Source organism: Notamacropus eugenii, chromosome 5 (assembly GCF_028372415.1).
Source record: "Notamacropus eugenii isolate mMacEug1 chromosome 5, mMacEug1.pri_v2, whole genome shotgun sequence".
NCBI classification, from domain to species: domain Eukaryota; kingdom Metazoa; phylum Chordata; class Mammalia; order Diprotodontia; family Macropodidae; genus Notamacropus; species Notamacropus eugenii.
In genome coordinates this window covers 329,254,312-329,370,450 of record NC_092876.1, presented here as the reverse complement: position 1 = coordinate 329,370,450, position 116,139 = coordinate 329,254,312, and the positions used below count along the sequence as shown (strand labels likewise).

The 116,139-nt window shown below is 37.2% G+C and overlaps 2 protein-coding genes across 3 annotated transcripts; both read right to left on the bottom strand.

Annotated features, from left to right (window-relative positions):
* Window positions 1–32,525: 32,525 nt before the first annotated feature.
* DZIP1L (DAZ interacting zinc finger protein 1 like) lies at window positions 32,526–103,437 on the bottom strand. 2 transcript variants are annotated; one of them, XM_072613566.1, is made up of 16 exons: window positions 103,305–103,437; window positions 81,078–81,641; window positions 77,476–77,560; window positions 67,817–67,938; window positions 66,751–66,912; window positions 62,528–62,656; window positions 59,218–59,280; window positions 56,824–56,964; window positions 50,160–50,190; window positions 47,814–47,867; window positions 43,724–43,857; window positions 42,094–42,286; window positions 38,189–38,408; window positions 36,610–36,788; window positions 34,860–34,999; window positions 32,526–32,894 (listed from the first exon to the last, which is right to left on the bottom strand). In XM_072613566.1, the coding sequence occupies exons 2-16, from the start codon at window positions 81,591–81,593 to the stop codon at window positions 32,700–32,702; spliced, it is 2,364 nt and encodes a 787-aa protein (XP_072469667.1). In that variant the 5' UTR covers window positions 81,594–81,641; window positions 103,305–103,437; the 3' UTR covers window positions 32,526–32,699. The 2 variants fall into 2 exon arrangements, with proteins under 2 accessions (XP_072469667.1, XP_072469666.1); XM_072613565.1 differs by lacking the exon at window positions 103,305–103,437 and adding an exon at window positions 86,617–86,691.
* Window positions 103,438–107,967: 4,530 nt separating this feature from the next.
* On the bottom strand, window positions 107,968–112,559 carry A4GNT (alpha-1,4-N-acetylglucosaminyltransferase). Its single transcript, XM_072615744.1, is given in 3 exon segments — window positions 107,968–108,062; window positions 108,065–108,641; window positions 112,135–112,559. Coding segments are annotated over 3 exon segments (1,086 nt in total). The 5' UTR covers window positions 112,549–112,559.
* Window positions 112,560–116,139: the final 3,580 nt, after the last annotated feature.

The window sequence follows — 116,139 nt, the reverse complement described above, 5'->3', positions numbered from 1 at the left end:
ATGCTTTGTTATTTTATAGGTTGCTTTCTTAGTTATTTATGAATTTAAATCCAACAAATGCATTTTGAGTAGATATGCACTGAAGCTCATCATACTAATTCAGAGTCCCTTACCACCACATCACATGGACAGCAAGGAAATTGCATTCAATCTTCCATATTTCTTTTTTCTAGTACTGGTTGTTTGGAGTCATAGTTGGACAATAACTTCTCTGCAAGATTCTGGGGGTTTCAGCTACATCTGAATTAGAAGTGTGATGTTGTAGTCAAAAAAGTTAATGTAATCTTGTGCTATGGGGAGAGGTATAGCTTCTAGGAATAAGGAAATTGTAATTCCTATATATTCTACCCTAGTCAGATTACATTTGTAGGATTTGGACTGTCTGGGGTTCTGTTTAACAAGAATGGTGGTAAATTGGAGAGTATCTAAAAGATGGCAACCACTATGATGAAGGCCTTTGAGGCCACGTCATAGATGTCATATTCAAAAGAATTGAACTCAGGTGCAAGTATGTGAAAGATTATATTAAAGAACAGGAATTAAATTTGTTGTTTGCCCCCAGAAGGCAGAACAAGTAGCAATAAGGAAAAGTTACATAAAAGGCAAATTTAAACTGGGCAACATAAAGAACTTCCTAATTAGAGCTGTTCAAAAGTGGAATGAGCTGCCCCTAGAGGTAGTAGGTTCTCCCCTCATTGGAAACATTCAAAAGCAGTGACCGGATGACCATTTGTACTATAATGGGGATTCCTTTCCAGGTATGGGCTGGTCTAGATGGCTAGTGCAGTCCTTTAAACTCTAAAATTCTCTGATTCTGGAAATGATTCTCTGCAAACTATAGTCTCTCTTTCCATCTCTGAGAACATTTTCCAGGCAATGAAGCAATCATTCATTCACTAGGGCTACATGAGAACTGAAAAAGGATATAATTTCCAAGAGTACCTTATCAAGGTGTAACTTAGTCACTCGGGAAACCAGATGATAACATTGTCATTAAGTCAAAGGAATACTCACACCATTAATTCATTTGTGATTAATTTCCATAAGTACAGACTATATTCAAAAAGCATTTATTTAACACCTATTATGTGTAGAACACAATCCTAGGTACTGGGTATACAAAGGCAAAATTTAAAACCATCTCTACAATCCAGGAGCTCAGTTCTAGTTGGGGAATACATTACAGTTTTTCTATCTAATCTAATTGAACATTTGTCAAGTGCCTATAACATAAAAGACATGTGCTATGCACCAAGGAAATAAAAGCAAAATAAAAAGTAGTTCCTGCTCTGAAGAAAGCTTACTATTTACTTGGGGCATATATTAGGAATCTTTCCAATCCAAAAACATGTATTGTTCATATACTAAGTACAAGGTACTGTGCTAGCTACTGGGAATACTTTCATTTGGAAACAAAAAGGCCAAAAGTTTTTCACAGTATACAAAATCTTGAGGGTTATGAATTGGATTTTTCTACCAAAGGTAAAATGACTAAAGGAATAGTGCATTACTAGAGGTTTAAAAGGAGTAATTTAGGGATTTTTTTATTGACTATTTTACATGGTAAGTAGCATTATCTGAAAAGTACCATGGTATAAAAATATAAGTAAATTCAAGAAGCTTTTAAATGAAATTCAAGGATAAAAAGGCCATAAGTAGATTTTTTTTAAAGGTATATAGTTATGTTTTAGGCACATACTTCAACTTATGAGGTAGAAGTCATGCTCTCTATTAAACATACTTTGGTGCTTCTGTCAAAGATCAGACACTGGGCTGCATGCATAAACATAGCATTTTGTACATGGTTGAGTTGATTTGGTTTGGTTTAGGGTTCTTGGTGTACTGTCTCATTCTCTAAAACTTTATTTTTTAGCCTAGATTTAGTATGACTCTACTATATGATTGATTATTCTTCTATACTATCGATATTTTTTGTTTGCATCAAAATATGACTCCATATGTTTTGTTACTGAAATATTAAAGACACCATTCCCTTACAATTGAATTATTTTCACTTTGTTTTCTCATGACTAAAAAAGTATTGTTTTTCTCCTTGTTACTGAATTTGTCCAACCATGATGCATAGTCCATCTTTTCTGAAACATTAAACTTGCCTCCAACATGACAAACATCTGCTCCACACACACACATACACATACACGCTGGCAAACATAATCCTCAAATGTAATCCTATCTAATTTGATCTTCTTGATAGAGGGTATGATTATGTTAATCCATTTCTCAAAAGTCTTCGATGACTTCCCATTGGCTACCAAATAAAGACAAAACTCCAAATGTTGACGCTCAAGATCCTTCACCATCTGACTTCAAGCTACTTTTGTCATCTTCTCATGCTATACCCCGTCACACAGTTTATTGTGTAGCCAAAATGGACTACTCACCTTCCCTAGAATACACACCCTGCTTTCCTACCTCTCTCTTTTGTTTATACTGTTTTCTACACCTGAAATATTCTTCTCTTCTATGCATATTAACATCCTACCCATCTTTGAAGACCCCAGTGAAATACTGAAGGCCTCCTTTGATCTCCCCTCACTCCAACTGCAGATAATCATTTGACTTCCTAAAACTTTATAGTCCTGTATGCATTTTCTTTTTCTAAAATTTATATTTCTCTGTACACATCTGCTCCCCATGCACTAGATTATAAGCTTATTGTTACTAGAATGTTTGTCTCATTTATATTTACTTATACTTATATCACCAGTGCCTAATATGTTATGAAGTAGGCTTGGAAAGAAGGAAGGAAGGAATAAAAAAAAGGAAAGAAAGAAGGAAGGAACAAAGCAATAAAGGAGGGATGTAACCTAACAAGTAGTTAGCTTCATTTTGCCACAAGTTAGTTTGACATACAAAGGAGATCATGGTGCTTATGGTCACTAGATAACTGGCAAGAATCCAGTAAACATGAAACATAGCCAGGGGTGTGATGCTAAGTTTTTAAAAATCAGATTTCAAAAAAAAAAAAAAGGTGCATGTCACATACTTTTAAGTGTAATCTGTGTTATTAACATTTTCTCCATCACTTCCTTAAGTCTGTTCAATCAACAAAATAATAAATTAAGCCATGATTTGTAACATGTGCCAATTTCTAAGGTGTAAATTCTCAAACTAAAAGTTTAACAATTGACTCTGCTGATGCAATCCAGCTCCAGCACAACCCTTGTTAAAGCTAATAATAGAAAAAACTGAACTGAACTGGTGGAACAAAGGATGGGGACCAGAAAATGATTTCTAGTATAGCCACAATCTCTCTGAATCAAAGGGCAATGCACATGTAGAATCTTGGAGAGAGAGGCCCCATCAGTAACCATGAAAGACAACAAAAGGGAGGAAGCAGAGCAAGGTGGGTTATAGAGGAACGTTCATGAGTGGCCATCCCTCTCTCAAGTCAGGAATTCACATGCTACACAATTACAGTGGTTCAAAGCGAGGATCCAGACATACAAACCAAGTCAGGGAGCCAACCAAGGTAAACCAGAGGCAGATCCAACAGCTGTGAATGACATTTCTTCTCATAGGGTCAGGTCCAACATCATCTCCTTTGGAAGAGGTGATGATTGGACACTGCAATCTGAGGTAGAGACCAATAGTAGCACCTTTTCAAGTTGGGATAACTGTCAAAATGGCAGCCATCCAGCCAGCTTCCAAAAAGAGACTCTACCCATCCATTTTTTCAGTGTTTCTTTTCTTGAATTAACTTTTTATTGCACCACTGTGGGTATCAAAAGTATTTATCTTTTTGGATCCAAAGACTTTTAGTCTGTGTTTCATTGCTTCTTTCCCCATTTCTTTTCTCGGGTGTTACCTCTTCTCAACACTGCTTACTGTATTGTGCTCAACCACTCAACATTTACTATTTAAGGTATAAACTATGTGTCCCTTAGGAACATTCAGATAACAGACTCTCAAGATCATAACACATAACATTGTTTTAAAGCAGCAAATAATCTTGGGGCAGAGCAGGGAGGAGGGTTCCTCCCTGCTGTGACTCGCCTTCTAGTCACTACTCAAAGAATTATTCTAGATAAGTGGTCAAATGATAGAAACATTTTCAAAAGAATAAATGCAAACTCTGAACACTTACATCAAAATATGTTCAGAATCATTTGAAATGAAAAAATGCAAATTAAAACAGTGTTGAAGTTTTACCTTACACCCAGTAAACTGGAAAAAATAATGAAAAATAAAAAGCAATGTTGGAAGGGCTGTGAGGACAAGCACACTTTTGATACATCCTGTTAAAGATAAAACCAAATTAGACCAGTTGATCTGAAAAAAAAATTTGGAGTTGTGCAAAAAAAAAATCACAACTGTTCACACCCCACAATGCATTGTAAGGCAATTATCCCAAAGAGGGAAAAGAAAGAAAAGTCCCCTATATGTCAAAAATTTTCTGACAGTCCTTTTAGTGGGAACAAAAACTAGAAACAAAGTGGGTTCCCATGGATTGGGACTAATGACTCAAAAAAAAAAGGAGGATATATTTAAATGGAATGTGATTGTAAGATAAGAAATAGCAAATGTCATGAATTTAGAAAGAAATGTGGGAAGTCTTCTAGGAGCTGCTACAGAAAAAAAAATAAGCAGAAGCAGAGTAAATAAGTGTAAAAACTACAACATGAATAAAAACACCCCTTAAAGGCAGACAAGTTCAGATGAACTGCAATGATGAATTTAGCCCTAGAGGTCCCTCTAGGTTAAGAGATAGGAGGCTACAGTACAGAACATTGCACGTAATATCAGTTATTCTGTTTAAGTGGGTTGTTTTTTATTATTTGTTTTTTTTGTTATGTGCAGCTTCACTGAAGGGAGGGTGAGCTAGTTAAATAGATAAGCATTTAACGGGGCAGCTGGATGGCATAGTGGATAGAGTGTCAGGGCAGGAGTCAGAAAGATTCATCTTTCTGCATTCAAATCTGGCCTCAGACACAGCTGTGTGACCCTGGGCAAGTCACTTAACCCTGTACGTCTCAGTTTCCTCAACTAGAAAATGAACTGGAGAAGGAAATGGCAAACCATTCCGGTATTTTTGCATAGAAAACCCAAATGGGGTCACAAAGAGCTGGAAACGACTGGACAGCAACACCAAAACCATTTGTCTGGGAAGAGTTTCGATCACATGTTCAGTCAGTCATTAAATTAAATAAACTCTGAGATTTTCTACATCTTGAGGATTCTATTCCCTATCTCTCAGCTTCTTTGCAATGGTAGGAGGAGATAAAGCAAGCACCAAAGGAGTTATTCCAAAGGTGTTTCCTTCCAATGACATGAACTATTATTGAAACATGTATAACCTGTTACCAAGAGATCCAACTATGTTGGGCAGCTCTGATAAGACTCTCATGATTAGCCAGTTTCTATTTATTCTGAGTCAACAAAAAGAACTACTACAATCTAAGAAATCAACCTCAAATAGAGTGACTCCTGGTTTGGGATTTTTTTAAAATTCTTTTTCTTAACAGACTATGATAGTCTAATGGGAAGAGCTCAACTCAGAGAGACCTAATTTCAAGGCCCAGCTCCAACAACTGATCATTGGGTGTGTGACCCTGGTCATTTCACTTAACCTCTGTTCTTCAGTTGCTTCATCTGTGGGGGATAATAATGACACCTCCTTCCAAGAGCTGTGTGAGGATAAGATGAGTTAATATTTGTAAACCAATTTGTAAACTTTAAAGCACCATATTTTCATCCATTTTTCAGTCATATCTGACTCTCCATGTCCCCATTTGGAATTTTCTTGGCAAAGATGTTGGAGTAGTTTACCATTTCCAGTTCATTTATGGATGAGGAAATTTAGACAAACAGGGCTAAGTGACTACTAAGTGGCTAGTAAGTGTCTGAGGCCAGATTTGAACTCAGGGAGATGAGTATTCCTGACTTCAGGCCTAGCACTCTGTACACTATGGCTTCACCTAGTGGCGCAAAGGACTATATAAACGCTAGTTATTGTCGATACTGTTGTTATGACCTTTGTGGCCAAGAGCAAGTCATTTATAAAATGAAATAAGAATATTTGTGCTACCCACCTCATGTCATAAGTGTCAGAAAAGTACTGTACAAATGTGAGTTTATTCTTGTCTGTGAGTTTTCTGAAGCACTTTAGCATCCATCCAATAAAATGTAAATTTCTTCAGAACAGCAACTATTTCTCTCCTTTGTCTTACCAGTGCTTACAAAAATGCCTGATATATAGTAGGTGCTTAATAAATGTTTTTGAATGAATGAATAAGCAATCACTTGATCCATAGGATGCCCTCTGAAGTACATATGGCAAGTGTTATTAGCCTCATTTGACAGATAGGAAACTAGACACAGAGATGTTCAATAACTTTGATCAGAGCAAGTCAGTCAATGAGTCAGTACAAGAATCCAGTAGAATATAAACTCTTTGAGGGAAAGGACTGTTTTTCATTGATGTCTTGGAGTGTCTAATGCCTACAACAGTGTTTTGCCTATGGTAGATGTATCAAATTTAATATGCTACAGGTCCCCTGGATCCACTGGACACTGAGGTCTTTTCTTGAGTTAAACTACCAAGCATTCAAACTCTACTGCAGAAAGCACAACTCCAGTGGGCTAGCCATGTTGTCTGAATGCCAAATGTACAGTTGCCTAAAAGATTATTTTAAAGAGAACTCACACAAGGCAAATGCTCACATGGAGGTCCGAAGAATTGATACAAGGATACTCACAAGGTCTCTCTGAAGAACTTTGGAATCAATTGTGTGACAAAGGAGACACTGGCAAAGGAGTGCCCAACATGGTGTGCCCACATCAAAGAAGGCACTGTGAACTATGACCAAAGCAGAATTGCAGAAGGTTAAAAGAAATGCGAGAGGCTCAAATTTAGAGATATCTTCACTCCAAGTGTTTATGTTGACTATTTGTTCTTGACTTAGGGTAGGGCCTTCCAAGTTCATATTGGTCTCATCAGTCATAGTTGAACACACTATACCTTGACTCCAACATAGTGATATCATTCTGTTCCTCTTCGAGAGTGAAGCAGAGCTCATGATCACACCAGTCACAATCTTTCCACTAGATCACATTACCTTCCTATCTCCACACATCAAAACCATGACATGGCATTGTATTGCAGAACACATCTGTCTCCTTATTTATTGATTCCCTTTCCAATCAAGAGGTGACAAGTATAGACAGAAATTAGTGGCCATTGGAGAATAACCTGATTGTTGATAAATTTCCTATTACTTTCTGGGACACTTTCTGGAACACCAGAAAGATAGTTGGATTTTCAGTCAGATGACCTAGGTTCAAACCTCTTATTTACTATTCCATTCACTGCCTGTGGGACCTTGGACAAATCACTTAATCTTTCTGAGCATTAGTTTCTTCATCTGTAAAATGAGGGGATGGGACTAGATGGCCTCTAAGACCCCTCCAGTTCCAAGTCTATGATTCCCTGATCAATTTGAAGTAACAAGGATTTGAGGATGGGAGGAAGCCACAGCAATTCTCAGCTCATAATTTCTTCATCATAAGGCACAAAACAAATCAGAGAGAGGAACAGTCAGGCTTTTGCATATTTTTGTAATCAAATAACTGGCTAAGAAGTACAAAGAATAAAATACTTTGTCTATTGTTTATTAGCATAAAAAAAGCAGACTTCAAAATGTCTTCCAGACTAAGGGTGCTGGGATGATGAAGGTGGAGGGATGGCTATTAGGTTTTCTAAGTCAGGAATGCTGCTTACCTAGCCAAAGTTTCCAAAGGTCCTGTGTTTCCTAGAGCTATGGGCTGGCCAGAACTCATTTTCTCCTTTCTATGGTTCTTCCCAATCCTCCCAAAGATCAGAAAATGGAGCTGGCATGACTTCAATGGTACAGTGCCTAGATCCTGGAGAGGATCTACTACACTCATGCTCTCAAGATAATCTACAATGAAATAGACCCTAAAATAAGAAAAAGTGTGATATTCTGGTCTGGGAGTCAGGAGGCCCCTGCTTCTACTACTGACTAGATGAATCAACACAGTTAGTCCACTAACTTGAGCCTTTGTCTCCTAGACTGTAAAATACAGAGCAAAGCCAGAGTTAGGGGATCTAGATGCTCCTTTTGAGTGTCACCATTCTATGGTTCTCTTTTCCCTGCTTTTGTCGCTTTGAAGGCAAGTGCAGTTAGCAGACAGATCCTGACACACCTACTTCTAGCATCATACTTACTTCTGTCTTGCAACCTCATTCTTTCCAACCTCCTCATCCCTCTTGAGATCCCTTCATTCCCATCTCCTTGATGTTGACTACATTGACTTAAAACTTCATATTGGGAAGGTTATGGCTAATAGAAAATGTTTTGAGACTTGATTCAGAAATATAACTTTAGAGAAAATGAAGCTGAGTACATGTTGTTTCTATTACAGAGAAACAAATGTTAATGGTGTTTCTTATAAATGCTAGACCAGGAAATGAGTACCCTGGAAATGTGGCTGCCTAAGAAATTATAAGTCCAGGTTTATGACCCTGTGAAAAGGACAGCTATGAGAAAACTTAGGGGGGAATGTCTATTCTGAAGATTCAGACTTCATGAGAGAAAGAATAAAGATCATAGAGTTCTCTGGAGTAACTATTCCATGGAGGAATCTTTAAAAACAGGAACTCAAGGATACTGACCCTGAGGGAGGGTCCCCAGCTTGAGGTCTTCCTTGAGCTTCATTTCATCACACTCCATCATCCATTCCATTTTCTTCATCACAGTTTTGCAGAGAGGGGCTTCCCACAGAGAACTGAATAAGGCTTACATCACCCTTAGAGCAGTCTGGCTTCTTTTTCCCTTCTCAAGTAAAGCAGCAGGTTTGCAAATCACTTTGGTTTCAAGTCTTAGATTAGGCGGAGCTTTCCTTGTTATCAAAACCAGAGCACTTGGCACTTGTTGATGATGAAAAAAAATAAAAACGTTGTTGATTTTGTTCTTCAAGCCACCTTGAATTATCCAAAGAAGGTTTTGCAAAGTAAAATATCAAACATATTAACCAAGTCAGAGTTTGCATACCTCACACTGTGTCCAAAGAAGGGATGGAGGTTACCATGGCAACTCCACTGAGAGGGAAGGAATCTAACCAAAAGCTACACAAAATACCACACTAGGGACAAAGGAAAATCCAGGGAGCAAACAGCATTTTTAAGGGGGTGGAGGGTTTACTAAAGTACTTGGGAGCAAAATCATGATTACTTAGGGACTTAAAGGAAGAGGGAAAAAAAGTCACCTTAATTCAAAGAAATGAGTGACAGAAAATCAAAATTCTAAAGCAAATTCTCATGGGTGGAGGCAGAACAATTTTGGGGCCAGAACTTTCAGACAAATCATTCATTGGTCATCAACACAGGGGCACTGCAAGCAGAGACCTTAATAGATAAGTCGTTCTGATGGGACCCCTGTAGAGACTGACGACAGCTGACTGGTTCACAGGAAGTCATACTTAGAATGATCCTGCTGCTGTGTACCTGTGAATGTGTGTATGGAAATATCTAAATCTCACTGCCCAGTCATGATTGTAAAGAAATATTTTATAGTCATGTTTTCAATGTATAGAAATCATATTTTGGATCTGGGAGAAACATTAACCTTACATTTTGGAGGCAAGTTTCTTGCTTACTCCTCTCCTCAAACCTCAAATTAATTCAAGTATCCTACATTCGTTCTATATCAGAAGTTCTTAACCAGGGATCTCAAAAACTTGTGTTTTTGTGTTTTGATAAGTATGTTTTTATAGTTTTCTTTCTAACTTTATGTATTTTATTCAATGTATTTTAAAACATTATTTTGAGACGGGGCCCAGAAACTTCACCAGATTACCAAAGAGGTCCATGACACATACACACAAATTCCTTTTTCTATATTTCTATGCTCAGCAATGATTTTTTTAATTTACTATAAAGTAGCTGAAAATAGTGGGAAAAGTATGTGGCATGGAGTCAGAAAACCTGATTTACCAGCTATTTGACTTTGACTAAGCCACTTCATCAATCTGGGTCTCCATTTACTTATCTAGAAAATGGGACTGACATATCTCATAGACTTGTTTGTGATGAAATCATATTTTGCAAAATTTACAACACTATCAATGTGAATGTTATCGTTAATAAAATCTGCCAACTACATGAAGTGTATATAAAATGATATCAGATAAGTTATTTTATTTATTGTTTCATTCGTCATATTTTGTTTATTTCATCACTGTTATGGAAGCCAATTAAGTCTTTAACAATGATTCTCTAGAAGGTTTATTCTTCTTCTTCTCCTACTCGTCCTTCTCCTTCTTTTTCCTTCTTCTTCTTCTTCTTCTTCTTCTTCTTCTTCTTCTTCTTCTTCTTCTTCTTCTTCTTCTTCTTCTTCTTCTTCTTCTTCTTCCGGGAAGGAAAAGAATAATGAAAGAAAAACTCACTTACATTCACGCAAATGAGTGAAAGAAATCTGGAATTTGTGTGTGGCCATTTCTAAAGCAAAAAAATATGGATGGAGCAGAATTCAGAAAGGAAGAACCTCTGATCCCTTGGTCTATATGTTGGTTTTGCCCAGTCTAGCTGTACTGCTGGAGGAAAACGTTATTGATGGAGATCACCCCTAGCCCTCTGGTCCGAGGAGGAGGAGAAGGAGGAGGAGGACAAGGAGGATGAAGATGAAGACAAGGAAGAAAGCAAAAACAAGAAGACAAATTCAGTCCTTGCTGAAGCAAATATCCCAAGCAGGAAGTAGCAACAAATCCATCAAAGATGTAAAATTAATGAAAAAAATGAGTATGGCTGTTGTTTGTTTTATTAAGTTGCCACTAGTATTGTCTTTATTCTTCTAGAGTGAAGGAAATTTGGGGAGAAAGTAAATATATGCAGTATTTTTTCAATACTACCATTAAAGTTCTATGGTGACACAAAATTATACTGTCAAGCAGATACAGAAAGCACTAATTTGTTAGGCAAGAAGATGAGAAGAAAGAGGGATGTTACCTCATTAAATACAATGTTTTGCATGATGCACTTCATCTGATCCCTCTTCATTTCTGAACTATCACTATTAGCACTTTCTGCTTCTTCTAAGTACTTCATTTCTGTCATCTCAACTGAAGATTTTCTTAAATATAGACAAACTTTGGTCTCCATGGCCATGCTATTTCAATTTTTGACTTGGAGCATTTCCAAACACAGGGCATTTTCTTTTATATGTTATAGAAGATGGAAATATCTGAAGCAAGGAGGGAAGTGGAGGCTGAGTTGTTCAAAGATTTGCACACAGTGGAAGAGGGGTATAAAAGACAGCATTCCTGCACCAAGATCCTGCAGATTTTATATATTTTACAAGAACTTTCTCAAAGTCAAGTAGTAAAAATGCTATTTGGTTTACAATACATTGGTAAATACATATATCCATATGCTTTGCATGTAGGGAGCATTAAATTGGAATATTGGCTTTTATGTGCTGTTACAAAGAAAAAAGTCCAGCTGAAAATTTTGAGTTAACTAAGATACAAGATCAGACTTAACCAAAATCATGAGTTTACAATGCACGATCACCCACGTCTCAAGACAGGCATCTGCAGAGGGGTTTTCCCTCCCTTTCAGGGACAAACAGGAGGTTTGCAACCAAGAATCATAGGAATTCACAGTGATCAAACAGTCTCCAGATCACAACGTGATATCTTTCCTGTTAGAACCATTGCTTCATGGTCCATGTTTTTGGTTACTTGCTTACTGTATCTTGTCCCTTGTCTGTTCCGCTAATCCAAATAAGTAAAGATCTAGCTTTTAAACAATTGTGGGACCTAACTAAGAGCCAAGACACTTTACAATTCCGGCCACATACTAAGTACTTAAAAAAATATGTGTTGACAGACTTGCAGAAGATGAATCATAATGAAATATAGAAATTTCAAGGCATGAGAAATATGAGAAGAAAGTTGTATTGTTTTTTTGTTTGTTTTTAATTATTTTTGTGGTTTCCTCCACCTCCACCCTCCAAAGATATGAAAACACCAGAAAATTTTGAACTAAACTTCCCTTTTAGAATAATGTTCATAGGATAATAGATTGCAGCCTTGAAGAATTAGGCCTTAGAGGTCATCTGGTTCTCCTCTCAGTGAAGGTTAAGAGGTGGAGAGGATAGAGTGCCAGGCCTGGAGTCAAGAACTCATCTTCCTGAGTTCAGATCTGGCTTCAGACACTTACTAGCTATGAGACCTTCAATAAGTCATTTAGTTCTGTTTCCCTCAGTTTCTTCATCTGTAAAATGAGATAAAGGAAGGAAATGGCAAACCACTCTAGTGTCTTTGCCAAGAAAATCACCAAATGGAGTCACAAAGAGTTGGACATGACTGAAATGAATTAAACACCAAACAACCACAAAATTCTACAATCACATTATTAAAAAGGAAATTACCCACCCAAAGAAATTCAATGATTGGCTCAAGGAGACACATCCAATAAGTAGTAGAGCCAGTATCTGAATTTACACTCTCTGACTTTATATCCAACATTCCTCAACTACATCGTGCTGTCATTGTTTGTCTGCTTTGCATCCCCAAAATGATTTCTAACTATGCAACGAAAGAAAAAGAAATGAGTTAGGCCCAGGTCATATCTCTGGGGAATGCTTTTAAATTATCCTACAACCAAAATGGCCAGCGAGGAAGAGTGCAACCTTTGGCAGAGCTTACAAGACTGGAACACATCGAGGTCCGATGATAGGTTGTTTCAGTCACCTATTGAACAGCCTGGCTAAGATTGTAGATATATGCTCATCATCAAAATGCTGGTCTGTAAGAGATTAATATTTTTGGCCATAATAATAATAGCTGACCTTTATGTAGTATTTACTCTATGCCGGGTACTATGCTAAGTATTTTTTACAGTTATTATCTCATTTGATCCTTACAACAACCCAAGAAGATAGGTGCTATTATTATCTCCATGTTACAGATGAGGAAACTGAGGCAAACAGCAGTTAAGTGACTTGCCCAGGGTCACATAGCTAATATGTATCTGAGACCAAGATTTGAACACAGATCTTCCTGACTCCAGACCTAGCACTCTACTGCACCACCTAATTGCCCCCAGAACTCAGAAAGGGCATCTACTAAGCTGGGTTCACAAGGAGATTGGCATCAGGAAAGGTTATATTCATATTAATAATAACAATAGCTGAAATGTATATGTGCTTTAAAATTAACAAGACACTTTTCTTAAAAAATCTCATTTAAACTATGTAACATCCCTAAGATAGACACTGAAGGTATTATTATAACCAGTCTATAGATGAAGACACTATGGTCAACAGAGATTAAGTGAACTGTCCATATTCACACAGCCATTAAGGGCAGGATGTGATGTCAAGTCTTCCTGGGCAACACTAAACAATGCTGCTTTTTGTCTGATCCAACATTCTTCCCGTTACAAAACTGTTGGAGACATGCTATAATAAAAATATCAAAAATTATTGTGGTTGACATTTATATTGGCCTTTGAAAATAGTAATGAGTCCAAACAACTGAGGTTTTACTGTAACTCTTTCTATAGCCAAAAGAAGAGGCTCAGAGTCGTTAGAAGAACACTAGAAAACCACAGCAGGGAGAAATAGCCAGAAACCAAGAAAAGTTCAAAAACTTGTTTTCCTCCTCTCTTGCTCACATTCAGATGTGCCACAGAACGGAATGACAAAGGGACATTTCATTATTCGTGCCAGCACACATTTGCATGAACAGTGATAACAAAAAATGGCTGCCACCGGAATCCCAGCTGTGTCTACTGTGAGCTGCCTGCTATTATCTAACCTGTTTAGAATCTTACTCAAATCTTTGCAGAAAGAAGAAAATTCATAATGGATTAGGCTGTTGTTCTTTTGTATTTCTCTCACAAGAGAGGCTGAATTTGTTTACTAATGCCACAACAAATAGAACTCCGTACAAGGGGATTGCCAAAACACCCGTCTCTTCATTGAAACCTGATTAAAAGCAAGTTTTGCCCACTCTCTGCTCTTATGAGTCTTCCCAGTGTTCGGTTGTTTGGCCCATTGTGACTCAATAATTTGTCTGGCAGGAAGACTATTCTCATGCCTTCTTTTTATTATCAACACATAACATGACAAGGGTGCTAACTACTTTTTATGTAGCCAGCAGGACCTCTTTTACAAGAAAGCGCAAGAGACAGTTGCTTGTGTAATATGATGTGATTTGACAGAAACAGAAGTCATACCCGAGCCCCAAAATATCTCCCCCATGCTTGACATTCAATCATTAGAGATGCATCCCTTTGAATTATTAACAAATAGTCAATACTCCTAGGAAAGGTCTAAATTTTTTTTTCAAACATTGATACCTTGGTATGAATGATTTCCAATATGAAATCTAGAAGAAGTTGTCAGAACAATTAGACCAAAAGCATGCTCAATTTGATAAAAGGGCCAAGGTTTAAAGAATTAACAAGAAAGACAAGCTTACTTAAAGGAGGGGCTATATACTTACTTATATGAGGGACTGGGTAGCCCGAGTGTCAAGAGTAAGAATGCATTTGGGACAGTGTGGAAGGGGAGTGATTTGCACTGTATCTTGAAGGACACCAATATTTATAATTCTAAAATAATAGATTTAGAATTAGAAGGATTATCCAGAATGATCCTAGATGAGGACACTGAAGCTGAGAGAGGTTAAATAACTTGCTCAAGGTCACACAGGTAGATGAGCTACATGGGAAAAAAAGCAAGGACTTAGAAAAGAGAGGGAATCACTTGAACAAAGACACTGATGTAGGACTAGGAATGAAGATTGAATATAAGAAAACCAACCTAAATAAAGAAAAATCACATTTTTCTAGAACATAAGGACACATAAGGAAGGATGAATAGAGTGAGGGATCAGATTTTAGAGGTCTTTGAACCTCCTGACTACAATGTCAGGAACATACAATTAGGATATTTCCTTATGGTTCAGAAGTGTTACATGAAAATACTCTCTCTCTCTCTCTCTCTCTCTCTCTCTCTCTCACACACACACACACACACACACACACACACACACACACACATTATGGCCATATTAGTGAAAATGCAGTTTCACCTACCCTCTTAGGTGGGCATCCCTGCACAACTTTCATATAAATCTCAGCAAAGATATAACATTCATTGTTACTCATCATAACACTGTATTTCTTGTGTCAAAATCATTACGACATAGAAACTTTTTTGTTACATAGAACTTGATATAACAATCTCTTTAAGTTTCAGTTTACTCATCTGTAAAAGAAAATAATAACTTCATTATCTCACAGAATTATTGGAGGAAAATACTTTGCAAAATGCTATAAAAATAAACTTATTAAAATATTTTTGAATTGGGATTTCTACCAATTTAAAAGAGAATAGAGGAAGCCCAGACCCAAAGGGAACCTATAATTTTACCACTCTGAGCCAACAGACTTTCTCGCTGGTTGATAGAGGGTGAGTCCAGCAGTAGTTTTTACTTTTTCTTAGATCTAAGCCCAAGGACTTGCACAGTTTAGGAGAGGAGACAGTAATCAGACATTATTCTGGCTCAGAATACTTTGGGAACACTGAAAACCTGCAGATCTTCAGCCTGTCCCTGAGATCCTGTAATAACACAGCATGCAATACTCCCAAGAAATAAACAACAGAACCAGCTTGGACCTTCCCTCCCAAAGTGTGGCAGAACAAGCCCTAATATCAAGTCAGGAAATGAGCAGGAAGAACGGGCAAACACAAAAGAAGCCCAGTCCCTCATACTGAGGTATTATGATTTCAGGGATGCTCAAGAAGAACAGAATGACTCCAAAACATTTACAAGCAATACCTCAGAAGAAAACACAGTGTGAGCAAAACTTATCTAACACTCCCAAAGGAGATGAAACAAGAGTTTTTCAATGAATCTAAAACATTTTTTAATAAATGAAATGAGAAACTTTGAGAAGAAACTTGGGAAAGAAATGAAAGACATAGAGGAAAGAATTGGAAAGGGAATTAACAGCAAGGCATGAGAGGTACAAAACCTTTCACATGAGACAAACTCCCTGAAAATTAGAATGGACCAAATAGAAGGCAATGACTCCATGAGAAAATAAGAATTATTAAAATAAAAAGCCTGGAAAAATAGAAGAAAATGTAAAATATTTCATAACAAAAATGACTGAGATTGAAAACAGACCTAAGAGAAAAAACTAAGACTCATTGGACTATCTGAAAACCATGACCAAATCAAGAGTCTAGACTTCATACTTCAAGAAATCTTAAAAAGAAAACAGTCACGATTTCTTTGAACTAAAAGAAAAAGAAAAAAAATGGATCAATCAATCATCTGCTGAAACAAAATCCCAAAATGAAAATTCCTAAGAATGTCATAGCCAAAATCCAGACTTTCTCAAAGAAAAATACTGGCAGCATCCAGAAAGAAATAACTCAAATACTAAGGAGCCACAGTCAGGATTTAAAGGAGCAGAAAACTTTAAATAAATTATTTCAGAATGGGCTGATAGCCAAGATTCCAGGAAAATGGAATATGAGGCTATAGGGGAATAAATGGATCTTTAATAAAATAGAAGATTTCTTAGTATTCCTGATAAAAAGGTCAGCGCTATGGAGAAACTTTGAGGTTCAAATGGAAGTATAAAGTACAGGGAATAATGAGATCACACTAGTGGTGAATAGAGCCTTCAGACAATTGAATGCTGCACCTTTTCCAAGGATATGATGGAACAGTTATTCCCAATATTCAGGACCTGGACTATTTCCATCAAGATCCAAGGGAAGGTGGTAGGTGAGGTGGCAAAGGTGGAAATAGATTTTCATGGCACATACTGCCTCCTGTCTCTTCTCCAAGGCTCCCTATTGCTTTAGATAGCTTTGCTTGCTGAGTTGATCAGCAATTGGTAGGAAATACTTTTTCCAGGATTGTTTTACTCTTTGTATTTGTATCTTCAAGATGCTTAAGTGGTAGCAAATGAATAAGATATGACCACATACATAGCAGGGAAAACAATTCTTTGAAACCATGTAGGGGAAAAGGAACGCATAAAGCTATGTGCATGAAGATACTCTGCCAGCATTTCTACCTACATGAGGGCTGTTTGAAGCCAATGTTTGTTTTTGCTTGTTTGTTTGTTTGAAGTTATTTATTTATTTTTAGTTGGCAACATTCAGTTCCACAAGCTCTTGAGTTTTAAATTTTCTCTTCCTCCCTCCCTTTCCTGGGCAATCTGATAGAGTGAGAACAATGTTTTTGAAATGATCAGAGGAATCTAGTCATTTATATATACTGAGTTTAATTACTTGCAACAGTATAGACACAGAGCTTTCAAGTTTTATGAGAGAGAAGGAAGGGGTTAGTTTATATTTTTGCTAAATTGTGCTTTGTGATCCCTTAGTGTTTTCCCTTTTTATGTGTGAGTGGGTATTGGTGAAGCCAACTTGTTCTGAAAAGGTATTATGTATGATGCTGTGTTGGTTTCCTTAAGATAGCCCAGATATTTGAGACTATGTTGCTACATTATTCCATGTTCCAGACAAAATTTATAGCATTACCCATTAGACACTGGAATTGTGACATAAAGATCTTAAAATCTAATGTGGAGAAATAAGATGTATATATAAATAACAGTAAGTTGAAATGGGATTCAGCAGTGGAATACAGGCCAAACTGGGTATCAAATGTCTTAAGTTCTTGATACTGGGGAGGCTAAGGCTGATAGGTTGCTCAGTATGCTTCAGTATGGCTAAATCTGATCAGGTGATCGACAATGTCTGGCACTAATATGGTGAACCTGCAGAAGAGGGGAGCCACTATGCTACCTAAGCAGGAGCAAACTAACGCAAGTCAGAAACCAAGAAAGTCATGATAATCAGAAGTTGGGTTGAATTTAGAACACAAGCAAATACATTAAGAGGGAAAACATCAAAATCAGAAAGGAAGACATCTAAACATCTGCAAACATCTCTACATAAATGTTGTAAGACAAAGGAAATTAAACCGATAATCAATGAATAAAAAGTGCTCTGGAACTCAAGAAAGCATGGAACCATAGTGGGTTGTTCCCAAATGATTCAAAAGAGAAATAAAAATCTTGAAAAAAAGAAGGGATCTCAAGAGGGATGAGGAGGTTGGAAAAAAAGAAGTTAAAGAAAAACAAATGTCAGAATGTGTGGTCTGAATAATAGAAATAATTGACAGAATAGAAACTTGAATTTTCCAAAAAAAAATAACAAAAAAGAACGACTTATTGGGAATAAAATCATATAGAAGTGAAGGATTATCTAGAATGAAAGAAGCAAAAGCCATAACATTGATAACTATATATGATCCCTATATAAGCAAAGTACACTGATCATGAAGAAGGATGCATAGAGACAAATTATATGTCATACCTCTCAAAAGAATATAAGTCAAAAAGCCTGAATACCATAATGCAAGAAATAATACAAGAGAACTGCCAGTAGTTGATGAATACAGATAACAAAGCATCAATTTCATGCGAATAAACAAAACATACTTCAAACTCCAAGACACATATTGGTTAAATTGAACAATTCCAATGACAAACAACAAATTCTACAAACAACCATTAAAGAGATCTTCAAATATAAAGGGAAGAAAATTTCAATAAAATGAGATTAATCTGTACCCACCAGAAACCACAGAAGGGAATAGGATGATACATTCCAAAAAGGAATGGAGCTCAAGATGTAACCCAAAAGTGCATATTCTAAAAATCTGAATCTAATTGACACCAACAAAAGATGTGCATTTGATACAAGAGTGGCATTTGAAACTTTGCTACCAAAAAAAGTATGAAAAAAGTAAGTAGATTGCTCAACTTTCAAACAACCAAACAATAGAAAGAAGAAACTACAACTGTCAAAAAAGGTACATGCAACAAAGCAAATAAATTCATCTCTAGAGATTATGAAAGGGGGAAAACATTAAAAAGAATGGCATATATGGAGTTTAAAAAAGATGTAATGACATGGGAATCTTTAAGAGATTTCTCACTGAAAGCATACAAGGTTATCAAGTGGAAAGTGAAACATAAAGAAACAAAAGTAACAGTGGCAAAACAGTCCTGAAATATCACTGACTTAACCTCAAAATTCCTAGATAAATCAATGTATTTTATGAGACCAAACTGCAGAACAGGAAGATGCACAAAAGGGAAGAAGGAAAGTAGAAGGCAGAGAGGAATGTGTGATTTACCCTAATCAAGTTAATAGTAGAGGAAAAATGACAAATAACTTATGTAACCTTTCAGCAAGAAGAAAGGCGACCAAAAATGGCTGAGACAGCAAATAGAAGTATTGAAATAGGAAAAAAAAGAGGGAGATTTGACTTCATGATGGGAAGGTTAGTTGAAGAATACTCCTATATATGGGTGAATATATATCTAGGGTTGCTCTTATATAAGTGTATACACACTTATGTAAATGAATAAAATATAATTGTAAGAATAAATACTATCTCAAAAAGGGAAGATGAGGCAAAAAAAATTCTATCCATAAAAAAATCAATACTAGAGACACAAAGGAAGGAAAAAATCAATTTAATTCCCAAACTTTCCATGTAAATGGATAAAACAATTCAGTAAAATGAAAGTGATAGATTAATTAGTCAGAAGACAAAATCCCACAATATTTTGCTTACCAAAAAAAAATCTAAAAAGCAAAGAAATACACAGATAAAAATGAGAGACTGAATCAAATAAAACAAGAGTTACCATCCTACAACCAGAAAAAATAAAAACAGAAATTCACAAAATAATAAGCCAATATAACTTGTATGCTCCAAATACCACAATATTTAAATTCATAAAAAAAAAATAACTAAATCACTGAAGACATGTAGAGCAACACAATAATCGTAGGAGATCTTAATTTCCCTCTCAGATTTGGACAAATCCAAGAGAAAGATAAACAAAAGCAAAACTTTCCAATTGAACAAATTACTAAAGAAACTGGAGCTAAAGAGGGAGGGAGAGAGAGACAGAGAGAAGGAAAATATGATTAGAGAGGAATTTCAGAGTCCAGTGTCATGGGAATGGTATAATTTGAAGAAGAAGGTGAAGTCTAAGATATGGTTTCTCCCGTGGATAACTGAGTTAGTCATGAGAGCTGAGGGGGTTGATTGACTGGGAGTCTTGAGTGTTCAAAGAAATATTATTGAAATTATTTAAGGTAGGAAAAAATACTATTAACCAGGTACTGAATTCCTTAAGAAAGAAGGGAAAGGCCACTTTCAGACAAAGTGGTTGGCTAAATGGGATGGAGACCACCCCCTTCTACATACATATTCCAGTAATATCCTGAGTTCATGTCAAATAATGATCAAGAAATTCAAAAGGAAAACACATTAAGTTGCTTCTTCTATCCTAGAACTGCAGAAGTAATCTAGAAATCTGAAAGCAATAGGAAGGTGAACTACCAACAAAACCAGTGCCGGTGCAAACTACGCTCCCAGTGTGACCAAACACTGGCCAAAGACATGTATAGCCTGTAGTATTCTGTGTCCAGAGGTTACAACAACAGAAAGTTCACATGAGATATCTCCAAAGGAGCCAGAGGACCTTGGAAGTGCTTGAGAGAGAAAGAGGGCTGAAATTATTGCTATATGCATCAGTACCCAGTTGAGAAAATCCCAGGCCCAAGGGCTCTGAGGTCCTAAACACTCTGTTCCGAGAAGCCAGAAATGATTCAGAAGATCCAATATCGCTGCCCTCAAAAATTCAGGGATGGGAGGAAGGGTGGCTAACCCCAGTAAGTAAAGATAAGCACAGGAACCTAGGTGGTTCAGGGAAATATTAATCAGAGATGACCATTCTACCCCAAAACACAGAAGGAATGAAATAATTCCAGAGAATCTTGGATAATAAAAGCTAATATAGAGTGAAATAAGTAGAACCAGAAGAACAATTTATACAAGTACAGTAATATTTTCAAGATAAACAAAATTTAGACTTTAGAACTCTGATACATGCAATGACCAATTATGTTTCCAGAGTACCTGTGATGAATCATGTCACCTATCTAACACAGAAGTAATGAATATTGGGTGCACAAAGAAATATACATTTTTGGACATGGCCTCTATGGAGATTCATTGTACTTGATTTATTTGTTGCGAGGATTTTTTCTCTCCTTCTTCAATTCCCTTCTTAATGTGAGGGAAGGGTATTTAATGATGGAAAAAAGGACATTGAATTATTTTTAAATGCACAGAAGAGAACAGAAGAAGTTCAGATCTTCATCTAATCAGAGCAAGTAGCAATGCCAGGAGTTGAATCAAGGTCTTCTGACTCCAAATCATTTGGCACTAAGCCGTACTAACCAGTTTGTTTGTAAAAGAAACAGAAGAATTGTCACTTTAGCTGCTATGGAGTACCTGACACAGTTGACACGTAGTAAGCATTGATAGAGGAGATTCACAAAAGGTGTTTGTCAATATGGATTATTGCCATGCATGTCTGAAAAGAAAATTGCCTTGGACAAATCAGTTATCATCATCCCTGGACCTCAGTTTCATAATTTGTAATATGAATGAGGTGTCCTAGATGGTTTCTGGGGTCTCTTCCTTTTCTAAATCTATAGCCCTATGATCCTATGGAAGGAGGTGATTAATGCTAGAATAAATGGTGAAATCTCCTTTCCACCTATTATTAAAAAGAAGAAAAGAGAGTCATATTTCTATATAAAATACATAAAAATTCCTTTAGATCAAATCCTGTCCAGAGGTCATAGAAAGTGCTAGATGGCATTTTAAAGTCATTTATGGCCCTAGATTGTTAGGAATGGAATTCAAGATAGCTGAAGTACAGTCCTCCAGCTGTATTGCAGCCACTATCACCAACAGTGGTTTCTCATTACTTGTGGAAGGCCTCTGATCAGGGATCAGTGTTCTAGAGAACAAGGGCTCGAAGGTGCAGAAATCCCAAGAAAGCCAATTTCTGGTCAATGTTAAAAAAAAAAAAAAAAGCTTTCTAATAAAGAAATAATCTGCTTTATGAACTACTGAATGCCCCAATCAGTGAAGATATTCCAGTAGATTCTGGATGATCACTTACCAGAGAGAGAGCAAAAGGAATTTTTGCACTCAGAGGGTAGCTGTACTAGAGATACCTGTTTCCTTGCAAAAAGATTCAGTTTTTGTAGGTTTTTTCTTATTTTATATTTACTTCTTAGGTCATAGCGCCATCATGTGGCTAATTCATTCTACATCATAACACGTTCATATCAGTGAATCTAGTACTTGGCAAAATTAAAATATAATGATAATAAAATTTGAATTCCCAGCTCCCTTTTTTTCTGGAAGCTAAAATCACTATATCGGAAAGATTTCACATTTCACGTTCTCCATTCTTTATAACACTGAGAATATTTCTTATGCAGAAATCTATTTATGTCATTCCTCTGCTCAAAAATCTTCAGTGGCTTCCTATTTCCTGAGTAAAGTTCAAACAACATTGCCTGTTATTTATTGATCTCCAAACTATGCCTTTTCAGCTTTATTTAACATTACTGCCTTCCACAAATTCTATTTTCCAGTCAGATTTATGTACTACTTGCAAAATACTGTATGTGTCCTACCACTTCCATGTTTTTTCTCATGCTGTTACCTATGCCTGAAATGCCCTCCCTTCTTTTTACCTTTTGAAGTCCTTCCAATCCTTTGAAACACAAAACAAAAGCTAACTCTCTGTATTGATAATGCATTTTTTTTGTTTTAGTGTAATCAAGTGCCTCTGATTGAATAATGTGATTAAAGAAGATCTTCCCCACCCATTAATGCACCTGGGAAGATTTATAGGAAGGCCCATACCTTTTGTTAATGAGGACTGGTTCTCAAGTATTGTGATGCGCTCTGGCTCTGAAAAGTATATAAATACTCTGAGAAGTGGTTCTACTTTGGGGCTTACTGATTGGAAGTGTTTGTTTCATCAGACTCTGGGCAGCCACTAAGGAGCCCTGGGCTTTGAAAACCCAGATGTTGGTGCTTCTCTCTCTGGTTACTATGTATGTATGTAATGGTCAGACAGTTGAATCTGTCTGTTGATTTTAATTTCTCTATATTTTCTCTGAAGTTCAAGGTGCTGACTTTTTCCCCAGAACTAAGTGAATGATATATGTGCTTGATTAAAGTTATTGTTGATCCCTCAAAAGTTGCCTTTCCTTTTAGAAAAACAGATCTAAGAACCTGTGATAGCAGGCCCTCTTCTGTATGTCAGAGTGCTTTCTGTTACACTCCCCCAGGAAATCTACTGTGATGCCTCCAGTCAGTAATAACCTTCCCTCTAAGAACTCACTATTTGACAAAAATTGCTGGGGAAACTGGAAAATAGCATGGCAGAAACTGGGCATAGATCAACATCTTTTACCTTATACTAAGATTTTCATAGCCAGTGTTTCTGATAAAGGCCTCATTTATAAGAACAGAAGTCATTCCCCAACTGATAAATGGTCAAAGGATATGAACAGACAGTTTTCAGATGAAGAAATTAAAGCTCTCTATAGTCATATGAAAAAAATGCTCTAAATCACTATTGATTAGAGAAATGCAAATCAAAATAATTCTGAGGTACCACCTCACACCTATCAGATTGGCTAACATTACAAAACAGGAAAATGATAAATGTTAGAGAAGTTGTGGGAAAATTGGATTGTGGGAAATGCATTGTTGGTGAAGTTGTAAACTGATCCAACCATTCTAGAAAGCATGCTCAAAGGGCTATAAAATTGTACATACCCTTTGATCCAACAATATCACTACTAGGTCTGTATCCCACAGAAATCATAAAAACAAGAAAATGACCCCCATTTACAAAAATATTTATAGCAGTTCTTTTTGTGCTGGCCAAGAATTGGAAACTGAGGGGGATACCCATCTATTGGGAAATGGCTGAACAGCTTGTAATATATGAATACAATGAAATATTATTATTCCATAAGAAATTATGAGCAAGTGGACTTTGGAAAAACCTGAAAAGACTTGCATGAATTGATGCCAAGTGAAGTGAGCAGAACCAGAAAAACATTGTACACGATAACAGCAACATTGTGTTAGGACTAACTTTGACAGACTTTGCTCTACTCAGCAGTGCAGTGAAGTAAGACAATTCCAAAAGACTTGTGATGGAAAATGCTATTCATATCCAGAGAAAGAGTTCTGGAGTCTAAATGCAGACCAAGACACACTATTTCTCTCTCCCTCTCTCTGTCTCTGTCTCTCTGTCTCTCTCTCTCTCTCTCTGTCTCTCTGTCTCTCTCTCTCTCTCTGTCTCTCTGTCTCTCTCTCTCTTTCTCTCTGTCTCTCTCTCTGTCTCTCTTTCTGTCTCTCTCTCTGTCTCTCTCCCTCTATCTCTCTGTCTCTTTGATATTTTTCTGTCTTATTGTTTTTAACCTTGGTTTGAATTCTTCTTTACAGCATGACTAATGTGATATGTTTAATATAATTGTACAAGTATAGCCTATAGCAGAATGCTTGCTGTCTTGGGAAGGGGAGAGGCAGGGCAAGGAGAGGGAGAGGGAGAAAACTTAGAACTCAAAATCTTATGGAAGCGAATGATGAAAAGTAAAACTAAATAAATAAATATTAAAATAAAAATAATAATAATCTTCTCTCACAGACTTCTCATAGCATTTTTTTATCTCTCCAATGTACTTTTAAAATATTAATATATATTAGTTATTTCTATTTATATAATAATACTCTACTAGACAGAAAAATCCATGAAGGCATGAATTATGACTCGTCTGTTACTTTGTAGGTCCCCCAGTCTCTAGCATGTAGGTACTTAATAAATGCTGGTGAAATGGATGAATGAATGAATGAATGAATGACCACTGAGTTAGCTCAGTTGATTACAGTTCAGTACACTACTGAACTGGAAGCACAAGTAAAATTCTTTTATAGATCAGTTACCTTCCCAGACAAATTCCATTCCAAATCCCTGGATTGTACCCATAATTCTTTTCAACTTTGCAACAAAATGAGCACCATTAGTCATAAGAAGGACCAGGTAAGTAAGGGTGGTCTAGGGCAAAGTCATTCTTACTACTGGGAAAAGAAATCCAAGCCCTATTAATGGTGAGTCAGTAGCATCATCTTCGTATAGTAGGAGTATACTTGATTTTCCTTCTGCAATTGGTAATATCACTTTTATCCCAATTTGGTTGGAAAGAATATGTGTTCATATGTCATAATAGCTGGCCTTTACAAAGCATTTTCATTGTTACCTTATATGATCTTTCCAAAGATTATATAGAATAAATACTACAGTTATTGTTTTCTAGATGAGGAAACTAAGTCTCAGAGAGGTTAAATGGTTTGATCATGCATAGCAAGTGCCAGAAGCAGTATTCAAACCCAGATCTCTCCTTGTTCCAGCTTTCCCACTTTCTCTTCTTCATCCAATTACCTCTGATTGATCATTAGAAAAATCAAGATTTGAACTAGATCCAGTCCCCAGACATACTAAAATCCCATCTTTTACAGGAATCTTTCCCAATTCCTCCTAATTCTCATCACTTCCCTCTCTCAATTATTTCCTATCTATCTTGTATGAAGTTTATTTTTACATATCTGTGTGCTTGTTGTCTCTCCAGGAATGGTCTTTTTCGTCTTTTGGTATCCCCAGTGCTTAACACAGTGAGTGGTACACAGTGGGTGCTTAAAGTCAGTTTACCAACTGTCCCATACCTAACACTATTTATTGTGGTTTGGTAGGTGTTTTTAATCAATTGTGATAACAGTCCCTTGAAACATACTGGATGTGGGACCCTGTGCCTTCAAACTCTCAGTTCCCTAAGAAACTCTCTACAACCAGAAGTTTCAGAAAAGATGCATTTGTAGAGAGTTTCTTAACCAGACCTCCACACACCAAAGATACCACAGGTTTTGTAAAAAAAAATCATTTCTAAATCACTGTTCAGAATTCTTTTTAATTTTCTATTTTTAAAGGCTACTTAAAAATATTCCAGAATAAGAGATACAAATCCTTTTGGAAAAGAATATCTGTCAGTTAAATAAAGTTCTTGCCAAAACAATTTGTATGTGGTGCTGCCAGAAGGTTGCTAGGGAAATGACCAATGAATAAAATTCAGCTCTCAACCTGAAATGGGTTTTCATTTCATCTACTCAGTTGCCAAAAACAAAAATCTGACTGACACTTGGTTTGTCTTTTCTCTCTAAATTTCTCCGACATCTTCACATTGGATTTGGTTCCATTATTGTGCCTCTTTAAAATGTTTTTCTTTCCATCCTTCATTTTAAATTAAACTGAGACTTGGGAAAGATTTGAGCTTAAAAAAGCCAAGGTTTCCCACTGCATCAGGGGTTATCTCCAATCTTCTTGACCTGTGTCTTGCCCCTGGACTCTAATGACTCAAGGAGAGAGCAAAGCTGATGACTGCCTCACTTAAATTTAATTCACTTACAAGGCAAGACATCACCTCCTGATGTCCTTGGTCCTCTTCCAGAATGAGGAATGAACAGCAGCACCAACAATTTCTTGCATCTTATTTAGGAACCACTTGAAGCAGGATGACAAACATAGCAATTTACTTCCTGGTCCCTGCCACAATTCCTGTTGCATCCAAACTTCCTGAGTCTTGAGATAAACTAACATAACTGTGAGAGTTCTTCATGAAGTTTAGTCATAAAAGGATGAAATATGCCTTAAAGGGACACAATTTATGTGTTATTTTTAAACATGCAAGTAAGATTAGTTAAGTTCAGTTGTTGTAAGAAAGTTGTATATATATTTTAAGTAGTTAACATTGATTTTATGGTACTCATTCCTATGAATTAGACCTAGGTAATAGGATCCAAAGAGAGAGCATTGGTTTTGGAATCAGTGATCTCAGGTTCATATCCTGATTCTATTTACTCCCTATGTAAGTTGGGGCTAGATATAACTACTCTGGGCCTTAGTTCCTTATGTGTAAATGAAAGAGTAAGACAAAATGATCTCCAAGGTCCTTTTATGCCAGGCCTAGAGGCCTGAGGGCTACCCGAGTCTTACCTTACCTCTATCGGAGGTCTTTGGCTGGCCAAACCGGATGCTCGTATGAGAGAAAGGATGTTCCAGAGTCGAACAAGGGTTGAGCTTTATTTCAGGGTCTGGTTACAAGTGCAGGGGAATTCTTCCTTAGGAGGGAGCGAAGAATCTCCCAAGGAGGCAAAGATCTTACAATAAGAGATTGGAAGTAGAAGTATAAGTGGGGAGAGAGGGGGAAGGGAGAGAGGAGAGAGGAAATGCAGAGCCTTCTGTCCACACACGTGGCCCCTCCGCCCAAGAGAGCTTTCAGGCTTTCCTGATCCTACTTAAGCTCTCCAGCGGCATAGTTTGCATCTGAATACCGTGCTGTTAGATAACAATAGTGTGCCCAGATCCTGGACAATCTCGAGGGCGGGGAGAGCTCTCTCCCATCACGTTTCTCACGGGAAGAGGCGGAAATACACGAGATAGCTCGGTTCACCTCGATTCCCAGTCGTTTCCTGGGGGGCCTCGTGAGAACTCTAAGATTTAAAAGTTCCCACCTTTACCCGCCTGAGACTGTCCACATGGAATTGAGCTTCCAACCCCAGCACTTTTAAGCTCTAAATCTATACTCCTATTATACTATGAATTGACACCACCTAACTTGTAGATTCATTTCTTCTAACAGTAAGTTACTACTGAAGCTGTTGAATCTGTAAGCCTAAAGTTAAAAAATAGCAGTAAATATCACTCAATGTATATTAAGGAAAGAGTTTTTACAGGGGCAGGGCTGACAAGTAATTACCCATTTTAAGTATTTTGTGGGTCAGAAATGTCTCCAAAACATGCTCATGAACTCCCACTGAGCTTTACTTTTTACCAGTCTCTCTCTCTCTCTCTCTCTCTCTCTCTCTCTTTCTCTCTCTCTGACCTTTCTACACTAATTTTATAGGAAGAGAATAGATGATTTGTTTTCTTTGTGCATTGAATCATAAAATTTTAGAGCCAAGAGGGACCTTAAAGGTCATCTAGTCTTTTAGCATAGTAGGCAATAAATATTTCTTGAACTTATTCTATTCTGACTTTATGTAGTAATCCAGAGCCCTATGGTTTTAATGACCTAGCCTCTTTTGAAACAAACTGCCTTTAATTTACCCTCAATTTAGCCTTCTTCTATTTAAGGAGTCTACCCTTTACTGGAATCTTTCATGCTAATGTAACACTCCGCCCTTCTTGGAAGGGGAATCATCATTCCTGATGACTACATGAAGGCTTGGGGCGATAGGTGGGTGTTTTCTAGGCATGCATATCTCATCCTTAAGAGGCTTGCATTGTTGATGGATTTAGAAACTTGGTTACTTTGCTGGAAGAGTTGATGACTCACTGGATATAGAAAAGCAGCTACCATTTTCTCTCTTCCTTTAGGCATGTAAAAGATGAGGATTACTTAGGGATATCACTCACAAGTTATGTGGGGGAAGGGGCAATTGCCCTGTCTCCCTCTCAACTTTCATATGACAACTGCCTTTTAGTGTTTGTTCTTTCCCAGTCTTGGGTAAATGAGTATCCCATGCTGGTGGTTAATGTGAGGTTAATGGTGGATGGGGGAAAGTGTTAAAGATCTCAGACACCTTTTGTTAATATCTAATGAGACACCGGGTCATGAGGATTGTGTTGTCCAGCCCTGAAAAGAGTATATATACTCTGAGGTGAGGTTTTACTCATTTTTTTGGAAGAAGGTTTGTGTGCCAGATGAGACTCTGGGTAGCCACTAACAAGCCTTTGAAAACCCAGATGTTGGTGCTCCTCTCTCTGGTAATGATGCAGATACTGTCTATAGTCAGACAGTTGGAAGCCCTGTCTGTTGGTCTTTTTGTAATTTCTGCTTGTCATTTCTGTTTGTATTTTCTTTGAAGTTCAGGGTGCTGATTTTTCCCCTTGAACTAAGTGAATGATATATGTACTTGGTTAAAGCAGATTACTGAATCATCAAAAGTTGCTTTCCTTTCAAAAAGGCAGATCTAAGAACCTGTGCAGTATGCCCTCCTGTATATGCTGGGATCCTTGCTGATACAGCTGGGTATTCCATACCCAGGACTCTTAGAGAACTAGTATGTTTCAAAAAGTCAGAATATCCTCAAAATCAAAGCACTCTCTGTAGTATCCCTATAGTTGCAGTGGATGATGAAGTGGATGATGACAGAGAAAACATGAGAAAGAGAGGTCACCAGAAGAAGAACTGAACCAGCTTGGCCATTTGGTTATGGTGCTTTTACAAGGAAATGATAGAGAATCCCCAGTAAAGAAGAAATGTAAAATGCCTCCTTAACAACTGCCTAAATTTTTTTATGCTCTGGTAAAGCTTAGCTACAAGGATCCCAACAGATTTCAATCATAGGTATAAGTTACTAAATTCTGTTTTGATTATTCTGATCCTGTGCACTGTGCTTCTCCTATGCTTAGCATTCCTTTTCATGAGTAGGAATAAAGTATCTGTCCCATACTTGATCCATTAATTATATTTTACTTCCCTCTCATTTCGAGGAAACTTGGGCATCATGATGTGGATCCAAGGAATTAAGGAATTCTCACACTAAGGAATGTGAGAATGGGGAACCTAATTCTACTTACTAGAGGTTAGAATTCTCTAGCACTGACCCTAGTCCACAAACTGCAATCAATAGCTAGGTAGAGCAAAGGGAATGGTTCAGGACTCTATCCCCTTTGAATCCCTGCAGCAGTGTCTTTATGATAGTATAGAATCTCTGTACTTAGAAACGTCCATGAGCCATGCCTGAACATCTAGGGCTTTTACGTTAGCCCCTGCTGGTGTCTCCCTATCTTTGACATCAGAAGCCAATCACATGCTCTTAAGCAAAAACCCATTCCACCCTATAAAACTCATTGTCCTCATCTATATCCACAAACTTCTCTGGCTTCACGATAATGTAGAATCCAAGTACCCCCATTCATTCAACTACACTGAGTGACATCAGCTTGGCAAATCTGGTTGCGTCAAGTCCAGAGGATGATAGCACCAACAATCCTTCCTCCACCTGCTTTGGTCTGAAAACAATAACATCCAAACTTTCAGTGACTTCCCTGATTATTTTTCTGGCCCTCACTGACCACTGGAGGGTCTCTAGTTAGGATTTGAATCTTGAATGTATGAGTTTAAAATGTTCCTGTAGTAAAGTCCTATTGTTTTTATCATTCTTGACCCATTTAACTCTTTGGTAAGAACTCTCCAAATGTCAAAATGGCAGTCACAGGCTAGGACCCCTCCCCATTTTACAGAAAAGAAAAAGAATTACATAACTTTAATGGTGGATGGTGTCAGAGAGTCAAAATGAAAACTCATATCTCCTAACTCCTAAGGTATTTCTTTTGAATCCTTTAATAAAATATCCTTTGAACCTTTGTGGAGGGAAGAGAAAGGTATAAATTATTTATCTGCATGATGCAAAATATTTGAGGAAAAAATTTTAAAATTCAATGAAATATGTTTATGCTTTGTAAGTATAATGCCAAAATCTGTATAATTGATTTTTTATGATTTTCTTCCATATAGTCTGAGTCCCATCTGTGTAATCAAAACTACCTAACTATAATAAGTATAAGCTAGTGATTTGCTCCCTGTTTCAAAAGAAAAATTATTCTGAATTTTGCTATTGTTGCTATTACTATGTTTCAGTTGTGTACAACATTTTGTGATCCCATTTGGAGTTTTCTTGGCAAATATACTAGAGTGGTTTGACATTTCCTTCTCCAGTTTATTTTACAGATGAGGAAACAGAGGCAAACAGGGTTATATGACTTGTACAAAGTCACACAGCTAGTAAGTATCGCAGGCCAAATTGGAACTCATGAAGATAAGTCTTCCTGAGTCCTGGCCCAGCGCTCTATCTACTGCACACCCTAGCTGTCCATAAACGAGCAAAATGCCAGTACTGAATTATCACAGGACACTGTATTATCCAGTCCATTGAAACATCCATATTTGATCCCTGAGTCTCTGAAGTCCCAAGTTTGTGTATTTTGGAAAAATCCAACAAGAACTTTCTCAAATTAAGAGTTTGATTTGGGAATTCCAAACACCCATTTTAGAGACAAGTGAGTATGTAAGATGATTGAAAAGATGAGATAATAAAATTTCAACTTTCAAAAATAGCCTGAAGTTTTAGGAACTCTTTACAGAGAATAAAATAATACCATGTATTTGAAAGGGTTGGAGCTTTTTAGGGGGTAGGCGGGGGGAAAAACACCATGAAAAATAAAAAAGCAAAGCACTAAAATGTTAGTATTAGTCATCCCAGTTGTCGAAGGGGCTCAAAAAATACATACAACAAGTATGTTTATGAACCCAAAATGTAATAAAGAGCACTTTTAAGAACAAAGTTCACCAGAGATTCTCTTTTGCAGCGATCTCTAGAAATGCTAGAATGCATCGGGGAGGGCATACTACTACTGCCGCTCTTTAATTTCGCCCTCTCTCTGTGTCTGTGTGTCTGTGTGTCTGTCTGCCCTCTCTCTCTCTCTCTCTCTCTCTCTCTCTCTCTCTCTCTCTCTCTCTCTCTCTCTCTCTCTCTCTCTCTCTCTCTCATATGCAAGAAGAGAAATTTGTCAATCCATAGCAGCCAAGACTTAGGTGAAGACTTTAAACTCATTTTGTGAAGCTGGATGGGTACCATTACATCTGTGGACTAATGGGTATTTTCCTTCTCCAATAGGAAAGTAAGCCTGGAAAGAGAGCAGGAATGAAAACAAAGACAGTGATATCTCTGCAAATTTTCAAGATGCACACAATTTGGTGCACACAGTTGGTGTAAAGGTTGAAGAACAGACTTCTCTTTTGTTTTTCCCTCTTTCAGTCCTGATTTGATCAGTAAGGAGACTAGAGTAGAGCTGGAGAGATTACGTAGGATTTTTCCATGACCTTGATATATTCCCTGCCATACAGCCTGAGGAGGACAAAGCCTAAGCATTCTCCTGCAGGCGGAGTATATATACTAGGTTGGGAAAGTACTATGGGGGAGCAGAGAAGGTAGTCATTCATATGTAATTTACACACTCTTGTTCTATCATTTTTTTCCTCCAAAATATTTTGGGGGAGCAGAGAAAGTAGTCATCCATATGTATTTTACACAGTCCTGTTCTATACTTTTTTTTCCTCCAAAAGGGAGGAATTCTAGTAAAACATGAACATAATTATAGTGACCAGGCTTAACCCTGAAGAATAGTTCAGAAAATGCACCTCCCTCCTTCATTTCAACAGGTTGGGGAACTATGAATGTGGAATGCTACATGTGCTTATAGAAATAATGTTGATTGATTTTCAACTGTATTTTCCCCCTCTTTCTTTTTTAATCTGTTATTAGGGGTGGGTTTGCTGAGAATGGGAGAAGGAAGGGACCTATTTTAGAAATGAGTTCAGAAAAAATCCATTAGGTTATCAGCTCCTAAAGGAGAGGGGATGTCTTTCTTTTAATTAATTGTAACCCCAGTGCTTAGCACAAGGCCTGACACATAATAGGTGCTTAATAAATGTTTATTGGATTGGATTAGGATGGAAATGGAAGTGATGCATGAAGACACCAACAAAGACAGGGAAGACGCGTGAGAAGGGCACTTGTTGTAACCATAGTGAAAGTGTCAATGGGACACCACTGTCTCCCCCACAAGATGGGAATCAGGTCCATGCAAATCACCAGCCCACAACCCTGGCACTACTTGAACTCCAGACACTGGTGCTCTGAGAATCTGTGGAGACCCTGCCATGCTTCTCAACTGACTGAGACCGGGACAGGTGCTGTGGTTGTTTTTTCTTCTCATTCACCTCCAAATCCTGAAGAATCTCTTCTAAGGAGGAAATATCTAAGTCACTATCATCTTCAGAAAACTGTAGTGAGAATAGAAAAGAATATGCAGTCTTATAAATGAGGAAATAAATAGTCAGGGTACATACTACAACTGGGTAAAAATGAAGTCAAAGTATTTTGGTAGAAAGTGGTAAGAAGGAAGAAGCATTTCTTCCTTTCCTTCAGATGCCATTTATTCTAGAAGCTGTTTTTGAAATCTTATATTATACTGTGTACATCTAATAAATGTTCTACGTGGCAAATAATAGTTCATTATAATAGGTAGAATTTTAACGTTTGCAAAACACTTTACATGATGTTAAATCATTTGATCCACGTAAGAACCCTGTGAAATAGATGCCATTATTACCATTTTACAGATGAAGAAAATGAAGCAGAGATAGGCTCAGGGAATTGTCCTGGGTCACATAACAAATTGCAAACCTTAAAATTCAACATAAACAGATGATGCAGTGGAGGGATCACTAGAACTAAGTTTCTTAGACTTGGAACATGTAAAAACCCAATCCACATCAAAAGGGTTTCAATGCAAGATATTCTGAGATGTAATAAATGATACAAATGAACTAATTGCTACTAATAATAATTCACACTTTTGTGGTGTTATATAGTCAAAAACATACTTTCTTCACAATAACCAATGAGATTGGTAGTACAGGTACTATTATTTCCATTTTATATATGAGAAAACTGAGAAAGAGATTAAAAACCTTACCCATAACAAAAAGGAAAAGAAAATCATGAGCACATCTGTAAGATCTTTGATTCATTATTTGAGAAGCTGTTTCTTCCGGCATTTGTCAGATAATTTGAATGAATCTCTTCAATATACATTTGCTTTCATTCCTAAAACTAACTAACCTTTCATTCTTTTTCCCCCAATAGCAACCTCATTGATGAGTGTCCATCTGGGCCCAAATAGTTCTGTAATACCTGGCACATATCTAAGACCATTTGTTGCTGTGTTTTAGTCACTTCGGTGGTATCTGACTCTTCATGACCCCATTTGGGATTTTTTGGCAAAGATGCTGGAGTGGTTTGCCATTTCCTTTCTCCAGAGCATTTTACAATGAGGAAACTTGAGACAAAAAGGGTTAAGTAACTTGCTTGGAGTCACACAGCTAGTGTCTAAGGCCAGATTTTAACTCAGGTCTTCTTGATGCCAGGTTGGGCACTCTGTGCACTGTGCCACCTATCTGCCAAGATCATCTAGGAGGTGCTTAATAAATACTGATTGATTGATCCACATCCCCATTGTTAGTTAACTTTGAATAAATCATTCCTGTATTCTCATTCTACTCTACCAGCTGTTGAACTTAAAAATACCAAAGAGTTGGTTAGGAAATCGAGGTAGCTTATGACATCTTGCTCTGCAATAGTTACCACCCTTTAAGTTTTTATTTATTGCAATTAACAAAAAACTATTTTCTCTCTTTTTCCCTTCTCTTTATCCCTCCTCCAAAATAAAGGAAAAAAAGAAAAAGAAAACTCCCACATACAAATTAATCATAGTCTAGCAACACAAATTCCCTCATTGGCCATCCTGGGACTTTTCCTATACAAAAAATAAAAGCCATCTGAGAAGTCATCTTTGGAAGTGTCATAGCATCCTAATATGGGGAATAGCACATCATCATTCCAGTCTGTATGCAGATTTGGGGATCCCCAGTACTTCACTGCCATCTCCAACCAGCTATAAAGAATATCTTTTCATAAATCTCTTTAGGACTAAGTTTTATGCCTGGATTCCCTTTTTTCTCTTCCCTGGTGTGGATACTTAAGTTGCCATATAATCTTTCATTTAAAGAGACATTTGCCACCAAAGTAGGATCTGAAATAGGTAGGAAAAACTAATCAAGTCTCCTTTTCACTTTTAATTTCCTCAAACTCAATTCCAGTTGCTTCTGTGAGTGACCATAACTTAAAAGTAAAAGACTAACTTACAAGGAATGTATATGGCTTATACTAAACCCTTGATATGTTACCTGGGGCTTCTTTACTGGGATGCTTGTTTTAGATCGTCCAGCATCTGAGGCTAAGAAAAGGTTCACTCCTCCAGCAGGCTTCTTTCCTGGAGCAACTAGCTGTTTTTCTAGAGTTTTGGCCAGTGACTGGACTCGAGTACCTAAGGAAGAGTCAAAGGACTTGGATCAGCACTAAAAGGCTGGTAAGGAAATATTCTCCTATTTGAATCACCTGGTCCAAGCAATGTAAGTTTGAAGTAGAAGAAGAAGATCAAAAGAAAGAAAAGTAAAGAGAAAGAAGAAAGAAGTAGGAAGAGGACGGAGAAGTAAAGTTTGCGTTTGTTGAAAAATCTATCAATAAGTACTTATTGTGTCTATTTTTGTACTTATATGAAAATTCCTTCCACTAATACAGATCAGCAACTCCTCTTCAATTTAGTCTCAGAGTTAGTTGCCTGGGGAATGGAAAAATCCAGTGATTTATTGATGATCACATAACTAGTCTATATCTGAGAGGGGCAGCTAGGTGGTGCAGTGGATAAAGCACCAGTGCAGGAGTCAGGAGGACCTGAGTTCAAATCTCACCTCAGACACTTGACACTCACTAGCTGTGTGACCGTGGATAAGTCACTTAACCTCAATTGCCTCATCCTGGGTTATCTTCAGTCATCTGATGAATATCTGGATTCAAATGGCTCTGAAGGAGAAGTGAGGCTGGTGACATGCACAACCCTCCCTCCCTCAAAACAAAGTCAGGTGCAAGTCATGTCATCATTTCTCTGATAGCATGGTCTTCTTTGACAACGAAGAACAAACACACATGTCCTATATCTGAGGCAGAACTTAAACCCAGACTTCTCTTACTCCAAGTTTCTATCCATGACTCTGCACAACTTCTCACTCTGTACAGGAGATGCTTAATAAATATTTGTTAATACAGGTAACAATCGTGATGACTCACTGTTGTTGAGTCATTTTTTCAGTCATGTCCAATTCCTTATGACCCCATTTGGGGATACCAGAGTGCTTTGTCATTTCTTTCTCCAGCTCATTTTACAGTGGAGGAAGCTGAAGCAAACAGGGTTAAGTGACTTGCCCTGGGTCACACAGCTAGTAAATGTCTAAGGCCAGATTTGAACTCAGGAAGATGAGTTTTCCTGTCTCCAGGTGTGGTACTCTATCCACTGCACAAGTTAGCTGTCCTGATGACTCAGTGACTGGTATACAAATATTACAGTGTTTGACCAGACGCTCTTCTAGTTTCCCTCTTACTTCTAATGAGCAATTATAAATGATGATGGGAGAAAGAATATATAATTCTCCCTCTACGGGAAAGGGATGGAAAGCAGAAAAAAATGACTTTCTGGGGATGTAGGTGTTTCTTCTCTAGACATTTTTAAGATCAGGCTACATACCCATTTTTTTTTTTCAGAAGTGCCTTAGATAAATGGGAACAATGATAACCTTTCAAGATCTTGTTATTCTGGTATCTAACAGGTGGAAAGTCTAAAGCCACACAGGACTAATCAATTTAAAATCAATTTCTGAAGGTTAATTGAGCTGTATCGTATAGAAGGTGAAAATACAAATTAATGTTTGTGATCTCTCTGCTAATCTAGGGAATTATCAGAAAACAACATTGGTTTCTATCTCTGTTATCATATATAGAAAAAGATGTCAACACAAAATAGAGAAAACTAAAGAATTTAAATTAATTAGATAAATCTGGGTCTTGTGTACCTCATCAATCAAATAGCTAATGCTCACTCACCTGTGGAAGTTATTCCACTAGAACTTGCCATAGGTTTAGAGTCTTTCTCATCAGAGGTTTCAGAATCAGACCAGTCCCAATCATTGTCAGCTCTAGCATCTGTCCAAGAAGGGGCTTGAAGATTTGAATGAGAAATGCGGTCTCCCTCTGAATCATCTTCAGATGTGAAAGGTGGGGTGCTAAAGTGTACAAATATAGATGGAAAGTAAAGTTACTTCTGTAGGAACGTAAGCAATATTGTCATATATAAGTGAAATGAAATAATAGATGTAAAAATATCACAGAAGGTTATATGTGCTAGAAAGTATCAAACTCAAACGTGCGAAAGGAATATAAATTCTTTGAGGGAGGAGAGTTAAAGGCAACGTCCATGATGTGAAGACAACAGGACCTTAGAATTAGACCCCACGTCTTGCCTCTGACATATAATGCCAAGTTACTAGAACCACTTGAAGGACTGGACATTTTTATTTTTGTCTTTATGGTCCCCAGGTCTAGCACAGCGCCAATAAGCATAGTTTAGTGAATGTTTGCTCATTGATTGGTTGATTGGTTGGTTGGTTTGGTTTAATCTCTCAGTGGCCCCAGATAATTCTAAAACAATAGAAGAGCAGTCTGCCATGCTAGAGGGAGATTCCTCCCTGGGAGTTCCCTAGACCAATAAGAAGACAGATCCAATCTGAGTACAAACAAACCAAAAAAAAATGACATGGACATTAGGGAGGCTAAACCAATATAGTCATTTTTACTCCCCCCACCAAGCTGAAATGCCCTATTTTCCAGACTTTTGCCAGAGAAAGACTTCATCATGTACCATGAGTCCCACCCTCACCACCTACCATTACCACCATCCACCCTAGTTACAAGGGCAGTTGGGAAGGTAAAAGGAGGCAATTGTCAAGGCATACCTGTGACTCTCTCTCCCCTCCACCCCCGTACCCCGGGTATCTCAAGTACTGACTGTGCTTGGTACCCGCTCTGAAGTAGAAGGACCACTTTATCCTGAAATTAATTCAGATATAGCCTAGACTGTATACCTATGTAGAAGAAAGTTCAGAAGATAAGCAGGGCAGTCTTCTTACTATTATACTAAATTTAAGATGCATTAAAAAAGAAACTATACATCATCAGAGGTCACAGTTTCATATTTTTAAAAAGTGAGCTGAGATCCTACCCTTACATCATAATGTTAAACATTAGTAATTTTCAATATACCTCTAGGCAGTGATATGCTGGAGATAATTCAAACTGATTCCTTATATAGGGGCCAACACATTTTCAGTTGAGCATATACATCTCAGCTGCAAACCAGGTTTTGATTTATTATTTTATAAATTGTCTAGACTTAAGAAAGTGATGGAAAAAATTTTAGTAATGCAGATAAAACTTAAAAGTGCATCCTACATAATTACCCGCACCCCCAACTTGTTGTTAAACATTCCTGCTTCTAGGGGGTGTACCTAAGTTCTAGAAGGAAAAAATTGGCAGTGAAGAAAGGAGTAGATTTGAGCTTGGGTTTAGCCATGCATATGGCTACCACAGAGAGAACATTAGTGGTAGCTATGAGCTTGAGTCTTACCTCAGCCCAGGCCCAGGGGAAGCAGGTGGACCTGTAGGACCAGGAACTCTGCTCCGTGGAGTTGGAACTGGTATCCCTGTTGGGGCAGGGGTGTGACTAACTTTGCTTGGAGGTGTTATTGGCTTAGGTGATGCTGTTCGTTGAGATCGTGATTCAACTTGCCCCTTTCTGGTCTTCGGCGTAGCTTCTCCTGTGGGCACTGGACTCCTCTGACCTTTGACTAGAGAAACAAATAGGACTGAAATAAACACAGTCACACCAACCACAGATGGCAACTCCATCAAGTGTTCTCAGATGAAAGCAAAAATCTTGCCTGGAATATTAAGAATGAAGAAATTGAAAAAAAGTTGGATAGAAATCTCAATGCCAGCCGAGTCTCATACAAATACATTGAATATTGTTTTCAAAAACTCCTGAGTATATTGAGCACTGGATTGGAGTTCAGAGAACCAGGGTTATAATCCCAAATCAACCACTAACTAGTGTCTTTGGGTAAGTCACTTCTGCCTTCTGAACCTCAGTTTCCTCATCTATAAAATGAGAGACTAGGCTTGGATGATCTCCAAATTCCCATCTCGCTCTAAAATAATATCATTCCACACTAAATCAAACAAATCCCTTCATGCATAATAGGTACTCAGTACAGATCTGTTTAACTGAACTAAATATATTTTATATAAAAAAGAGATTATTTACTAGGAGAGGTAGCAGGTATCAATTTGAAGAAATAATTGATCCTCAAGATATGAGAACACACAAAAAAGAAAACTAAGAGGAAAGACAAAGACAGAGAAAACACACCTTTGTTCAAGAGACTATTAAACACTAGCATCTCATTTCCCTTCACTTAAGCCCCAAGAACTCGGCTTCTTTCCCCTATTTTTATTGACAGAAGCCTGAAGATTCTCTTGAGAAGTCTAGGTTTTGAGATAACAGAAAGACTGCTGAACCATGATCGGGAGACCTGGGTGCTAGTCATGGATTTAACACTAATTGTACAATCCCACTGGGTTACATATTTAGCTCCCTGGAGTTCAATTTTCTCATCCGTAAAGTGAGGTGTTGGATGATCACCAGAGTTCCTCCCAGCCCTAAGATTCTCTCACTCTATCCCCTAGAATTCCTGAATTCCTGCTCTGTGAAATGGGCTATGCAGTCTGTATTTTCAAATTGTTTTAGATTTGTCAAGAAATTCCCAGCTAAGACCCTGGGTGGCAGTATTTACCAGAGCAAAGGGACACATGTTTTGAAGAAATTCCAGAGAATACAACACAAAAAGTAAACAGGAAATAGCATTGCTTATTTTTACAGCTGAGTCACCCTAGCTATGGCCTAAGCCACATTCCCAGGAATTGTAGTCGCCAATGCCTCTCAGTTCAGCAGTGCGTATGCACAGTCACACGTCATCATTCAAGCCTGTATTCTTGACTGAGTTGCTTGGGTCGAGAGTGCAGGAAAGCTCTCTTTCCACAAGAGGTCTTAGCCACGCCATCTACTCCAAGAGTTACATGAGTGCTGAAATTTCCATGACAGAAAGGCTGAAAATTCAAACACTGAGCATCTTCTTTGTGACTTGTACATTTTATTCTTGTTGACATAAAATTCAATCAAATCAAATTTTGATTATAAAAGAGCACACTTCCCTAGAAGTGGGCTCTTTCTGAGAGAGATGGAAAACAAGACTTTGCAAATAACATGAAAGTAAGAAAAATACTAGCTTGGAGACAAGAAGGTAAAGTATCAAACAATAAGTATGTACTGAATACCTACTATTAAATGAGATAATATTTGTAAAAGTGTTTAGCACAGTGCCTGGCACATAGTTGGTACTATGTAAATGCTTCTTCCTTTCCTGTCCCTGCTATACACCTAGCACTACGCCTGCTGCTGAGGCAGGAGCAAAAGAAGGACAACACATGCCCAACATTACATGAGGTCTAGCAAGCAAGACTCATGAACAAGAAACAGAGAGTGATAGAACATGGAATCTGATTCATTTCACCGACCATTTATCAAGCCATGTTCTAGGTGATGTTATCGAACTTTTATTATACAAGTACTGTACTATTTTTTTCAAATGCTATAGGAAGTCAGAAGAGGGAAGGTCAGTGTGCATGTTAGGGTAGCAGTACCAAATTAAAGGGGGGCGGTGTTTGAACCTGAAAACTGACAGGACATGGTTAGGTGGAAAGGATAAGAAAGAATGTCTAAGCAAGTTTTTGTGGTGACCAACAAAGAGAAATCTTTGGGGTATATTCTGAAGGAGACTTTGAAATACAAGTAGATACTAGGAGATGCTTTAGGTCATATATAATTGAGCTTCATGACTTCTATTGGTAAAATACAACACAAATTATCTCACATACCACAAGAACCTAGCTGAATTAAGTAGAAGAAAGAGTGAATTAAAGATTCCTCCTCCCATCCTGACCAGACTGAGGGTGAAGAAGAGGAGGAAGGGATTAGCAGTTAGAGAAATAGTGGCCTCAAGCTGAAGAATGGTGACAGTCATTTTTTGCCTTTATGAAAGAAAGAATGGAAGCTTTGGGGTTGAAATGGGAAAGTCAGATTGGATACAAAGAATATCCTGAAAAAGCTATACACAAAAAATATTTACTTGAAGAGAATGAAGACTATTCTTTTCTTGAGCTTCCTAAAGAACAACATAAGAACATATTCATCTGGAATGACTTAGATTCACCCTATGTATTAACAGGAATACAGCTTAATTAAATTCCCTTTCAGACCCAAGGAGGTCAAGGACAGAAGGAAAACTCCAATATATAACAATATATATAGCGGTACTTTTGTAATATCGGAGTAGTAGAAACAGAATGACTGTCCATTGATTCAGAAATGGTTAAGAATCTAAGAGGTACCCTAAATCCATCAGTAAGCAAAAACTATTTCTTAATTCTTAACATGTTTGTCCAGTAGAAGTATCAGGAAAATTAAAAGTATTTAGTTCTACACGAGAACTGAGAGTCCTACTATCCATTTGTAATCCTATTGGCCTTATTCTTTAAGGACCAGGGCTCATTAGCTGGAGCTAATTTGCATGGTATATATGGTAGTAAACTCCACTCAAGGAGCTCTTACATTGAAAGCAGTCCTCCAAAAGTTGGAGATAGATTTCAGAGAGTTAAGAAAGAGCTAAGGAACCTTTTCAAACAGTTCTGCTTGAGGACCTACAATTTAAGCTTGTAAGAGAGGTATCATGGGACAGCAGAATAGGCAGGATAGTGAAATGGAAAGAATACTTGATTTGAGAATCAGAAGACCTGAATTTGAATACCAACTCTTCAGTAATAATACCTAAATAATAATAATAATAATATAGCACCTATTCTGTTCCTGATACTGCACTAAACTCTTTACAGTTATCTCATCCTCACCGCAATTCTGGGAAGTAGGGTCTCATTATTATGCCCATTTTACAGATGGGGAAACTGAGGCAAATAGGAGTTATATGACTTGCTCAGGGTCACACAGATAGTAAGTATCTGAGACTGGATTTGAACTCAGGTCTTCCTGACTTCAGGTCCAGTACTCTATGCACTATGATACCATCTAGCTGCCCCATTGAGTGAGTTACTTGTTCTCTGGACCTCACCTTTCTCCTCCATAAGATGAGTTCTCTAGGTCTAGATCTGTCCAGATCTAAAAATCTATGATTCTCACTGTAAGGAAGAGAAGTAAATTATTACCTTAGTCAAGTTACTTATTCTGTCTATCTTTAGTTGTCTCACCTGTAGAAGGATGATTTTGATCTAAGTAGTCCTTAAAGGTCCTTTAATTCTAACTTATTCCCTGGCCCCAAGTTCTGCAAACATTGATGTACACTAGCTGAAATTTCCATGTTTTATGCACAGAGGCTCCCAGAGATAATTACTCCACCTACTTACCTGCAGCCACATTAGCAGGACGTAACATTATACTCTCATTCTGCTGCCTTTCAATAATTTTTTGAGCGACCTCCTTGATAAGTTTGTCCCTTAGTTTCAGAAGTTCTGAAAACCTCTTGGCTTTCTGTTCTCGGTGGGCTTTTAGCATTGCTTCCAGATTTCTGTGAGTCTGATCAGAAATTCTCTTTGTACCCTAAAACAGCCAAAATAAATGATAGATGCAGGTACCATTAAGAATCTGTGTCAGAATTCCAAAGGACTCGTGATGAAAAACGCTCTTTTCCTCAGGAGAAAGAACTGATGGAGTCTGAATACAGATCAAAGAATCCTTTTTTTCCCCTTTCCTTATTTTTCCTTTTTGTGTTTTTTTTTAACCTGTGTGTTCTATCACAAAATGACTAATGTGGAAATATGTTTTGCATGACTGAACATGCACAACCTGTATCAAATTGCTTACCATCTCGGGGATGGGGGAGGGGAAGAAGGAAGGGAGAGAATTTGGAACTCAAAAATTTTTAGATAATATTATCTAAAATATTTAAATAAAAATATTTAGATAAAAATTGTTTAGATAAAAATATTTAGATAAAAATTGTTTTCACATGTAATTGGGGAAAAATAATGTTTTTAAAAAAAGAATCTGTGTCAGAAGAGAGAGATATTCTTCTTGTATTTTCTTTGTAGCCTTAATTCTAAATATTTCTCCCAGGCCACCAAAGATAACAATGAAATTGACAATAATAATAACTCACATTTATATATCACTTAAAGGTTTGCAAAGCACTTTACACGGTTTATCTCATTCGATCTCCACACCAGACCCGTGAGGTACGTGTTATTCTTTTCTTTTATAGCTAAGGAAACAGAGGCTCAGAAATATTAAATAAATATTAAGAAACATTAAGACACAATCAGTATCTAAAATGTGATTTGTACCCAGGTCTTCCCAACTCCAAGTCCAGCACTGTAGCCACTATACAGAGAGGCAGCCAGGTGATTCACTAAAGTGATGGAGCTGTAATCAGGAAACCCTGAGTTCATATCCAGCCTCAAACATATCCAAACTATGGGACCTAGACAAGTGTCTTCACCTCTGTCTACCTCAGCTTCCTCATCTCTAAAATGGGGCTAATGACAGCATCTACCCTCCAGGATTATTGTAAGGATTAAAGGAGATAGAGTTTGCTAAGCAATTTGCAAACCTGAAAACGATACATAATAAACACTATTGGTTTTTTTTTCACTGTTATTTCTCTGCTCTCATTCATGATTGTAGAAGCAGATGTCCTACTAATAAGGCAACAAACCTGGAGACTTCACCACTCCAATGTTTTAAAGTAATTATTTTAAATAGTAAATGTGTAACCCAAAATGCAATTCATTAGTGCACTAATTGTTACTCTTTCCTTGCTTTTTAACCTTGCAGTCTTTAACATACACACACACACACACACACACACATATATATAATATATATATACCAGCTAAAGCTAAGCACTGAAAGAACAATTAGTAAATGTGTTAATTATATTGTCAAAGATAATTCATTAGTTGAAGAACATTGTATGTCTTGATTACAGGGCTCAGCACGTGAAAGTATGCAGTTATTTCTTCATTCATAGAAACTTGCCCTTTTGAGTCCCATGCTCTCCAGTGTTTCTTCCAGGGTATCCTCTAGAATTGGCCGGAACTGCTTCATTAAATTAGGGTTCCTTCTCAATGCATCCAGCACCTTCTGCTTTCCATCTAAGGAGTCCTCCGACTCTGTAGCACAGACAAATCACTGAGGTCAGCAAATCCTTCTTCAACACCTTCATCCTCAACAGAGCTAGTTGTCAAACTTGACCACAATTGTAAGGATGCCCTATAACAATAACCGAAATGCAAATTTCTGATAACAGACATCTGGCTACAGTTTCCTAATGCATACACCTGGGAGCACAGCAGGGCTCACAACCAGCAAAAAGTGCAAAAGACACAAGTAACCCTACTCAAGAATTATACTCTCTTTGGGGATTCTATTCACTTGTGCCAATATCTTAAACTCAAACCTCCTGGATTCCTCACTACTGATTTTAGTTAGTTAGTTATCTATTTGCTCATTCATTCATTCATTTGTTCATTCAGTTATTCAGAATTTCTCAAACACCAAGTAAAATGGTTATTTTCATTGTGTTCATCCTTCACTTCTGAAGAAGACCATGCCATCAAAGAAATGATGACATGACTTGCACTTGACTTTGTTTTGAGTGAGGGAGGGTTGTACAGGTCACCAGCCTCACTTCTCCTCCAGAGCCATCTGAATCCAATGACCTGATATTCCTCAGGATGACTGGAGATGACCCAGGATGCAGTGGGAGACCTTGGGCCCTTTAGGCCAAGGTCTTTGCAGGTACTCACTTAGGGTAAGGCAATGCCCATTCATTGAATAGGCCTGTTTAAGAAGTAGCCAGGGCAGGGCCCCTTTAATAAGGTCAAGAGAAAGGAAGATATCAGGCTGGGTGGAAAACAGCAGCAGTTACTATTGATAATCATTCTAAAGCTTGGAGGGTCCAGAGGAACCCTTAGGCAAGGCCTATTGGAGTTCCAGTTCCAGAGTGCAGTAGGTTTAAGGTTTTGGGAGAGAACAGGATAGGACAAGGCCATGCAAGAAACTGCAGATTTCTGCTATGTACAGCTTGCTTTTCTCCCATGTCTCCTTATCTTTGAGAGGGATTTGTCCCACCTTACTTTGACTAATTTTCCAGTTTCTGCCTACCTACTGGTAACTACAAACTCCTCGGCCTTCACCATGCCTCTTCCCTCATATTTCCAGATCACTGATAGTTTTGCATTCTGACAACTTTAACCTATGCCCTGCCTCTCTCCAGTCCAGGGTACTGCCTGACCTTCTCCTTAACAGTCCTTACCTAACCAGTCTTGACTATATTCTTTCCATACCCAGACTGTGTTTCTACAATCAAAGCTGGCTCCATCAAAGTTAATTCAACCCGACAGAATAAGGAGCAATACTTAAGATCTTTCCTAACTCTACTTTAATTCATCATTTCTTACTCTGACTTCTCTTAGTAGTGTTAATGTATATTTGCTTAATTTAGAGATCTTTCCCATTCATTAATCTGCTTAAATCACATGGAAACTTAAATCACATGTGGTGGGAGGAGCTTGCTGAATAGTTGGAACAGAAAGGGTAGAGCAGAGCTGGGAGGAAGTTGGTGAGAGCAGTGAGGGAGGAGAGGACACATACAGGCACAGCTAATCTAGTGAGTTTGTTTGTGGGAAGGGGGTGAGGGGAAGGCTTGGGAATGACATTGTTCTGTGCTAATGTGTATTGACTTCTTGGTTACTATGGATTTGGCTTTCTTATGTTGGGATTTGGCTTTATGGTATGTGAATAAATGTTTTTCTTCTGCCTTCTTTATGGAGAGTCTGTTATACTTTGCCATTTAGAACTATGTCAGCATATTCATAGTCGCTATCAGTGCTATGAATATTGCCTTGGCAATACACCTTAGTATTTATATGGATTCAGTTTATCCTACAATCCTTCTTTATACAACAGACACATTACTGAGGTTAAATGCAACTTGAATTTTCATGAATACATACATAATCATATACACATATGTAAACATATATTAATACATATATCATATATACATATACAAAATTTATTGGAGAGCTATTTTTTGAGAATCTAGCAATGGTTCTTGAATCAATACAGCATAATGGATAGAGAGCTGACCTTGGAGCTAAGAAGACCAAGATTAAAATCCTGTTTCTGACATATACCAGTTTTATGATCTGGGGCAAGTCATCTGACCCTTTCAGGTCTTCTAAGCAACTCTCTAAGACTGTAAGTCCTAGATAAGGCTCTGATTGCCTTGGTGGAGGGAGTTTCCTGACTTGGGAGTTTCCTATTATCAATGAAATCATAGATCTAGTCCTTATCCCTAAAATGATTCTTATCTCACGCAAACAATTTTCCCTTCAACCTTTCTCCACTTCCAATTTATGTATTTTGTAAGTCTGGATTATTTTTTTTTCCATGCAAAATCACATTTGCTTGAAGAGAGAGTAAACTGGTGGTAGTAGTAGTTGTATGTGATAGGTTATATTTTAAGTATTCTTCAATCTTTCTTTTGTTGCATGTTTGGAAGATTACGTAAGCCTCAAGATCTGAGTTCATACCCTTTTTTTTCCTTTTATACCTTGATAAGAACCTAGTATGAGGATTTGCTTTGCAATAATCATAAAAGCTGACATTTATGCAGTATATATATCTATAGATATATATATCTATAGATATATAGATATATATATATGTGTGCCAAGTGCTTTACATATGTTATCTCATGCGATCTTCACAATAACCCTGAAACATAGTTACTACTATTATACCCATTTTACAGATGGGGAAACAGGTTATTTGACTTCCCTAAAGTCATACAGCTAGTAAGTGCCTGAGGCCAGATTTGAATTTAGATCTTCCTCACTCCAGACTCAGTACTCTATCCACTGCACCACCCAGCTGCTTTCATACAATTTGAAAATGCTAAGGTCTAAGCAAGCACTTTTCAAGGAGCTGATATTTAATGATCTAGAAAGAAAAGAAGAGGGCATGGGAGGATACTGAGTGCACTTTGGTATTACACAATTAAATATATAACATGTAAGCATACAAAATTAGCAACAGCCATTTTTAAGTCAGAAAGGTGATTATTATTTCTAACCCAATTGGGATATGTAGCTTATGAAGTTTAGTGTGGAAGATAGGGAGCTGACTTTAGATATAGGAAGGCCTGGATATGAGTTCTAACTCTGAAGTATACTGACTATGTGATGCTTATCTGAGAGTTCCCTACATCAATGAAATTACACATCCAGTGTTTATTCCATTATCTTAGATAACATTACTTAATTACAGAGATAATTTAATTACTGCTTTAGAATGACTAAAAATTATAATTCCCTACTTAAAAACAAGAGGCCTCTTTTAAAATACAATCATCCACATGAGTGAAGAAAACCAGATATAGGATTCCCCATTCCACCCCCTACAAATGCTTCTAAAACCCTATCTTCTGTTATAAGAATCTCTAGTTATAATGCTATAATGTTAAGGGAATTTGAAGATCTTCCCTGCCCATTAATAAGAACATATAGCCCTGACCCAGAGCTGATCAGGCTCTGGGTTACAGAGAGTTTCCAATTAAGTGCTGGGGCACAAGGATTTTCAAGCTCGTGGCACCCAACCAATCAGATGCCAAGTTTTTGTTATATATTCTGGGAGGTTAGTATTTTGCTTTAGGGGTTCGCTCATGAGAGGGATCTTTTGGTTTGCTGGTCAAGACTCTGAATAGTCATATGTTCAGAGCCCCTCCCCTCCCCCTCCAACTGCTTAGATGTCTGTACTCCCTCGATGCAGTGATGTGGGTAAAGTGTGCAGCAATATTGCTTTACTCAGACAGTTGGAGCCCTGTCTGTTGATCTTTGTGCTAATTTCTCTGCTTATATTTTCTCTGTGTTTTTCTCCAAGTTCAGAGTGCTGACTTTTCCCCTGAACTAGTGAATGTAATTAAAAGTAGGATTGTTAACCACTTTTCAAGCAGTCTTTCCTTTTAAAAGCAGTGCTAGCAGGCCATCCTTGGTGTGCTAGGGCACTTGCTAATGCAAATATACACACAAAAAAATAAAAAGAAATAAAATTATTTTCCCACCTTCTTGTGTAGAATCCTCTTCTGTCTCTTCTGCCTTTGCTACTTGATGGATCACTGTCAAAAAAAGAAATAGTGAAGAGCTCCATCCCACATTGTCTCCATCCCACATTCCTTCCTCAAGAGACCAGTGGTTCAGTGGGAAAAACATTCTGAGAACAAGAAAACCTGAGTTTGATTTTCAACCCTCTCACTTACTATCTTAGTAAGTAATTTAACTACTCCAAGACTTTGTTTCCATGTTTGTATTTTTCTTTTAAGTGTTCTGGAAGTGCAACACTATTCTTCTGGATGGAAAGTTTGACCTGCTCCATTTCTACCATCCTTAAAAAGTCTGGTGCCACTCAGCTTCCAGGGACTCATCATATTGATGTCAGACTTAGGGTGACTTTAGCCCTGCTGTGGCTTAGAACTCTCAAGTCAAGCAATCCTCCTGATTCAGCTTCTTGAGAAGCAAGGTTTATAGGCTGCTGTTTCCACAGCAGCAAAATGAGTAAAATACTCATTCTGCCTATTTTGCAGGATTTAAAATAGTGTGTCAAGTTCTTCATTAAACAGAAAACAAACAAAAAAATCAAAACAACATATGAGTTTCCTCTTACCATTAACCCTCTTTAACACAAAGGAATTGAGGAATATGGAAGCCCAAAGCATCATCTCACTTTCGCTGCTTTGTCTTTGTTCATGGCTCGGCTTTCAAGTAATCCAGTTCAATTTAACAAGCATTTATTAAAAACTTACTAGGTGCAAAACACTGCATGAGGTGGTGGGGATTTGAAAACAAAAATGAAAACTTCTGACATCAAGAAGCTTACCCCCAACTAGGAGAAAACAATATAGCAGCAGAGAGGTAGCATGGTATTTGATACAGTGATTCTCATACCTTTTTACCTCCGAACCCTTTTATAAGTCAAAATAAATTGAGGACTCCTCCTTGAAGAATTTTTTAATGAAGGTTATATCCATCTACGTATAACATTTTAGAAATTAAAGCATCTTAGTGCTGTTATGAAAATAGTTTTGTCCTTACAAGTGACCATAGGTTCCCAGACCACACTTTGAGAAGTACTGGCAGTGGACTGGTAAGGAAAACCTGCGTTCATATACTATCTCAGACATTAGTATTCTGAATGTGAGAAAATCACTTAACTGTTCTGTCCCTCAGTTTCCTCATCTCCATGGCTTTTAAAGTACTACAGAGGCAACTAGATGGCTCAGTGGATAGAGTGCTGGTTTGGGGATCAGGAAGACCTGAGTTTAAATAATGCCTCAGTTTCTTCATCTGTAAAATGGCGATAATAATAGCTCCTACCTCTCAGGTTTGGCTCATAGGCAGGGAGATATGACCAGTGAGGAAAACCACCCTCAGTGAAGAGAGGACTAGGAACCATCCAGTGTCCTCAACCATCAACTGGAAGCAACCTTTTTGGAGATTCTGTCTGCTAACTACTCTTGTAAGTGTTATAGTTACAGTTGCTGAAGATCCAGAAAAGAAGTTTCTTGGCCACCAAAGTCTTAGGCACTGTTAAATGCTTTAACATCAGAAACTGCTGTCATTTAATCCATGCAAATGGCATTAAATGCATTAACATATACTTTGCTGCTGCCCCCTTAAGACCATAGGACTTCTCCATCTGACTTACTACTGAAATGTCTCTGACATTAGAATGTGAGCTGCTTGAGAGAAGGGACTGAATTTCCTATGTATTATATTGTATTGTATTGTATTCCTATGTATTCCATTATATATATATATATGTATATTGTATTATCCCTAACACTATCCCCAGTGTTTAGCATGGTACATTTCACATAGGTAGTGCTAAATATTTCATTCATTCGGTCAGTACTTCGCACATAATAGACTGAATGTGTGTTGAATTAATTAGCATCAGTATCATGTCTATATAATATAACTGCTTCCAGTTTTATTCTTGAGTAAAGTCCCCCTCTAAATCATACCTTATCATGCATAGTTCCTCTCTAGTCTAAATTTCGGCCAAATAAAATGAGATTCATGTTATATAGTTGCAGGGATATGGATTTCAGCTAGAAAACATGCCAATGGAAATTAAAATTGCTGTATAAAATCTTATTGTCCTAGATTTTAATGGTTTTTTCTTCTGATTTAATGCCCTGTTCTTAGGGCATATGACCAAGGAACATGAAAAAGAGACTTTGGAACAACCAAATATTAGGCATTGGATGCCATTACCAAGTATTAAAAATGTTAGTACTTTGCCTAGATTTGTTAGGGGTGTGGTCAGGAGGGGGAATAAGGAAAGACCCTCTATTAAAGACCATAACTGGGGCTAAAAGTTCTAATTCATTTAAAGAATCAAAACTTACCTTCCTCCTTTCTGAGAGACATCCTTTTAATCTGCAAAAATTTAAAACAAGGAAAATTAGAAACAGATGGAATGACTTCTGTAAATGTTTTGTTTTGTTTTTACCATGTTCTGAGTCAGCTGGAAATGAGAGAGGGTCTATGTAGAAGTGAGAAATAGAAGACTAAGAGCAGGCAGAAGAACTGGGTTTTAGTCCTGGTTCTATCACATTCTAGGCATGAGATTTTAAGCAAGTCTCTTCGTTATTTTGGACCCTGTTAATTCATCTGTCCAATGAACACAATGATATCTGTCCTGGCTGCCTTAATAAAGGCCACTTTGTAAAGAGTCATAAACATATATGCCAATATTTCCATAAGAACAGCAACAGGAATGAAAATTATTTATTCAATAAACCAATAACAATATTACTGCTAAATCAATTTTATATTGGTGGTGGCTAGGATTGTACTCCCAATTACTTTATACAAGCCATTCTTTGTGTTTCCCACTGCACCAATGAGAGAGGGTTTATCAATCAAAACTTATTTGTAGTGGCTCTCCATCCACAGAAATGTACCTTTAATTAGCTGCTCAATTAGAAAGACTTTGAGCACAAGGCTTAGCACATACATGGTATGAGTGAACAGAACTCTGGACTTAGAATCAGGAAGACCCAAGTTCAATTCTTGCCCTACATGCTTAATTAACTGTGTGACCCTGGACAAGTCACTTAATTTCTTGTTGCCTCAGTTTCCTCATTTGTTAAATATAGATAATAATAGCACCTGTTTCACAGGATGATTATGAGGAACACATGAAATAATGTTAAATGCTTTGCAAATCTTAAAGTACTATAGAAATGTTAGCTCTTATTAATCATTATAAATACTTATTCAATAAATGAGTAAATTCATTCACGATAGGGTATTTAGGGGTGATCAGGCCTAATCTATATCCCTTTCCAGGCAGGTTTGTATAATAACAGGATAATTCAATGAATAAGTATAATAATTGAGTTTAATAAACAGCTGTAATATAGCACCCATTCCTTGGGGATATTCTCATAAAAAAAGTGAGTCCTTCACGGAAGTACTACTTTGATGCCTCACCTTGGCATTAAAGTGGCCCTGGGTCCTTAAGAGCTCAAAGGTCAAGATCCTCTCAAGTGAAATAGAGTCTGTGTTAGCTGTACAGGGTCATTCCCAACCAAAAACAGAGACTCATTAGCAGATTTGCCACCTAGCAATGAACTGTGTGTGTGTGTGTGTGTGTGTGTGTGTGTGTGTGTGTGTGTGTGTGCAAATGTGCATGTGTGGTGATAAGCCATAGACAATACAAGTGCCCCTCAGACCTACATATCCCCATTCTGCTTATGCAATTATGTTGGCAGAATGGCAAGATGACAGAGGATATTTAGATCAAACAATCTACTTAGACCATCTATAAACTTGAATTTAATTATTGGTGTTCTTGACAAGGGATCATTTTCCAATAACCAATGAATCAACATGCTACTGGAGGAACTTTGTCATATCCATATTGAAATTTTAACTCTAAATGAAACAAAAAGACATAAAGAAGTTAGCAATAACTCCAAGGGTAGCTCACATGTTCTTTCGTGTGAGAAGTGAATGATGAATCGACAGAAATGGTTTCATTTTCTACTCAAAGATGAAAAGAAGAACATCATTTAATGGAATACTTGATGATCTCACTTTACAATGCTTATGATGAGTACAAGGAAACAAGACAACGAGGAGGTAATTTCTGCGTATGTGTCAACATACTTTGCAACGGATGAGGAAGTTAAGAAATCCAAAGAAAAATTTGACAAAGTCTTCTAAAGTCAATTATATTCTGATACCAAATGACTTGAAAGTAAATATGGGTTCAAAGTAAGGCAATAAAACTTACCCTGGAAAATATCCTTCAGTATCAAGAAATGGAAGAGGTGAAAGTTTTTAGATTACTTAGAAATACCTGTTCATCTCAAATATTTTCTTCAAGAGAATCAGTCATTTGATAAGGTAAGCATGGAACAATATAAATTTTCAAATGAGGTCAGCTATATTTAACCAAAAGAGGAAAAAAGTGATTATAGCAATAGATATCACTTTAAAATCATCTATTTAGGTGCTGTCAGATCATCAACTTATTAAAATGAAAGTTAAATACTAAATTAGGAGCCTAAAACCAAGATGGGAGCACACTGAAAAGCATATTAAAGGTATGACCCAGAAAATAATATACACAATGACTATATTAAGGTAAGTGAAAAGATAAAGCTAATATGACATAATAATAAACACAAGAGTGATTAAAAGGTTTAATGTTGTCCCAGGAGAACAGATAATGAAATGTGTCTTCCTCTTTTAGGTAGAGATGGGAGGATATATGTAAGGGGTACTGTAGACATGCAGATATTACAGTCACTGTATCTACTGGTTTCACTTAAAAGTCTTTCTTACGAGAAGAGCGCTCATTTGAGGGAGGGCATAATGTCCAGAAATGACTGTAATATCAAAAACAAAAGTTATCAATTATACTCTATTGTGAAGAACATTAGACTTGGAGTCAGGAAACCTAGGCTCATTTCTCAACCTGACACTTCTTAGTTTCATAGCCTCGATAGTCTTTGAGACTCAGTTTGGGTGTTTTTTCCTCTTAAGTCAGCGGAGGGCACAGTGGACAGAGTGCTGGGCCTGGAATCAGGAAGATCTGAGTTAAAATCCAGTTTCTGACACAAGCTGTGTGATCCTGGGCAGATCATTTAAACTCTGCTTGCTTCAGTTTTCCCCAAATGTAAATGGGGATAATAATCCTTTGTTATGAGGTTTGTTAAGAGGATCAAATGAGATGATATTTGTAAAGCACTTAGCAGAGTACAGGGTCTGGCACATAGTAAGTGCTATATAAATGCCTGTTTGCTCTCCTCCCTCATCTATTAAATGTGGATAAACACTTAGAGTGAATTACCTTATAAGGTTTTTGTAGGTGAAGTGCTTTATTGATTTTAAGTCATAATATACATATCAATTCCAAAAAGAACTGAAAAGCATATAAAAGTAAAAACATTGATACTACTTATTATTATTTCTTAGAGAAGATTTGTCAGGAAATACTACAACAGGAAACAAAGCACCCCCATATAGAAAACAATAATCAAATTTCAAGTTCATTGCCAAGCAGTAAGACATGACAGCCATGACAAAATCCTGTGTAGAGTGCAAGTACTTTTGTAAAACATTATGCAGGAAGTTCACAAGTCCTATTGCCTCACAAGACAGTAACAAGCAGTTGAGCAGAAAATAAGCTTTCAGAGAACTTGCTGTGAGATGTTGCTAGGCAATGACATCCTGAGGATATATGGAAATGAAACAAATGTAAATGTGTTTCATATGTAAATGAAACAAAAAAAAAGAGTACTGTGAAGAGATGAAAAATAGGACTGATCTATTGATGTTTCATAGGGAACCTACTTGCATCACCAAAAATAGTGGAATCACCACATTTGGATTCTATGCCCAATGGGTTGTGACACATAAAGTTGAAGTGAGCACAAGTCTGGATCTGAACAAATACATAAGCGACATCTACGATGGTGGTGACACTACTTTGGAAATACTCAGGGGCCATTTTTGATATCTTAAAGAGAGAAGCACTCCAAGAAATCACACCTCTCCCAAGAAAGTAACCAAGAATACGACAGTGAGCCATCCATATGCCTGCATTCCTGTATCTATAAAATATTTACAAGAAAGGTTGATATGCACGTATCATGGGTATTCTTGATGGAAACTTAAGAAGAAAAGAGACTTTTGCAAATAACTTCCAGTCAAAGTCCACATCTTTCCTCTTATGAAATGGCAGAGGTGCATAGAGAATATAAGAACTCACTGTCTTGTGTTTTTTGTTTAAACATGTAACTCAGTAGATGGAGATAGGATATGTGATTTCACCGGTATAAGGAATTCCTGGATGAAGAAAGTCTCTCTACAAATATGTCAGAACCATCTCAGGAATTTATAGCCTAAGAGAGTTGCCTAAAACAGCAGTGTCAAGCTCAAATAAAAATTCATTAAACCATACATAAGGATCCCTATACCCTGTATTTCACCTCAGAATACTAAATATTGGTATTATCTATGGTTTTTTATATATATTTTTAAAATATTTCCCAATTACATTTTAACCTGGTTCAGGTCACTCTCAGGAGCGTTGTAGGATGCATGTAGCCCATGGGTCTTTGTATTTGATATCTCTGTCCTAGAACACTGAGAGGTTTAAGTAGCTTGCCCAGTGTCACATAGTAGGTATGTCTCAGAGGCAAAACTCAGGCCCAGATCTGCCTACCTCTACATCAAGCTTCCTATGTCATGCTGCTTACTCAGCAGAAGCATTTGAAAGCTTCTCCCCAAGTATCTCTCATCATATGTTAAAATGGTGCAAGATTTTATGATGAATATTATGGAAAAAGGCAACATTATGCATACAGCTTCATTCTATAATCCACTGAATGTTAACATCAAAAACAGAGAATGATTTGCTCCATCACCAGCGCCATATAAGGTGACCTGTGAAAAGTTCAAACATAAATAGGATTCCCTATTAATAGAGAGGGTCTTAAAAGTTCCTATTCACATGTGATATTGAACACTGAAACTCGAAAGACTACAAAACCTCATTAGTAAAATTTTTAAATGAGGGAAAGAGATGAATTTTATTATCCACATTAAAAATACAAAGTAGATGAAAATGTATATTACTTAGCTTTTAACATGATTCAGTGGACCAACGGATCAATATCCCATCGTGTACATTTGTTTATCTGGGTCAGCCTCTACAGGTGAACAATTAACTAAGTGCAGAAATGAGTAAAGAACGGAGATTGCGCTACATCACAATTAGAAAATTCCTCAATGTTTTCAACAATTCTAAAAAGTCAAGGTCATCACCGCAACCCAGACCATCATCTGACTTTTCTCTTGCCATTGGACTTCAATGACTCTGGAGGAAAGAGTGAGGCTGATAGCTTTGTGCAGCTCTGCCTCACTTAAACTCAATTCATATGTAAGTCATGACATCACCCTCAGGATGTCATTGGTCCACTTTGAGAATAAAGGATGAACAACAAAAAGCCTAATGCCACAAATGGTCATCTCTGTCATCAGTATTCTTCTAGAGATGTTATATGGCTATAAATAATGGGATACCACTCTTTCACAAGAAAAAAAAGCGATATCACAAGTAACCCAAAAGTCAATGAAAAGAGCAATGATAGGTATAAGTTTGAATAGTGGAGAAAAGGGTGAACTTGGAATGAGTCTTGAGTTCAAATCCCGCCTCAGATACTTTCTGGCTGTGTAACCCTGGGCAAGTTACTTAACTTCAGTCTGCCCCAATTTCCTTATTTATAAATTAGGAATAATAATAGCACCGACCTCCCAGGGTTGTTGTGAGGATAATATGAGATAATATTTTCAAAGTAATTTGGCAAACTTTTAAACATTATATAAAAATGCTAAATATTATTGTCATTATCACCACCAACAATAATGACTATATTTGAGTAGTTTCATTTAAAAAAAACTACATCAAAGACATAACCAGCAAAACAGACAAGCCAGTTGCATACAGAGAATAAGAGAGGAGATTGATAGCCCAAGTGTCATATTGGTAAAACTGAGATATTAAAAAGAACCACAGGAAGATCCCTGGAATCTTTGAGGGGTTCCCAATGGAGAATTTACAGAAATCTATAATTGGTGTAGAATGAGAAGACAAAGAGTAGTTGAGATCTTTGTTATTGAAGGGACTACCCTTACTAGTAAAATCACAACCCCAACAGAAATTGTTAATATTATACATGGATGCTTCTCTAAAGGTGACATTTCAGACATTAACAACAAACTAATGAGGGATATATTTTTAGACAGAATTTTATGAAAATCAGGAAGAGACAGCCACATTTGTTTAATGAACCACCTGTTGCTGGTTGTATCTAACAATTGTAAAACATCTATTGATCAAGACATTAGGAAATTGTGTTAATACTGGCGCAAATTTGGTTGTTCCTCATTAGGATATGATAGCATACAAAAGGGCAATTGCTTATAACCATCCCCAGGGACAAAAGAATAATCACAAGCATAACAGTTTTGGGTTTTGCTTTTGTCTCTTACTTAATGGTTGCTAATAATCTTTAATGAAAGCAAAAGTCATCACCATAATAAAGGAAGATAAAACCCCTTCCAGTTATTGGTTTTCTATTTCCAGTCCTGTTTTCAGTTCCCTCTTCAGGAAAAACCTTACAAATAAGATGGGAACCAAGGATAAAAGAATAAAACAACCTGACCTTACTTATGAAGTCTAATATAACTAAAAGACTGGTTTTGAAGAGATGAGAAAATGTGCTTCTGTCCCTTCATTACAGAGGGGGAAAATTGTGGATTTGCAACATGACACATACTGTCAAATTCAACTAACAGACTGATTAGTTCTGCTGAATTACTTTTCTTTCATTTTTATTCTTTGCTATAAGGAATGATTTACTGCTAGGGGATAAGTGAACATATTTGAAAATGAAGTTGATGTGAAAACAAAGATATTAGTTAAAACCTTTTAAAGACTGGCATTGAATATCCTAAGTGAAACCATCCTAGCAAAGGAGATTGCAGACATACCATTTCTTCCTGGGATTTAATGATGTTGGCCTGATCTTGGCACTTGGCATTGAGTGAATCCATTTGGCGCTGAAAATGGTCTGCAGCTTTCCTTTGATCCTGAGACAGGGAGACTCGGAGTCTCTCATTTTCATCCTTCAACTGTAGAGAATGAGGTCAGTTAAGTTTCTGGTCTGACCTCTGGGATCCCACATCCTGTATTAAAAGTTGTCTGAAGAGATTTCATCCCAGAAGAGACTAAGATAATCTCTTGTTGGAGGTGATAAGATTTCAGAAAAGTCTAGAACATATTATCCAATTCAATGGAACATTCATGAGCTATCTAAAGTTAAATACGAACTCAAGAGCTATTTTGTAAAATAATTTATCATATCAGTGAGTGGCCTGCCAGTAAGATAATAACTGTAACTATTTGTCATAGATATTTTATAAAGTCATTAGCAAATATATTGCCATTATTTTTCTGCTCTGAAAAAGTGAAATGAATTGTTTACCAAAACACAATGAGAAACTGTTTCCCTACAAATATGTAATGAATGATTTGCAGAAATATATGAAATAACAGCAGTAAGGTTCTTCTGGTTTTGCAATTAAACTTCCCTTCATCTACCCATAGGTTTCCAAAGGGAGTGATACCATCCCCTGTTGGGGTTGGGAGAGGAGAGCATTAGAAGAATGAGGGGGAGGCGACAGTAGCCTTGGGTGCAATTGGGAGTAGTTGAATAAAAATAAGGGGACCTGAGAAGCATAAGGAAAGAAGAGAGGAAAATTTTTAAAAACTGTTCATACGTGTTTCATCTGCTGTGCAACAGAGTTAGTTGTAGTAATTACATTATTTCCAAAGAAACACACAAAATGCAAGTTATGACCAATCAGTGGTCAAGTATGCAGAAAGGTCTTAACAAGCAAGTGTTGGCAGGTGAGTGTGTAGCTCATTGTCAGGAAGTCCAGCATGCATTGGCAGGGATGTGTGCATGTAATGACTTATTTACAATACAATATTCTAAGGTTACATGACACAATATTGCATCATCAAAATATCAACATAGGTAAAACCTCATAAATTTACAATAAGTTTTAAAATTTAAGATGTGTCATTTTAAAAATATATTTCATATTTTTTTGAAATGATGCCAACTTCAAAAAACCATTGAAGGGTTAAAGTGAGTAAATTTCCAGAGGGGAGTTGATTAATTTTTTTTAAAGGGGGCTGTAGGCCAGATAAGTTTGGGAATTTCTAATCTACTCAATCCACACAGAGTATAATGGAGCAAGGCAGTATTAAAGTCCATGTTCCCATAAGTTTAGAAAAGATAGCTTATGGTCAATGTGGTCAAATGTAGGCAAAAGATATGTTTAGTTTTCTCTATCAGGACAAAGTCAGCATCACCACCAGCTTCCCTTTGAGACAGTTTTTATACCTAGGGAAAGCAGAGATAATGAAAGATAAACCCTTGAAATAACTATTGGGCTTAGCAGGGGTCAGTAAACTATAGTTCCTGGACCAGATCTGGCCCACCACCTGTTTTTGTATACTCTATGAAAAGTTAAGGGGTCATAATTTGCCAACCCCTATTCTATACAACTGTGTTAAAATGAGGTTTTTAAAGGTTAAGCAACTTGCCCAGGATAACAAGAAATTTCTGTGGATATAAATAAATCCTATAAAAATGCACATCTTTACCACTAATATTGGATTTACTCCATCTATGGTATTCGTCATCCTGACACACAACTTTAATACGGAAATATTCACTACCTTTTTCCTCCATAAAATTATATATATATATAATATACATAATAATATGATATTATATATAACATATTTATATGTAATATATAAAAATATTACAATGATGAAAATATACAAAAATATAAAAACATCTGCAAAGATGATTCCACTCATAATAATAATACATACACACACACACACACACACACACACACACATATATATACACACACACACACACACACACACACAATGGTAGGCTGCTGGGGTTAGCAGAAGTAGAAGATCCATTGGTAGTATGATAATAGCAACTGAAGAGGCAGAAAAAGTTATTTTTTAAAATGAGAGTCTACTTTACCATTCATGCTTCTTTGACTCTTTTGACCAAGTTTATTGAGGCTCCCTTTGTCCAAGAGAAAATGTGAGCCTATGCTACAATGCTGTACTGTTGGAGTTCCCGAGCTTCACAAAGTCAGTAGCCGTAAGTAATTTTTCATCTTCAATCTCCTCTTCTCTGTCCAATCCCCAACTTATTTTTCTAGTAAACTAACACCTACCTGAGATGGGGCAGAGGGAGGATTTTGAGAGTGAACAGTTGGAGAGAAATCAGACAACCTATGCTACAGTCACAAACCCTGGACCATTTTCATTATAGCCTTTACCCTTTTCTTTTCTGTCAGATGTTCTTCCTGCAGGTTCTTTAACTTTCTCTTCCACGTTAATTTCTGGAAAATTAAAAACATATAAAGGACAATTATTGAGCTCTGAGCAGAGGTTCTTAACCTGGAATCTGTGAACTTGGTTGCTTTTATAACCATATTTCAATATAATTGGTTTCCTTTGTAATTCTATGTATATTAGTTCATGTATTTAAAAACAATATTCTAAGAAGGGATTACATTAACTACACCAGACTACACAGACACACATCAAAACACACATCCACACATAAACACACACACATCCACAAGTTTGAAAGGGTTGATGGTTGAAATAAATTCCCCAGATTTTGTCTGTGTCCCAAATCCTTTCCATATCAGATCATCCCAATATATTGATTTTTAACTGGCCCAGAATGGCTTAAGAGCTTCTTCTTTCATCCCTTTCATATGGAGCTAGATTATGTCAAATCATAATTTCTGATGGTTGAAGCAGGCATAAATAAAAGTTATATAGAATGGTTCCTGTTTGTCCTTCATTTTCAAAGAGGACCAATGATATCATGGGTAATGTCTTAACTCATGCATGAATTGGATTTAAGTGAGGCAGAGTTGCACAAAGCCACCAACATCATTCTGTTCCAGAGTCATTGAAGTCCAATGGCAAGATAAAAGTCAAGATGACTGGCAGTAGCCCAAGATTCAATGGACGACCTTATCATCTTTGATGTCTGACCAAGCTTTAAACACTCCACAACACAGCCACCTTCATGACTGTTGGAACAAATTGTTCTCATCCACCCATTCTGCTGGGGGAAGTCTCATGCTTGGAACAGACAAATGTTTAACTCCCCAACAGGTTTGAACCCTGCTGGTTACCTTCAACCTGACTTAGCCCATCTGCCAAGATGATTTACTGGGATGTGGCTCCTGTACATGCTTGTGGTTTCTTGGAGCCACAAGTGAGAGCTGATTGCCAGGTAGATACCAACAGTGGGTGAGCAGTCCTGAAAACAGCTCAGCAACCCTCACACCAGAGGTGTTAGTCCTTCTTGAACACACCATACAACCTATATAATCACAGGCTAAAGGGACTGAAGTCCACGGGTGGGGAACCTGCAGTCTTGAGACCACATGTGGCCTTCTAGATACTTAATGTGTTCTATAAAATTTGGATTGAGTCAAAAGGCGGTACTTAAGGATCTAGAAGGTCACATGTGGCCTTAAGGCTGTAGGTTCCCCTCACTCTCCCCCCACCCCCGGAATAAATTGTATAAGGTTGATATAAGCAGAGGGAAAATTAGGTAATTTTCGTTCAAAAGCTTCCTTGGTCTCTAACTTACTAAGTCACTTTAAGCTTCCCTCTCCCATCAGAGTCATCACTCTGACAATGATAGATATAAGAACAAATGAGAATATATAGCAGACTGATAAATGAATACTTGTGATCAAATATATATACATTTATGTACACATATATGTATAATTTGATATATACTAACACCCACAGTAGGAAGAATAATTAGGAAATTTTTGAACTATGGTTCCATTGATGCTTCTATCCTCAGTAATAAAATACCAAATTATCTAAGTTATCAATTTAAGTTTAGCCCTATGCCCGTATTAGAGGTGACAGAATGTTTATGGGCTAGCTGTAAATGAACTATAAGATGTGTGAATTTAATATATAACTGTGGCAATGCAAACACAATTTCATTGGTCAATAAAGATAAGGATAGTGAACATGCTGCATTAACCTCATTTTTTCTAAGGTCACTAAAAAAGTGGCAGACTAGGCAGGGTGAGGAAAGGTTGGGGAGGCACCATAGATATAGTTTACATAGACGCTAACAAAGCGTTTATAAAGTCTCTCATGTTATTCTTGGGAACAAGATGGAGAGGTATAGACAGATTGATAATACATGTGAAGTGATTTCTAACTAATTGAATGGCTAGACTGAAAGAGTAGTCATTAACGGCTCACTGTATATTTGAAACGAACTCTCTAGTGATGTGCCGCCAAAATCTTTGCTTGACCCTGTGTCTTAACATTTTTTAACAATGTTTTAGATTAAGACATAAGATCCTGTGAATCAAATATTCAGATGGCAGAAAATTAGGAGATATAGTTAACACACTGGATTATACACTTAAGATCCAAAAAACATACAGCAGGCTAAAACATTTGGCTGAAATTAATAGTTTGGGGGTGAGGAGGATGTGTACTTTATAAATATAAGGTGGACTACAAGCTTAATATGAATTAACCCAATCCAATAAAGTTTATTAGAATATTTTAGTTAATAATTTCATATGGAAGCTTTAAAAAAAGCTAATATGATCTAAGACTCAGTAAGAGAATATTAGTATTTAAGAGCAGGGAAACTTCGACCTCTTCTTTGCCCTTGTCAAACTGTATCTGAAGTATTGTGCTCAATTTTAGAAATTACGCTATAATAGGATACTGACTAGCCTGATACCATCCAGAATGACCAAAATGGTGAAAGGTCTCAAGTTCATAACATGGATTAATTGAAGAAACTAAGCATATTTTACCTGGAAAAGACATTTAATGGGAACATAGTAGCTGTTTTCAAAAATCTGAAAAGTAATCTTGTGGAAAAGAAGTTAGGTTTGTTCTGCTTGGTCCCAAACAGCAGAAATAGGAGCAATGGGTAGAAGTTGCAAAGAGACAAATTTAGCCTGGAAGTTAGCAAAGAGACTTTCTTATAATTAAAGTTATTGAAAGGTAAAAAGAGGAGATTTTAGATTTACAGGAAGTCATCAAGCACAGGCTGGTAACCAGGTGGCAGAAATGTTGCAGGAAGGATTCTTGTTCACAAATACTTTAGAATATATGGCCTCTGTGGTTCCTTCCAATTCTGAAATTAAGTGATGCTGTGAGCAAAATCCATTACTTAAAAATTTAACTTGGGGAATAGAAGTAGAAATAGTTATATTATATGAACTTGCTAAATATTTTTGTTGCTAAGGACAAGGAACTTATAACCATAAATTGTATAATATGCAACCTTATTATAACAGTGTTTATCCTAAAGAAATAGATTTAGCAGACTTATATTTTCTTAAACTTCATGAGTTGGCAGATAAACCTTAAAAATCAACATGTCAGCAAACATTTATTAAGGCTTTTTACGTGCCACATGCTGCGCTAAGTGCTAAGGATACAAATACAAAGAAGCTTATTATCTTCAAGTTGTTTCTTCCATTCAATATAATGAAGATAAGTTTGGGAACAGATAGAATGGCTCTAAAAATGGAACTCAAGATGAAAGATATGAGGAAAACTCACCTGATGTTCAAGCTTCTCCTTCATGTCTTGTACCTCCTTTGCCTGTTTTTGTCGGTCTTCAGCATCATCATCCCTCAGTGTTCCAAGATGAGACTCTACTACAGTGTGGGATTGCAATGCTTGGAGTTTCTGAAGAGATTGATAAATATTTTAAACTAAAATCTCATAATAAGTCTCTTTCACATCTTGTGCTATGTAAAGAGAATGCACTGATAAAAGGATCTTTTAACTTGGCCTATCAAAAAATCTTTAATCCCACAAATATCTCTATCAGCCTACAAAATTTTTACCTGCCATTCTCCCAGTTACATGTGTGACATGAATAACTTCAAGCAGAAAGCTGCTGAAGGAGGTCAGAACCTAGGAGACAACACAATTTTCACTGGTATTTTTATTTCCCTGAAGTCTAATTTCCTTAGAATCTAATTCTAACCTAATGTTTTTCCATGATCGAGAAACTGTAAATCCTATGTCACCCTATAAAATTAAGAAATTGATCAGCTATTATACCTTTCTCTATGTTGAAAGTCTTAAAAGTTTAGTTGGTTGGGGGTATAAGTTCAATGGATTTGTTCTTTTTTTTTCAAATTACATATAAAAACAATTAACAGTTTTTTTTAAATTTTGAGTTCCAGATTCTCTCCCTCCCTCCTTTTCACCCCCTCTTGCAGAGAAGGCAAACAATTCAATATAGATTACACATGTGCAATCATGCCAAACCTATTTTCATATTAGTTATATCCTGAAAGTAAACAGACTAAAATGGTTTTATTCTTGTAATAAAGTTAAGTTCACAACAAATTGCCTACTAAAGATAAATTTAAGGCAATGCATTAAGAGAAAATATTCCAAACTATAAGATATATCTATATAAAAATAATAGATAGCGTTGAATTTGGAACCAGAAAAGAATTGCTTTCAAATTTAGTTTATTCTATTTTCCAGTTTACAATGCTGTCTCTGAAATTGGCTAATGAAGAACTCTTCAAAGAATAAACTAAGCAATCCATGTCCCTGTTTTTTTGACCTGGGAGGCATGAACTGCTGTCTGTTTACATGGAAAAAAAATTATGTGTACTGGCCTCTTCTTATCCTTTCCATACCAAGAGTTTCTGAGTTTGTGTGTGCCTCTGGATCTTCACTTTACAATAACTGCTAAACATCTGATCTCATTTTCCCTGCCCCCTTTTTCAGAGAAGTGTTGAAAAGTGTCAAAGCCAATTTTAAACTTAAGAAGAAAGGTGAAAGAGAATTCTCTGCATGTGTATCTATGGAACATACTTTTTCCAACAGAGAAGTGAAACTGAATATGTAATTTAGTATATTCAATGGTTCTAAGCCCCCTGGCTTTTATTTGGAAAACATAATTATATCATAAGAATTCCCAAATTTCTATTTCTTTAGCCTATGCTGTAAGACTGGATTACTATAGTTAGCCTCTAACCTCTAGTCTTGAATGCCTACAAATTAAGTGCCAAAAAAAGCCTAAGCTCCTTACGTTAGCATTTAAAACATTCCACAATCTGACTTCAACCTACTTTTCCAGTTTTATCTCACATGGTTTCCCCTCGCATACTCCATGTTCCAGGGCAGCTGATGGTACAGTACACTGGACCTAGAGTCAGGAAGTCCTGATTTCAAATCCAACCTCAAAGACTTACTAGTTAATGTGACCCTGGGCACGTCACTTAATCTCTGTTTGCTTTAATCCACTGGAGAAAGAAATGGCAAACTGCTCTTGCCAAGAAAACCCCCTGGAGGATATTGGCATGGTATGATCCACAGGGTAACAAAGAGTCAGACACAACTGAGCTATAATAATTCTATGTTCCAGCCAAATTGAACTAGACCTTATCCCCAGAACACACCTCAAATTTTCCTATATCTATACTTTAGCTCACCCTGTACCACTATACCAAAAATATCATTTCTCATATATCTGCCTATTGATATCCTAGCTACCCTTCAAATCCTAGCTAAAATGCCACATTTTTCATGAAGATGACAATACCCTGTTTGCCCAGATATCAGTGATCTCTCACTCACTCTTATAGTACTTTGATATACACTTAAAGTGATGTTTTCATTATAATTACCTGTTTACATACCATATCTTTCCTACTAGCCTATAAATTCCCACCCCAACATGTTGCATGGGGATGTGCAAAGTATAACTTTCCACCAATGAAGAGAAATTCTGTTATATCTAAAATCAGTTAAACCTACAGTCCTAGTTTACCAATGGTCTAATAAGTAATATATATGTACAGATGCTTAAAATATGCATTACAGATAGGAAAGACCTAGTGCGAAAGGAGAAACTGAAGCAGCTGAGCGAGAAAGGCTGCCAAAGCAAGTCTCTAGGATGATGTGTTGGACTGAGATTAAGAGTAGAGAGATTAATTATCATGAGTAGCGGGGGCATCATTTCTGTAATTTTGTAACCAAAAAGGAATAGAAGTGATCGAAAAGTCAAAACAGATCATTTCAATGGCAGAAAATGTAAAAACTTTTGTAGGAACAAAAACAACACAACTAGGATTAGAATGAAAAGTATTTACCAGAGGAAAATTCTTTACATCAAATGTCACTGACAAAATCTGATATCCAAGATACACACGGAATTAATTAAATAATTAATTAAGGTGTAAGTGCCATCACTTAATAGCTAAATGGTCAAAGGACATGGATAAATAGTTTTCAAAAAATAACAATCAGCAGTTTATGAAAGACTTTTAAATTACTAATAAGAGAAAGGCAAATTAAAACTCTGAGTATTTACCTCACATTTATGAAACTGGCAAAAATTTAAAAATGATGAAGGGGTTTGGAAAAACAGGCACATCAATAAACTGTGGTTTATGTGTTACGTATTATATGTTAGAAAATAATTTGGAATTATGAGAGAAAAGTAACTAAACTGTTCATATGCTTTGATCCAGAAAACCCAATATAGAGCATACATTACATAAGAGTTAAAGATATGAAAAGGTCTCATATATGTAAAAAATTCATACTGGCATTTTTCGGTAGCAAAGAACTGAAAACAAACTGGGTACACCAAAGCAGGGAAAAATCATAATATATTAATATAATGGAACATTCCTGCACTATAAAAATGACAAATGTGAATAATTCTTGGGAAAATATTAATGCTAAATAAAGTAAGTAAAACCAGAGAAGCAATACAGTACCAAGACTACAATAATGTGAGGGGAGGGAGGGAAGGGAAGAAGCTTTTATGCTTCATGTACTATGTGTCAGGACTGAACTAAGCTCTTTATGAATATTATCTCATTTGATCCTCATGACAACCCTGGGAGGTAAATGTTGTTATGATGGGCATTTTACAGATGTAAAAATTGAGGCAGACAGAGAGTAAATGACTTGCCCAGGGCCACATAGCTAGTAAGTGCCTGAGACTAGATTTGAACTCAAGTCTTCCTGACTCCAGACCCAGCATTCTATCTACTGCATCAGAGTACAAAAAAATTTGTAAGTTATAATGACCAATCTCTGCCCCAGTAAAGAGATGGGGAAATTGACCTTTCCTTGGAAGGAGTTGGGGTAAGGGGAAGGCTACATGCTCGGGAAAACTGCAAACAGAATTGTATATATTGGCTATGTAGAGTGGTTTTGCTTAACTGTTTTCTTTCTTACAAGGGAAGGTTCATAAAGAATTGGAGGGGATAGGGCAAGGCTGCAGAAGTATAAAGAAAGATATGCAGAAATGACTGTGATGAAAAATACGTGATATCAATAAAACTTTTTAAATGGAAGTACCTTGATCTAGAAATGCATTTTTGAACTACAAATTCTTTGCCAAGACAAGGGCTTTGTACTAGTCTTTCCCCTCCTATAGCATGGATATGAAGAGCTGGCTCCCTGGCACTATACTGTGCTAGATGCTGAGGATATGAAAAAAAGTACAAAGAGCCCCTGCCTTCATCAAACTTATCCTTCAAGGGTGGAAGCAACATGTAGCTGAATATGTGAATCTCTTTCAATGTATGGAGTGAATACACAAAACATATGATTACTCTAAAAATATTTTTAAATGTGAATTAATTTAAATGACATCATACAATACCTTATTCCCCTAAAGAGTAGACTCTGACAATCTACTAATGTCAGATTACATTTATTTGAGCTACAATATTGGTGTGAGGAAAAGATTAAATGCACAGCCAACTGAAAATGTGTAAATCTTTTATGTAACTTACTTCTTCTAGCATAGAGTTCTGACTGGTAACACTCTTAAATTCACTTAGAAGCAATTGCTTCAAATTGTCTATTTCCTGGTAAAGCTTCATCCTTTCCTCTTCTTTCCATCTGTCAAATTCCCTTTTTGCCTCTGTTTCCCTCAGGCGAATATTCTCTGCTTCCTGAAAAGACAAGCAAGAAAAATACAAAAGAATTTTTCAATTTAATTTTTAAAACAATCATTGTTTTATTGTGCAGTTTAATAAATATGGAGGTATACAGGAAAACTCTATCATACTGCACTGTAAGTTTCTTAGACACTCACAGATCCACAAGGCCCATGCTCACACATCTAGAACTTGATTGTACACTCCTTGAGGGCAGAGTAGAACATTATTCCACTCCTTTTGCATCTTTTATGGACAGCATATTACCACACACTCAGGAGATGCTCCAATACTTTCACATTTTATGTGAACAAATGTTACAAAAGAGGCTAAAAATAATTTGGGTTGAAGTGTGATATGGTAGGAAAGGGGCTCGAATTACTATACAAGTATATGATTCATTTCATCTAGGTAGGTCTAACAAAATCATTCAAATCTCTTTTCCAGACTATCTAAAATTACTTTTGAAATCAATAATTGGTATACTTTCCTACTCAGTAAAATGGAATTGTAATATCTGTCACATTACAGCTTATGATGTCTGTAGTATTACAATCGTTTAGTGGGTATTACAATGATCAAATAAGATGGTGTCTATAGGTAAAATTAATTTGTACATAAGATTAACAAGATAGTGTTTTTACAACACTATGTAAACTTTAAAGCACTATACAAAATTATTATCCTGCCCTAAGTGGGCTTACAATCTAGTAGGAGGATGCCACTCATGTATAAATGACTAACATACTAAATAGAATATATGTGCACCAAAAAGCAGCGTTGGTCCTCTAGTTGGAAAGACCATCCAGAATTGTTCCAATTTGCTGTATAGCTATAATCTACATCCTCAGGGATCTCTGCAGCCCCAAATTCACTCATCTTCTTGACCTTCTCTATCTTACTCCTTCCATGTTCCCACCTGAAGCTGGCGTTGCCTCTCCGCCTCTCTCTCAGCTTCCAGCTGGGACTGGGTCCACTTCAACTTTGCCCTCAGTTCTTCCATTCCATCTTCCATGTGTTGCATTTGCTCCTTCTGTTTTTCTGTCAAGGCCGTCCAAACAAAGGTGTTCCAAGCTTAATCAATGATTTAGGAATGTCTACACTAGGAATGTGTGCATAGGAGGGACTAAATAGATTTATAAGCATCCTATCTGCTCCTTGTCCTTTCAGTTTGCAAGATGTGCCTTTTAGACAAGTATCCTTAACCTTTTTTTGTGTCATGGATCCCACTGACAGTCTGGTGAAGCCAATGGACCCCTTCTCAAAATAATAGTCTCAAATTATTGAAATGATATACATAGTATTACCAAGGAAACCAATTTTACTCAAACATAGTTATCAAATAATTTTTTGATAAATAAAACAAGTTCACAGGCCCTAGAATAAGAATCCTTGCTCTGGAGTAGAGGCTCCCAAACTTATTTTGCCTACAGCCCATCTTTCAGAAAAGATTACTCAGCACCCCCCTGGAAATCTACTTTCTTTAACCCTTTAATGCTTTTTAAAATTTGTATCATTTAAAAATACATCTTAAAAATTACATCTTAAATGTAATAATTTATTGTAAATTTTGGGGGGGGTCCTGCATTGAAATTTTGATGCTGCAATATTGCATCATATAACCATATAGTATTATATTATAAACAAGATATAACACACACATATTCCTGCCAATGTATACTGGACTTCCTGACAATGCGTGACATACTGGTATGCCAACATTTACTTGTTAAGACCAATTGGCACTGATGGGTTATAACTTGCATGACTTTTACTCTGTTATACAACAGATTAAACATGTATGAACAATTTTTCACACTTTTCTTGTCTTCTTTTCTTTCCTTATGCTTCCATTGCCCCCTAATTTTTATTCAATACCCCCCCAAATACACCCAAGGCTATTACCATCATTCCAGGGCCCCCCAGTGGCTGGTATCACTCATTTTGGGAACCTATATGAGTCTAAAGCATGGTTAGATCCTCATAGGTCCTATACCTACAATTCATTTTTTTTTTTTTGCCAACAAGTGACAGTGATACAAACCACACTTGAATAAATAGGATTACTATGAAATATAATTAACCAGGAGTTTCTCCTCGAAAATCCAAAGTCCCTTCCTGGTGTGGAAGTAACCAGATTTAGAGGCTATGCAAAAGTTTGGGTACAGTTCAGCAATAGGCTATGTGTCCATAGTCACAAGATCAGCCAGACTAGATCTAGGAAAGCTCATCATTGGATGGTTTGCCACTTCCGAATTTTTACAGGCATGACTCATGAAGACTACCTACTAAGGCAAAGCTAAGGTTGTAATCTGCCTGGTAAAGAGAGTAACCACAAAAGTGAATTAGACTCAGCATGGGAGAGCAGAACAGATGCTGGCTCTGGAAGCAGAGGACACAGATTAAAATGCTACTTCTGTTGCTTATTCTCTGTGTGACCTTAGGTAAGTCACTTAATCTCCCTTGGCCTCAGTTTCCTCCTCTGAAAAATGAGAGGGTTGGACTACATGGTCTCTGAGGTCTCCTCTGGCTCTAAATATATTATGTAAATATATTATGAAATATTAAATTCTTGAAGTATCAAAATATTTAGGCACATAGTGATTTTCTAATGCTATAAAAATGCCATTATCAGTACAAAATAGTTCTAATTTAAATTCTCTAAATTAACTCCTTGCACCATAGATTTTTTTATCCTAATCCCTCTTTAATATTATGAATTCTCAATATAGAGTTCCATCTGACATCTTTTTCACTGCCAAAGAAGAAGACCATGCCATCAGAGAAATGATAACATGAAGCATCTTATAAATCGTGAAAAAGCAATAAATCACTTCAGATTTATAAGAGCTCAAAATCTCCACAAACACTTAATTCTCACAATGTTTTTCAAAGGTCATTATAGAAGTAACAAATATTTGGGGTTTTTTCACTTTTCTTTGTATCCTCAGGACTTAGCAAAATCCCAGGCACATAGTGGACACATAATAAATGGTTGTGGACAGATGGATTATTCTCATTTTAAACCTATACCATAAACACCTGTACCACAAACACATCTCAATCAAAATGTAATATTTTGTATATTTTAATTTGCCCTCTAAAACAATCTCTTCATGTTGATCTCAGAATTATTCTGGGAATCTGGTGAGATCTTGTGTGAAATCACCATAGAACTGTAATTAATGATTCTTCTTTATTCATTCAATTACCTATCAGTCACCAGGAATACGAATACAGAAGAAAAATAGCCCTTGCCCTCTAGGGGCTAATATTTGCTAGAGGAAAGTGGACTATCTTCATAGAAAAGTAAATATAGAATTATAGAAAGTATATTTATGGAAGGTAATTTGAAAGACAATTAACAACTTCGGCACTGATTCTTAAAGGGTGTAGTCCTATGGCTTAATTTCCCTAGACATTGCTCTAATCATCGGGATTTTACACTTGCAATCACATGCTCATGCAAGAATCTCATGTGAATGCCATGGAACTAATACTGACATATGTAAGAGTCCTGCCCTTTCCTCAGTGTGCCCCCATCCCTCATAGCAAAGAATAATGCTATACTGTAACACGCAAAAATCATTTGAGAACCACTGAACTAGAGTAAATCAGGAAAGGTCTCTTGAAGGAGGTAGCCCTTGAGGAGAGCATTAAAGTGTGACCATTTGCAGGGTGGAGTCAAAGTGGCTGAGTAAAAGCAGGGACTTCTAGAGCTTTCCCCCCCAAACCCAGCCAGATATTTGCAAAAAATGACTCTAAACAAATTCTGGAGCTACAGAACCCACAGAATGTTGGAGTTAAACAAATCTTCAAATCTTCAGCCCAAGAGAGCCTGGAAGGTCAACAGGAAGCACCTATAGCACTGGTCTGGGAGAAGAGCACAATCCCGAGTGGGTCATACAGGCACAGGCAGGACCTGAGCTTTGGGTGGGACTGGATCACTAGCACCTGTGGCAGTTTCCAGACTACACAACCCCAAAACACTGAGGACAAATTGGAAGGTCAGTGGACATATGTGAGAGAGTAGAGTAGTCTGACCTCAGCCCCAGGGTGGCAGAGAGGGTGGAGGACTCTACAACAATCTTGGCAGCAACAGGGGCAGTAGCAGCTGCTGTTGAGTAGAAGCTCTAGTCCCATAGATTGGGGGGGGGGGGGGCGGATTGAGCAGCTGACAGTATACTCCCCTAGTCCTGCTAGAAGCAGAGAACTACATTGATGAAGAACTCAAAAGTCAAGTAATTGACTGGGGAAATGACCAAAAGGTGGGGGGAAAAAATCAGACTATAGAATCTTACTTTGGTGATAAGGAAGATAAAAATATACAACCAGAAGGAAATAACAAAATCAAAGCTCCTATGTCCAAAGCCTCCAAGGAAAACATGAATTGGTCTCAGGTCATGGAAGAGCTCAAAAAGGATTTTGAAAATCAAGTAAGAGAAGTAGAGGGGAAAACATGAGAAGAAAAATGAGAGTGATATAAGAAAATCATTAAAAATGAGTCAACTGCTTGTTATAGGGGACCCAAAAATAGACATTAAATAACACCTTAAAAATAGACTAACCCAAATGACAAAAGAGATCCAAAAAGCCAATGAGGACAAGGGTGCCTTAAAAAGCAGAATTGGCCAGATGGAAAAGGAGGTCCAAAAGCTCACTGAAGAAAATAATTCCTTAAAAATTAGAATGAAGCAGATGGAAGCTAATGATTTTATAAAAAGTCATGAAATTATAAAACAAAACAAAATAAGGAAAAAAATAGAAGACAATGTGAAATATCTTATTGGAAAAACAACTGACCTGGAAAATAGATCCAGGAGAGATAATTTAAAAATTATTGGAGTACCTGAAAGCCATGACCAAAAAAATGAGCCTAGACATCATCTTTCAAGAAATTATCAAGGAAAACTGCTCTGATATTCCAGAACCAGAAGGTAAAATAGATATCAAAAGAATCTACCAATTGCCTCCTGAAAGAGATCCCAAAATGAAAACTCCTAGGAATATTGTAGCCAAATTCCAGAGCTCCCAGGTCAAGGAGAAAATATTGCAAGCAGCCAGAAAGAAACAATTCAAGTATGATAGAAATGCAAGCAGGATAACACAGGATAACACAGTTTCTACATTGAGGAATCACAGGGCTTGGAATATGATATTCCAGAGATCAAAGAAGCTAGGATTAAAACCAAGAATCACCTACCCAGCATATGCTCCTTCAGGGGAAAAAATGGTCATTCAATGCAATAGAGGATTTTCAAGCATTCTTGATGAAAAGACCTGAGCTGAATAGAAAATTTGACTTTCAAATATAAGAATTAAGAGAAGCATGAAAAGGTAAACAGAAAAGAGAAATCATAAGGGACTTACTAAAGTTAAAGTGCTTATATTCCTACATGGAAAACAAACATTTGTAACTCTTGAGACTTTTCTCAATATTAGGGTAGTTGGAGGGATTATATACATATAGACAGAGGGCACAGGGTGAGTTGAATGTGAAGGGATGATATCTAAAAAATAAAATTAAGGGATAAAAGAGGAAAATATTAGGAGAACAAGAAAGAGAGAAATAGAATGGGGAAAATTATCTCTCACATAAAAGAGGCAAGCAAAAGCTTCTTCAATGGAAGGGAAGAGAGGGGAAGTAAGAGGGAAAGAGTGAACCTTATTCTTGCCAGATTTGGCTTAAGCAGGGAATAACATGCACACTCAATTTGGTATGAAAACCTATCTTATACTACAGGAAAGTGAGAGGAAGGGATAAGTGGGAGAGGTGGATAATAGAAGGGAGGGCAAATGGGAGGAAGTAAACACTTCTGAGGAGGGACAGGGTCAAAAGAGAGAATAGAATAAATGTGGGGCAGGATAATATGGAGGGAAATATAGTCTTTCACAACATGACTGTTATGGAAGTGTTTTGCATGGCTACACATATATAGCCTACATCAAATTGCTTGCCTTCTCAACAGGGGTAGGTGAGGAGAGAGGAAGGGAGAGAAGTTGGAACTCAAGGTTTTAAAAATGAAAGTTAAAAATTGTTTTTACATGCAACAGGGAAATAAGACATACAAGCAATGACATATAGAAATCTATCTTTCCCTACAAGAAAATAGAGGGAAAGGGGATAAGAGAAGGAAGGGTTGTGATAGAGGGGAGGTCATATTGGGTGAAGAGGTAATTAGAATGCACATTGTCTTGGGGTGGGCAGAAGGGAGAGATGGGGAGAAAATTTGAAACACAAAATCTTACGGAAGTGAAATGTTGAAAACTAAAAATTAATTAATTAAAAAAATTTAAAGGAAAAAATAAATTGTGACCATTCTCTTCACTAATGCAGATTACAACTCCTCCAAGTCTTAGTAGATCAATCACAAGCTCCAAGATTCAGAGTTGGACAGGATTCCCAGAGATCATTTAGTACAAGTTCCTCATTTTACAGATGAATCACTTAAGCCCCAGAAAGGCAAATTAACTTGCTCAAAGTCATACAGTTGATAAGTAGCTGAGTTAAACAAATCCTGTGGTCTCAGGACTTGAAATTCAATTCACTTTCTACTGTATGAAGACAATCTTTGTCAGAAACTGAGGCCAACCTTTGGGTGATAGGCCTATTCATTAGGCTAGGTCTCAGGAAACAGATAAAATGTCCCTTACCAGGCCCATACTTGAACTTTTTTGAACTCATATTTGAACTCATACTTTTTCAACTCAGCAGGGTCAACCCAGTGAGCACCCAGGATCAACTTCATGCCAGGGTGAATCATCAAATTACGATTTTAGTGGAGGATTTTGCTCATAAATAATAATAATCAAATACTTAGATTTATTTATGCCCACTTCAAAAGAGAAAAATAAAGAAATTTAAGATCTTATGTCCTTTTCTCAGAGTTTCCATAGCATGATTTGGGGTAAATGTTAATTCCCTGAGTAGAGAATACTAAGATATAAAATTGCATGGGAAAGATATATTAGAAAGAGCTAAAGATAGAGAACATACTATTGCTATGCTATCTTTGCTGCTAATCAACTAATCATATGACTTTGGGAAGGAATAATGATAGTAATACTTTATAAAATAATAATAATATCTAGCATTCTAATAATGTTTTAAGATTTGTAAAGTACTTTTCACATATTATTTCATTGGATACTCACAACAGTCCTATAAAACAAGGTAGGAGAAATTCAGTTTTCCTATTTAATCAAGAAACCAAGGCTCAAATAGGTCAATGACTTGCTCAACACTTGTTGTTGTTTAATCATGTCTGACCCCATTTTGAGGTTTTCTTGGCAGAGATACTAAAGTGGTTTGTTGTTTCCTTTCCAGCACATTTTACAGATGAGGAAACTGAGGCAAACGGTTAAATGGCTTGCCCAGGGTCACATGATTAGGAAGCGTCTGAGGCCAGATTTGAACTCAGGAAGGTAAGTCTTCCTGATTCCAAGCCCAGTGCTCCATCCTCTGCACCACCTAACTGCCCAGGTTACTAAATGGAGAATCTGGCCCTAGAATTGGCCTTCTGACTCCTTATACAGTACCCTTTAAAATATTATGCTAAGGTGACCACATAAGTGTCTTAAGTCCCTGTTTCTTCATTTGTAAAATGAATGGATTAAGAAAATTATAGACCAATTTTCCTAATAAATATAGATGCAAAAAAATTTTAAAAAGTGAAATAAATGAGTAGAAGCAGATGAACTTAGACATCCCTTCAAGGTATAATATTCTATAATTCTATGCCCTTCATGTAAAATTTGTTGGATGTAGTTTAGCATAAAAATACCAAGGAGATTCCAATATGAGTCAAGGATAAGAAATCCATTATTATACCTCAAGCAGCAAAGAGTCTATGTGGTATAATAGAAGATAAACTGGACTTAGAGCCCAAAGGCATGGGTTCAAGTCTCGGCTTTACCACTAAGTAGCTATGTGACCAAAGGCCATTTATTTCACTCCTCAGCTTCAGTTTCTTTATCTGTTAAGAGGAAAATAATGTTTGCATTACCTGTTTCACAGGATTATAGTAAAGAAAGCACTTTATAAAATATAAGTTGTTATATAAATATGAACTAGTATTCTATGATTTTATATAGAATAGAGAGAAATATGACTTCAAATCTTCCATATTCATGGGAGATATTTTCCTACCCTGTAAAATGAAAAGGCTAGACTAAATAAGCCTTAAGAATATTTCCAACTCTGACATTCATTAGTGCTATGATTCTATTCCAGGAAAGGTGTTTTTCAAAGGATGGGACTCCTATAACTAAAGAAGACAAGAAAATTCCGAAGGTGGCCAGTTCCCTCAACGTTCAGGACAAAACTAAATCTCACTGTGGGCAGCTGGAGTCTCATTCAGGAGCGTTTTCTTGCATTCAAGCCCTCTTGACATAATTTTAAACCTCTCCTTATCAGATGGCTCCTCTGATCACTTTAACATGTCGGATCTCCCACATTCTTTAAAAAAAATCTTTAAAAATTATCCCCTTAGACTACCATTCCATGTTTCTCTCCTCCCTGCCATAATCACACTCCTAACTGGGGCTCAGTGGAGTGGGAAACTGCCTACATTGCATAGCATTTATTATTGCCCATTCATTTCTCAAGTTCTTGCTTGTCTCCATCCCTCCACCAAACCTGCTCTAGTTAAGGTCTTTGATGATTGGTTTTTTGCTAAAAGTCTCTCCAAGGTCACTAATTAGCATTTCACAGCAAATCCAATGACCTCTTATTCCTCATCCTTCTTGACCTCTCTGCAACATGTCACAGTTGACCACCTCTCTTTTGAATACTATCTCTTCCTTGAGTTTTCAAGAAACTGCTGACATAGTCCTCTACCTATTTACCAGATTCATACTTTTCAGTCTCCTTTACAAGATCATCACCCCTAGTCAGCTAGTCACCAACTGTCTTTCAATCAATTCCCCCTGAATGGCTATAGGGATCTTGAACTCAACAAATCCCAAACAAAGCATACCTCCTTCTAACTTCCATAATTCTATCAAAGAAATCACCATCCTCCAATCACATTGACTTGCAACCTCAGAGTCAACCTCAGATCTTCCCTCTCTCTTACCATCCAAAAGAAAAGGGAAGGGAATAAACAATTATATATAGTCACTGGTAGGTGCCAGGCACTGTGCTAATTATCTCCTTTGATCTTAACAACAACCCTGCAAAGTGGATACTATTATTATCCCCATTTTACAGTTGAAGAATCTGAGGCAAACAGAGATTGAATGACTTGTCCAGGGTCACACAGCGAGTAAATATCTAAGGCCAGATTTGAACTCAGGTCTTCTTGACTCCAGACCCAGCACTCTATACATTGAATCACCACCTACCTCTATGTGTAAATAAAATAAGTTGCCAAGTCTTACTGAATCCACCTTCTCAAAATTTCTTACATCCATTTCCTGCTTTCTACTCATGCCACAACCACATTAGTCCAGGCCCTCGTTACCACTTGCCTGGACTATTTCAATATCCTCCTAATTGGTACTCCTACATCCATTTTCTTCCCTCTCCAACACTACTTTTTAAACAGGTCTATTCACTGAATGGGCATTACCTCACTTTAAGTGAGTACCAGAAAAGACCTTAGCCTTAAAGACCAAGGTCTCCCATTGCATCCTGGGCCATCTCCAGTCATCCTGATGATTATCTGGTCACTGGATCCAGATGGCTCAGGAGGAGAAAGTGAGGTTGGTGAACTTGCACAGCCCTCCCTCACTCAAATCAAAGTCCAGTGCAAGTCACGTCATCATTTTTCTGATGTCATGGTCCTCTCCAAAAATCAAAGACAAACACAACAGCCTCCACGTAGTTTTCAAATTGATATTCCTAAAGCACAGATCTGACTGCCTCACGCTTCTACTCAAGAAACTCCCCATTCCCTTAGAATAAAATACAGATTCCTCTATTTGGCATTTAAAACCCTTCACAATCTGGCTCTACCCTATCTTTCCTATAAACTGATAGGGTGCAACAGGTAGCCCCAAAACCCCACAGAATTGCTAACTGGGGAATATTACCAGTCTATCATCAAAAGAGCTCAGTTTCCCACCCTACTTACATTGTTCATTTAATCCTACCTGCCTCAGCATTTAAGTGCTTTTAGGTGGACATTTAGCTTACCCTTTCACCCAACAACAAGTATTATTCTATTATTCTATTTTATAGCTGATAAACAGAGCCTAAGAGACTCATCAAAGGTCATACAGCTTGTGGACAATGGAGTGGGATTTGAATTCAGATTCTCTAATTCTAAATCTAATATTCTTTCTACTACACCAAATGGTCTCCTCTGGCCATGGCAGATCATTTAATTCTCTCAGCCTCAGTTTCCTCATCTACAAAATGGGGATTATAATAGCACTGTGTAGTTTACAGGGATGCTGAGGAAAGCACCTTGTAGCCCTTTAAAGCACTATACAAGCTAATTTAAGTATTGTCTTCAAACTATCTTACTATTAAAACACAGCTTTGATTAAAACACAGCTCCTTAAAGGCAGGTTTGACGCCCACCTCCCTCACACTAAGGCCTAAGCTTTGACGGGTCAATAAATGTGGCTCACCAGACTGCTTGATCTCAACGTGTCTTCGCTGGATATGGCCTTGAAGATAAGAGTTGTTTATGAAAGCCTTGTCACACAAATGGCACTATATGTGAAAAAAAGAGGAAATAGATTAAAATAGATGACAAAATAATGGCTAATATTTGCACAAAACTTTATAGTCACAATATATTTTATATACATTTTTTTATTCCCATAACTACCATGTAAAGCAGGATTAGATTTATTATTCCTGTTTTACAGGTGAGTAAACTGAGTCAAAGGACTTTCTAAAAGTCACAGTAAGTAGCCTCACTTCTTCTTGGGCCTATGTCTAGTGATATTTCTACAAGAGAGAAGCCTAGGGTTTTCATGAAAAAAAATTCCTTTTTTCTTCCCAATACTGATAAAGGGCATAAAAAAGATAAAGCATAGACATTTAAACAATTTAGCAGTTTCTGGAAGAGATAGCAACTGCTTTGAGCTTCAAATCTGCCCGGTGACTGGTTCCACTGAGTACGCCTCCTGAGCTAGCAGCTACTGCTCAGGTGTTCCAGCCTCCTCCACAGCCTTCAGGATTGTGTCCCAAGCGTTGGGAGGAGAGGAGCGTGGTCACAGGCAGGAACAAGCTGGATTTGGTATGCCAAGGAAGTGGAAAGATAAGATTAGATTTTTTAGAATAACTTCCTTAGAACCAGAACGTGGCACCTGAGTCTTGGTGCAGAGTGCTGAAACAATGTGCTATTATCCCTGTCTCTTCAACTTACCTCAGTCGTGCTTCTGCCCCACTGAACATCAGTGATGTCCAGCATTATTTGTTTAATTTCATCACAACCTTGCCCCTTCCTAAGATGGCTTAATTTTGTATATATAATTACATATATATGCATATAGTATATTATACATATATAATCACATATTATATGTGATCATATGCATATATACAATAATATGTATGTATTTAATTACATTTGTGTGTATACCTTATCATTCTTGAAGATTCCATCCACCTACCTCATCACCATCCTCTGTCCCTCTGATTTGAGGATGGAAGCATGAAATTCTAAAAATCTTCCTTAAGGAAAGAGCTTAACTCAGACATCTCATTTCTCCCTTGGGTGCATTACTTTGGGACTTCTTGACTTTTCCATCTTGCTGCCCTATAGATTGTAAGCTCCTTAAGGGCAGGGACTATCATTCTTTTTTTCATATTTGTATCCCTAGCACTTGGCACAGTGCCTGGTATATAGTAAGTGTTTAATAAATGTTTACTGACTATATATACAATTATACCTGCTTAGATACAATTATATATGTGTATGTATAATATATACATATACAGGTACATATGAATAGATATGGATAGAGACTGAACCTGTGAATTCATTGATAAAGGGAATTTCCATATGAAGAAACTCTCTCCACAATAAATGAATTAAAATTAAATTTAAATTTTCTCTATATGTGAAGCTTAAAAAATTTCTAATTGGAATATAGGTTAGCACTTCTCTCATTAAGAATGGAAAAGTTCAGTGTATTTTTTTTTTACTACACATAAACAGTTAAAACAAAGCCTCCTACTTTGTGTCATTTAAGGATGTTTGGGTTCTAACATGGTATGGTAGAAGGCATGCTTGTCAGGTAACCTTGATTCAAATGGATCTTCTCTCATCCTCATGTATAAAATGGGGATTTTGAGCTGAGTGATCTGTGAAGTCTTTTTCCAGCTCTAAATCTATTGATATTTCTTGAGCTAAGTGGAGATGATAAGCCAGGGTTAGAAATCATTCCTCCAAGCTTACAAGCGCGCGCGCGCGCACACACACACACACACACACACACCCCTCTTATCCTATCTTTACAATTAGCACCCTTAAAAGCTATACATGAGTGAAACACCCCCAAAAAATCCATAAATAAGATCTACATAACTTCAAATACCAGACCAATTCAGAAAAAAAAAATATCTTCTCTAAAATTTCTGAGAAAAGAGAACTATGTAGGTCTAACTTTAAACTTTTAACCTTAAACAATTTGGTGGATGATCAGGTGCAATAAATGATCTCTAAGTGAAATGCCTGATGCCCCCAAAAGGATTGAGAGCACATTTATGTTCTACTTCATCCTCCCTATAGTAAGGATGACAAGAATGTCGTACTTATGTCAAAGACAAGAAAATGAAATTTTGTTGGACCTTTTGACAGTTTTTACAGCATGTAAAGCTATGTGTGTGCTTAATTCAAGGTTCTTGTGATTGTATGTTGTCATACCTTGTTAAGTGGTGAGAGAAACTATCTGAGCATACCCAGTGTAGGAGCTAAATCGTGTACCACAAACAGTGATCCATATGTCAAGACAATATGATTTTTAGTGATACAGCACAGACTGATATAACTACAAAATAGATCCTTTCTCCCTCACCCCTCTTTCTACATTCCTGTCTTGCACCCTAACTTCTTTCATGTAGGGCTATCCTCTGGGTTACTCAAAGCTCCCAGACCTACTCATGGCTGCCCTCCCTAGTTCAAAATTACTCTTTCCTCCTCCTCCTGCTCATCCTCCTCCTCCTCCCCTCTCAATGTTGCCAGTCTTTGCTAATGGTGAGGAAGTAAGAAATTTAACTCATCAATTACGCCAATTACATTATTTTATTGAAATAATTCACACTAAGGCTTGAAGTGACATTCTTAACCTTCCCAGGAGATTAGAAGACCTCATTAATAGTCTCTTATTGTTAAAATTAGGAATCAAGGTATTTTTGAGGAAGAGACCCTATCTAATGATGCTTTCCTACCCCAGATTGCTAACCCCTAATCCTTAGCCCTTTTCTCTTTTTCACTACAAAATAGGGTCAGAAACTTGGCACCTTTCTTGTAAAGGGCTTCTGACCTCTACTGTAGGATTTCCTTGGGGAATTTTTTTATGCCTTGAAAATAAACACACCACATTTCAATCATCCCTTTGCTATATGAATTGTCATCCATTTTCCAGTGATCTGGTGTAACAACTGAGTTTTTTCTCTAGTATAGCCCTGACTTCAACCTCCATACTATACCTTGCTCTCCTTGAACAATCTAAATTGGTAAAAAATCTAGAAGGGAACCTCAAGCATGAAGAGAGGATTCTTACACTTTCTTCTGGGTTGCCCTGGACTAAAATGACATAGCCAACATTTTTGTGATGAGCCTGTCCATCCATAACTGGGCTGGTTCTCAGGCAATAGCCATGGTAGACATTCATCCAGATTGGTAGAAACTATTTGTATTTACATTCTTCTGACCTTAGCCTTTAAGAACTCAGCATGATACAGTGGAAAAAAAAAACATTCACTGACTCTGGAGTCAGAGAATCTTTGGTATTTACTGCTGTATGATATTGAGTAATTCCTGGGCCTCAGTTTCCTCATATGTAAAATAAGGGGCTCTGACTAGATTGCTTCCAGCTCCAGCCCTATGATCCTATACATGCTAAAAGCATCCCTACAAACAAAACATTCAAGTTATCACTCATAAAACAAATGAAAAACCTTCTCTGGCTTTCCAGACAACACAACCAGATGAAAGACTTTAGAAACCTAGATCTGACCTATTCTGCCTTTCCACCTCCCATTTCTGACTCCTCACCTTGTGGTAGTTGCTGGCCCCAGCCTGTATCAGTAGCTGCTGCATGCTGAGCATCTTTTTCCGCCTCCGGCTCTCCTCCTTTACTCCCTTCAGTTCCTCTGCCTGCTTGCCCAGTTTCTGTTTAGTCTGCTCCTGCTGCTCTATAGTAGACTGGAGTTTCTCCTCTAAAGAGACTATATTGGCACTCAGGTAGTCCTGGGAATGTAGCAAGTACTCAATGATGAGCTGGGCCATCTTGAGAACTTTCAGGAGCACGGGGTCCACAGGCTGCTGGCAATAGGCACATCTCTCTGAATCCAGATTGCAGTAAGTGACACCAGTGATGTGCTCCTGTAAGGTGGTCACATCCAACTCCTGAGCTATTCGATCCACATCGATAGCACTTAAGCGCCTCCAATCCACACTCTCCCTCCTCGGTTGGAATTTGAATGCTGAGGTCCCATAGGTACCTGGAAACATCCTCCTAAAGCCACCTTCATGGGCAAGATGGTCCATGGATGCTGATAGGCCTGGCATAAGGACCTGGTGATTTCTTAACAAGGGCAACTGTAACAGGTAGAAGAGCTGGGAGAAAGTTAAAATAATGAAGCAAAATGCACTTACAAAGCATACCTTGTAAGAAAAATGAGAGCAAATTCGAATGAGATCAAAATGTGAATCATGATTAATATAAAAATTGTAGCTAAACAGATAGGGGTTTGAGAGATTAAAAAGTTCTTTAAAACTTAAGAGAACTAATAAAATGAAGGGGGAAAGGAGGAATGAAAGAGGAAATAAAATGGTCAATTTTAATTATACAAAATTGAAAGAGCGATTAGAAGGGAAACTTAACTGAGAAAAACTGACATTTTTCTGATAAAGTTCTGATATTACAAAGTATGGAGAGAACTGATAAAAATAAACAAACATATGCACATGTGAATATACGGCATTTTTGTCCAATCACTTTTCAGTCATCTGCCTCTTCATGACCCCATTGGAAGAGACACTGGAGTGGTTTGCCATTTCCTTTTCCAGATTGTTTTATAGACGAGGAGACTGAGGCAAACAGAGTTAAGTGACTTGCTCAGAGTCACCCAACTAGTGTCTGTACCAACTTCAGGTACAGCACTCTATCCACTGTGACACCTAGCTGAACCTGTATATATGTGTACTTATGTGTACATAAACACCTGTATGTATATCTACAACACATACACATATATGTACATACATGTTCAAAGGCCATGAATAAGTAATTCTCAAAAGAAGAAAGGCAAATTATCACCAAATGTCTGAAGAAAATTCTCCAAATCACTAATAATTTATAATCCCAATTAAGGTTCTACCTCCAGCCTTCAGGTTGGCAAACATGACAAAAGAGGAAAATCTCAATTACTATAGATATTAATGGAACAGGTACATTGATGTACTATTGGTGAATCTGCGACTTGGTTTAACCATTCTGAAAAACAATTTGGAATCATGCCCAAAATATTACTAAATTTTGCCTAACTTTTGAACCAGAAATGCCAATAACGTTTTTAAAATGAACAGTTTTGAAACACTTAAGAACTTTGATCAATAAAATGACCAAATATGATTTCGAAGTATCAGTTATGAAGGACCTACTAAAAAAAGATTAGGGACCAAAAGTGAAGAATGGGGCATACATTTTGGGGTATGGCAAATATGCAGATTTGTTTTACTTGACTACCCTTATTTCCTACAACAGTTGTGTTTTTCTTTTTTAATTTGTGGGAGGAAAGCAGGGATTTAGTGATGAAGAAAGAACAAAAGAAAAAAAGGCAATGGATCGCTTTTATTAAATGTATAGAAAAAACAGAGACAGACAAGCAAGACAGCTTTGAAAATAATGCTAAATTTATTATAGAGTTTTTTTTAAAAGCACAGCACATTCACAACATACTCGCAGTTTCATAGGTAATCCTTTCTTTTCTGCTTTTTATATTCTCTCCTTTTTTGTGTTGATTAAATTCTTAACATTTTTTTTATTTGAGGAACCCAAATAGTCACTCAACTGTGACTCACTCACCCTTTGGCCCAGCAATACTGCTATTAGGTCTATATCGCAAAGAGATTTGAGAGAGAGACAGAGACAGAGACAGGGACACAGACAGAGACAGAGAGACAGAAGCAGAGAGAGACAGAGAGACAGAGAAATAGAGAAATCATCCACTTCTAGTGACAATTTTTGTTATAGCAAAAGACTCAAAACAAGTTGGGTGCCCCTAAATCAGGCAATGACTTGAGTTGTAAATTGTAAGTGTTCCGTTCCTGGTAAGAGAGGTAAGAATGAGAAGGGGTACACAGACAGATTTGTGATAAATTATTCCCAATAGGAGGACACTACCATGAGTTGGAAAAATGGCAGAATGTGACTTCCATGTGGGTTCTGATTTTTTCATCAGTTAATTTGAAGGTTGTGGTCAGAATAAAGGTTAACAGCGGAAGCTTTTTGTTTGTACTACATAGAAAATCTGTCAGAAAGATGCTGGGGAAGTTACTAGGCACTCAGCAGAGTCGATAGGCAAGTGTTAATGCTTGTCTTTGATAAGGTTACCTAGCTAATTAAGGGCAATTAACCTATCAGTAGACACAACCAACTGCAGGAGCAGAGTTCCATACCAGATGTCTTTACTTCTGGATGTTTCAGAATTCAGAATTTAAAACTTTGTGATTTTAAAGTCTATTCTAGAAAGCCACATTAAAACATTATAAAAATCAATCAACATTCATTAAGCACATACTATGTGCCAGTCACTGCATTGCACACTGGGTATACAAAAAGAGGTAAAAAAAAAAAAGTCCCCATCCTCAAGGAACTCACAAACTAATAGAATAAATACTATAAATAAATATTTAGGGGGATAGTTTTCAAATCTTTTCTCTTAAGAATGTTTGTATATTGTTTATAGAATAGAATCATTATTTCAAAATGGCAGCCCAGAGGGCATCCTGAGGTGTCTCTTCTAAATTATGCCTAGTGGTTTACCCAGTACCCTGCTCCAAGATCTCCAGTGCTGGAAAATTCACTACCTCTTGAGTCACACTTTGTGATATCTCTAATTATGGAGATTTTTCTTTCATTGAGACAAAATTTCCTCTCTGCAATTTTTACCCGTTGCTCCTAGTCTCAGCTGTGAGACAAACCTGAAGAAATATTCCACAAGACAGCCCATAAGACATCCATAAGACCCTTATCATGACCCAATTAAGTCTTCTCTTCTCCAGATTAAACATACCCAGACCAATCAACCGATCCTCTTAGGGCATGGTTTTCAATTATCACATCATGGTAACGATGATTCTCCCTAGGACATGCTTCAGTGTATCGATAGATTTCCTAAAATGTCTCACCTGGGACTAAATCTAATACTCTGACCATGTTCTGGTCAGATCAGAGTGCCACAACAGGACTATTGCCTCTCTCATTCTGAAGATTGTGCTTCTGTTAATTCAATCTAAGTTCATATTCCTCTTTTGGTTGCTAGGTCACACTGTTGACTCATGTTGTGTTTGCAGTCCACTAACTTTCCCAAACCTTTTCATAAGTACTGATTGGTGTCTAGCCCCACCTCCGAGATTCTGTTGTTAGGCAGTTGATTATTTTTTTTCACCCAGGTGTAAGATTTTTAAATTTTTTAACATTTTAATTCATTTTACATATTGAATTTTATCTTCTTAAACTTGACCTGTTATTCTAACTTGCCACAATCCTTTTAGGACCTGTCTATAGTCCATCGTGATAGCTATCCACCTCAGGTTCATGACAGTAGCAAATTTGGCTAACATGTCATCTATACCTTCTTCTAAGTCCTTAATTTAAAAAGGCTAAACAGTATGAGAATAAGGACAGGTCTATGGACCCTTCACTAGAGACTTCCCTCCTGGTCAATGGATCACACAACAGTTCCTCAAGATTGCTCATTTGACCAGTTTGGAGTTACCCTGGTTATATTTTCATCTAGGCCACAAGATATACTCCTACTTTAATCCCATTGCTTCCCTACCTGTATGACGATTTTTTTTTCTTCTTCTATAGCTCCTCTTCCTTGTCTCACCACTATTAGCTCTATCTTTGCCTATGCAGCAATCCTAGTTTCTCTGTCCATTTTTCAATCAAGGGTAGGATTTACTTGTGTACGTGACTTCCTTACAATCCTCATTTGTGAAACCAGAACTATTCATAAACAACAAGCAATATTTAAAACAAGACAAATAGTGAACAGCCTCTAGAATCAGAGGAATGCTGTGTGTGAGGATTACAAGTAGCTTAGTTTTGGTTGAATTCTCAAATTATGAAAAGAGATAATGAGTAATAAGCCTCAAAAGGTAGGGTAAAACTAAATTGTAGACATCTTTAAATGCCAAATAAAGAAGTTGTATTTTTTTTCCTATAGGTAATAGGGGGCCACTGGAGCTTTTAGAGAAGGTGAGTCACATGCCCATACCTAGCTTTAAGACGACCACTTTGACAGGACAGTGAAGGATGGATTAAAAAGACTAAATGGATGGGGTTGGTTGAATTGCCTCCCCAGTAAGTATTATCCCAATGCTGCCTACACATTAGCATGACAATGAATATCTCTTCTCTCGTAAGTCACCTTTCCCTTAGACAACTCAGCCACTTTCATAGGTTCAGTTATCACTTCTATATAAATGGCTTCTAAATCTCCAGTCCCTTCCAAGTTCTAGTCCTAAATTTCCATCTGACACGTCCACTTGGCTCTCCCATTATCGCCTCAAACTAAAAATTCTTAAAAATGAACTTGTCATCTCCTCCCAAAATGAACTCTCCACCTCGTCATCTCCATTTCTATCAATAGTACCACTGTCCCAGTTACTCAAACCCAAAGCTTCAAAATCTCCTTTAATTCTACCATCTCCCTCATCTTCTTACAACCAGTCAACCAAGTTTGTCATTTTATCTTAAGTGACTCTCATATCTGTCCCTTTCTCTTTAGTAATGCTGTCCCTGCCTTAACCCAGTCCACCATTTGCTCATGCATGATAATTATAATAGTGTCTTTTCCCCGTCCAATCTAATCCCATCCAATCCAACCCCAACCCACAAGATGAATTTTTCTCAAAATGTTGCTTTGATCATACTGGATCTCTGCTCAAAAACAATTTCCCATTGTCTACAAGATAAAGTCCAAAGTCCTCATTTTAATATTAAGGACCCTCCACAACCTGGCCCCAGTCAGGTCCAACAACTCCGTTTTCCATTACCCTCCCTTACTAATCCTTCTGCTCCATCCAGAGTGATCTATTCACTGTTTCCCAAGTATAGGATATCTATATTGTTCATGTTTTATTCTACCAATCTCAATCCAAACCAGCTATAGCAAAGCATTTTGCAGGCCTTCGATGAAGATTGCCCATCAATACCTAGATACCTCTATCCCCCAGCTTCCCACTCCATTCCACCTCAAGAGAAAAGCCAACCAAGGTCACTATGACCAGATAAGTTCTCTCATATTCCTCCTTCACATATGACATTTTACAAAATCACTGTGGCTTCAATGCTACATACCATATTTAGAACAAAGCTGCAGTCTCCTATCAGCCAAGCCTCGGAAAGCCCAGCAACAACAAACCAGGTTGCAGAGCAACAGCACTGTCACTAAGTATTCAGCAGCGTCCAGAGGTAATAGGACACCTGCATCCTGCCTATTGTAGAGAGCCAGAGTGGCCCAGAGAATTTCAAGTCATTAATTATTCATATTTTGCTTTTTGAGTTTTTCCAGTGGTCATAAATACAAACTGATCACTAGACAGAATATTCTAACACACACAAATTACGTGATCTTGGGCAAACATTTTGTCTTCTCTAGGACTGGATTTTCTTATCTGTAGTATGGGTCTCTGTCAGACACATTATCAAAAAAGATCTCTTACACATACATACACACACATATGTTTGTGCATATATGCATACATATATGTATGAATATAGGATGCTCTTTAAATTGTAAAGTCTCCTACAAATAATTTCAACCTACACCATTGAGAGGAAGTTACAGAGGCAGATTTAGGTTCAGTGTAAGAAAAATTTCTCCACAATTAGAGCTTTCCCAAAGCAGAATGGGAAGGCCCAGGAGGTAATTGGTTCCCTTTCATTTGAGGCCTTAAAGAAATGGCTAAAATGACCACTTGTCAGGGATTCTGTAGAAAGAATTCCTGTTCAGATATAGATAGATAACCACTGACTTGGTCTGAGTGTCTAGACACTTGGTGAATTGTTATTCTTCTGGTTTTTCAGCAAATCTGCTTTTTTACTGTCATTTAAACAATAAGTAACATAAATCTTGGATATCTCTTCTCAGTCAAGACCTCTGGTTACCATTCTAAGAAATAAGCATCTTTACAAATGATATACTTGTTTCCTAGTACAGAGAATTCAGCACCATTATACAAGACCGTAAGAGACAAGAGAACATCTTTCAGATAGATAGTTACCCAGAAAACTTGAGATCCAGGAATTCTCCTTAGGTAACTCCCTATCATCACAGCACTCACCTCTACTTAACCACATCTTGCCTTCTTGCTGCTTCTTTTGCATGAACTGACAGAAGACAAAGCTAATTCTAACTGCTCCAGGTTACCTAGAAACCAAGCCACCAAGGAATAGAGAAGCCCTTCTCATTACTCAGGTTTCAGGTGCTTTATCATCATTAGGCTCCCTTATCCACATCCAAAAGTAGAGAAATAATGTAGGGATCATTGAACTGTCCTGAAGCCCTCCTATCTGCTTTGTTTTCTTTTGGAAAACCTGAAATTTTATGAAATATTTTCAGATGTTTGAGTTTCTTGAACTGTATAAAAAATTTCCCAACTTAAGACCAATTACCATTACCTAGGGCCCAAATTAATCAGGCTTTGCTATATGTGTATTCATATTAATAGATTTCATTTTCATGGAAAAAATTATTTTCTGTGTTAGCATGCTCATATTGCTCTATGATCAAGTGGTTCAGCTCATATTGTATTTTAAATATAATTTAGGTATTCATTAGGTTTCTATGGACAAAAAAAGTGTCACCAAATGGTCAACCTACTGGTGAGAAGATACCTCATGTTTAACTAGGACAGCCCATTGAAAGACAAATAAGAGTCTGTTGCTAGAACTAACAAAATTCCTTTTTATAAATTTAATATTTTATTGTTCCTCAGTTACAGGTAAAAACAATTTTAACATTCATTTTTAAAACTTAAGAGTTCCAAATTCTCTCTCTTCCTCCCTTCCCCTTCATTAAGAAGGCAAGTAGTTCAATATAGGTTATACATGTAACTTGCAAAATTTCTAGAGTCATCTGATATAGTAGATACAGAGATGGCTTCAAAGCCCTGAAGATCTACATTCAAGTTCTGCCTCTGACCCATACTGTCTTGGTGATACTAAGTAAATCACTGAATCTTTAAGTGCCCCAGACTATTGATGATCTTCTTGGTAGATGACACTTCCAACACTTCCCTATACCAATGAAATCAGAGGTCTAATCCCTATCCTATCAACTTGAAATATGTCCCTTTCTAACTGAAACCTTAGGTGTCTCTGGTTTATACATCAACATTTCATTAATATTTCCTGAAATCTCAATGAAATTTCTTCAAATAGGAAAACTTAACTTGCCTACTTGCTATAGGTATGGCTAGCTGTCATATAAGGTGTTGAGGCAGCTAACATCCAAAAGAGCAAGATGTGTTTCCTGAACCACCATATCCCCTTTTAGAAGAGTGCCAAGATTTTGGTGGCCACCACTCCTTGAAGAAGAATATAGGGTAGGAGAAGTAGGATAGTCTTATTCAGAGAGTTGTCCATTTCCTTTTTGTTCAAGGATCTGGTAAACCATGCAGAATTATGTGTCTATGACTGGCATACTACCCCCCCCCCAAAAAAAGGAGAGAGGATGAGTTACCCACAGCAACAGTCTCTACCTGTTAAAGGAGCTAGGGAGCTAAGGACAAGGCTTCATCATCATGGATCATGACTTTCAGACCAATGAATGGTCTTCCAAAAATGTCAGAAACTGAATTTTTAAGTCTTACCTAGAGACAGACAAGAAGGTCACTCTGGAGCTGCCCAGTAGCAAGACTGTAAGAATCTATTACAAAAATGGGACCTATCTTTCAAGCATGTGAAAATATTTAACATGGACAAGTATGTGGGTCACTCAAGGAACTCACTGTACTGCTAATATAAAGCAACTTTTTCAAACACATTGATTTTACTCTGAAAACATTTACAGCCTAGATGGTCATGCAGATGATGTGCAGATAGGATGTACTCCTTTGAAGAGAAGAGAAAGGCAGGCTCAGATGGGCATATCACCTTCAGAAAGCCTGCCTCAAATCTGGCATTTTGGACCCAAAAGAAGAATCTCACCATGGACGCCATCCTAGCAAAGTCTCTAGTTCTTTTACAGAGAGCCCTCAAAGATCCCCACCCTGGTAATATGCATGAGTGATGAGAAAGCAACACTGAAGCTGAAAGTGAAAACTGTCAAGTGTTTCAAAATATTGACAATTGTTCACGACAAGTTGGTATAACCACTGTACAATATAAAAGAAAGTGAGCCTTCCGAGACTCCATCCACACTATGAGGACATGGGCATGGTTGGAGATGCCAGAAGGGTCATGATCCTTATTACATGGGTACACCAGGGATTTACTTTCACAAGAGGATTGAGGAAGGGGATCAAATACAATAGCATTTACAGAGTACTTTGAAGTTTTCAAAGCACTTTATAGATATCTCATTTGATCCTAGCAACAACCCTGGAAGTTAAAAGCTATTATTACTCCCATTTTACAGATGAGGAAATTAAGGCTGAAAGAGATTAAGTGACCACCAGGATTACACAGCTGGTAAGTATGTGAGGTAGGATTTTAATTCAGATCTTCCACATTCTAAGTCCATTACTATATTCACTATGTTCCTCAGAGACTCCGGTAGACTAAATCTGTCTTAAAGTAATACCCAGGCACAGGTTTTATGTGTAACAAACATAATATAATGGAGCTAAAAGCAAAAACTGAAGTATTTCAGTGGGTAGAACATGAATGACATTTCACCTTCAAAGGATTTTTAAGTGCAAAGACCACACACAGAACAAGCTACCCACTAAGATTTGCCTTCCCCTACTTAAAATGCCTATGCCCTTTGAAGTTTGCCAGGCTCATTTAATATTCATTCAATAGATATTCATCACCCATTATGTGCAATAAATTCTGCTAGGGTCTGAGGGAGATACACAGACCTATCAAGTGTGGTCCCTGCTTCCAAAAAGCTTATTCTTCAGTAATCATGAATAGCCTTATACTCCCAGATAGATTCTGCTGAGATTGGTAACATCTGATGCTCTTCCTAGAACATTTCATTTTGGAGACTTCCTTTCAAACAATGACAACTTCCTATTAGGATCATCGCAATTTTATTTGTCTCTTTGGAGCCTTCTAGCTATCTAATCTCCTTTATCCTTCTATGTCATGCTGCTGCTGCCTCTACATCTCTTGAGTCTGGGAAAATCTTCTGAATCTGGCTGACATATATCTAACAAAATTCCTTTGAAATACTGTGTTTTCTACTAGTAACACTCTATTTTAACTTTTATGTGATGGGTAAATCAACATTGTGCCTTAAGTTGATGGATCAGTGCGTTTTTTTATAATGTGATTTGTTGTTGTTCAGTCATTTTAGTCAAGTCCAACTCTTTGTGACCTCATTTTGAGTTCTCTTGGCAGAGATACTGGAGTGGTTTGTTATTTCCTTCTTCAGCTCATTTTGTAGATGAGGAAACTGAGGCAAATAGGGTTAAGTGACTTGCCCAGGGTCACACAGCTAGTAAGTGTCTGAGAATGGATTTGCACTCAGATCTGTCTGACTCCAAGCCTGGTGCTCTCTCCCCAGCACTGCCTAGCTGCCCCTTACAATGTGATATTTTCTATTAAATACAATATTTTGCAAATGAAAAAGAGGTGAGAGAATATGGATTGGCATTCCTAGGTTTCCTTCTCTAAATGCACTATAACATGCGTTTTCTCATAGAGAGAATGTTATGTTAGGTCCCCATGCTATACCACAAAAACTTTAGCCCAAAAGTGTACCTGTAATAGCACTCTGTGGTGCTATGATCCTACTAAATTATGGGTTTCTGTTGAGAAATACATTGTAAGTTTCAAACAATCAAATTTCAAAGGGATTTTTAAAATACATCCTGTTTGTAAGTTGAAGATTTACTGTAATAGGTTCATTTCCTCATTGTTTTGATTTAAATTGCAAAGGTGGAGACAAACTGTGTAACCATACTCCACAAAGACTGTAAGGATTCTTAAACTTCACAAAACTATCACAAATTTTACCTGAATATTTCTTCTCTGGATTGAGTTTTCCTGTTTCTCAGTTTGCCTTGTCTTTTGTGAACATAATTTTCATGAGAATAGGACTCATTTCTCATTAATTGATTCTCCTGGGCCTAACATTGGATTCAGAGGAAACAGCCTTCACCTGGAAGGGCTGAGGCCTGGATTTTGATCCCAGTTCTGCTGTGGTGTCCACTCTAAGGTGTACCACCTTACACCACAGTCATGTTACAAAGGATATGAAAAATATACAGTAAATACTTTGAGTTTTCTGAAAGTCTTTATTCTATTAATTACTAATTAATAACAGAAACTAGAGCAATGTAGAAAATTTCTGCTTGAATCTCATTAACATCTTTATGTCAAAAAAAGAAAAAGCTCAAACTATAGAATCTTAAAGTTGCAAGGAACCACTTAGAATAATAATATCTACATCCAGGGGTATGTTGGAGCCAGCTCTAATGGCTGATTGCCAAATTTTCAGTGTGAGTATTCCCTCGTTGGAGGGCAAATGCTACAAATAAGAGCCTGATTTATTGTTTTATTGATAATCCACATTTAAGAAGTGATTGGGAAAAAATGTTAATCATGTAGATAAAACTTTAAAAGGTGATATGGGTACATTTTTTTTTCTGGAGAGCCAGTTATTAAACATTAACCAACACACCCCTGTTAATATCTCACATCCACATAGTTCTGCAAAGCCTTTAACATAGGTTCATCTAGTTCAACCTCTTATCCAGCACAAAACTTCCTTCTATGTGGTCACTGACAGGCAGTCATCTAGTCTCTGCTTGAACTATTGCACTACCTCAAAGGGTAGCCCATTCTATTGCTGGACTATTCTAATTCTTTGGAAGTACTTTCTCTAAATTATGTCAAAATCTGTCTTTATGTAGGATTCACAAAAATCAACAAAACAACTCACTTGAAAACTTATTTTTGTAAGAGAAAGAAGAGAAAGTCAAACTGTAGCTACAGATCATTTTATTAGTTCATCTGTAATTGATCACTTAACCTTTGTCTGCCTCAGTTTCCTTATCTGCAAAATGGGGCAAAAATAGCACCTATCTCCCACAGTGGTTGTGATGAAAAAATGTAAAGCACTTTGCAAAATTTAAAAAACTATATAAATGCTAGCTATTATCATAGCAGTTACTGAGTTGGAAAGAGAGACACAGCAAGCATATTTTTTACCTGTTTGATTATTTTCTGGTTCTATTTTGCCAAAATATATCATATAATATATTGTTTTATGTGTGATCTTATTCCTAACTTGCTATATTTTTATTTGGTGATTTATTTTATTAATATTAATATTTTGGGGTTATTTTTTTTTAGTTTTTATTTGTGATTATCAGTTTCGGTTGGTGGTGTTTTTTTATTTTTTTTAATGAAAAAACAGTTAAACAGTTGTATGACTGAAATCAACTATTGTTTCTTAACATACATAGGAAACAAAACTTACAATATTCCTTCTGTTTCTTTTTCAAATCGTATGAGAGAAGAATTCAAAAAGGCCAGGTCTGTTGCCCCATGTGTTGTGTAAAATGTCAGGATTATTTGAATGCTAATCAGACAAACTTCTGGGAGAAGCAAGCCCTTAGAGACAACCACCATCCTCAGGTTATTAGCTCTAATTGTTAAAGCAACCAAGGAAACAACAACACATCGTTTACAAACAGTGCCTTGTACACATGAAAGGTAACCAGAGTTTAAAAGATGGAAGTGGAGGCAGAAAAGAAAGGGAGAGGGGGGCGACAGAGCAAAATTTACTTAAAATAATAATGAATTTGGGAGACTTTTCAAATTCCTAACCAGTTTTTAAAATATTTAAAGAACTTAATCGTGACATTTAATCTTTCTTCTTTCTCATTAGTATTGTACTCCTGGGGCTTAGGAAATCTCTCAGGACCAGAAATATACTGAGAGAAAGATGTGTAGATTGAGATAGAAAAATTTCTCTTGCTGGTTCCCCAATTCTAACACCTTTTTTAAAGGACAGTATCCATGGAAATTTTTGACCTGGAGTGGGGGGGAAGGAGAAGAGAGAGGGAGGAAGGAAATAATATAACATCCCCAAACTTGGAGAAAACTTGCTTCTACTAACAAAGGTAAATTTTTTAAAGTTTCTTCACCCAATTCAACAATTCAGTTCAACAATTTATCAGACGCCTACTATGTGCAAGGTATTATAGTAGGACCTACTAAGTAGATGTTGAGGACATAATCCATTACAATTACACTGTTTCCCTCCCCCCAAAATGCAAAAAAACCAAACACTTTCAAAGGTGGAAACTTCTTTTTACAACTGAAAGAAATGTCTAATAAACATTTCTATCTGGATGTCCCACTGACATATTTAAAGCCAAACTCATCTTTCCTCTTAAACTAGACCCTCTTCCCAACATCCCTATGTGTGTGGTTGGCATCACCAGCCTGCAGTTCGTTGAGATGTGAAATTTCAGAATCATCTTTGATTCTTTCATGTTTCTTACCTCTCTCCACATCTGATCAGTTACAAAGTCCTGTGTATTTACCTAGACTATATCTAGCATTCATCCCCTTCTTTCTAACTCACAGTGCCACAACTCTAAATTGGAATTCATCACCTTTCATTTAGTTCATTATAATAGCCTCCTGTGCTTCCTTGCTTTCAATCCCTCCCATCTCTAATCCATTCCCCAAAGAGATGCCTAAATAATCTTCCTAAGGAACAGACCTGAATATATCACCTTACCATTCAAAAACCTTTGTAGCTTCTTATAGCATCTAGGATAAAATAAAAACTCTTAGGCCTGACATTTAAGGCCCTCCATAAGCTTTCTGCAACCTTCCTTTCTAACCATATTTTACATAAGCCATATTTCAGGCAGTCTACATTATAGTCTAGACTATTAGTTGCTCCTTAAGCTTGATATAAACATTATCTCATTTGATCCTCACAACAACTTTGTGAGGTAAATGCTATTATTATCCTCATTTTACAGGTGAAGAAACTGAAACTGAAAAAGGTTAAGTGACTTGCCTAGGGTCACACAGCTAAAAGATGTTTGAGGCAGGATTCCAGCTCAGGTTTCCTGACTCCAAGTCCACTGTTCTATCTTCTCTGCTATGCTGGCTCTTTGTATTCATAGAGATCACCCTTCCCCCATACTTAAAGTATGATCCACCCTTATCTCTGTCTTTCATAATGTTCTTCCTTATTCAGGATCATATTTATCCGCATATATGCCTTACACATACATACCACACACACACATCATTGAATGTAAGCTTCTTAAGGGTAGAGAATATTTCATTATTATTCTTATACTCCAGAATCCAGTATTGCTATGTACATACTAGGTACCAGACAAAAGTTTACTGAATTTAATTTGCTGACATCCTAAACAAATGGGGTGGGAAGTGAGATAGAGAGGGTGAACAGCGAGAAATTGTCAACAAAAAGAGAATGGGAATAAGGAACCACAAGGTTAATTCTTACAAGAAACAAACAAACAGGATTGGCAATTGGCAATTGGCAACAATTGATAATAACTGTTAAGTGCTTAGCACAGTGTCTGACACAGTAAACATTACATAAATGTTAGATAGTAGTACTAGTGGTGCTGATAGTGGTGGTGGTGGTGGTGGTGGTGGTGGTAGCATTTTCCATGCAGAACTAAAGCAATGGCCCCCATGGCCCAAATTTCTCATGGCTATATCAGTGTCAAACATCAGCTTTCAGAGATTCTACTTAATGGCATTCCAGCCAGACACCATCTCCATCACCTTAATGAATTGAACTCCTTGAATTCTGTTAGATCAAGGTTTTGGTACAGATTCAGATGTAGCAGCTAAGGAAGCAGGTGAGATCTAATTATGTTGGGCTCACTAAAAAAATCATCAAAAACAGTTCAGTAGGAAATGGGCTTCCAGAAGGGATGAAAGATTGAGAATTGGTCTAGATAAGGTGGTATCTTTGTGTCTACTTTCAGTGGAAAGTCAGCCTGGAGTAGTCACAGAATGCACCCAACACTAGTGGTCTAAAAAGAATCTGAAGTCATTTTCTTCATGCCCTCATCTGAGGTTTTCTTGGCAAAGATATTGGAGTGCTTTGCCATTTCCTTCTCTAACTCATTTTACAGCTGAGGTAATTGAGGGAAACAGGATTAAGGGACTTTCCAAGGGTCCCACAGCTAGTGTATCCAAGACTGGATTCAAACTCAGGTCTTCCTCACTCTAGCCTTGGTGCTCTATTCATTGTGCCACTTACCTCCCTCAGAATAAGTAGCTACAAATGGAGGAGGGACCAGCTGGGCTAGACCTATTTCCATACTGTCTAATTCATAAGGAAAAGAGCATTCAGTATGAAGGTAGATAACAGGAAGGGCATTATAGAAAAACCAATAGAGAGTTTGACAAAATCTAAGGAGGAAAAATGAGCAAACAATATGAAAAGAAAGTCAATAAAATGAAAAAGTACCTCAGAATAAAAGGAATGAAGTTGAAAATTTTCAAGGAAAAGTAAAAGACTATAATAAATTCTATTAGAACCCCAAAATGTTAATGAAACATCTTGTAATAACTTCCAGAATAGTTCAAAAGAGCAGTGGAATAATTAAAAGGAAAAGTAAGGTTGAAAATTAGGGCAGAAAAAGTTGGAAATGTGAGTTCTCAAGAAAGAGGTCAAAAAGACAAAAAAATAGAAAATGAAATACAAACCAAAATATATTCCTAAAGCAATAGATTATCTGCAAAAACAAAAACAGGAGAATTGGAATACAAAAATGCAGAAGATTAATTAAAATCAAAAGATATCACAATTAGAAGGATACATGAGATCTCTACAAACCAATGATATTATTGAACTTGAAGACAGGATGAGAGGAGATAATCTTACAGAAAAAAATGATGAAAAATAAATCCTGAAAAACATACTTCAGGAAATTGTCTAGGAAAATTTCCCTGAAGTATTAGAAAGAACAAATAATAGGTCAAAAGAATGCACAAAATACCAACAGAAATTATTTAACCAAGGTTAAATAATAAAGAAATGTTGTGGTCAAATTCCAAAACTCCAACACACAGAGAATATCAAAGGCAGTCAAGAGAAAGTGTTTTGTTTTGTTTTTTGCATACCAAGGAAAATCAATCAGAGTTGTGCAGAACTCCTCATCATTTGCAAAAATCAAAGGACAAATTACGCTATGATATTCTAAAAAGAAAGAGATTGATTTGCAACCCAAAATAACACATCCAGCAAGGTTTACCTCAATTAAAAATGGAAAAAAAGATAAATTTTCAACAAAGGGGAAGAATTCAAGTCATTCCTTCAAAATAATCCAGAAGTGAGTGGGTAATTTGACATGCAAATTCATCAAACAAAAGAAACATAAGAGAGATAAATAGGTTCAATTAGGAAAAAAATACTAACCAATAAAATAAGTATTTTCATGATATAGGACCAACCAGGGTATAATACAATACCTTCAAGCATTTCCTCTTGCTTCCTTCCCATGTGAGTTTGGCTAGATTTTCCCTAAAAGGTGATTCTTTTTTAAAAAGTCACATATCTAAGACCTAATTATCCAGGAAGTGGTGCGGGACTCAATCTGTGCCTCACTTGATTTAGTATCCAGGTTTCCGGCTATACTGACTTCACTTCCAGGTCCCCTAAGCTCATAAAAAGACCTGCCCACGTGGAGTGAGAACTTTTAAGCCTCCACGGATGCCCCATGACCTTATAAGTCACCATACCCTGCTGACCAGATGCATTTCCATATGGAAAAGGAAGAGGCAGAGTCCATCCAAAATTAAGCACTACTGTAACCTCTTTGAATATCCTTATCCAAGTAGGCACTCTGGACTGCTCCCTGCTTTATGTAGTGTCTCTTTCTGGGCAAGTAGAAAGATATTGGTGGGGGAGAATGGGGGAGGAGGTGAGGATGTAGGCAGAAGAAAGGAAATTCCCTCTACTAACCATTTAAATGACCTTTGTGTACTTCATTTCTTCCTAAAACTGAACTTGAACTAACAAGGTACTTGCTGGTCAAACACCAACTTGAGGCTAGGGCTGTAGGTTGTTTGTTCATTTGCTTTGTTCTTTTTAAAAAAATTTTCACAGTAAGGGACATCAAGAGAACAAAAAGAAAACATCAATGGGCAAAGCAATCTAAGGAACCATTTCTAGTACTAATCTAAGAACTTTCCAGAAACTAAAAGTGAACAACCACAGACTTTGCAAACTATGTTGCTTCTGTAGATCTAAGTGGGTCAAAACTTTCAGGAAGAGAAAAAGTCAAAAAGAACTGATGGAATATAGGTAGGAAAATCAGTAAATAAAAGTTTGGGGAGGAGGAAAGAGAGGAAAAGAGAAACTACAAATGAATGTTATTTAAATTTGAAGAATAGATGGAAAAGAAAAAATAGGAGATGATAAGGATTTTTTAAAGGAAATAATGAGAAAAATAAATATTTTTTGAAGAAGATACCAATGGGACAGTTTATCTTGGCAGATATTTCCCAATTCTGTGGAACACTTCAACTTTTCTCCCATTCAGGTAAAGAGTCCAGAATTATCTCTCTATTCTATGAAGGATCATCATAGCTGATCCTAATCAATTTGCATATTTATATGTTAATATATTAGTTGTAATATATTATTTTTCAGGATGATTGCATATAAATACTATATCTACATTACTAAATCATATATATGTATATGTGTATGTGCGTGTGTGTACACACTATAGTATATGTGTTTGTATAGCACTCCCTCTAGGAACTATTCTCTTCAACTTGAACTTTTTCTAGCAGGTTGGGTTACTCAGATGAGGTTCCTCAGGTTCAAAGGCACCCTTAGTGTCCAGACTCCTGAAACTATAACTCATAAGCCTCTACTCATAAATTTACCTTTAATAATCACCCAGTAGACACAATTAGCTCAAAGAAAAGACATTCTCTAAAATTATGCATGTAGATGTATATGTAAACATATACAGGTACATTTTTATATATGTATATATATACACATTAAGAATAGTAACTATAAAATATTTTTCCCTATTAGTCTAGGGTATATCATCCCATAGATGCAGACAGTGCCCATGGAAAGAATAGGTACAAATACATATGGGGAACACACATGGCCATGAAAACTCATCTCTCCAGTATTGCAGGACTGCATATGTCCTTTCTCTTCTAACGGAGTGCTCAGTCTGCTTCCCACTGGGCCCAGCATTTCTGCCAGGTAGGGTGCTCTGCTGTGCTAACTGGGTCTACTCCACTCCCCAGCTCAACTCTCAGCTGCTGAGATCAGTTGTCTGTTAAAACCACAGTCAGCTCTCTTTCCTGCTGTCAGAGTTCTATGTCCTTGAATCTGTTTCTTGTCTTGAATGCTGAGCCTCTGTGTCTATCTAGAAAATGTGTGTTTTTGTTCCCTTCCTCATACTACTTGACTCTCTGAACTGCTTTCTACTTGACAGTGTCTCTTCCTAGGCAAGAAGCAAGACATGTTGTGGGTGAAGAGGTATGCTGTGAATAGGTAGAGGAGAGAAAAGGAAATTCCCCAATGCCAAGCAGCCATCACCAGAGTAACATTCCACACAGCTGTACCTTGCCACAAACTCCTCCTACTGAGGCTAATAAGTTTGTTGTTGTTCAGTGATTTCAGGTGTGTTCAACTCTTTGTGACCCCATTTGGGGTTTTCTTGGAAAGGTACTGGAATGGTTTGCCATTTCCTTCTCCAGCTCTTTTTACAGGTCTGAGACAAACAGGGCTAAGTGATTTGTCCAGGGCAACATTGCTAGGAAGTCTCTGAGGCCAGATTGGAACTCATAAAGATGAATCTTCCTATCTCCAGACCCTGAACACTATCCTCTGTACCACCTAGCTTCCCCCTAGAAGGCTTAACTTTCTAAAAATCAAAAGAGGGAGCCCAGGAAGCACAGAGCACAGTCTGACATGGCAGGGACAGGACCCTGAACAGACTTCAGGGAGCCACCAGCAGCACCAGTTCCCAGATTGCTCAACCCACAAACAGCTTCAAAGGTCAATGGGAGGGCCCCTTCACCCAGGAGAGGGAAGCTTGGTTTGGACCCTAGCAGCTACAACTTCCATTTTTAAAGCCCTCCACCTAGAGCCCCTGGGGGAATTGAGCAGATGATTTGAATCTCAGCCCTGAGTGGCAGCCCTAAGAGACCTCTGCCTAAAGCCTCTGGGGGAATTGAGTAGCTGATCTGAATCTCAGCCCTACAAAAGTCAAGTAACTGGCTGGGAAAATGCCCCTAAATGGGAAAAAGAATAAGACAACAGAAGGTTACTTTCTTGGTGAGCAGGTTTTTCCTTCCATCCTTTTGGATGAGGAAGAGCAATTAGGTCTTCAGAGGAAGACCTAAAAATCAAGGCTTCTGCAGGCAAAAGCTCCAAAATAAATATGCAATGGTCTCAGGCCATGGAAGAGCTCAAAAAGGATTTTGAAAATCAAGTAAGAAAGGTAGAGGAAAAAATTGGGAAGAGAAATGAGAGCAACACAAGAAAATCATGAAAGCAAGTCAACAGCTTGCTAAAGGAGACCTAAAAAAGTGCTGAAGAAATTAACACCTTAAAAAATAGACTAACTCAAATGGCAAAAGAGTCCCAAAAAAGTCAATGAGGAGAAGAATGCTTTAAAGAGCAGAATTAACCAAATGGAAAAGGAGGTTCAAAAGCTCACTGAAGAAAATGGTTCTTTAAAAATTAGAATGGAACAGATGGAGGCTAATGACTTTATGAGAAACTAAGAAATTACAAAACAAAACCAAAAGAATGAAAAAATAGAAAATAATGTGAAATATCTCACTGAAAAAACAACTGACCTGGAAAATAGATCCAGGAGAGACAATTTAAAAATTATGGGACTACCTAAAAACCATGATCAAACCCTGACATCATCTTTCATGAAACTATCAAGGAAAACTGCCCTTATAATCTAGAACCAGAAGGTAAAATAAATATCAAAAGAATCCACTGATTACTTCCTGAAAGAGATAAAAACCAAAAGAAGTATGGGCAATTTTCATCCATTTGATGATCAGTTGTCCTAATTCTATCAGAGAAACCTTTCCCTATTTAATAAAGGGACAACAGGGCATAAAGATGTCTTTGAACTTTGCTTGCATGTTTACATATTAACTGTCCTTTAATTTCTACAGTGCTATCAACTAGAGGGAAAGACCCAAATCCTTTCTACCACTACACGTACGAACATAGACAAATGACTGTATTGTAGTTTCAAACTCTTCTGACCCTCTAAATATCTTCCTTTTACTTGTTTACTAAATATGGGATGCTGAGAGAACTTTAGAAAGAATCCCTTTCCCCAAAACCCTTTCTGACCCAGGCCCACAAAAATAGAATTCTGATCCTGATCTTAATCAGCAATGCTCTCATTCATCCTGTTCCTTCTCAATTAATTTGTCTTACAGAAAGAATGCATCCAGTGGATCCTGTAATCTGAAATTATCTTTCAAGTGCTTTCTAGGTTTTTAGTAGATAATCTGAAAGTAAGTAGAAAACTGAACATTTTTTTTTAGTTATAGGGCAGAGCTGTGATTTCATTGACCTGTACGTTCCCTTGTGAAGAAACTCCCTCCAACAAAGCAGATCAGCAACTATTCTGCAACTTTAAAAGTTGGTATTGAGTGACTGGGGAAACTAGGTAGTATAGTAGGTAGAGTGCTAGGCCTGGAGTCAAGAAGGCTCAGCTTCCTGAGTTCAAATCCAGACACTTACTAGCTATACGATCTTGGGCAAGTCACTTAATCCTATTTGCCTCAGTTTCCTCATCTATAAAAGGAGATGGAGAAGGAAATGACAAATCACTCCAATAGCTTTGCCAGGAACACCCCAAATGGGATCAAAGAGGCAGACATGACTGGAAACTGAGTCAACAACAAATTGAGTTACTTCTCCAGGGTCATACAGACAGTAAATATAATAGGTGGGACGTTTTGCACAAGGCTCTGTGCTAGACGCTGAATTTACAAAAATTGATGCAACACAGGCCCTGCTCCTAAAGAGCTTACAACATTGTGGGTGACTAGATAAATGACCAAATAAATATGAGCAACAATTTTCAAAGAAAGAAATCCAATCTATAAACAACTACAAGGAAAAAAATGCTCTAAATTCCTAATAGTTATACAAATTAAAGCAATTCTAAGGTTCTATCAAATACCCCTCATATTTGGTGAAAACGACAAAAGAGTAAAACGACAAATGTTGAAGGGATTGTGGGAAAATAGTCATACCACAGTACTCCATAAACTATGAAATGATCCATCCATTCTGGAAGGCAATTGAAAACTATAGCCCTCCTCCCCCCCAAAAAAACCACTAAACTGCATAGCCTTTGATCCTAGGCCAAAGAAATTTTTTTAAAGTAGAGGGGAGGGGAATGATCCAAAGGTACAAAAATATTTATAGCAGCTCTTTTTTTTTTAGAGGCAAAAAACCCCTGGAAACTAAGGGAGTATGTACTAAGGGAAACAGCCAAACAAATGATGCTAAATGAATTAAATGGAACATTATTTTACTGTAATAAATGATGAAATGGGCAATTCAGAAGAAATTAAGATTCCTTCTATGAGCCGATGAGAATGAAGTAAATAAAATTAGGAGAATAATTTATACAACAACAACATTAAAAAGGAAAACAGCTTTGAAAAAATAGAACTCTGATGGCAATGACAAACCATGATTCCAGAGGACCCCAAAATGAAGCTCACTACCCATCTCCTGCCAGATAGGTGATGGACTCAAAATGCAGAATGAGACACACATGGACATGTGGGAATTTGTTTTGTTTGACTATGTATATTTGTTATGATGTTGAAGGAAGTGGGAGGGAGAGCAAATATATACCTGTTAATTAGGGGGAAAATTAATCAAAAACTATAAGTTAAAATTTGCTAACAAATACAGAAAAATGTAGAAAGCACAAAGGAGAGAGGTCTAGGAAAAGTGCTGTAATTAATTTAAAGAGGAAGAAATTTCATTTTCATCTGAAGTAGACATAAAAACAGTCCTAAAATCAAGAACCAAAACGTAATAATGAAAAATCATCTTTGCTTTTGAAAAATGCAGTCGTCCTCAAATGCTATCTTTCCTAGAGAAGGCCAAGCAGGAGACAAACACAAAGAATGGTTGAACCCCTGTGACCCTAGTAAAGACACTTGAATTGCTTTATGAGTTGCCCAGAGAGAAAGAAAAGGCAAGAAAAACTGAAAAAGGGAAAAAATGCCTGAACTTTAGGAGACATAGCATCTACAAGCAGAGTCTGGGCAGTGAAATATGAGACAAATGGGGCCTGTGCTGGCTTAACTCTGCAGGGAATTGCATGGCCGCTAATATTTAACCAGATGAAGTCAATGTGAAACAATCCTGCTCTAACTTTGGGATATTAACAAATCCCTCCCTTCTCCCCTCTCCTAAGCAAAATTCTTGAGGTCGTTTGTCCATTCCCCAGCAGAACTTTTGGGAGTTTTAGAGTCCTCTAAAACATGAATAGTATGGGCCACTTAGGGCCAGTGTGCCTCCCATCTCTGATCCCTCTCCTCAGTATAAGAAAGTGGAAAAAAAACAGGAGGACCAGAATGACGTACAGAGTGTCTCTTGCTCAATCTCCAGGCTTTCGTTTTCAACTTCTTATACATTTGGACTAAATCCCTTCTAGTTATGGAAAATCACCCACCCCCATCCTCAAGTCCATTCCATTCCCCTGGAAAATTTAGAGTTCCCTTTGCACTCCGAAGTAGCCATCCAAACAAAATGAGAGGCTCCCGGGCTCTCCCTTGGAGATGGAATTCAGAACATGGAAAACGTTGTTCCCTACCTTCAGTTCTCTCCCATGGAAAACAAAACAGTTACAGAACTTCCTTTGGAGTTGTGGTAAAAGGCACCCTGGGAGAAAGGCAATTCACTCATACAAGGCTTGCCTCCGGGGTGGTTAGACTCATGCTGAAGAGACCAACCCCATCCTCCCTCCCACCAAGAGTGGGAGGGAACTGACCAAGACCCAGCATCAAGACAAGCTATTTTTAAGTTTGTTTCCATTTGAAAAAAAAAAAAATCTGTAATTCTCCCAGTTAAGAAAAAATGCCAAGAATTCTTCATTAATGGAATTCAAATGTATCCTTTTACTCTGAAACATAACTTAGGGGTAATGATTATCAATAAGGAGGGAGTACACTGAGATGTGCCTCCCAGAGTAGCTAAAATTTTGCTGCAATTCACTCCTTTCAACTAAAACAGAAGTTTTTTCTTTCCCGGGAATTTCTTTTCCTATTGAGGGTCATTGAATCACAGGGAAAAAAAAGTACCACAGACAAGGAAAAAATCAATGTGGTGTAATTTAAAAAGTATAAATAATTGCAACTATGTCCTTTTTCATCCATGTATCCCCTCACTTATTATGGTACCCTTTAAATAGTTGGTGTTTAATAATTGTTTATTGAATTTTAAAGAATATTTAACTCTTCTTAGCTAAGAACAGGAAACAAAATTTTATTCAATGAATGCACCAAAAAAAAAAAAAATCACCTATACTATTGTAGTTGGGTGGACGAGGGGGGCAGGAAATCTAGGGTAAAAAGAATAAGACAGGGGAGGAGAGGCTTTACACACAAGGAAAAGCAGAAGAAAGGAGACAACAAGGCCAAGAGAGGCAGAGAAACTCTGGCAAGAAAAGGAAGCAGAAGCAGGGGCTAGTGGGAAGGGGGAAGGAAAAACTAAGGGAGAGAGAAACAGAACTCTCTCCATCACCCACTCAGCTCTACAGTCCCATAATTCCACCTTTCCCAGGGATACCACTGGTGCTGATGGGGTGCTTGGGTGCCTGCACTTGGACCCCAATTTTAAAATCACATCTCTCTACAAATCACATTTCTCCCTAGCCTCAAAACACTGTCTCAGGCAGTTTCTCCCCAGTCCAAGGACAGCCTGCCCCAGCAACAACTTTTATCTCTCTTCCTGATACAGTAGTCAGCTGCACCTGTATAATTTATTAGTCTGAACCAGCTGTGTACTGACTGAACTGGCTGTGTACTGGGTCATAACAGCATTTACTACTCACTGACCAATCATACGTATTCTAGACTTAGACGTACGTATACTCCCTTACATTTATCTTGTCTAGCAAGACATTGATGAGAGCAACCTGGTATTCCCTAGTCAGTACTGACCCTTAGTTCACTTAGTGACTTGCTGGCCTAAAATCACACCTCCATGTAGCCCCAACTTGGGCTATTTCCCTATGAACTCCAGGTAAAATACCTGCAATAGATACTAAAAGTACATGTTCCTTGAAGCATTTGGCACATGTTTTACTATAGAATAATCTATATAAAGTTTACCTGTACCCCATTTAAATTGCAGGTTCCCTCAGAACTCTTGCTTGCTGAAAAGTGTAATTAATCTTTACCACCTTGATCACAACAATGCTTGAGTCTGTGAATTCTTTTCCAGATGGCCCATGCAGGGAACTCCAATCTTGGGGCTCCTATACCTCTATCTCTCCAAACCTCATGAGTCTTATCAGTATAAGAACTATGTTGCATTATCTTCACTCCTTTGCCCTCTTCATCAAGGAAAGGTTATGGGGAGGCTAAATGAATGGAACTATTTCTTTCCTAAATCCCATGGGTTCAGAGCAGCCTATATACTCTCTAAGGGCTGCCTGGGTTTAGGAGGACTTCCTAAAGTCCCATGGCCCATAACCATGTCGTAAATGATTTATGATGTATTTGTAATGCCTCCTATAGATGGGATAAGAATGTCTTGGATCTGCATGCACATCTGAGATTTGAAATTCTGTTCATCTCCTAAGTCAAGAAAATATTGCCTGGTTTGGGATTGGGGGTGGTGGTAGGAGTTGGGGATGAGGGGATAGGAGAAGAGATACAGAAAAATCCAGGGAAAAGGAGACACAAGAGGAAGAAGGAAGCAGGGCTTCCTCTGATATATGTATGGAACAAAGGAAATGGGTGACAAGATAAGGCTTCCCAAACCCACACCTTTGGGGACACTAGAGAGATTAAAATTAGAGAGGGACACAGCAAGGTATGAGACTGAATTTTTATCATAGGCATTTGCTTAGTTGGGTGGAGTGCTGGAGGAAAAAAAAAAAGACAGGAATTGGTGATCCTTATTCCCTGCCACTGCTTTACTTCAGCTGAATATAATTGGTGCCCTTTTCAAAGCACGTCTTTTTTTTTCTCTTGCAGACTACATATGACTGCCTCTGTGCCAAAAGTAAAATGTTGCACACAATATAGAAGCATGCCTTTTCTGTTCCCATGGAGTTACTTGTATTATGCCAAGGTCACATGACTAAGACTCAATGAAATATAGCTTAAGAGGTGAGATTTTGCCCATGAGATGGAGGTTCAGAGATAACCTGATTGGACAAAGCCGTACTGCTCAGATCCACTAGAATGACGTCTCCAGATTCATCTCATTCCACACTCTTTCACGCAGTCTGTGTTCTAACTAAACTGTGTTATTTGCTGCATCCTGAACTCCATAATCCATTGTATCTTTATAATGCACTCCCTCTTCACCTCTTAGAACCTTTAGATGCTTTCTGGGCTCAGTTTTGGTGCCATATCTTATAGGAAGTTTCTAATCTACTGAGTTTTCAATCCTTTTTCCTCTTTCAAATTTTCTTGTACTTACTTATATATGCAAATGTATTATGTGTAAATGTAGCTAGGGCCAAGCAAGGCCCAAGTAGTAAGAATAATGAATCTTTTGAAATAGTTGCATGTATTCAGATTGACACAGCACATTTCCACTGGGCAGAAACCAATTACCATATTTGCAATGTGGTATAATATATTTACATATTTACCATAATTACAACTTCAAGTAGTACAAATGAGAAAAAATGTGACTATATCAGGGGATTCGTTATTCATACTATTAGAGTTCAGCTACATGTCAACATAATTTATTGATACTCCCTAGTCCTTCCTAGCACCTTCCCTTTTCTAGAATCATTGATAATTGAAAGTTTTCATGCTAGAAATTTCCATCTTCCATGATACCTCCCTGCCTGTGCCATCAGGGAACACAAGAAAAGGTCAGTTTACTTATGGGTAGGGACTGCTTTTAATTTTGCTTTTGCATACCTATCATAAAACACAATACTTTGAACGTAACAGGTTGTGGCAGTACAAAAAGATTCTGGTTTTCAGAGCCTGGCTTTTCTTGAAACAAGGTGTTCTTACTCTGGACACAACCCCATTTCCTGCCTGTATTTCCCGCCCTCCCCCTTTTCTGAAATCATCTATGCCTGGAAACTTCTACATATTCCAGGATGCAATATGATCAAAATATTACTGGGTTCTTCTATATAATGAAATAAAATCATAACACAATTTATAAAGAAAATCAAGTGTGCAGTTGTGAAGAATAGAAAGATTATTGACAAAGCAGAACAAATGATTAAAAAGCAAAAGACAGAGATTTGAACATCTTAGAATTTTTAAAATATTTTGTTCAGAAGAAAATGGCCAAAATGAACATACTACAAAAAACTTTGTTGCTGAAACATTTGATGGAAGTCTGACATCCAGAATCTATAAGCAAATGATACAAATTTATAAGAGTAACGCCCCTTTCCTAATGAATTCAAAGGATATGAAAAGACAATTTTTGAAAAGAAGAAATATAAATTGTAAATATTCCCTTGAAACATTGTTCATTCTCTCTAATAATCAGAGAACTGCAAATTAAAACAACTTTGAGGTAACAACTTACACCATCAAATTGGCCAAAATAATTTTTAAGTTATTTAAATCTAATATTAATAGGACTGAAGGAACATAAATACTTTCTCTTTTTGGGGAGGATGGAATTATAAATTTAGGCAATGCTTTTATAGAAAAATTTCAGCAGCATGCATGTTACAATATTGATTATACCTTCTGGCCCAGTGATACCACTTATGCGAACTACAGACTTAAGGACATTATTTTTTTAAAAATACCTATCTCTACAGCAATACTCATAAGAAGCCTTAGACACCATCTCATCTAATATTCTCATTTTACAGATGAGAAACTTAAGGCTTAGAAAGGTCATGACTTGCTCAGGTTCACATAGGTAGAAATCAGCTAAGTGTTTCAAGTCCAGGTCCTCCAACTCAAAATTCAACATTCTTTCTACTTCATCCCACTGTTTATGTTTACTGATTGGGGAACAACAAAATGGAATGCTATTGCTCCATTAAAAAGGAATATAAAGCAACATGGAAAGAAATATACAAAAGGAGGCTGAGTGAAGAAAACATTTAAAACACACAAAAATATAGTAATGATAAACTTCCCAATAATTGAAAGCATCCCAAATTAAAATGTGCTGCCCCTCTTCATTGGAGCTCTCCAAGCAAAAATTGGATGACCACTGAAATAGCATGGGAATTGCACCACGAGTGACTGATTCTCTTCCAGTCTGGGCAAGATAATAAAAATAAGTATTTTCAAGAAAGGCAGTATCTAATATAATGTGCTTGTTAAACCACAAGAATTGAAACTCCCTCTCTTTATTGTTATGTAGTGTGGAGGGGTGTCTTTTGGCTCTCCTTAATCTCTTTCACTTTGCCTAGAACGAGATTCTTATAAGTTATGGGGCAGTACTTTCGATAAAGATTTTCTGCCAATGTGTTGCTCCCTCTAATCACAGCCTTCCTCTCCTTGTTCATGTAGTTCCATAAATGCAAGGCATAGGAATTGTTGAAACTTGGTTCTACATCCCAGACCAGATAGTAACGTTTCCATGCTGGATATGAGATGGGGTAAAACCGCTGGGGATGTAAGAAGGATAAGTGTGGACACCTGAGATCTTTTACCTCCTGAAAATCTGTGAGATTACATGACAGCTTTAGCATTCTTGTCATTAGATCAGGGCCTTGCTTGCCCCAAATGTCCCCATTATAGTGCTCAATAAAATTTTCCATACAGTCCCAAATAAAAGGGTGATGATGATGGAACCCAAAAACCCCATTGCTAGAGAATTTAGAAGCCTGTGCTGCCAGAAAATTATCTTCTGGAATGGGTCTGATGGAAATCATGTCAGTGTCCATGTAGATCCCACCATATTTCCAGATGAAAGCAAGCCTACAAGCATCCGAGATGATGTGGATCCAGTTCTTTTCTGCACTGGAATTGACCTGCAGGAATAGATAGAAATGAGTCTTCTGAAAAAAATAAATAAAGCTAAAATTTTTAGTCAATACAAATTACTGGGCTCAGAGTACCATTATTACGATAGCAACTACCAAAGAACCAAAGAATAAAAAGAAAATAATTTTATATTTGGAAAGATCATCTCATCCAAATCTTTCATTAAAGGAACTACACCTATGTAATTTGTTCAAGAAGAGACAGCCTACAGTTGTTTGTCCTTCATTCTCAAAGAGGACCAATGACATCACAAGCTTGATGCCTTGACTTGTACATGAATTGGATTTAAGTAAGGCAGAACTGTGCAAAGCCATCAACCTTACTGTCTCCTCCAGAGTCCTCGGAGTCCAGTGGCAAGACAAAGGTCAAGATACCTGATGATGGTCCAGGATGCAGAGGGTGACATTGACCTTTCTAAATTAAGGTCCTTCCCAGGCAAAGCCATTGGACCCAGGAGTCACCCACCAGCAGTTGGCAGAACCCAAGACAATGGTCTTTGGGAGATCTGTGCTTGTGAACTAGGAAGGGATGCAATGAAATTGGAGGAAATATGAGCCTTTTGTACTCTCAGATGTCATCTCTATCAAAACACTTATTTGAAATGACATTTGGTAACCTGTACTTCTCTTAGTTGTTTTGCCAGGTTGTATCTCTAAAAGTCATCAGATTTCATACAACCCAGCACTCTGAGGTTATCATCATATTACAGATAAATAGCCAGCATTTTTGTTGCCCTTACAGACCTTCCTTAAGGGGACAATGTAAGTTCTTTTAATCTGTTTTCTCATGTGTAAAAATGATATAAAAACCTGTAATACCTACTTCAACGGTTGTCGTGAATCTTAATTAAGATCTATTTTAAGCACTTCACACATTTCAGAACTGCATATAAATGTTGTTATTATAATTTTCACACCACTCATTTTTTTATTCATGGTAGTTTTAGTACAAGGGGCAGCTAGGTGGTGCAGTGGCTAAAGTCCTGGACTCGGACACTTGAGTTTAAATTCTATCTTAGACACTAACTTGCTGTTTGACACTGGGCAAATCACTTAACCTCACTCAGTCTCATCTTTCCCATCTGTAAAATGGGGACAATTATAACACCTACTTCTCAGGGTGTCTGTGAGGACCAAAGTAAAGAGCATATGTAAAGCATTCTGCAAAACTTAAAATGCTCTAAAAATTATCGTTCGTCACAGTATTACTAAGTCCTGGAACCCAAGAAAATGGTATACTTGAAATTCAGTATCACAATTTATAGTTATGTCCTACTAGAATCTGTGTGGACAATATTGTTTGGCAGATGAGTTATCTAATTGAAAATCTGCTTATGTATCATGCACTGCTGGTAGCAAAGAGAGATTCAAATTCCTAAATTCCCTTATCATCAAGAATTTATTAGTCATTTCTTAATCTGACCTGATACTGTGTAGCAGTAACCTTTGACACTTCCTAAATTTGTCTCATTTAAATTATTTCTAAAATACAAATATATCATCCTCAAGAAGGAAAAAAATAAACAACGACGACCAAGAAAGAGAGGTTAGAATTACTAGACATTTCTTTGGCCTGAGAGAAATATAGAAACTCTTCCCAGATTTTAGCAGCCATAAAAAAAGTCCAGGATTTTTTTTAAAATGAGACTAAAAAAAAACTAAAAAAAAGAACGGTTTTAGAAATATCTTTTGTAGCAAATGATAAGATATTTGTCCCCTTTCCTTGCCTTTCCCATTTGAGCAACTGAGAAAACTAAACCCTGCCTGACACATAGAATATACACAGTGATGGATAGGGGTAGTAATAGAGAGGAATTGAAGGGAGAGAGCAGAGTCTTCTCCTCTCATCTTACACCAGATCAATGACATAGAAAGATTGAAGGAGTCTAAAAATGTTTGCCAGTCAGGGACTGAAAAATAAAGAGAAAGGGTGATTACACTGCAGAGCCATCAGGAGTGGCAGAAAGGAGAAGGAAAGGAAAATTGAAAGAGTGGGGGTAACGGAAAGAGAGAGAGAGACAGAGACAGAGAGACAGAGAGAGAGGGAGGGAGGGAGGGAAAGGAAAGGGGACAAAAACAGAAACAAAGAGAAGGAAGAGGGAGAAGAAAGAAAAGGAAGGGAGAGGGAGAGGAGAAGAGGAGTGAGGGAAAGATATAAAGAGAAAGTGAGGAAAAGGTGGAGAAAATAGAGAAGGAGAAAGAGAAAAGAGAGAAAGGGAGGGAGATGGAAAGGAAGAGAGGAGGAAAGGGAGAGAGACAGAGAGAGGTGGGGGGAGGGATTTCCCTCCCCTTATCCCTCCCTTTTCCCTGTCTTCAAGCACTAGGAAATAGAGAGCAACAGTCCTATACAGGACTTATGAGGAAGAGATAGTCACAGGGAACTTCAAAGGCACAACCTCAAGCAACTCTGGGAGATGTATAAGCATAATGAGAGACTGGTCCATAAGGGCTCTGTTGTGGAAGCACTCATTTCCAATGAACCTGCTTCTGGAAGTGACTAATGATATGGAATGGAGGGGCCTTATATTTTGAAGTATATGTAGGTATTTTGACTGTTTCTAGTCCATTAACCTCATGATGAAGAAATGATTGGCTGCTCAGTCACAACTGAGTGTGCGTTCAAAAGGCACTAAACAGCTAGGGCAAGCATCTCTCTCTCTCCCTGGTGATGTGGCAAGGACAGTTATGAGTCTACAGGTAGAAAGAGAGGCAACAGCAATCATGGGAATGGTTTTCTGTTGCCAGCTGCTTATCTCCCCAACCAGGACCCACACACGGCTATGAGTGAACACGGCACCCTGTTTCTTTGTCTCTCTGTGCTTATTCTTTCCTACCGTCAGGTGAAGTCATGTCGGAGATAGGTCAGATTGGGTCATAACTCTGTGACATCTCAAAAGGTATGGCAATGGGAGTCCTGACCACCAATGAAGCCCCAAGGAACCATTTGTAGCATCAAGTCAAGCAGTGAATCAAAACAACAACTGAGACACTGTTTTCTGGAGCAACTTTGTTTATATGCATTTACCAGTAAACTTGGCTAGGTGAATGCTTTATTGTAAGTGCTTTAAATTTGAGCCCATTCCCAGGGATTAACCTGGCAGAGGTGAGATGTGACTTTGGTTCGAAGGGATGTGTTTGTACTTCTGTTCTGGCCATATCTTCTTCAATAATTATCCCTGTTTGAAAAACTTATTGATATTAATTTGTTAAATGATCCTGGGGTACTAATCACTGGTTCAAGCAATCATATGAGTTGGGTACTAATAGTAACTAAGGATTGATACTGAGAAGGACACCCCAGAATGAAGATTCAAGATGATAACATTAGAAAGATACACTCAACCCCTCAAATGCACCCCTATAAACCAAAGATGTAGCCTTGCTCCAGGATCAGAGAAAAATTTCCTCCAAATTTCTCTTGGTCCAATGAAAGTCTTGACACAAAGCATTTTATTTTCTTTTTTACTCTTTGAACACTTACTTGAGTATACCATGAGAAGAGAGGTGTCTCCTGTAGCAAATTTTCCATATTAAGAGGGAAAAGGAAGACATTCTCAATTGCTGACAAGAGGGAAAAGCCTTGGTAGGTAGCATTGGAGGGCAAATGAGTTGAATTGTTATCCAGCCCTTTCATTAAAAAAATAATAGATCTTTCAGGATATATTCTAGCTGCAGACTCAACAGCACATGAAACTAAGGGAGAAGGTTCCAGCTGATCAGTGGTCTCCAGGAATACAATAGTTTTGCTATGTTTCAAAATGTTCTCAGGTCTCATCATGGCTTTGTATGGAGGCATGCAGGAATAGAAACATCTGGGTTTCAGGGTCATTTCATACAGCAATCCACAAGCAAACAGCAAAAAGACTGAAAGGGAGATCCGGAACTCCTTCAGCATTGTTTTTTTCTTCATGGACCTTTTTCTTTAAAATGAGGAAACAAATTGAAAACTATTTTAGGTACTGACCTAGAAACCATAAACATCCAAAATCATCTGAGAGGCAGCATAGAGTAAGGGATCGCGTGTAAGACTTTAAATCAGAAAGACTAAGGCTCAAATCCTGCCATACAAGGTCTGTGTGCAACACAGGAAGGAGAGGGAAAGGAAAATGGAAAGGGTAGGAGGAAAGGGGGTGAGGAAGGAGAGAGAGAGAGAGAATGGACAGAAAAGAGAGAAGAGGAGAAAAGAAGGGAGGAGAGAGAGGAGAGGGGAGAGTAAAGACCGTGCGGAAATCATTTAACTTCACTAATCCTTGGTTTACCCATCTATAAAATGAAGGGGTTCAACTAGACAATTTCTAAAGTACCTTCTAGCTATAAATCTATAAATCTAAATTCCTATGCTCTGATAATCTCCCAAGGAAGAACATTACGTATTTGTGAATCCACAAAGTTTCTAACTTATTCAATGAAATAAATTCACACACTAGATTCCTTTGGCCCAGGAATGACCTACAAATGTTGAATAATCGCTAATTGTAAGCATGAGTTCTTTAAGAAGAGGTCTTATTTATGGGGGAAAAGTAAATGAATTGTTTCTTCCTACTTTTTTCTTTTCAACTAGTTGTGTAGTAAACATGGAGTCAGGAACACCTGAATTCAAATCTAGCCTCAAGCTCTGTGAACCTGGGCAAGTCACTTAGCTTCTATTTGCCTCAGTCTCCTCAACTGTAAAATAAGGAGAATAATAGCACCTACTTCCCTGGGTTGCTGTGATATCAAATGAGATAATATTTATAAAAGCACTCAGCATAGTGTCTGACACATAGGAGGCATTACATAAATGCTTATTCCTTCCCCCTTTCCCTTCCAGTTTCCTTCTCCCTTGTAACTGTTGTACTATACCCCAAGGAAGTTACTGACCACAAAATAACATTATTTGTGAAGAGAAAATGCTAGAGGCAAAAGTATTGTGCAATGGGTGAGTAAATTAGGGCATGTCAATGTCATATAATATTACTATACTTAAGGAGTTATAAGCATGAAGAATTCAGAGAAACATTGGAAGACTCTTATGAGGAGATAGACACAACATGAAGAAAGTAGAGCCAAAAGAATATCATCTTCTTGAGGACAGGAACAATTTCATTTTTGCTTTTCTCTCTCAGTGCCTACCACTATACCTTGTACATAGTTCGTAACTTTCATCCAGTTGAGGATAATACACAGAATGATGCTAGCTATATAAATAATGTCATCACTGAGAGACAACAAAATTCCAGTCAACTACAGTAATACTCTACTGTCCACATTAAAGGACATATCTCTCCTTTCTTTTAACAATCAACAAATTATCTGTTTTTAGGGAATATTTTGGGGAAAGGGAGGAATGGTAAAGGCTGAAGAATTTGGTGTTTGGGTAGAGGTTTGGAAGCGTCTATAGTATCAAAGTAAATTGTATCAACCATTTTTAAAGTTTATGTAGCTCAAGGAATGACAAATATGAAGAATTCAGAGAAGCATGGGAAAAATTACATGAAACAAAGCAGGGTAAAGAAAGGAGAATGAAAAGAACAATGTTAAGCTGACTGCAACAATGCAGATAAAGTCAACACCAAAAAGAAAAAAAACTAAGATAAAAGACAATGGACAGTGTTGGTGCCAAATGATTAAATTGAAAGGACATATTCTTCCTTTCCCATAACAGCTGGTAAACTACAAAACTGAAAAGTGACTTAAACTATCAATTATAGTTATGTGTGCATTTGTATATCTATGTATGTGAATTATATATATGATGTATGTCTATATGATGTCTATATGATGTATGCATATATATAGTATATGCATATGTGTATATGTGTGTGATGTACACACATAGATATGTATATGTGTGTGTGTGCATACACACCTTCCTCTTAGGGAATGATAGGTACAGAACACTTCCTGCATATTAAGACTCAGTTGGTATGTTTGTTTAGTTTTGCTAAACTTCTCTACTATTCTTACAAAAGATGTCTCTCTGAGTTATATAGACAGAGAAAAACAGAAAGAGAAGGGGTGAAATATTTTTTTCATTTTTTAAAAACTATTTGAAAGATTGTCCCAAATCAATAAAAAATCAGAAATACAAATCAAAAACAATTCTGAGGTTTCACTTCACCCCCAATCATTTGGCAAAACAATAACAGAGTACAGGAATAGCCAATGTCAGAATAACTACAAGAATCCCAGCACACTAATACACTATTGGATGGAGCTGTGGATGTCAGTGCATCCTGCAAAAGCAACGTTGAAGTGTGCTTTTAAAGAAGAAAAGTACTTACAATATCACTTTCACCCAAAGATCCTTCTTTTACAAATACAATCCAAGGAGGTCAAAGACAGAAAGAAGATTCTATGGCCTAACCAAAATAGATAGAGAACATTTTTGGAATATCAAAGAATTGGAAAGAAATTTCATTGTTAGTAATTGGGAAATTACTAAATAAGTTGTGGTAAGTGAATATAATGGAATGTTACTATGCCATATATGATCACTATGAAGAATTCAGAGAAGTATGAGAAAACTTAAATGAATTAATACAAAATGGAGTAAGCAAAACCAAGCATACAAACATACACATATATACACCTATATATTGATTACAAATGTGTATATATAAACAGACCCAAGTATCTATATACACACACACACATATATGAATGATTACAAATATGTAAGTAGAAAGAGAAGAGGAGATAAAGGAATGGAAGGGAAGGGAAAGGAAGAAAAAGAAATAAAATACAGTGTAATTAGAATTATTTAGCTTGGTCCTGAAAAAGAGATGAAAAAAGACAACCCTCTGTTCTTTGCAGAGGTGGGAAAATTAATGGATATGTTATCAAAGTTGGTTAACATGTTGCTAAATTTTGCTAAACTGCCTTCCCCCCTCCTCCTTTTTATTCTTTGTTTTAAAAGATGGCTCACTAGATATAGACAGAGGTAGAGATACTTTCAAAAATAAAAGTTACATAAAAAAGGTTTTTTTTTAATTTTAAAAGAAATAAAATGAAGACTATTTTTCACAAAGCACATTGAGAAGTTCCCACAATTCCTTTTTAGAGTTGAGCTATGGAATCATGTCTTAACAAACAGATAGAGAAAATGACCCAAAGTTATTCTATCCCTGATCATGATCATAATCAGCCCCTGATTAACTAGAAAACTGACATAGTCCCCAAGCTTAAAGTGCCTAAAACATAGTCTTTCCAGATCCAGCTGCAAAGGTCTAGTACCATTTCCTAAAAGAAGAACTAATAGGCAGTTGGGTGGCACAATGAATAGAGAGTACCAGCCCTGGAGTCAGGCGAATCTGAGTTCAAATGTGATCTCAGATACATTTTAACTATGTGATCCTGAGCAAGTCACTTAATCTCAATTGCCTTAAAAAAAAAAAAAAACCTAAAGGAAGGAATAACCTTGTCTTCAGACAGAGCTAAATAGCAATGAACTTGAGCTTCTTCTCCATGCCTCACACACCAGTAGAGCCTCACCGTAGGGCTACAA

Excerpts from the sequence above, each read along its gene's own strand:
- DZIP1L (XM_072613565.1), bottom strand. Across the intron at positions 67,939-77,475 it reads CGTTGAGATCAAGCAGTCTG|AAAAACAGAAGGAGCAAATG; the intron begins GTGAGCCACATT and ends CGGCCTTGACAG. Across the intron at positions 36,789-38,188 it reads TCCCCTGGGCCTGGGCTGAG|CACCCCACCTTTCACATCTG; the intron begins GTAAGACTCAAG and ends TGTACACTTTAG.